Genomic DNA, 105196 nt, shown 5'->3' with positions numbered 1-105196 from the left:
AATGCCTGAAGGTCCTGATCATCTGATTGAAGTTTAATTCCATTATTATCCTGGAAAACTGTAATCTTGGATTAAGATAAGCAGGGTAGATTTGGTTCTGAGAAGCTGATCTTCAAGTTTGATGGCTAAGTTTGAGGTTCTTGGAACCAGAATGCTTAGACTTTCAGAGTCTAAGAAATCTGAAGGCTCTTGGGATTTGAACACCTTTGGCCTAGGACCCAAGCATAGAAGCAGGGAAGTCTTTGCATCTGTTATTTTTTTCCTTCCCAATTCTTAGAGCTTGTTGCTAGAGGGTTTTGGAGTTAAACCAGTTATAAGGGTGCATGCAGCACCCAGATTCTCCTAAGGATCCAAGTTCAAAACCTGAATCAGGATTTGGTTTAGAAAGTCTGATCTGCATAATCAGACTGAGGGTTCTCCCTGAAGGTGATTTTTTTGTTGTTGTTATTTCCTGATCCCTAGGGTCCCTGATATGGAGCAATAGGGTCTCAAGTCTGCCCATCTGAGCTTTTGAAGGTTTCATCTGTAAAGGCTCACTCAGGTCTGTTGGATTCCAGGGCTCTAGATACAGCGTCCAGATCTGAGGATTCCTGGTGGTGATGGTTTAGTTCTGTGCTCCTGGGTCCCAGGCGGGGTGCTCATTGTAATGGGTGTACGATGCAGCTACCAGGAGGTGCCAACACAGCAACACAAAGCCTCTGACAGCAGCCTTAGGAGAGTCACCTACTGTGCAGTACAAAACGGCGCTAGGACCCAGCGTGGTCGGGCGGACGGGTGTTGACAGTCCTCGAGCCGACCGACCGGCGTTAGGACCCCGCGGGCGGCGGCGGCGCGTGGGGCGGCGCGCGTTGACAGCAGCGGCGGCGGCGGGACGCGGCGGGCAGGCGGCGGGGCTCGGCGCCTCCGGTTCCTTCCCCGGCTTCAGAGGCAGCGGCGGCCCGGGATGGCTTTCATGGAGAAGCCGCCGGCCGGCAAGGTGCTGCTGGACGACACGGTGCCGCTGACAGCGGCCGTCGAGGCGAGCCAGAGTCTGCAGTCGCACACGGTGCGCGGCCCGGCCGGGGCGGGAGGCCGGGGCCGAGGGCGGGGGCCGGGCTCAGGCCGGACGGCGCAGCCGGGCGCGGGCACCGGAGCCGGGCAGGTGTGGGATCCCGCTGCCCCGCTCCTGCTCAGCCGCGGCCCGGGCGCCTCGCGTTTGCCTCGGGGACCCCTGGAGTGGCAGGAGGGAGCCAGCCCTAGATACTCGTAGTAAACACAGGCGAGTTCGTTTCGCCTACAGACAGTCTTTTATGGGGCTTTAAGGCACGCTTGCTTTTATTTGCGCGTGCAATTTTTCTTTTGAAAGGCGCTCTATGCATTGCAATTTACAAGCCATAAATCCAGGAACCAGTAAAAACCTTGGAGCTACTAACCTCTGGGACTTGAGTGAGGAAATGATGAATGGGGTGGGGGTGGGAGTGGGATTTCCTTAGATTGTAATGTTTTGTCAGGCCACCAAATCAGATTCCAGCTCACAGTCTTGTTTATCATGTTTGGGGGTTCATCATCTGGAGACTAAAGCCCCACAATAGCCCTCCGTGTGTGTGTGTGTGTGTGTGTGTGTGTGTGTAGTTCTTATGCTGTTCAAAGAGATCTTTCATTCTGTCGTATTAAAGCGGTACTTTTCGGAACCCCAGTTACTTCTCCGACAGCCTTGTTTTTAGGACCTGGATTGTTCAAAGCATTCAGCCTCAGAGAAATGACTTATCTTTTTAAAAAGTGCGTTTGTCTTAAATCCTATTCTAAAACTTGTGAAAAGGCACTAAATACCCATGAGTTTGTTAAACTTGTAATTTGTTGCAAAGTGAGTATTTAAAGGGCAAGTAAGTCTCATAACCTCTTAGAGAGGGTGTTAAGTTGTTTGGGTCTAGTACTGAAGAGATGGATGCTATAGGTGCTTAGAGACTACTTCCTCTAGAAAGCCTTCCTTCCTTCATAGCTATTTCCCCAGATAGACACTACTATAATCGTGTACTTTCCTCTCTGCCACACTGTGACAGGGGAGACAATACTCGTTCACTTTTGGGTCTCAGTCTGATAGTATTTCACATGTGTCTGTTTGATGGGTAAGTAAATGAATTGTAGTCTCCTTGTGCCCCTTTTCCTGCTTGTGTAAAGCAAGATTGTGAAAATGAGAATGAGACTTCTGGGCTGCCTGCAGAAGTCAGTGCTCAAGTGAGGTGGTGAGAGATGTAATGGGATCCCATCGTTATGCGGAGCTTTTCATTAAAACAAGCACAAAGCAAGAATTTTAGGGCAAAAAAAAAATAGCAGTTTTTATAACGATGACTGAACAGGAAAGACAGTGACTCACAGGAGACCAAGACAGGCAGATGTGGAATAAAAAAAAAATGTATCATTGTCTTGCGTAGTTTTTGACTATTCTGTGTTCTTGTCATCTTAGTGTGAGACTGAAAAATGTTGCATCAGCCCTAAACTTTATTGAGAAAAAGCATACACTAATGCAAACTTCCTGGACTGCGAATGCTCTGAGTAAGTCCCTTGAAAACAGAACAGCTGGAAAGAAGTAGTTATTGAAAGTGGTGCATGGGAGAAGAGAAAGGCATTGCTCTCTTTTGGGCAGATTGAAGGTAGCTTTACAGTTTGTTGGTCAAGAAATCATGTCTCAAGTCAAAGATGCATCCTTTAAAATACTGCTTTCTAGGAAGTTGCTCCTTGGCCGTTGACAGAAACACATGGAGGGACATACAGTAACTGCTGTCCTTTGATTTGAAGAGTCAAGCTGGAGGCATACTTGTCAGTCATATAACTTTGGGCAAGTTGCTGACCCCCCCTTGTTTTGTTTTGTTTTGTTTTATTTTGCGATGAGGGTCTCACTATGTATTCCTTACTGGCCAGGAGCTTGATATGTAGACCTGACTGGCCTTGGACTAACAAAGATCCTATCCAGGGTGTATTCCAGCTCACTAAGATTTTTATTTGTGATGCTGCTGAAGCCAGCCTTGAACCCTAACCTTCCTGCTTCCACTTTCTGAGTGCTGGGGTTACAGACATGCACCCACATGAAGCACTGAATGAAGAAGAAAGAAAGCAAGAAAGAGAAAGAAAAAGACATGGCTGCTTGGCTGCTTCCAGGTCTGGTGGAGGAGAGGTTTGTTGTAGATATGTGGAGAGCTGGGCCTTGTGGGGGTGGAGGGAGAGGAAGAAATGGGGATAGCAAGGGTACCAGGTACAGCATCCAGGAGGCCCAAAGGCACAAAGGAACTAAATGGTTGGATTCTATAGGGAAGAGCAGCCCAACACCCTGGGTTGGAGTGTTCAGGGTGGGGGGCAGGGTATGCCAGCCAGGAAGACCCTCAACAGGTAGGGATTCAGGGAAAACCAGGTGGCCAGGTCCGATTTGATGTGTTAAATGGGTACCTCGGCCTTTTTTCCCCCGGGTTCGAAACAACCAGTAGGTCTCTCTTTTATTTCAGTTTTGTGATATGTAAATAGGAATAATCAGTGCCTGTTCTCAACTGCTCTCCTCTTGTTACAAGGATGAAAAATCATCTTTATAAAGTATTTGCAAGGTTGCTTCCTTCTGTCTCTTTATTTCCTAGTAATCTACGTGTAGGGGGTTAGTCACGTGTAAGTATGTTATTCCAAGTAAGCTCATTTCTGTCTATAGTTACTTTAATTTGTCAAATTGCTTTGTCTTGGAAAACAGAATTTACAGCTCAAAATTATAGGGTAAATCTGATTTAGGATTTATGAAGGGAAAAATTGTGTGGGGAAAGCATATACACCAGGAGGAAGAAGGAACACAGTCATTTCCCAGAAAGACACTTGGATAAGCAGCTAGCTGGTGGGATGTGTGTTGGTAGGTGATTCATTGCCTGTCTTGGGCTTGAAAGGTTTTCTCCTTCCTTCCCAACCCCCCCCCCCCATGCTTCTTTCTTCTTTCCTTTTTTTAATGGAGCACAATGACTTTGGCTTCAAGAAATTGCTCAGAAAGGACTGAAGAGGTGTCTTAGCAGTTAAGAGCACTTGTTCATGCAGAGGACCCAGGTTGGGTTCCTAGCACCCCCATGGTGGCTCACAGTTGGTTGTAATTCCAGTTCCAATCCAATCCAGTGCCCTCTTCTGGCCGTCAGGGGCTCCAGGCAGGAAAGTGGATGGAATACTGATGCACATAAAATAAACTAACTCTCTCTCTCTCTCTCTCTCTCTCTCTCTCTCTCTCTTCTCTTTCTTCCCCCCCCCCCCCCCCCACCAAATAAGAAGGGCTGGTATTTAGGGGCAGGAGGCTTTAAGCAGAAAAGGTTTTCTAAACAAAGGATTATGGTAACCGGCCATCAGGTGAGTTGTAAGCAAGCTTAGGAGAAATGAGAGAAGAAAGGGAAAATGCAAATTCTTGGCTGCACGAAGGTGAAAACAAAGGCAATAGACTAAAAAAGTGCAGACTTCACAGAACTAGAACCCAAAGGACTCAGGTGGACTACTATTCTTTCTTGCTGCGCGGTAGGGTGGCCATGTGGCTAACCTTTTCGCTTTAGCTTTCTCCTGTTGATCATTCTGCCAGTTCATCTGGCTTAGGGCCCACTTACTCTGCATCTGGTGCATTCTGTTCTTGAAGTAAAAGATCATTGAGTGATATTTATAACATAAACAGACGGTTCTGGCTTTCATAGAATTTTTGTTGTATTGGATCTGAGGGCTTTCACTTTCTAAGGTTCGCACAAGTTACCTGCCATAACACATATGGGTTTGGAGTTTTGTTTTTTTCGAGACAGGGTTTCTTTGTGTAACAGTTCTAGCTGTCCTGGAACTAGCTCTTGTAGACCAGACTGGCCTCGAACGCACAGAGATCCACCTGCCTCTGCCTCCAAGTGCAGGGATTAAAGGTGTGTGCCAGCACTGCCCAGCTGAAGTTTCTTTTTGGTTTGTTGAGTTTAGTTTGTTTGTTTGTTTCTTTCTTTCTTATGTTTTTTTGTTTTTGTTTTTTTGTTTGTTTGTTTTTTTGAGACAGAATTTCTCTGTTGCTTTGGATCCTGACCTGGAACTAGCTCTTGTAAACCAGGCTGGTCTCGAACTCACAGAGATCCGCCTTCCTCTGCCTCCCGAGTGCTGGGATTAAAGGCCTGTGCCACCACAGCCGGTCGAGCTTAGTTTCTTTTGTTGTATTTCAGTTTTTGTTTGTCGACACAGGGTTTCTTTGTGTAGCCTTGGCTGTCCTGGAAGTTCTGTAGACCAGACTGGCCCCAACTCTCAGAGATCCACCTACCTCTACCACCTGAGTGCTGGAATTAAAGGCCTGTGCCACCTCCTCCCCCTCCCCCACCCCATACACACGGACCACCACACCACACCCTCCTTTCTCCACACAGTTCGTTTAGTTTCTTTTTTGTTTTGTTTTGTTTGGGGGGGGGGATTTGTTTGTTTGTTTTATTTGTTTGTTTATTTGTTCGATTTGCTCAGAGGCAGGTGGATCTCTGAATTGGAGGCCAGCCTGGTCTACATAGCAAGTTCCAGGACAGCTAGGGCTACACAGAGAAACCCTGTCTTGAAAAACATAAAGCAAACCAACCAAGCAACAAAAAAATGCCGTTTGTCTTCAGAGCCTAAGTAAGCCAGTATTCGGTGTCAGAATTATCTTGACTTCGTTTTTCAGATGCTATATGGAGGTTTCTTCAGAAGTCCACATTATACTGAATACTTATAAAACAATTCCTCTGAAAATATTTGCATAAGCAAGTGGTAGAAAATGGCAGTGCTTGAACGCACTGCAGTAAGGTAGTGGTGGCAGCTCTTGGCCTCCCCTCACTCATCTGCCGCCTTGTGTCTTCAGTTGTCCTGCAAAACTTGTTGAGTGCAGCCAGAAAACCCTCCGTTGGGAGTGTTTAGAGACTGGTAATTGGTTCATTAGAGATTCTAAGTCATCTCTTATTGAAAAACATTCTTTATGCACCTGATTTAGGGACCAGTGATACCCAATCCTTGTCTGTCACCTCTTTTGAGCATTGCCCCGTTAGAAATGTCTTGTAATAGGGAAATAAGAACCTGGTGATGTTCCCAGTGGGAAATGTGGGTTCCAGGGCAGGAGTTTGTTTTATGTGTAAAGAAAAGTGTTTCGTTCTTGCTGAAACAGCCATTCCTTCCGTTATGATCTTGGGATTGTTCAAATACAGATAGTCAATGAGAAGTTTGTGTGTTTGTTTGTAACACAGGGGGCAAGCCCTCGGTTCTCCACTGCAGGCCAAGTGTCATTTCCTTCTAAGCTTCCGGAGGCTTTCGAGGGCTACATGGAAAGAAAGCTACATAGGAAATGTTGCAACTTTTGGTGTTCTGAGAAAGGGGAAACTGGACCTGAACTGGAACTCTGTGTGTGCGCGTGTGCACGTGTATCTGCGTGTATCTGTGTCAGTGCCTGTGTATTCATGTGTCTGTGTGTCTGTGTATCTTTGTGTGTGTGTCTGTATATGTGTGTGTATCTGTGTGTCTATATGTTTATGTATGTGTGTATCTGTGATTGTGTGTATCTGTATGTGAGTCTGTGTGTGTCTGTCTGTACCTGTGTATTTGTGTGTGTGTGTTTGTATTTGTGTATCTGTATATGTGTGTGTGTCTGTACCTGCGTATTTATGTGTGTACCTGTGCTTGTGTATGTGTCTGTATGCGTGCATGTGGCGGGGGGGCATATGTGTGTGTTTGTGTGTATGGTAGAGTTTGGTGTCTTCTTGTCTTTTTGTTTTATTAAGTACTTATTTTTTTGAAATGGGCTCTTACTATGGAGCTCTGGCCGGGTCAGACCTCATCACAGAGATCCACCTGAATCTGCCTTCTGGGTGCTGGATTAAAATTGTTTGCCACCTTGCTAGGATCAACCACCTTTTTTATTTTTTAATTAATTAACTAATTTTAGATTTGCTTATTGTATGTACTATATGTATGTGGGTGTATCATGTATGTGCCCAGTGCCCATGGAGGCCAAAAGAGGGTGATGGATGCCCTAGAACTGGAGTTACAGATGCTTGTGAGCTGCCATATGGTACTAGGAGTCAAACCCAAGTATTCTGCAAGAACCATCTCTTCAGCCCTTTTTGGCTTTTTTGTTTTTTGTTTTGTTTTGTTTCTTGAGAAAGTTTCTCGTTGAATTCTCAGATTAAGCTGACTGATGGCCAGTAAGCCTTAATGACCCTCCTGTGCCTCCTGAGTGTCACCATTACAGGTACACGCTGTACCTGACTTTAATGTGAGTCCTAGGAATTGAACTCAAGCCTTTACGTTTGTATTTACAAATGCTTTATGGACTGATTAATGCTCAAGTTCCCTTGGAACTTCTTATTTTTTTAATTAAATTTTTTATTGCATTTATTTGGGTGTGAGGAGAGTGGAGGCTGTGTGGGTCCCACAGCACACATATGGAGGTCAGAAAACAACTTGCAGGAATCGGTTCTCCTGTTCTTCCATGTGAGTTCTAGAGATCACATTTGGGCCATCAGTGTAGACAAGCTGTCCTCCAATGTGTAACCCTCCTCCTCTGCCTTCCAGTGCTGTAATTAACAGTGAGAGCCTCCACACTAGTTCCGCCTTGGAGCTCTTAAGTGCTCAGGTTTGGGAAGGGTGTGGTCAACTCCTTTTGTGGGTTTGCCCTTGAACTGGGTGTCATTTTGGTTAGTTGTGAATCCGTGCACTTAGTGGGGAGATTTCAGTGTGCTCTAAAGAGTTCATTGTCCTTTGTTTTCAGGTTGAGACCTTGACTAAGAACACAATTACTTTATCTTGGGTAAACACTTGGATTTTGGAGTCTCCAGTTGATGATGCTGGTGATCAAACTTGGGGGAAGTTTGGCCATCTTTAGCATTTCCTCACACTTCCTGAAAAAACCACAGTTGAAAACCTAAAGGAACTTTTGCTGTTATTGTTGCTTTGGAATAGTTGAGTGGTCATTTCTTGGTGACTAGGACACATGCTCTTTTGTTAATGTGATTATATTTCTTCCAGCTTGGAAATCCCACTGCATTGTGATCGTTTCTATTCATGTTTAGACAGTCAAGCACACACACTCACACACTCAAAAGAAGCGGTAAGCTGGAAGAGTGAGATGTGTCTATTTAAAAATAATGTACTATACTATCATATATATGTTATTCTATGAAAACTGTACTTAAAACACTAGTTGGATTATATACTGCAAGAAAGAGAACAAACTGCTTTAGTTTGCAGCTTGCATAGTGCATTTTGGTATGTGTGCACAGATGACTTCTTAGTGGCCCAGGGAAAGGGCAAAGGGTTCTGGGTCAGAATGTGGTGTGTGTGAACCTTGCATTGGATCTACTTGTTAGTCCCAGCACCTTTGCTGAGAACATTTAAAGGAGTTTTCCCATATTTCTTTGACTTGGTTTAGAACAACAAGTCGTTTCTCCTCGTTAATTCATTTGAGCAACCCCACACCCCCGCCATGATGAGGAAGGAAGTGGTCTTTTTCATTCAGGCCCTCCATTCTGCCCAGGGACTCATGCACTTCAGCCCTGCACACGTTAACCCCTTCCTCTTATATGAGGCTGGAAGTAGGCATGTGTACACCAGCCTCAAGTGTGTGGTCAGTAGAGAAGAGCCCACTAGCCCAGCTGAGCATAGAGAATGGGCAGTCTCCTGTCATACCCTAGGCATTTCTGCGTGTGGGCCTGCAGATCACCACATTACAGGTTGTCTCACACTCCCAGACAGGGTGAAGTCAAGACAGTTAGGAGAGTGTGTTCTACCAGCTTCTGACTCCCACGCTGCTACTGATGCTGATCCCCTTTTTTGTAATTTCTAGGAAAGCCCAGGGACATTCCAGTTGACCACAGAATATCTGACTAGCTTCCTACAGAAGCCTTTCCTCTCCCCTGAGATGTGATAATCCTTCTACCTTTTTGTTGCCCAAGACATACCTCTATGTTCCTTGCCAATTGTGTTCTGTGCGAACTTACATCTGTCTGCCTCCCATCTTGATTGGTTTCCTGGGTGAGCCCTCATGCTCAACTTGTCTGCTGCTTTCTCGTGTGTGTGTGTGTGTGTGTGTATGTGTGTTTATGTGTATGGTGCATGCAGGTAAATATGTGTGCCCATGTATTGCATGACACTTTTCCAGGGAAGTTGCAATACAAATCACAAATGTCTGTTCACCCCAGGTCAGGAACTGATGATAGAACTAAGTACAATATCACCAAAGTCCAACTTGGTGAGCCACTGAGTTTATTGGGGTCAGTAACAAGAGCAGGGATGATTCAGAGGCAGCTGCATCACCAAAAGCCCACCCAACCCAGCATGGTTAATAATTCGGGAAAGCTGCAGCCCTGGAGCTCCCTTCATGACTTGCAGGAAGCTTGACAGGTCATTGAGTATTTCCTCCTGGTAATTCCTCTGGCTAGTCTCTTAGAGATAGATAGGCTGGTTGGACAATGCTCTGAGTCACTTCCTCAGTTCTTACTGCTCATATAAACTTGGGGAGGAAGGAGTCTTATGTATCTGGTAAATTTCAGGGACTTCTTGAGACTTCTGAGTTGTTTGCTTTCTGCGTCTGGCTCAGTGACATAGTGCTGGAGCCACAGCATGCCCAGCCATGTTTGGCTTTTCACGTGTGTGCTCTGGATTTGAATCAGGTTGGCGATCAGTTGTCAAACATCTGAACAGCATTTTTCTGTAACTTGCTGTAGTGAAGAGGTGAGCAGGCTTGGGCTTTCCGTCCCGCCCAGCTTCCGCAAGGCTAGCTTTACACCTGAAATAACAACACACAAATTGTATTCATTTAAACACTGCTTAGCCCATTAGCTCTAGCCTCTTACTGGCTAACTCTCACATCTTGATTAACCCATATCTGTTAATGTGTGAAGCACCACGAGGTGGTGGCTTACCAGGAAAGATTCTAGCCTACATCTGTCTCGAGTAGAAGAATCATGGCGTCCGCCCAACTATGCTTTCTTTCTCCCAGCATTCTGTTCTGTCTACTCCACCTATCTAAATCCTGCCCTATCAAAAAGCCAAGGCAGTTTCTTTATTAACCAATGAGAGTAACACATAGACAGATGACCCTCCTCCATCAACTTGCTGTAGACATGTTTTCTGTTATGGGCACTTGGGATGTGAAGTGCGAAGTTGATTCCTGCCTTTGTATATTTATTTCCATTTGTTCATTGTGGTGAGAGTAAATACAGAAAAGCGGTGTTCTCAAACCAGTTGTGGGATCTCTTGGATGCCAGGCTCAGGGGACCTGAGCAGCATTGAGGAGTCTTGAGCAGGTGTGTAGCACAAGAGAATGATGTTTTAGGAAGCCTGATTTGCTGCTGGTATATAGGGTATTGTGTAGTGGATAAAGGAAGGACACAGGGAGGCCATGAATCAGCGGACTCGGGATGCATCTCTCTGGTCCATAACAAGATGGGAGAAGGAAGAGAGGGGAAACATGGCGAAGGAAAAGTTGAGCAGGTGAACAAGTGCACCAGAGGTCAGAGGGTAGTCGGTTTTAAGGTCTAGACCTTTTTGGTTTTTCAAGATAGTGTTTCTCTGTAGTCTTAGCTGTCCTGGAACTTACTCTGTAGACCAGGCTGACCTTGAACTCAGAGATCTGCTTGCTGCTGCCTCCCGAATGCTGCTAATAGTAAACTTTTTAAAATAACACAGAAATGAGTGTGGTGGTTGTCATGCAGTTGATGTTGCTCTTTGCTAAGCCATTAAGTACTTCATATCAATCATTAATTTCTTTCCTTTTCCTTCTTCCTTTTCTCCTCACCCCCCGTTAGGTTGGATTTGTTAAAGTATAACTTACATGCAATAAAATTAATCATTTTTAAGTATTCAGTTTGGTAACTTTGAAAAAGACATAGCCACTATGACATTTTCTACAGCAAACATTTCCTAGCATCCTTTGTAGTCAGTATCCTCTTCTGGTCCCTGGCCACTACTACTCTGTTTGTTGTTCCCGGCATTTCATCTTTTGTGGCGTATACTCTATAAGTACAACTGTACATGGTGCAGTATTTAGTTTTTGCCTCCTCCACCCTCTCAAAGATCATTTTGCATCATTCTCTCAAATTTGTGCGAAAAAAGGCATGAATTCAACTCCAAGGATCTTTTTTAATTGCTAAATAGTATTGCATTGTGTGTGTTTGTACCACAGTTTATTATCTCACACCAGCATTTAGTTGTTTACAGTTGTGTATATTATGATAAAGCTGCCATGAGCATTTGGGTAAGTCATTGTGAAGATACATTTTCATTTCTTCTGAATAAATACCTAGGGATGAAATATCTGGATGATATACAAAGTATATATTTTACTTTGTAAGAAGTCAGATTTTTTTCTAGGTTTTTCATTTGATTTCATAACTGAGTAGACCTAGACACCAACAATTTGGAAGTACCCTGAGAACCACAGAACCAGGTAGTGATTTGGGTGACTAGTTTTTCAGTTCTCCACCCTAGCCACATATGGCATTAATTATCACACAAACTAGAGGCTGGGAGGAGCACCATCCAGTAAAGATGTCACATGAGTGGCACATGTAATTTTGCCTTTTCCAGTAACTACATTAATAGCAGTGAGAAGAGGGCTGCTCGGACAACCAGAAAGGCCATCTGTGCAAATACTCCCTGTGCAACCTAATGACCTGAGCTTGATCCCTGCATTCCTTGATGGGAGACAAGAACGGATTTCTAAAGTTGTCCTTCAGTCTTCCCTCCACATGTATATGCATGTGTGTATCATGACATGACATGCATGTGCCTACACACACATACACACACATCATTCTCTCTAATAATTGAAAAAGTAAATATTAAAAAACTAAAAAGGTGAAATAATCTAAATAAAATATTTTGCTTAATATAATATATCCAAAATATAATCTAAACTTGAAATCAGTATAAAATTGTTAGATTTTACATTATTAAATTTTGCAATATAGTGCGCATTTCAGACTAGTAATTTTTTTTTTTTTTTTTTTGGTTTTTCGAGACAGGGTTTCTCTGTGGTTTTGGTTCCTGTCCTGGAACTAGCTCTGTAGACCAGGCTGGTCTCGAACTCACAGAGATCCGCCTGCCTCTGCCTCCCAAGTGCTGGGATTAAAGGCGTGCGCCACCACCGCCCGGCAAGACTAGTAATATTTTTAAGTGATACACAGCCATGTATTGCCTCTAGCTCTTCTACTGAACCACACAGGTATAGATACTGAAAATAGCCAGGCAGTAGTAGTGCATGCCCTTTAATCCCAGAACTTGGAAGGCAGAGGCAAGCGGATCTCTGTAAGTTGGAGGCCAGCCTGGTCTGCGGAGTGAATTCTAAGACAGCTGCTTACTGAGTGCTTGGATTAAAGGCGTGTGCCACTACCGCCCTGCAAGATTTGTGTTCTCTCTCTCTCTCTCTCTCTCTCTCTCTCTCTCTCTCTCTCTCTCTCTCTCTCTCTGTGTGTGTGTGTGTGTGTGTGTGTGTGTGTGTGTGTGTGTGTGTGAATGCAGTACCCATAGAATCCAGAAGAGAGCATTGGGTCCCCTGGGACTGGAGTTTTAAGGCAGTTGTGAGTTGCTGCATACCAGTGTTTGGAACCAAACTCTTGCCCTATGTGAGAGCAGCAAGCATCCTTAGCTGCTGAACTCTTTCCTGCCTGCCCCTCCTGTTTCTCCAGAACCTGCCAAAAGTTGATGATAGGGTTTCCTTAACATGGAGGGAAAACAATGTTCATATTTGTACAGTTTCTCTGGTGCCCAGATTACACTCACTCCTGCAATTTGTACCCATGTGGTATGAGGTTGACTGAAACATTTGGGGGCACTAAAATCAAAAGGCTGTGTTCTGGGCACATCCTCCTGACCTGAAAGACTGGTTCTGCCTACTGAGCTGAGTCACTGAAAGGAAACTACACAGTGTGAAAGCTGCTGCCTAGGTCATAGGTACTGTAACAGTTCTGGAAACAAGCATTCACCTACAGACAGCTTGGAAGCTGTGGTGCCTGGCCACTGTCCTTAGCAGTTCTATCTCATCCAGCATTCACCACAACCTGTTGGAAAGATACGATGATGCAGAGGCTCAGAAGAATTAGGCTGGGAAACTAGAAGGGTGGCAGTCGGACCTTGAGTCAGGATGTCTGTTGTGGTTACCCAGTGTCCTGGCAAGAGGACATCTGTCTTTGGAGCAGTGGACAAAAGGAGGTAGCAAAGAATGTCCCCAGGAGTGGGGACACTGTAGCCCTCCGCTGTACTCAGGTCAGTTTCTGCTGTATCAGCTTCCAGATATCCAGAACCACAGAAAAATCATCACTGCCAGCAGGACTGTATGCTTAAGACTTCTTCTAGCTCCTTATGTGATGGGTAGTGCTTTATGTTCAGTGCATCCATTTCTGCAGGTGGGTTTTGTTTTGTTTTTGGTTTTGTTTTGTTTTGAGACAGGGCTTCTCTGTGTAACAGTCCTGACTGTTTTGGAACTAACAAGAACTGTACTGAGTGTTCTTGTAGTCCAGGCAGGCCTTGTTTTCACAGAGATCCGCCTGCCTCTGCCTCCCCAGTGCTGGGATTAAAGGTGTGCGTCACCACTGCCCGGCCATTTCTGCAGTTTTGAGACATTCCAGGAATTATCGAACAAATAAGTGAAAGCTATATTTTATTTAATAGTTTTGCTGGGGGGTCTTTGTGTGTTTATGCTTTACTTTGATATAAACATTAGTTATGTCAGGCGATGGTGGAGCACACCTTTAATTCCAGCACTCGGGAAGTGGTAAAGGCAGGTGGATCTCTGAATTCGCGGTCAGCCTGGTCTACAGAGCAAGTTCAGGATAGCCACGGCTACACTGAGAAAACCGTATCAGAAAACCGAAAATGAAACAACAACAACAACAACAAAGTCGTATTCAGAGTGCTTCCTTGTGGAATGTCTCTGACTGGAGCGTCATCTGTCTTTGAAGTCTGTGCAGACCAGCTTTTCTGCTGGGAGAGAGACCATTCCACAGAGGACAGCATGAACTTCCAAGGCCCAAGATCATGGATGGCAGTTTTCACTGCAGGGATCCAAGTGGGCTGTGGTGCTTTTCTTTGACTACTCTGTGAACAGAGGGAAAGTACTCGGTTTGGTTTTGCATAAAGCAAACTGGGGGATTTTGTTTTGTGAAGAGTAAAGCTCAAGGTGCTACTGCCTGTAGTTAGGAGTTTTAAATAGTCGGTGGTTGGAAAGGAGATACGCTTGGCTTCACTCACCTGCCAGAATTATACTAAGACAGTTGTGGTTCTTCAGATGCCTTTAAAAACCCTCAAGATTTTTATTTGTTTGAAGATATTTTTTGCACATTATTGGTTTGCACAGCAATTGATGTAGAATAAAGTAGGTTCTAGCACCAGATGAAGCAGAGATAAATGAGTTTCAGAGCAAAGAGTAATCGTTAATTCTGTGAGATATTAAAGATGGTGAGTAGCCAGGCAGGTGGCCAGTGAACTGAACAAATCTTTCTGTTATGGTCCTTCCTCAGAAACTTGGTGTCCCTGAGTATGATGCCGCCTGCTGCCTGGGGGTTACAGCTGCACGCCTTGTAATTTTCTAAGTTTGAACCTTAAGAAGGTATTTTTTTATGCCAGGCGGAGGTGGCACATACCTTTAATCCCAACACGCTGGAGAGAGAGGCAGGCAGATCTCTGTGAGTTTGAGGCCAGCTTGGTCTACAGAGTGAGTTTCAGGACAGCTAGGGCTATTACACGTAGAAACCCTGTCTCAGAAAGGGGGGGGGGGCTGGAGAGATGGCTCAGCGGTTAAGAGCACTTGGCTTTGATTCCAGAGGACCCAGGTTCAGTTCCCAACATCCACATGGCAGCTCACAACTGTCTGTAATTCCAAGTTTTGAAGCCCTAACTCAGACACACATACAGGCAAAGAACAACAATGCACATAAAATAAACATTTTTTTAAAAAGTATTTCTAGCCGGGCGGTGGTGGCGCACGCCTTTAATCCCAGCACTTGGGAGGCAGAGGCAGGCGGATCTCTGTGAGTTCAAGGCCAGCCTGGTCTAAAAGAGCTAGTTCCAGGACAGGAACCAAAAAGCTACAGAGAAACCCTGTCTCAAAAAATCAAAAAAAAAAAAAAAAAAAGTATTTCTTCCCTTTGAGTCAAGGTCTCACTACGTAGCCAGGCTGACTGGAAGCTTATAATCTCCCTGCTGTACACTCAATGCGAAGGGTGCATGACAGCTGTGGAAATATTACTTATCCTGCATTAGCCTCGGAGTCTTGACATTAATTCTTCAGAGAGATAATCAGTCTGAGACTAATGAGATCTTGTGGAGCTTTGATTTTTACCTGTTTGTAGGTATGCAGGCTTCATCATTCCCAAGGGAGCGTTAGGTGACTAATGCCCTGATTATTTGCTTTGTCTCTTCTGCTGACCTCACATTGTGCTGGGTGGGATCTGGAGCATAAGAAATGTGTGATCCTAGCTCTTTAGACTTTGGTCCAGCTGGAAAGAACTGTTTCCCAAAATATTGATATGGAACAAAAATAGCAGTTAACATTTGAAAAGCTCAGCAATCCAGGATTTAAATATTTGGAACAGCAAACTGAGAGGCATAAAACAGGAATCTTTAGGACATAAGCAGTCTGATAAGGAAACTTTAAATAGAAAGAAAAGGTTAGGTCAGTTTGGTCAGGATTTACAGGAATATAGAAGGTTGTCTGGGTATTTAACCTAGTGGGAGCCATGGAAAGTTCCAGAGCAGAGAAGTATTGTTTCTTCTTTATGGTTACTTGTTTGCAGCATGTTTCTGGTTCCTTCTAGTGAAGGAGAAGTGCTAGTAAAGAAGTGAGCTTGGGGGTGAACTCAGAGACTTAGCAAGGTTAGTGGGCCCTGGAGACAGACAGGCTGCCTCCCACCCTAGATAAGCAGCTGGCTCTCACAAAGCTCAATGAAGTTCTCCACGCTTAAAATCCCAAGGTGAAGTATGTACTGTGCCCAAGGAAATAAAAGAACTGAGCCCTTGTGGAGAGAAGAAGGGAAGAGGGCAAAGGCCTTTGAAGTTTGATGGGTGTTTGGTTTAATTGTGCCCTCCCTCCCTGGCAGAAGCTTTTATTTCTGTGATAGAGATCTGCTTCTGATTAGTTTCTTTCCTCCTTCCCTTTTTCTTTAGGCAGGGTCTCATGTAGCCTATGGTCTACCTACTATATAGCCAAGGCTATCCTTGACTCCTGATCCTCTTTCCTTAGCCTCCCAAATAGTGCTAGGATCACAGACATGTACTGACTGGCTCATGAGTCACATCTTTTATTGGCTTTATTTATTTGTTTGTTTGATTGGTTGGTTTTTCAAGACAGGGTTTCTCTGTGTAGTCCTGGCTGTCCTGGAACTCACAGAGATTCACATGTTTCTGCTTCCCAAGTGCTGGGATTAAAGACATAGAATATAACTCTATTTATTTCTAATTATTTATTTGTTTGTTTGTTTTCAAGACAGGAGGTTTTTTTCCTTTTTTTTTTCTTTTTTGTGCAGCACTGGCCATCTCTCTCTGATGACCAGGCTGGCTTTAAACTCACAGAAATCTGCCTGCCTTTGCCTCCTGAGTGCTGGGATTAAAGGAGGATACCACCACCACCTGGAGATTGGTTTTATTTTTTAAGATAGGGCCTCACTATGTAACCCAGCCTGGATTAGGATTTACTATCCTCCCGTGTCTGCCTCCTAGGAGCTGAGATTACAGATCTTGCTTCCAGTTTTCTTTCAGAGGCTGTGGAACAGTAGTCATTCATTACCCTGGCTGTGTATTAGAATCAACTAGGGAGCTTGTGGTAACTGTTAATGCTTGTGCGTAGTTCAGACAGTGAATCATTAACTCTCTGGGAGATAGGACCCAAGCAAACATAGAAATCTTTTCTTTCCTCTCAAGTCTGTAGGTGATTCTGGATGATAAGACCTTTTGCTTTTGTGTCTGTAAAACATCTCCAGAGAGCTCTGTGTAACCCTCTGTCCTTTAAGTGTCACGGTGGTTGAGGGCTGTACAGAAACGAAGAGACGTGTGTGAGGGTGGTTGAAGGTTTCCTTAAGCTTCGGCTATCCTTTGTGTCAAGATGTTTTGTGTTTGTAGCCTCACTAAAGAAACTTGATGCGAGACAGATTCAAAATAAAGTTTTCCTAGAATCTCATCAAACTAAGGCAACTGAGTATCAGCCACTGTGTAGTAAAATGAAAAATATACCTATGGAAGTGCTCGCTTGGAAAATGATCCGTGTTGAAAGCATTACTCAACGGTTTTGGAAGTGGCTGCCCCTCACCCTTGCACCTTCAGGCCAGAGTCAATAAGTGTGCATCATTAGGGCGATCTAGTGAATTCAGTGCATTTGATTAGACCTCCATATTTTTTATTTGCAAGAGAAAGCGTGTGTGTGTGTGTGGGGGGGTTATACATGTCCCATTATGTGTATAGAGGTTAGAGGACACCCACAGGAACTCTTTCTTCCATGTGGGATATAGGTATACAAGTCATCAGCCTTGATGGCGAGTGTCTGTATGTGCTGAGCTGCCTTACCAGCCCAAGTACCAGTTTTTTAGAGATGTGGAAGTAGGCCAGTCTTACAGCTTCTCCAGGTCAGTGGAAACTACCAACCACATTGGAAGGTTGAAGGTCCTGGGAGTGATCAAGATGAAGGTTCTGGTTCCCAGTCAGCTCCACCAAAGCCATGCTGTCTTGGACAGTTCTCTGTATCTTGCTGAGTATGAATTTGTCCCTTAGAGTGGCTGCCCAGAAGTCTGAATGACTAATGTAGAAGTTTAGTGTAAGTTTCCCGTTAATTCTCTTTTCTTTTTTCATGTATGCTCCATATCATGTGGTCTTAGTACATGTCCAGTTTGAAAAACTTCAGCCCCAGACCACAGTAACTTGCCAAAATGCCCACGTGCTCCACCCTCCTTGCATGCCAAGGTTAAGTGTGTGGTGTCAGGAGGAGCAGGAGGGAGGGACCTCTCTGGGGAAGTGGCTACAGATGGCTAGGTTAGTGGCAGCCTAGACTTCTTGGGCCTTGGTAATTCATACTGTCCTGTCTACACATAGGGTCTGTTCCACGTCAGAGAGTGAGAAGGGTAACACGAGTCACTGGAGAATCTGGGGTGCCATTGCAGCCTGCAGCTGTGGGAATCTTAGTGAAGCATTTCATTGTGGCAGTTCCAGCAATCTGAAAAAAATCGAATGTCTTTTTAGTCAAGGAGGAGTACCTTTGATCCACTTTAGTAGAATTAAAATGTTCTGAGAGGCCGGGCGGTGGTGGTGCACGCCTTTAATCCCAGCACTCGGGAGGCAGAGGCAGGCGGATCTCTGTGAGTTTGAGGTCAGCCTGGTCTACAAGAGCTAGTTCCAGGACAGGAACCAAAAAGCTACGGAGAAACCCTGTCTCGAAAAATCAAAAAAAAAAAAAAAAAAAAAAGTTCTGAGAAAAATCACCTTTCTAGTTTTTCATTCTTTTCGGTATCTTTAACTATACAACATATAGTGTCTCCAAAGTACAGAACAGCCTACTTCTCTTTAGATCTTCATAGGTTTAGTTCTTTACCAAATACATCGAATTGATTTTATTGGTCTCTTTAAAACAAGTTTATTTTTAAAATAAAAAAAAAAATTAACCGATTTGTGTGTGTGTTTATGAAAGCAGGCATGCCCCTGCCACAGCTCTCAGGAGACAGTTTTCTCTCACCATCTTGTAGGATTCAGGGATCGAATGAAACTTAAAAGGTTTCATTCATGCTGGGCGGTGCTGGCGCACGCCTTTAATCCCAGCACTTGGGAGGCAGAGGCAGGTGAATCTCTGTGAGTTCGAGACCAGCCTGGTCTACAAGAGCTAGTTCCAGGACAGGCTCCAAAACCACAGAGAAACCCTGTTTCGGAAAAAAAAAAAAAAAGTTTGATTCGTTTATTTTTTTAAGATGGGGTCTCACACATAGTTTTGACTGTTCTGTTGCTTACTATGTTGACAAGGCTGGCCTTGAACTCAGAGGCCTAGATTATTTTATGTGTATTTTTTCAGCGTGTCTATATATGTATACCACGTGCATGCCTGGTGTACTTGGAGGTCAGAAGAGGGGATTATATACCCTGGAACTGGAGTTACAGATGCTTGTGAACTGCCCTGTGGGTTCTGGGAACAGAATCCATGTCTTAACAGATGAGCCATTGCTTCAACCCTTTGAAGTCATACATTTATCTGGTATCCATATATGAGTGTTTTATTGAAACAGAATCTCACCATGTAGTACAAGCTTGTCATTCTCCTGCTTTAATCTCCCTGGTTCTGGGAATACAGAATCTGGCCACCATGACCAGCAGCTCCCTGCTGCCCCTGTGCTAAGTATTGAACCCAGAGCCTTCTTCATGCTATTGAGTCTGTGACCACCCAGTCAAATCCCCTGCCCCAATTTTTTTTTTTTAACAACTAAGGCGCTTTCTTTTATTCCTTTTAGGAATATATCATCAGGGTACAAAGGGGAATTTCCACAGAAAACAGCTGGCAGGTAAGCCTTTTTGTCTATTAGAAAAAATCATTTAAATTTGTAGCCAAAGCTATCTCTGGGTATCAGAAAATCTGGGAAAGTCAGAATATTTATATAGTACAAATCATATTGCTTTTGGGTGTAAGCCTTTAGTTTTCTTTCTGTCTTTTAAAATTATGTGTATATATATGTGTGTGTGTGTGTGTGTGTCTCAGTGTGGGTTTGTGCAAGTGAATTCCATGCCCACCGAGGCCAGAAAAGGAATTTGGATTCCATGGGGCAGGAGTGACAGGCAGTTCCACATGACATGGTTGTTGGAGAGCAAACTGGGCCCCTGTAGGAGCAGTATGAACTCTTACCCCCTGAAGCATTTCTTCAGCATCATAAGTCTTTAACTTTATTACAGATGTACAAAGCCTTTGTTCCTGGTAGTTGGTTACCTAGAACAGTAGAAAGCAGTTCTCCAACTCAGCCCAGAAGCATAACGTGAGTCACCAGGTAACAAGAGTGCACGGCCAGGTCACTGTGCCTATGGGCTAGTTTACTCTTGCACAGCGGAGCTAGCTCTCTGACTGTCCTTAAGGAGGGCTTTTCTTGAGGTCCCTGGCTCGGCTTTTCTCAGTGCTGGCCTTAAAGAGAAAAACACAATGGGGAAAACTAAGGGTCTTTCCTATCCCAGTTGACTTGCAAAGGGAAGCTGAATTGTTCATGGGACTGTGGCCTTCCTACCCCTTCTAATAGTATTGTCTGTGCTCTATGACCAGCTCGAACCTTGGCTCCACCTTGGGCAGTCTCTGACCACAGTGCTCCAAATAGTCTTTTCTTTGCCTAAAGTTTCAGACTGCTTTCATTTGAATATTTATCACATACATCTGTTAAGAGTTTTTGAATTATTCACCACTGATTTAAACACATTAATTTACTCCACTTTTAAACCATTCCTCTGTAGCAACATTATTTCTACTTTCCACTTGGGAGGTAAGTAACTGGTCTGAGGGCACACATTTTAGATGTTGACAGAGCAGCGTTGTAATGCGCATTTCCCTGCAGTTAAGCACTATGCTACCATTGGCTTCCTTTATCAGGGTTGACTTACATGTAACATTATGTGCATTTGACAAGAATCGTCCTACCAGAATAGTCAAGCCCTGGTACAAGTTTTTCTAGCTCTTATTACCTTATATGGGGCACTTAACAAAAAATGGGCTCTTGGGCCCTACGTGAGTCCTACCGAATGAAGCTGTCTTATGGTGAGGTCCTAGGTGGTATCCAGGTAATTTGTCTACATACATTATTTGAGAACCAGTGATAAAGACTGAAGTCAAACTACTCAAAAGCACAATGATTTCCTTACCAAGATGTCTTATTTATGGCTTCTAGCTGTAATAAAACACTTAAGACCTAAGGCAACTTGAGGAGGAAAGGATTTATTTCACCGTACAGCTTATAAGTCCATCACTGAGGGAAACCAGTACAGGAACTCAGGGCAGGAACATGGAGCGAGGACTGAAGCAGAGGCCATGGAGGAATGCTGCTTATTAGCTTGTTCCTTATGCCTTGCTCAGCCTGCTTTCTTATAGTGCTCAGGACCTAGCCCATAGTAGCACACCCAGAGAAGGCTGGGTCCTCCCACATCAATCCTCAGTCAATAAAATGTTCCACAGGCCAACATGTTGGGAACATTTTCTCAGTTGAGATCCCCTTTTTCCATATGACTTTAGCTGCTATCATACTGACATTAAAGTAGCTAGCACACCAGCGCTAATGAGATTTGGCTATGTTCTAAGCAGTAACAGAAGTATAACCAAGGAATGACACAGGACATAAAAACTGAACTTTTGTTGAGAGGTAAAGCAGTTTTACCTACAGGAACAGACTTATCTTCAGGGGAGGTAGCATGTCTACTGGATGATGTTTTATTCCTGTCAAGGACAAATAACATCAAAGCTGTCTGTTTCCCTTTGTTTTCTAAATCATTAATCTACCTACCCCTCTACGTACTTAGTTAATATGAAAGATATTTGAAAGGCAGTTTGACCTGAAAACATGACAAATTTTTTGCTGTTGTTTAAATCTCTTGTTGACGCCTTGTGAATTTGGCCAGCATTAACCAGTTTACTGCAGCCCAGGCCATCCCTGGGAGACTGCTATGTGCATTTTCTGAACTTATCAAAGTGAACACTAAGCAGCACTTCTCCGCTTGGCACAGATGCTCCAGCTCTGGGACACCAGAGAGTCCCAAGTCAGGAGGTGGAGAGGGATGCCTTTGCTGAATCAAAACACCACTGTTTTGTCTCTTACAGATTGTTAGAAGATACAGTGACTTCGATTTACTTAACAACAGCTTGCAGGTAAATGTTTCAAAACACTGGTGACACACATGGTTGCTTATGATGTCTTACTGGTTAGAAGTCATATGGATAAGCTCCTTTTGTGGATGAGGACTGACTACATAGGTTGCTAGAGTTCGTGCAGGAGTATCTGGGGCTCTCTCCTTTACTCTTGCTGGGCTCCTCTGCAGTTAGCAGTGTAGATCAGCATTAAACCATAACAGTAGAGACTCAGTCTTTTTCTACTCAATGATTTCTCTAAAGTACACATTAGATTCTAATATTCTAACCTGATGCCCTTAATCAAAAGAAGGAAGCTATGCAAGGACATCCAATGCCACTAGTAAAAGGCTCCAAGATAGTCTTCAGCACCATCAGAATCATGGCCATGTCAGTACTGAAGACTGTCAGGCTTGTGCCATTCCTCAGATTTGTGTGGCAGTAGAAACCTTTCAGTGTGTGCTGGAGTGCTTAGTTGTTGACCAGATCAGCAGGGAGGCAAAGGACTGCTCCCTTCCTTAGTGAGCTGGCTATCACATATGCTGGATGACCTCTGATGGTATGCACCAAGGTCAGGAGAACTTCTGGGTAGAAAGGAACATATTGCTTCCTTTTCCTTCATACTGCCATGTTTTATGTCAGACTTCAGAAAATGGTATCAGTAGAGCCCAAACATTATTTTTTTCCCCAAACATTATTTACAGTAAAAACATGAGTACTTTTTTTCTGCAGTTGACCCAGTAATCTGCAGGACACTATAGTTGCTTTTTGCTGACCTTTGACCCTCGCTGTGTAGTTCTGGGATGAGTGCAGGGTGTTTCACATGCTGTCACATGATCTGTCTACCACTGATCTGTACCTTCAGATAATAATTGGTTTTAATTTCAGTATGGCCAGTTGACATCTCTAGATAACAAACATGTTGACAGAGATTGAATGATTATTATTTTCTCGAGATAAATCTTGCCATATTCTGGCCTGGAACTTATTTTTGCTCCAGTGTAGTTTTTCTTTTTAAAATTAGTGCTTCTGATTATGCATCTTATTTCAGATATTCACATACTGTGTGGGGTAGGGGTTGTTTTGAGACAGGGTTCCATACTGCTTAGCTGGTTTCCAGCTTACTACATAGCCCAGTATGACCTTGAACTCCTCCTGCCTTCTCAAATGCTGGGATTACAGGAATGGGCCACCACATCTGGCAGTGGAAGGTTTTTCTTCATCCAAGTAAACAAACAGAAGAAAGTATGTGCAGCTTTTTGGCAATGAAATAATTTTAAAACAACCTCTATAACCAAAGGACTCAGAAACCTCAGAATGAAACTCTGACCGTGGTTTTCAGTATCTGATTACTCTCTACAGATAAGTGGATTCCTGTGAAGGAGAGAAATATAATCTCAAGTATGGAGTGGGTCTGAGGACAGTGGGAACATACTTTAGTGTAATGATGTTTCTGAATGTAAACTTACATGCCACATGATACAATTACATGAAATGTTCAGCGAAAAAGATTGGAAGGAAATATGCCAAAATGTTAGCACTCATGATCCCCAGGTGGCAGGATTATGTTTTTTTTCTTTTAGCTCTTTATAGTGTTTGGTACTTTCCATGTTCTGTTAAAATGCATGTAAACTATATAAGTAAAAAAAAGAAAATAGAAAAGTCTGTGTTTTTCAAAAAATTTTATGGTTATCATATTTCATAGGCACAGCACAGAAAAAAAAAGCACCATATTTCAAATAAATACAGTGTCAAATTAGCAGCCAGGAAGGTCATGCATCAATGAAAAGGAAAGGACAAAGGGGTTGAAGTGATGGGAAAACCCAGGCTCTGGCCTGGTGGTAGACCTTGGATCAGCCATCTTTTCTTTTAGGTCTCATTTTTTCCTTCTCAAATGAAGAGTGACTTCTGTGGTCTCTCTTATTCCAAATGTTTTATGATTTCAATTTTACAGCCTGTAGTTGACCTTGGAGAGCTTATTTTATGATGAGATAAATTAAAGGTTGAGAGTTTAGAACACTTATTGGCATATGGCTGAAGGTGATTGTTAAAATCTGATGATGGAAGGGAGTAAGGAGCATGACCAGTTTGGAGGTTTTACCTCCAGATAAAAGCTAAGTTCCTGGAAACATTGGTAGAGTCTGTGTGTAATTTAGAAGCTTCGACTAGGCCAGAGGACCAGTTTCAGGTTCCACCTTGGGGACCTTCCAGCTCTGCACTTCTCTCTGAAGTTGATATAAGTGGAACTCAGGAACTTCTCTGCTGGCTTTGTAGAGTCCCACCCGGCTTTCCCCTTTCAAGGGAACTTTTTGTTGTTGTTGTTGTTGTTATTGTTGTTTGTTTGTTTTGTTTTTATGTTTTAAATTGATATCTATTGAGCTCTACATTTTTCTCTGCTCACCTCCCCACTTCAACCCTCCCCCAAGGTCCCCATGCTCGCTCCCAATGTACTCAGGAGATCTTGTCTTTTTCTAATTTCTACTTCCCATGTAGATCAGATCTATATATGTCTCTCTTAGTGTCCTCATTGTTGTCTAAGTTCTCTGGGATTGTGTTTTGTAGACTGGCTTTCTTTGCTTTATTTTAAAAGCCACCTATGAGTGAGTACATGTGATAAATGTCTTTCTGTGTCTGGGTTACCTCACTCAAAATAATGTTTTCTAGCTCCATTTTCCTGCAAAATTCAAACTGTCATTATTTTTTTCTTCTATGTAGTACTCCATTGTGTAACTGTACCACATTTTTCTTATTCATTCTGTGATCGAAGGGCATTTAGGTTGTTTCCAGGTTCTGGTTATGACAAACAAAGCTGCTATGAACATAGTTGAGCACATGTTCTTGTGGCATGATTGAGCATCCTTTGGATATAGACACAAAAGTGGTATTACTGGGTCTTGAGGAAGGTTGTTTCCTAATTTTCTGAGAAATCACCACACTAACATCCAAAGGGGCTATACCAGCTTGCATTCCCACCAGCAATGCAGAAGTGTTTCCTTTTCCCCACAACCTCTCCAGCATAAGTTGTCATTAGTGTTTTTGATGTTGGCCATTCTTTCAGGTGTAAGATGGAATCTCAGAGTTGTTTTGATTTGCACATAAGGGCGGGTGTGGTCAGGTCAGTAATCCTACTACCCTACAGGGTGATGGGAGGCAGAGATAAAATTCCCAGCTTGAGGACCAGCTAACTTAGCGTGTGAAGCAGGAAAAACTAAAGGCTCTGGCTCAAATGAGGTGGAAAGTGAGAAGTGACACGCAAGGTTGTTCTTCAGCCTCCATGCATACACTTTGACACCAGCACACCTGGGTCCACACATACACACCATATACATGCCAAAGAAAGTAAAAAAAAAAAATAAATTGGTTGGGGCTTAGAGCTCTCACCATTCAAGACAGACATTTTAGGCTGGGGGGTAGCTCAATTGGTAGAGTGCTGGCCTAGCACGCATGGAGCTCTGGGTTCAGTTCCCTGGCTCCACATAAAGTATGGTATTGTGGTACACACCTATGCTCTCAGCTTTTAGGAGGTGGACGCATGAGGATCATGCTCAAAGCCATTCTCAGCTACCTAGAGAGTTTGAGACTACTCCCTCAAAACAAACAGAAAAGATAACTATTTTATCAAATACATCCTTATATCCCCACCATAAATGGAAAATACTGGTGTTTGAATCCAGTGCTTCATATGGGACGATGTAGGACTCATCATCACTCAGTGGGTGCTGTTGTATGGACCATGCAGTCCAGTCTGTTCATAATAAATAATTAAAAAAAAAAAACCTTGCCTAAAAAAATCATTTTCATTAGAAAAAGAATGTTTTTCTCTTTTAGTTAAGAAGGGTACCTGAGTATGATAAATATTTCATCACAGAATAAGAAATCACAACCTGCTCCTAGAGATAGCTATGTTCTCCAGTGGGTGTGAATCTTTTAAGAGAGTTTTCATGGGAGCTGGAATGATGGCTCAGAAGTTAATAGTACTGACTGCTTTTCCAGAGGACCTAGGTTTGATTCCCAGCACCCACTTGGTGGCTCATAACCATCTATATCTTCAGTTCTAGGGGCTCTGAAGCCCTCTTTAGGCATGGATGTGGTGCACAGGCATAAATGCAATATAATACACATAAAAATTTTAAAAATTAAAAGCTTTTGAGGAAAGAAAAAGACAGTGTTCACTCCCATATATGAACACATCCATGGTTTATATAAAAATAAGATTATATTCTACAAATTTCATAAGGTATTTTTAGAATATACCAGTTATGTTTTAGGCTACATTGATATATAACCTTAGTAATGCTTTCTGCCCTTGAGCAACATCAAATAAAATGATTGGCATGCTGAGTGATGTGCTTTCTTTGTACATATGCATTATATTTAACTAAGTAAGAAACTGTAATCACTCCTTGGCCTTTCTGCTAAGATAAAGTGAAGAAACTGCTTAGATAAAGCTTAATTTTATGAATGAGAAAAACCCCTTGAAATTTAAGTACCTTATCTGGTGACAAACTGCTACGATAGAAAATGTATCCTAATTGTGTTTGAAGCGTTTTCATAGTTTTCCGGGAGAAATAGGCATCTTAGAGTTGTCAGCTAGCTGTTTTCCTATGACATTGTACTCATTCCTTTCTGTTGCTGTGATAAAACACCGTGACTCATAGGAGAAAGTTTATTCTGACTGAGGTTAGAGCCCCTGGTGGTGGAGCAGTATGGCAGCCGGAGCAGCCAACTGGGAGTTCACATCTCGGAGTCCAAGCATCAAGGAGAGAGAGCAAACTGCAAGGAGGGCAGGGCTGCAGGCTCTCAAGACCTGCCTCTAGTGAAGGCTCCTCCAGCAAGGCCACACTTCCCAAACCTCCCCAAAGTGAACCACCAACTTGAGACCAAGCGCTCACCACATGTATGATCCTATAGGGTCCATTCTCATTCCAACCACATGTCTTATTCATTGGACTGTGTCATCATCGTTGCTTGAAAAATCTAGAGTGGAACCTGAGTTAGGTTTGCCCCTGTGACTAACTTACCATGAATCCTTTTCTAAATTTGAGATGCCCTTCTCATTTGGCCTTACCCTCAGTCAATCAATATGCATATCGTTTGGATTGCTCTTTTGTTTTTATTTTTATTTTTGGTTCAAGTGTCAAATAGCATTACTATAGTACTACTCTTTGAAAGTGACCTTACTTTGCTTTTCAAGTTTAAAAATAGTCTCAAAAGTTTGAAGTGATCTGGAAAATGGTAGGAGATTGTGCACCCGCTTTTACCTTTTCTTCCTCCCTAGCTGTTTTAAGCAATAATAAATTGACACACACACACACACACCTTCAAGGACGTATAGAAATGCTGAAATGAAAACCACAACAAAGCATTTTATGTTGAAAACCCAAATGACAGCTAGGTGAGGCATAGGCAGGCAGTTCTCTGTAAATTCATGGCCAGCATGGTCTACAGAGTGAGTTCCTGGATAGCCAGGGCTGTTATACACAGAAAACCTGTTTAGGGTTTCTGTTGCTGTGAAGAGACACTTTGACCACAGCAACTCTTATAAGAGAAAAAAAATTAATTGAGGTGGCATCTTACAGTTCAGAGGTTCAGTCCATTATCATCATGCCAGGGAGCATGGTGGCCTGCAGGCAGACATGCTGCTGGCTGCATCTTGATCACAAGACAACAGGAAATTGTTGGGTTACACTGAGCAAAGCTTGAGCAAAGAGATCCCAAAGCCCAGCTCCATAGTGACACACTTCCTCCAACAAGATTATACCCACTCCACAGATTCAATGCAATACCCATTAAAATCCCAGCAAAATTCTTCAAAGTCCTCGAAAGAATGATATTCAACTTCATATGGAAAAGCAAAAAACCCAGGATAGCCAAAACAATCCTGTACAATAAAAGAACTTCTGGAGGCATCACAATCCCTGACTTCAAACTCTACTACAGAGCTACAATACTGAAAACAACCTGGTATTGGCATAAGAACAGACAGGAGGACCAATGGAACCGAATAGAAGACCTGGATATCAATCCACACATCTTCGAACACCTGATCTTTGACAAGGAAGCAAAAAATATCAAATGGAAAAAAGAAAGCATATTTAACAAGTGGTGCTTACGTAACTGCATATCAACATGTAGAAGAATGAAAATAGACCCATATCTATCACCATGCACAAAACTCAAGTCCAAATGAATCAAAGACCTCAAATAAAGCCAGTCACACTGAGCCTTATAGAAGAGAAAATGGGAAGTACAGTTTAACACATTGGCACAGGGAACCACTTCCTAAATAGAACCCCAGCAGCACAGACAACTGAGAGAAACAATTAATGAATGGGACCTCCTGAAACTGAAAAGCTTCTGTAAAGTAAAGGACACGGTCAACAAGACAAAACAACAGCCTACAGAATGGGAAAAGATCTTCTCTAACCCCACATCAGACAGAGGCCTAATCTCCAAAATATACAAAGAACTCAAGAAATTGAACACCAAAGATCACATAATCCAATGAAAAAAAAAGGAGTACAAACCTAAACAGAGAACTCTCAACAGAGGAATCTAAAATGGCTGAAAGACACTTAAGAAAATGTTCAACATCCTTAGTCATCAGAGAAATGCAAATCAAAACAACTCTGAGATTCCATCTTACACCTGAAAGAATGGCCAAGATCAAAAACACTGATGACAACTTATGCTGGAGAGGTTGTAGGGAAACGGGAATACTTCTGCATTGCTGGTGGGAATGCAAGCTGGTACAATCCCTTTGGATGTCAGAAAATTAGGAAACAACCTTCCTCAAGACCCAGTAATACCACTTTTGGGTCTATATTCAATGGATGCTCAATCATGCCACGAGAACATGTGCTCAACTATGTTCATAGCAGCTTTGTTTGTCACAGCCAGAACCTGGAAACAACCTAAATGCCCCTCAATCATAGAATGAATAAGAAAAATGTGGTACATTTACACAATGGAGTACTACATAGAAGAAAAAAATAATGACAGTTTGAATTTTGCAGGAAAATGGAGCTAGAAAACACTATTTTGAGTGAGGTAACCCAGACTCAGAAAGACAATTATTACATGTACTCATTCATAGGTGGTTTTTAAAATAAAGCAAAGAAAGCCAGCCTACAAACCACAATCCCAGAGAACTTAGACAACAATGAGGACACTAAGAGAGACATATATAGATCTGATCTACATGGGAAGTAGAAATTAGAAAAAGACAAGATCTCTTGAGTAAATTGGGAGCATGGGGACCTTGGGGGAGGGTTGAAGTGGGGAGGGAAGCAGAGAAAAATGTAGAGCTCAATAAATATCAATTTTAAAAAAGACTATACCCACTCCAACAAAACCACACCTCCTAATAGTGCTGTTCCCTGAGATTATGGGAGCCATTTACATTCACATTATCACATTCCACTCCCTGGCCCCCATAAACTTGTTAGAGTATCATAATGTGCCAGGCGGTGGTGGTATATGTCTTTAATCCCAACACTTCGGAGGCATAGACAGGCAGATCTCTGTGAGTTCAAGGCCAAGCCTGATCAACAGAGTGAGTTCCAGGCCAGCCAAAGATACACAGAGAAACCCTATCTCTAAAAAACAAAAGAAAACAAAAAAATCCACATAGTCTAGCACAGTCTCAACAATGCTTAAAAGTCCAAAGTTCAAAATCTCTTCTGAGAGACATGCAATCTCTTACTGTTATTACCTGTAAAATCAAAATCAAAGAACATCTTATACTTCCAAAATATAATGGTACAGGACATACATTACCATTCCAAAACATAGGGAAGGGTGCATAGCAAGGAAATACTGAACCAAAGCAAGATCCACAACCAGCTTGGAGTTTGGGAAAATCTGCAAACTCTGCATCTTCGTGTCTTATGTCAAAATTCTCTTCAGATCTCCAACTCCATTCAGCTTTGTTGACTACAACACACTTCTTTTGGGCTGGTTCCACTCCCTGTTAGAAGCTTTCCTCAGCAGGTATCCCACAGCACTGACTTCTTTAATAACATCTTGGGTTCTTTAAGGCAATTCAGCCCTCAGTTGCACAGCTTCACAAAATGGGCTCTCTGGGCCTCCATTCAGGGAAACCACAACACATGCCTGGCCTCTGCGGCTCGGAGGCTAATTCCATTGCCTACATCTTCTGTCCTTAACTCTAAAGCCAGAACCATGTGACCGAAGCTGCAAAACTCTGCTGCTTGCTGGACTGGACCGTGGCCCCCTCATTCAATTACATCTTCATCAACTTTCTGTCCTTCACCGACTAATCTTGACTATCCTGAGACTAGATCTCTAGACCAGGCAGGCCTCAAACTCAGAGATCTGCCAGTCTCTGCCTTCTGAGTACTGGGATTAAGGTGTATCCTACCACAGCCAGCCCTAAGATTTTCTTTATGTCCTTTTCACAAATTGGAAACTTAGCTGTGTAGGATCTTTGCCCCGGGATTACTACTCCCTTAATTCCATGTCTTCATCTGTTTGTCTTCTTGAATACAGGCTTAGGGATATTTCTTTTCTCCTCCTTTTCTTATAAATCTTCATTAGAGTTACCACTTATAACCACACAACAGAGTCTAGACTAGGCTGTTTTGAGATTTCTTCTGCCAAAGGAATTAATCTAAAACTCTTCACTTTAGCCAACAAGGTCAAAAGGCAACCACTTTCTTCACCAAACTATCACAAGAATGTCTCTAGCCAACATACTAAAAGTCTCCTCTGAAACCTCTTGAGTGAGTCCCTACAGTTCAAATAACTCTTAGCACTGCTGTCTTCCATGCTTATACTAGTATGGCCCATTAAACAGTGCTTAAAGCATTCCACTGTTTTTCTAACCCTAACTCCCAAAGTCCAAATTCCTCCAAACCAAAACAAGGTCAGGCCTATCACAGCAATACCCCCGTCCCTGGTACCAAATCTGTCTCAGTTAGGGTTTCTGTTGCTGTGAAGAGACACCATGACCATGACAGCTCTTAAAAGAAAATGTTTAATTGAGGTGTCAGCTTACAGTTTCTGAGGTTCAGTCCATTATCATGACAGGGAATGTGTCAGTATGCAGGCAGACAAGGTGATGGAGAAGTAGCTGAGAGTCCTACATTTTGCAGGCAACAGGAAATCGACTGAGATACTGGGTGGTATTCTGAGCATAGGAAACCTCAAAGCCTACCCCCACAGTGACATATTTCCTCCAACAAGGCCATACCCATTCCGACAAAGCCACGCCTATGAGATTATGGGGGCCAGTTACATTCAAATTAACACAAACCCTGTCTTGAAAAAAAAACAAAACAAAAAAGAAAGCCCAAATGAGACCTAAAAATTAGTCAGATGTAAAAAGGCAAAATTCTGAGATGGAAAGCAGAGAACCTCATAGGATCCTATTTATAACACAGAACCCAAAAAAGGCTCAGCAGTTGTGAATGTAATTGTAAGGAATATCATTTTTCCTAGTGTAAATACAATAATGTAACTGGAGGCAGGAGACAGGATATGTAAGGTGAGGTCAGAACTATGAAAGAGAACTTCTTTTTTTCTTCATTTTTTGAGACAAGGTTTCTCTTGTAGCCTGAAACTTGCTCTATAGACCACGCTGGCCTTGAACTCAGAGATCTGCCTGCCTCTCGAGAGCTGGGATCAAAGGTGTTCGCCACTACTGTTCAGTTGTGAAGGAGAACTTAATCCCATCATCCACCATGAAAATACTACAAATACTGCCCAGGAATGAAGAGTCAAGACATAGCAATTTGAGCATTTTCCAGTGCCAGAAGATCAGAACTGCTGTGGTTGTTCCAGGGTCTGGAGAACCTGGCCCATGGGCTGTGGAGGAAGACTACTAATATTAACTTTGTAAAAGCAATTTCTCTTGGTACTCTGTCCAATAAATATACCAATAAAACTTTGGTAAAAGTGAAACAATCAGTTACTATGATTAGTATATAATTTTATCAATCATGAGATGTATAGTTTTATATATATATATATAAACCATTTTATATATGTGTAAAATTTCTAATCTTTAAAATCTGCATTGTTTTATAATTAATGAATTACAGACGTCTCAGGATTCAGATATCAAACTTACTTGTGGATATATAACACAACTATAACTCCCCCCTCATCTTCCTTTTTTTCCTTTCATTCTTTCAGATTGCAGGCTTGAGTCTGCCTCTTCCTCCTAAGAAACTGATTGGAAACATGGACCGTGAATTCATAGCTGAGAGACAGAGAGGCCTGCAGAACTACCTTAATGTTATCATGGCAAATCATGTCTTGTCCAATTGTGAGCTGCTTAAGAAGTTCCTGGACCCAAACAACTATTCTGCAAACTACACTGGTAAGAAACAGGGTCTGTGAGGTGCAGTCACGTGGAGCCAGAGCTCAGCAAGAGATAATATATGGGAAAGCTCTGCTTCCATATGGGGAAATATGCACATTTGTAACAGGATAGTGTTTCTTTGCAAAGATTTTCTTGATTGTATTTTTCTATATATTTTTAGGAGGGGCATAATTTCCTTCCAAAATATTTTTGATGCCTGTTCAGAAAATACAGAAGAGAAACAGTTGTGTCTGTACCTCTGGTTACCCATTATCTTCTCTTTGGAACAGAGCAGGCAACCCACAGCAGTAGTGCACAGAGCAACCTCAATCTGATTTATGTTTACATTGTGGAATATGTCTGGGTTTTCTTTAAATTGTTTGTAAATGTAATGTTGATTTAGAAGGGCTCTTCCTGTGTCCTCACACCTCCTTCCTGAGACTCTTGTGTGTCAAGCGCAGAGGGTGGCTCCCCAGGATCAGGGTTTTTGCTTCCCTGCTAGTTACACACAAAGTCAGCGTCAATACCCAAGCCTGACATCAGCAGAAGGAAGAACTGTTTATCTACTTCCCTCTGGTGTGACCTTTAGGGGTCTTTAAAACTATTATAGAGTTACCCTGATAAACAGAAAAAAACAGATTATTTAAAGCCAAGCCATGCTTTAAGGGTTTCTAAATGGAACTCTGGTTGTTAATTTCTTGTTAAGGTAATAGATTCTGTTATTGTTTATTTTTTTAAAAAATAGTTTTTATTTGTATTTTATGTACATTGGTGTTTTGCCATACATGTAGTATGCCTGTGTGAGGGTGTCAGAAACCCTGGAACAGGAATTATAAACAGTTGTGAGCTGCCATGTGGGTCCTGGTACTTAAACCCGGGTCCACTGGAAGAGCAACCAGCATGCCCAACCGCTGAGCCATCTCTCCAGACCCCTGTTACTGGGTCTTTAAAAACGTTGTTTTTTTAAGCCAGACTCATTCCTACAACTCTAGTGTTGTAATATGGGCGGCAGGGCTGTGTCCCCGGCACCTGGCCGCCCGCACGGCTAGCTTATGCCCCAAAATAATTACACGGTATTCTTTTTTTTTTTTTTTTGGTTTTTTGAGACAGGGTTTCTCTGTGGTTTTTGGAGCCTGTCCTGGAACTAGCTCTTGTAGACCAGGCTGGTCTCGAACTCACAGAGATCCGCCTGCCTCTGCCTCCCGAGTGCTGGGATTAAAGGCGTGTGCCACCACTGCCCGGCGGAAACTGTATTCTTTTAATCACTGCCTGGCCCATTAGTTCCAGCCTCTTATTGGCTAGCTCTTACATATTGATCTAACCCATTTTTAATAGTCTGTGTAGTACCATGAGCTGGCTTACCAGGAAAGATCTTAACCTGTGTCTGTCTGGAGTGGGAGAATCATGGCGACTCACTGACTCGGCTTCTTTCTCCCAGCATTCTGTTCTGTTTACTCCACCCACCTAAGGGTTGGCCTATCAAATGGGCATAGGCAGTTTCTTTATTAATTAACCAATGAAAGCAACAGATTAATACAAGACCCACCTCCATCACTCTAGCACTTGGGAAGAGGATTGCCATAAGTTTATACAGTAAGTTCCAGGCCAGCTTGGACAACATAGTAAGATCCTATTTCAAAAATGCTAAACAAACACAAATTACTGTATCTGAATTAATAGGAAGACGCTTGTCATTCTTGTTTGAGAAGGGACACCTGGAAGCCTATTTCTCATTGGGCACCAAACCTTCCCAGTTAGTGCTCAGTCTGTGTGCATGCCAGTCTGTGGAGTCTGTGAGGCTCCCGACCTGCTATGCAGCTGAGTGTGAGCTCGCTGCTCACAGCGAGGTTCTCTAGGCTCTCTCACCAGGTGTAGTTGGCATCATGAGAACTTGTCTAAAGAACAGAATTGAGGCCCTTCCCAGACCTGCTGGATCAGGAACTGACTTTAAAGGTTGTTGGGTGATTTGCCTATGCATTGCAGTGTGATGAGCCTTGTTGAGAAGGTTTTCGCAGTTATGAAAGATGAAGGAAAATACTTTTCCAGAATCTATTCAGGGAAAGGAATGGGTATTAAAATTCATTTACTGTAGGTTACAAAGTCAAGCATTGTATGGTTACAAGGATTCCATTATTTCCTTCTTAAGCACTTTGACACTGGACGGGAACTCAGAAGAGCTTCAGTTCTGCCGCTGCCTTTTGACTCTTTCATCTCTTTCTCCAAGTCTCACCTTGACTGTTCCAAAGTTGTCAGCAGGTCATTTTTCTTAAGGTTTATTTATATATTATGTATATAGTGTTCTGTCTGCATGTATACCTGCACCCCAGAAGAGGGCACCAGATCTTATTATAGATGGTTGTGAACCACTATGTGATTGCTGGGAATTAAACTCAGGACCTCTGGAAGAGCAGCCAGTGCTCTTAACCACTGAGCCATCTCTCCAGCCCCCCAGCAGGTCGTCTTTAATGAATCAACTCAGCTCTCTTCACACTTGTCAGCCTTATCCCCTGACAGTGTCTGCTGATGCTCTCATGAGGGCAGGTGTCGAGCTGTAGTGGTCAGGTAACGATCACACCCATTCAGCATCATCAGTGACATGCCACACCATGTGCCAGGACAGGCATGAAGCAGTGCATTCTTGTATTCAAAGAGCTTGGACCAGAGAGTGATGATGCACATGGGATAGACACAGAAGGCATCTTAGAGCTGTTGTCTCAAAACTAACCGTGTGTCTGCATGTATGTATATGTGTATACACGCAGCATGTGTGCTTGCGTGCGTGCGTGTGTACAAATGGATGTGTGCACGTGGAGGCCAGAAGTTGATGTCAGAAATCTTTCACTCTCCACTTTATTATTTTTGTTTACGACAGGGTCTCTCACTGAGCCTGAAACTTGTTATTTCCCAGGGTGGCCGGCCAGAGCACCAATCCTCTCTATCTCTGCCTCGGCAGCAACAGGATTCAGTGCTGACCAATGCCTCCGAGTTTTCACATGGGTGCTTGAACTCAGACTCCAGGTTGTCACGTGTGCATACACAGCAAGGGTTTTACTGGATGATTCATCTCCTATAGATAAGGGACTAAGGTCTTAAAGAGGTAGGCTTACTCAGGCCCTGCACATTTGTCTGGCTCTGTCCTGTCAGAGTTTTCCAAGTTAAAATGCTATTTGACTTCTAGAAGTTTGTCTGTTTTCCTTCTGTTACCATCTAGGGATCTTGATCAGGTTTGTTTTCTCTGCCAGTTAAAGAAGTAAAAGGCTGGAAAAATCTGGAGTGAAACAGGGAGCAATAGCAAAAATCTTAAACACAGCAAAGTGAGTCATCAGGTGAGGAAAGGAAGGCCACAGAGAGAAAACCCTCTGCACAGCTGAGCTGAAGCTGTCTTTCCTTGAGGGTGAGGGCTTTTAAGAGTTTTTAAGGGGTCACCATCCCTAATTCAGAGCTGATCAGTTTGAGCAAAGGTGGGGAGGGTTATAGGTCCACAGCTTTGATAGAAGCAAGTCCAGATCCCACCTAGAACTTGTCTGACCTGTCCACAGGCTGAAGGACCTATTAAGCTGTGGTCTCTTTTAAGGCCTGTGAGGAAGGTAGAACTTTGCCACCTTTATTAACTACTTATGGCCCACTTTCTGACTGTCTGCCGACTGACTCTCATCCTCTGCCTCTCCCATTCTTCCCCTAGGTTGTACTGTCTTTGCTCCTTCCTGTCCCCCGCAGCAGAGCTGAAGGTTAGGGTGACCAGTCTAAGGAGGTCAGGAGGAGCTCCCTTCCGAATCCAAATGCGCCAGAGTTAGAGCCACTGTTAGAGGACTGAATCCTGAAATGGAACAGCAGCTCAAGAAGCTGATTCATTTCTCTTTGACTAAAATATCAGAATTTGCCTTGCTGCTAAGTTGGTTTTCCAGCTGCCGCAGAAGAAGGAAACACAGGTTACTTCCTCTTGCCAGCTTTGGCAACCCATTCCTGAAATTTGTAGAATGGCCTCTGGCTCCTTCTGGTTCTCTGCTCACCCTCACATAACATTTTGTACTTCTTTAAGCAAGATCAAATTTCCCTTGAAATGTGGCTGATGCCTTTGCTTCTTTTCAGCTTCCAAATTATCTGTTTACTGCCCCTCTTTAGCAACATTTGAATTCCGTATTGGAGTGGTGACCCAAATCAGCATAGCCACTTTTCCTTGTCTGGAACACACTGATTGGGACCCTTGTTTGTAAGGGACTGTATTGCCAACCTGAGTTCCAGGGATGGGCAGCCAGATCTCCTAAGACTGTCCTTCCAAAGATAGCAACCTGCCCAGTCGGTAATTAATGGGCCTTTATCTAAATGACCAAGTCTGTAAGGGTAAAAGCGTACATGTACCCTTAGAAGAGGCTGGAGAAGGGAAGAACGGACCGACCAAGTTACTACCTTCTAGTCCTAAAACTGACAAATCTCTTGATTAGTGCTTCGGAATGAGGGTCCCAGTTGAGGTCTGTGTTCCTGACAGAGGCAGGATGCTCTGGAGGGAGTGCAGGCTGTGTGCAACCCAGCAGTAGACTGGGGATTCTCTCTGTAGGCCTGGAGAAGTCAGTGTTTATTCCCTGAAGTCAGGCCATCAGGCTAGGACCTTGAAGTTCAAAGGCTGAAAGCCTGGCAGTGGTGGTGGCAGTGGTGACGCACACCTTTAATCCCAGCATTTAGGAGGCAGAGGCAGGCGGATCTCAGTGAGTTCAAGGCCAGCCTGCCTTACAAGAGCTAGTTCCAGGACGACTAGGGCTGTTACACAGAGAAACCCTGTCTCAAACAAACAAACAAACAAACAAACAAACAAAAAGGCTTTGCCAAGAGGGAGACCTAGTACCTCTGAGTCTATGAAAGCTGAAAGCCAGGAGGCAGTAGGATGGACTGAGGGCTTGGTTTCCCAATTCTCTGTCTTGAGCTTTTGTTTCTTAGCACTTAACTGAGTAGCCATTTTGCCCAATTTTTGTGTGTGTGTGTGTGTGTGTGTGTGTGTGTGTGTGTGTGTGTGTGGAGGGTGATGGTGAGATATTGAGACAAGGATTCACTGTAGCTTAACTGATCTCAAACTCACAGAGATCCATCTGCTCACCTGCTCCTGCCTCCCAAGTGCTGGGATTAAATGTGTTACACCACTATCACCTAGCTAAGAAACAATAAGTTTTCATTGAGGAGGGGTGGGGGGGGGTCTTTTGTCGAGACAGGGTTTCTCTGTCCTGGAACTTGCTCCATAGACCAGGCTAGCCTCAAACTCAGAGATCCGCCTGCCTCTGCCAACCAGCATTTGGGATTAGAGGCGTGTGCTACCACGCCAGGCTAAGAAACAATTTTTTAAAATAGCAAAATTTATAAATAAATATTATGAAAGAGATGTAAGTGGAAGGCATATGTATTTCTTTTCGGGGTCTGCACATTCTAATGGTTCCAGTGGGAGGTTCCACGTCCATTGGCCATGTATTGAATCTTTAGTTCTTTCTTCATCAAATATTAATTGAGCAGTATTGTATATGCCAGGTGCTAAGTGTACAGCAAGGCCCATAGCACTTATGCAAAGAGATTTCTCTGTTACAGAATGAGCAGGGTTAGAAGGTGCACCAGGCCTGGAGATAGAGGAGGGCTCCCAGAAGCGGTGCTGACATTAGCATCTGAGAGGCCAGTGGAGGTTATCAGGGTCAGGGGCCAGTACTCCAGGAAGAATAAAGAACCCAGAGTAGGGGGAATTAGTATTTCCAAAGGACTCTAGGCTTTACTTAAGTTAAAAGATGTCCTGCCAGCTAGAGTTTGCAGCAATGAAGAGAGCATTCCTAATTCAGGACTTGCATGGTCCCTGCGGGACAGATACCCTGGACGAGTATGAGGAGGAGAAGGGTTTGGGAGTAGGGGAGCATTAGATTTGGGCTCAGCCGGAAGGGTTAGCTGGTTCTTGTGGAAATGCTGCTGCTGGGGCCAGGCCAGGGGGTTGTGGAAGGCAGTGTGACTGGCGAACCAAACACTGTGGGCCATGAAGCCTAAGCCAGCTAGACACTTGCTTTAGCAGTTAGATTTTGGTTTGGTAGGAAGTGGGAAACCCAAATGGGCTTGTATGCAGAGAAGTTTAGGATTGATGCTTAGTCCTGGAAGAGAGCATTAGAATTGGTCACCATGGAAATTTTTTTATGATAAATGACAGTTCAGTGAAAAGAAAATTATCTTTCTCAAGCTCTCTGATCTCTAAAGTATAAAACAAAAATCTAATTCCCAGTCCCCAATTTATCAGGAACACATCTATCTCGTCTTATTTGTTCCCTGTTACTTCTCCATTTCTAAAATTGTGTATGACACATAGTTGAAAGGCTAAAACGTGGCCAGTTGGGTACCTTCGGCAGGCCCTGCCAGGATGTGCCACTAAAAGGACATGCCGTGCACAACAGCAGAGTTAGTGCAAGAGATCTACTGGGGCAGTGAGAAGGGGAGAGGGAAAGAGTGAAAGGCCGACTCGGAGTGGGGACACGAGAGAGGCAGTCAGACAGACAGACAGACAGCAGAGTAACAGGCAAGAGAGAACAAGAGAACAGACTGTGATAGAAGGGCACGTTTAAAAGACGTGTGTGCTGCACAGTTGAGAGTGGAAAGCAACCAGCTGGCAGGTGATGACTCAATCGCTGAGGCAGGCCGGCCGGCATTGTTGGAACTAACATTAGTAATATACAGTAACTTGTTGATTGATGGTTTATGAGTCACCTTTGGTTTTGAACTATTGTCCTATGTAGTTTCTTGAAGTGACAGTGTAGTAGATAGAAAATTATTTTCCTGATTTTTCTCAAAGTTGATATGGATACTTTCACTTAAAATGGTTTTCTTTTTAATTTGTTTTCAACTTTCTTTGGAAATGATAAAAATGCTGTATCGATGACATTTATACAGAGGCCCAGCATGTCCAGAGCTAATAAAAACTGATGTTCTTATTAACAGCCCCAAGCCCTTCCCAAAGTCCTGTGGCATTTTAGAGCAGCTAAGAATGTAAATAGAATGTAAATCTGATAGAATCTAACAATGTAAATCGAGCCAGTTTTGCATTTCGTAGTCATGTGTTTCTCTGGGATATTTAGGGGACACTTTGCATAGTGAGTCAGTAAACACACAGCTGACTGTTGTCTCCTACAAACTTCTTCACTCAGAATGTTCTGTAAAACATGCAGTGGTAATGTTTGCCAAGCTCTAGAGGATTCCAGGAGAGAATGTTGTTTTGACATATGGAGAGAATTGTTGGTGAGTCCAAGACTTGCCAGTCTCCTTCGGATGTAATTAGCGCCAGGCTGAGGTGAAATTCCACTGTTTACTCTTTGCTTTCAGGGATCCTGAGTGACTTCACTTACCACATTGGCAGGAAATGCTATCCAGCCATGTTGTGTGTGTGTGTGGGGGGGGGTGCGGGGAGTGGGGATGTAAAAAACAGTTATTCTGATAGTTTCTTAATACAGTGAACTTGGAGGAACTTCCTCTTTTCATTGTCTTTGTTAAAGGGGAACTGTTTGCATGATAAATGAACAACAAAAAGAGCATAAAAAAAATCTGTAAGGAAGCAGGCGCTCTGTGCCACACCACAGTTGAGCCATGTTATTGTGAAAACATTTTTCTGAAACTCTGGCTTTTATTCCAGTGTCTACTTGTGGCTAATCACGTCTTTGTTTGTGAAAGCTGTAATCCCATAAGGAATGAAGATAGGATAAATATCACTTGGAACATGTTGTTCTATGTGATTTATAATACTTTCTGGATCTTGAGCTTTCATTGTGGCCTGATTAAATTCCTGGTTTAGCCAGCTAGTTTACATACTTCAGGTTACCTAGGTTTTTTTTTTGTTGTTGTTGTTTGTTTGTTGTTGTTGTTATGTTTTTAAATAGAACCCTTGGAACTGGAGTTACAAACACAGTTGTAAGTTGCCATGGGGGTGCTGGGAATTGAACCTGAGTCCTCTGGAAGAACAGCCAGTGCTCTTAACCACTGAGCCATCTTTCCAAACCCTAGATTTCCTAGTTTAAAGAAATCTATACACTACAGGGATTTCATTTGTATGGACAATATGTGAAGCCATTGGTCTTTCCTAACACATCTGACTAATAATGGATTTCTATAATATCGTTACAGAGATCGCCTTACAACAGGTTTCCATGTTCTTCCGATCAGAGCCAAAGTGGGAGGTGGTAGAACCACTGAAAGACATAGGTGAGAGGCTGGCATGCTCATTCTGCTGATGGAACTGTGCCCATTCATCCCAGGGAAGCTCTTTACATCTGTTGACTTCATAGTCCTTCTACCTCCCTACTGTTTGAAGTATTATCCCTAACTTTTAATACCTATTAACCTTGGTTAAAGCCCTGTCAGAGGACTAGGGTGCTGGTAACTTTCAGAACCTCTATTCTTTCTTCTTTGGTCATTTTTAGTAGGTCTAGATTAAAGTGCTGTTTTATTAGCTTTTGCATAAGTAATTTCTTTGTTTATTGTTTTTTGTAGTATAGTCTTTCCATATGAACATTGTTAAGTGGTTGGGACCTACGTATCTGTGGCTAAGATTGCTAAATGTAATTTTGATTAACTACTTAGTCTATACATCAACTGTTGCAAAAATGCTGACACTATAAGCACCTTTCTGCTTGCTTCTGTGGCAGGTTGGAGGATAAGGAAGAAATATTTCTTGATGAAAATTAAAAACCAACCAAAGGAACGACTGGTATTGAGCTGGGTAAGCTAATTCTTTTGCTTTAGTTTATGCCAAGAGATTTAAATAATATATGCAAGAGAGGTTTTTTCTTTTGTTTTTGTTTTTTGAGATAGTGTTTCACTGTGTAGCCCTGACTGCCCTGGAATTCACTATGTAGACTAGGCTGGCCTCAAACTCATAGAGATCCGACTGCCTCTGCCTCCCTAGTGCTGGGATCAAAGGTGTGCATGTCCACTATGAAAGAGAGTTTTGATAAAAGACCCTCAGAACTGTACAGTGCTCACACGTGGTGATGTAAGGACTTTCTCAGTCCCACATCATGGAGGGTTGTTCAAATCCCACGGCTATACATTTGGTCAAGTATCAAATGTTCAGAAGGATATAGGAACAACCTGGAATTAGGACTGACAGTTTTGGAATGACCTGCAAAGAAAGCTATTGAGCATTACCTCATTGTTTTCTCTATGGCAGTTCTAGTGACACATTTGGTTATGGGACTGGATGAAGTCTCAGTCATACCCTGGTGTTCATATGTGCACATACTACCTTTCCAGAAAAGGCCTTGAAGCAGCGGACTTGATATGGTTTCCATCTTTGATTTATAGTTAAGAATTTGGGCAAATAAAATTAGGAAGAAGGACATAAGGATTTTTTTTTTCTTTTTGGGGGGAAACAAAAGTGATACTCTGATATTTCTTCTTGTATTTCCAGGCTGATCTTGGCCCAGACAAGTACTTGACAGATAAAGATTTTCAGTGTATAATCAAACTTCTGCCTTCCTGTGTGGTAAGTACAAGTCCTCCTGCTGTCCTCATTGCTAATCAGAGTCAGTGTTGTTTTGAGAGTGAACGTGGGTAGAAGAGCTGGAAAGCCCTGTAGGCTCAAGAGAATGGAAAGGTACAGTGACTTTTAGTTCAGACCAGAAGTGAGCAGGGCAACTCCCTTAGATCAGAGGTCCTTTAAGCCAGTGTTTGAGACATCTTCATAGCCCACTAATCATAGTAATTTAAATGTAGTCTTTGTATTTTAATCAAATACCAGAGTAGGAAAACAACTCTTGTCTGAACCTCTTGGTTTTCGTTTTGTTTTGTTTTTGCTTTTTGTTTGCTTGAGACATGGTTTCTGTGCAACAGAACCCCAGGCCTTCTTGGAATGTGGTTTGTAGACTAGGCTGGCCTCAGACTCACAGACATCCACCTGCCTCTGCCTCCCGATTGCTGACATTAAAGGCCTGTGCCACCACTGCCCATGAACCTCTTCTGTTGAATGTTTGAACAGTGGTACTCCCAAGGTCTCTTTCGAGCACAAGGCTAACTGCTCAGGCTCTAGGTAACCAACCTGGGAGAAGGAATGACCAAATAACCACTTTGCTGTCTCAGGCACCTTTCACAGGCTAGCCAGCTGGCCTTTAAGGAAACATGTATTACTTACACTAACACACAGTCTTAATCTAAGGCCGTTTTTTAGAAGAAAGGACACTGATAGACTCAGAATATGTACAGAACGTCTTTAGCACCCTGCAGGTGGGTTAGTAGTGACACCACCACCTGTTTTCCACACTCTACAATTAGTTGCTGTGGAGTGAGCCAGTCACACTGACTTGTCTGCTTAGATTGGCAAGTTTACCTTTGAAGACCTCTTGTTAAAGCATTGAGGCCACTGGGTATTGTTGGCACATGACTTTAATTCCAGCACTCGGGAGGCAGAGGCAGGCAGATCTCTGTGAGTTTGAGGCCAGCCTGGTCTACAAAGTGAGTTCCAAGACAGGATGGCCAGGACTGTTTCACAGAGAAACCCTGTCTCAAAAAATAAAAAGGCGTGGCGCACGCCTTTAATCCCAGCACTCAGGAGGCAGAGGCAGGCGGATCTCTGAGTTAGAGACCAGCCTGGTCTACAGAGCTAGTTCCAGGACAGGCTCCAAAGCCACAGAGAAACCCTGTCTCGAAAAAACCAAAAAAAAAAAAAAACCAAAAAATAAAAAGGCAGTGAGGCCAAATATTAATGAGATGTGATTTATGTTGAAGAAAAATACTATGGCCTTGAGTTCATCTGATTGTTTGACAGACTTTCAGCACCCAGATTTTTGTTTCGTTACTGTTGTTTGCAGTAACTGAGATTGAACCTAGCACTTTGTATATGATAGGCAGATGCTCCACCACTGAACTATTTCAGCCATAATTTTCCATTTATTTTAAGATGGGGTCTCACTAAATTCCCCCAGATTGGCCTTGAACTCACTCTGTAACCCAGACAGGGCTTGAACTTGTTAGCTTCCTACCCCTACCTGAGTCTGTGATTATAGACCTGCACCACCAGGCTCAGTTACCACTGAGATTTAAATTACTTTCAATGAATGTTAAGGAAACAAAACAAAAACAAGAAGAAAGAAACTGGAGAGATGGCTCAGAGGTTAAGAGCACTTGTTCTTGGAGAAGACCTGGGTTTGATTTTGAGCACCCACAAGGTAGTTCACAACCATCTATAATTCCAGTTTTAGAGATCTGTCACCCTCTTCTGACACCCACTATGGGCACCAGGCACACATGTAATGCATATACAATCATATACATGAGATAAAAATAAATAAATCTAAAATAATTAAAACAATAAAAAAAGAACACTTGGGGTAGTGACCCAAGCTGTCACACCATTATTTGGGAGACAGAGGCAGGGGTAGAAGAGTTTACCAGTTCAAGGCCAACTTGAGCTACATAGCGAGACTTTGTTTTAAATAACAAAACAATCATCTCCCCATCATAGTGCATGTAAGAAATACACGTGAGTTGGGCTTGGTGGCTCAGTCCATAAGCAGCTCCTTCTAGAATACAGACAACGTCGACCCATTTGCAGGCCAGACCTCAGACATATTTTGAATGTATACTTGTGGTAATCCAAGCAAGGTCTTGGATTTGGACTGTCTAATAATAAAGAATGCATTTTTCTGTAAAGGCCAGCTGATTAGCCTGTGATTCACCAGGTTACCTAGAGCCTGAGCAGTTAGTCTTATGGCCCATGTACCCAAAGTTCCAGGTTATAGGAAGACTTTTAAATCTTTAAAGAATTTGTTTTTCCCTCACCTTGCTTGGTTGGCATTAAAGTCCCCATCTGAGGAAGATACTAGGAGCTCAGGGAAGTTCATGCTGCTGGCTTCTGAAGAAAGCCAGGATGCAAAGCACACTGCTCAAGCTTTTCTCTAGCTGTCATGCTCCCTGCCTGGGCACCCGACAGCAGTGCAGAGAAAGTGGTCAAGCTGTGAGCGGAGACACACTTGCCCTGGTCTCCCACTTAGCCCTTCTGTGACTTAGCTGTGTTCTTACCAGGTTACATTTTCCCAAAACTGCACCCTTTTCCTCTCCGCCATCATGATTTTGCCCTAACTCTGTGGATGCACACAGCAAAGTGAGACCTTCCATGAAGAGCCTGTCTTCCTTGAGGAGCAGAGACTTTACATGAGGGGCTTAGCCAAGCAGAGCTCTATGTAAAGCTTGCCACGACACGTCTTCCCGTCTTTCTCTCCTCTGAGAAAGGTGCTAGTTGATCATCTACTATCTTGACAGTAGTGTGTGTTCAGGGAATGTCACTTTGTACAAACCTAAACCACCAACATGGCGTCTGACTCTGCGTAACCAGATCATGAATCATAAATCCTGATGTAAACCTGAATTTCTTTTTTGTTTTGGCAGCACCCTTACATATATCGGGTTACCTTTGCCACGGCTAATGAATCCTCAGCGTTGCTGATTAGAACCTTTAATGAAAAAGGAACGTTGAAGGATCTGATCTACAAGGTATTACTTATAAACCAAGTTCATGTTTATAAAGTTCTTCAGTCCCTTACTGTGATTGGAGGTTTCCCTTCTACCTGCCTGTTCCAAATAACCACTCAGAGGATTAATACTACTTATAAGTGCTTGGCTGATGGCTCAGATGTATTATTAGCTAGCTCTTATATTTAAATTAACCCATACTTTTTAATCTATGATTTGCCACGTGGTTCGTGGCTTGTTACCTTGGTGGCTGGCTAACGTCTCTCAGACTCCACCTCTTCTTCTCCAGTGTCTCTGCTTAGATTTCCCACCTGGCTCTATCCTACCTTGCTATATGCCAAAGCCCCTTTATTTATCAACCAATAAGAGCAACGCATATTCACAGCATACAGAAAGACCATCCCACAGTACCTTAGAACCTGTTACTGATACTTGATACATAAAATTCCAGAAGTTGAGCTGGGTATGGTGGCACATGGTTAATCCAAGGACTTGGGAGGCAGAGGCAGATGGATCTCTGTGAGTCTGAGGACAGCCTGGTCTACAGAGTTCAGGACAGGACAGCCTATGTCAATTTTTTTTTTTTTTTAAAGATGCCATTTTTGGGCTAGACAGATGGCTCATAGGTTAAGAGACTGACTGTTCTTCTGGGGTCCTGAGTTCAATTCCCAGCAATCACATGGTGGCTCACAACCATCTGTAGTGGGATCTGATGCCCTCTTCTGGCATAGGGTGTACATGCAGATAGAATGCTCAGAACACTCATATATATTAAGTAAATAACTAAATAAATCTTTAAAAGAAGAAAAAAAGCAGTCCTAGCCCAGGTGGTCTACTGAGTGAATCCCAGGCAGATCTCAGGGAGTTTGAGGCCAGTCTGGTCTACAGACTGAATCCCCGGACAGCAAGGGCTGTTATACAGAGAAATCCCATGGAGGGGGGAAGGAGAAAAGAAAGCAGTCCTGGAGAATTCTAACAGTAGGCAAGAGTTTGGGAATTGCCCAGGATGAGGCTAAGTATGTCCCTCAGATACAGAAGAAATAGAGCCGTCAGCCTGTTTCTGTATCTCAGCTACAGACTATTGAATTACATAATACAACAAGCCCCACATCGTGTGTGCTGGGGCCCTGCCATCTTCAGTCCCATACGGTCTTACCTTTCAGGAAACCCCAGGGTAAAAAATGGCTCTTCTGTCACTTATGTGTTCTTGGTCCCCTTGTAAAGGCAAAACCAAAGGACCCCTTCCTAAAGAAGTACTGCAACCCGAAAAAAACCCAGGGTCTGGAACTCCAGCAAATAAAAACGTATGGACGGCAGATATTAGAGGTAAGACATATTTGATTTTGTTTAAATTGCACTCATATTTCATCCAAAATTACAATTTTTTAAAGATTTATTTTGTATGTGTATGTCTGCCACGTGTGTGGAGGCCTCCCTCTGTAGAAGCCGGAAGAGGATGTCATCCCCGATGCTGAACTTACAGGTGTTATAAGCCATCCAGCAGCAGTGTGAGGAACCGAACTTTGGTATTTGGGAGAACAAGTGATCTTAACTGCTGAGTCATTCATTTCTGCAACCCCTAGAGTGGCAGTTTCCATATGGGAAAGTTCCCTGGCAATATCCAAAAGCAGAGACATTGTTTTATTTATCTGTAACTTGATAGCATTGCTTTATTTTGCCCCAACAAGCAAATATTTGAGATGACGCTAGCAGTAATATAGATCTATAAAGTTCTAAAAGTTTGGCTGAGTGTGGGTAAGTGAGCCATGCTGTGTGTGAGACAGAAGTCAAAGGACAGCTTGATGCACGGTTCACGGACTGAACTTGGGTCATTTAGCCCAAGATTTTTTTTTTATTTTTTAAAGTGTAACTCTGGCTGGCCTGGAGTACATTGTATAGAACCAGACTGACTTTGAACTCAGGGTTCTACATGCCTCTGCGTGCTAGAATTAAAGACATGCACCACCGTGCCTGACCCCATATGTCTTCTTAGCAGAACTGTAAAGGCTTTTTCCCGTTTGGGCAGGATGGAGATGTAGCTCTACTAGACAGTGTGTTTTAGTGCTTCAAGGCATAAAATAATCCTCAACACCGAGAGAGAAATGGAGGAGAAGGAGAGGGAAAAGAGAGTATCAACTTTGGCCTTGTCATTCTCTATATAATATTCCCTAGGCTTCTTGGATTGTACAAACCCATCTATGGAGATTTAAGCATAGTTCTGTGTTCCATGTTCTATAGGTAGGTAGGTAGGTAGGTAGGTAGGTAGGTAGATAGATAGATAGATAGATAGATAGATAGATAGATAGATAGATAGAGTTCTGTGTCCCATGTTCTGTGTGTGTGTGTAGATATATGTAGATAGGTAGGTACATATGTGATTTTGTGTGGGCACACATGTGGAGGCCAGAGGTCAACAGCAGGTGTCTTCCTGTCGTTGTCCACCTCATTTTTTTTTTGAAACAGGATTTCTCACTGAACCTGGAGTTCACCAGTTACCTAGGCTGGTTGACCAGTAAGCTCCAGGGATCCACTTGTCTTTCCCTTCTGCCCCAGAACTGGAGTTACAGATGCAAGCTTCCATGGTGCTGGAGATCCCAAATTAGGTCTTTTTGCTTGGGTACAGGCACTTTAATCCACTGAGCCATTTTCCCAGCCAATTTTCCATGTTATATATATTTAACTATGAATTTACATATATGTACTGCTAGCAATATATTTTATGCATTACAAGTTTTAAAAAGAATAAGTTTTATTTACTTATTTATTATTCAAGGCAAGGTTTGTGTGTGTGGCCTTGGCTGTCCTAGAACTTGCTCTGTAAACCAGGCTAGCTTCAAACTCAAGAAATTCACCTGCCTCTGCCTCCTGAGTGCTGGGCTTAAAGGCATATTACACCACTGCCCTGCCCGGTGGCAAGAATAATTAATACTTTTTTTTAAGCATGAGATTTTTAAAGCCAGTAGCTGGAAAGAGGTATTTCCGTGTCTCTTTCTGTCTTTTCTGGATTGCTGGGCTCTCCCTCCCCACCACTGCTCAGTTCCTCAGGTCCTTGTGGGGGCATATGCACAGCTGTTGCTGAGGGAGTCATCCTTTTTCTAAGTTGAAGCTGAAAAGTTTGCTCCTTTTGGAGAGGCCAGAAACCTACTTTGTATTTTTATTACCAAATATGTCCCAAGTAGATTTTGAACCTGAGATGTTCTCAGCTTAACCCTTTTCCCTAAGTGATTGGCAGAGACACTAGTGCCATAGCTTTATGAGTCCATGCAGGTGGAATGGGGACTCTCTCAGAAAAAGAGCTGGCCTGCTGGCACCAGGAAGTTCCCAAAGCAGAGCCTTTCACCATCAGAGCTGTTCCCTCCAGGCTGATTCTGGGAAAAGAGGGAATTTGGTGTTGTATCCCACAGTCTCACAGCCGGGAGGCACTCTGTATTACTCCTCTTTCCAAAGAAAGGATGGAGGTGGCATTTTAACTTTTACTGAGGGGTTAACTCTTAGCCCCCTGCCTGGTGAGAAAATGCTACTGAGCTACATGCACAGCTGAAATGGTTTCCTTTTTACATTTGTTTACTTGTTTGTTTATGTGTGGCTGTGTGCATACCACAGCACACATGTGGAGGTCAGAGGACAATGTGGGAGTCAGTTATCTTTCCTCTATGTCTGCCCCAAGGATTGACCTCAGTTTGTCAGATTCAGTGGTTACCTTTTACCCTGAGCCATCTTGCTCCCCCATCTTTTTTTTTTTTTTTTTTTTTTTTCAGGGGGTGAGGAGAGGGGGAGTTGGGTTTTGGTTTTGTGAGACAGAGTTTCTCTAACCACCCTGTCCTGGAAGTCACTTTGTAGAACAGGCTGACCTTGAACTCAGAGGTCTGCCTGCCTCTGCCTCCTGAGTGCTGGGATTAAAGGTGTGCAGCACCACCACCCAGTTGCCCCCCCAAAAAATATTTAAAACATGAATTTAACCTATGTTATATGGGAATGAATTGGGACTAATTCAGTGTGCACATATTTTTTAATAGGTACTAAAGTTTCTCCACGACAAGGGATTCCCTTATGGCCACCTTCATGCAGCGAATGTGATGGTGGACGGCAACACTTGCCGGCTGCTCGATCTTGAAAACTCCCTGTTGGGTCTTCCTTCCTTCTACCGATCCTACTTCACACAGTTCCGGAAAATCAACGTAAGTGTGGCAGTAATGACAGGTGGTTACCCTATACATCATGAAGTGAAAAGTGTAGCTAGAGCGCACCTTGTCCCATTTCTCTCATGGAGCATTGCTGATCTTTAAGAGGCAAAGATGAAATGGTGGGTGGGACAAGGAAGGGAATAGAACTGATTGAAAATGACCAATAACTTAAGTCAGAAAAATGCCTTGTTTGAAAAAGGCTTTGGAGTTGTAGTGGGAATGGGCCTGCTCCTGCACCTTGCTTCGCAGTTGAAGCTTGGGCAGGAGCACTGAGGGCTAATGACTGAAGGGTGAACATGGCCCTGCTCTTTCTTCCCCAGACATTGGAGAGTATAGACGTCCACTGCTTTGGCCATTTACTGTATGAAATGACCTATGGACGACCTCCAGACTCCGTGCCTGTTGACTCCTTTCCTCCTGCACCATCCATGGCTGTGGGTCAGTATAGAGCTTGGGAGTGGGGTCTGCTGGGACCTGGTAGTCTGCAGAGCTACTTAACCTCTTTCCAAAGTCCGAGAAAGATACAGAGGAAGTTGTCATCCTCCACAGACAGAGCACACATCAGTAAATATTCAGACAGCTTGTCTGTCTGTCCATCTGTCTCAAGCCTTTGGCAGACCTCCTCTAAACTGCACTGTAATTCTGGAAGCAACAGGGTGGAAAGAGACTATGACCGGCTGGGGATTTAATCAGAAGCAAAAGTGAGGGTCAAGCAACTTGAAGTCAGATTTGAGGAACTAAGCACTTGTCAGAGTCCCATCCAAACTGGAATGGGACTTGGAAGGAACTTGAGAGCCGTGGCTGGAGACCTGGAAAGTAAGGGCTTAGCTAGCTTATCCGTGCCTCCGGATTCTCAGGTAAGTGGGGTCAAGGAGCTGACACAGCCTTACCCAAGGAGACTGAGGAGGACAAAGGAGAGATAAGGCATAAGGACTGATATAAACTCACCTCAGACCCTCCCGTCTTCTGAGTGGCCAGCTCAGAGCTCAAGGCTGAAAGAAAGAGGGCCCAAGGTAGCTTTTGGAACACTCTGCTTGACATGCAAATCACTTCATCAAGTTTCACTGTGCCAAATGAGGCAGTTCAAGAGAACAGACCCTGGGACTGTCTCCTGAGGAGTTTGAACAATAGCCTGTGAGTCGGAGAATCTGGTCCCTCGCTTGTAGCATCGTGTCGGATGATGAAGTGACAGCACTTTGTCCGTTGGTTTACATTAAAAGCAAGCAAGCGAGCAACAAAATCTCTCAAGTTCAGAATTTTACTTCTGTGTAATGTTTGCTTCTCTCTAAAGAGAACAATTGTATGGATACAATCTTGGTGCTTTTCTCTATTTATCCTTGGCGTATACTTAGCTTTCTGTCAGCATGTGGTTTCTGAGGCATTTCTTTTGAATCATTGAAAATGCCAGCATTTCCCATCCCTCCCACGTATGCCATCTGTTTATGTGAAGAGTTTTTGACACTGTCCTGATGAGCCCGCAGACAGTTGTTGCAAAGAGATGTCAAACTTTTCCTCAGCAAGTGGATCTTTGAGAGTGTTCTGTGGAACTAAAATGTGTATCTGTTCATTTCAAGTGGCCGTGTTGGAGTCTACGCTGTCTTGTGAAGCCTGTAAAAATGGCATGCCTACCGTCTCCCGGCTCTTACAGATGCCGTAAGTCAATCATATGCATTGGTTGTAATCTTGATAACTGTGCTGAACCTTGGACCACTGTGCCCAGAGCCCAGTACCATGGTAAAGACTGAGTGGTGGTCCCTGCAGGATTGAAGTGACCAGCTTATTGTATGTCCCATATAGCATGATACCATGACCTTGCCTTGTGTCTCTCTGCTTAGTCCACTTGCTGTCCTAGAACACCACTGTCCTTTCCGTATGTGTTTTATCACCATTAGCACGCACGCGCGTGCGTGCGTGCGTGTGTGTGTAACTCCTCGGCTTTTGCTTGTTCATTTCATCACTGGGCACTAGTTATTCAACTGCTAGCTAACATGTACCAAACCTTGTGTACCAAACTCAAAAGACCTCCTGTCAACAGAGTTGTGAGGAGTTGAGAGAGCTGATGCCTCCCTGGAGCCCCTCCTTTAGGTACTGTTCCTTCATGGAGAGGCTAAGGGTGGTATCACTGAAGTCAGACAAACTTGTGAATGGATCTCAGCTTCATTCCTTATTCCAGGAAGACTTGGGCAAGCTTCTTCCACATGTTGAGAAATTTCCCTAGCTCTGCCTGCTTTGTCTGCACCAGCATGTTGTATAGCAAAGTTATTCAGGAAGTAGTAACAGCAGCCAACAAAGTGGGGGAAAAGTGATATGACTAACTTCAGGTCCTTCATCCCTTCTTCCGACGTGGTTAGAGAAGCCTGCTGTAGGCCAGGCTGGTGAGCAGAAGAAACAGCCCTTGTCCGTGAATGTAACGCTGCGGCACCTGTTTCCAAGCCAGCAGCCACTGGTGACCATGTTCATGTGAAAGAACAGGTCCACTCTGAAAACTGCAATGTTTCCCACAGGCTCCTAAGTCAAAGGAGGCTAGGGAGCAGCGTGAGGCTGATGTACTTGAGTGTGCACTGGGTTCCCTTCCCCAGGTCTCTGCTTGTCTCCAGTCCCAGCAACAAGCATGTTTTGTCTTCTAAATCTTTGCACCTCATGGGCTTCAGCTTTGAGAACCAAAGCTGAAGAGGTGTGACTATGTTTAGTGGAAATATGAGGTCTGGAAGTCAGTGGATGAACTGCAGGGGAGGGCCAAGACTCAAGTACCCTGGGAAAGGCAACTGCCATTTCTGCATGGGCTGAATTACTGTCTTTAGACAAGAATTCTCAATTAAGATCCCTTAACCACTTGGGCACTACCCAAGCAAGTCTTCTGACCAGAGCTGTTTGCGTTCCTCCCGCTGCTGGTTTTAATAACACACCTTTGAAGAAAGAATACAATCCAGAAACTGCTGCTTTAGAATGAAGTATGAGAAGCAGAAGGAAATTATTTTTCTCTTAGAGTCTAATCATGACAATTCAAAATGTACTAAGTTCTAGAATAAACAACTTTTTCTGAGGCAAGAAAAAAAATAATTCTGTTTAGAAACATCTGCTAAATATATTATTTGCAACATTTTATAAAGTGGGGTTTACGAAGATTTTTTTTACAAATATTATATTGCTCATAGTATTAAGTATAACTGACCTGGTCCCCTTCCTAATACCACCTCTGAGGGCACAGCAAGTGACGTTTAAATGCCTTTGCCTTAACTAACAAACTTGGTGCTGGACTGGGCTGGCTCAGGGACTGAGCTGTCCTGAACTGCTCTTACCTGCCCAGAGAGTGTTTCTGGTTTAAGAAAGATTTTCTTCTTCATGTTACCGGAATTAAACCCAGGGCCTTACACATTTGTTTCTTTTCTTATAGATTATTCAGTGATGTTTTACTAACAACTTCTGAAAAGCCACAGTTTAAGGTAAAGCAAATTATATAAATTTTGGATTTGTTGAATACATAAATTGGCTTTGAAGAATTTTAAAAAGAACAAAATAGTAATAATATAAAAAATTGGGAAACAATCTAAATATCCTGTAGCTAGTTATTGTTTTGATCATTTGTGATGCATGGAGTTGATTTGGTTTTGGGTTTGTTTGGGGTTTTATTTGTTTGTTTGTTTTTGTTTGTTTGTTTTAGCAGACTTAGATGACCTGAAACTCGCAGCAATCCTCTCATGCCTGCCTCCCTAATGTAGGCATGCACCACCATGTCTAGCTATAGTGCATATATCTAAAAATAAAAGTAAAATGTATCAAGGCATTGTAATAATGTTGAAAGTGAATATTATTTAGGCTAATATCAACAAAATAGTGGGATCTGGAAGATAGAATATAAACCCAAACGTCTGAATCTAAAGAAAAACCTGGAAAGAAGTCTCAAGAGAAGTGGTGTCTGTGGTAGGACAATCATGGGCTTGTAACTGAAAAGCCAGAATCAGGCCTCGCACTGCTCTGTGGACGCTAGTAACAATCTGATGTTTAGGGCCATGTCCATCTCTGTGCGGGGGTGTGGGTGGGACTGGCTGGTACACTGCAGCATAGGAAGCAGCAGCACCCCTGGCTCTCCCTGATGGCAGTCAAATTTCTCCCTCCTCATATGGTTCTTCAGTTGTCGTTTTTGTTTTAGAAATCTCCATATTGGTTTCCACAATGATTATATCATCACACTGACAGTACACAAAATTCTAGTTTCTCTACATCCCTTCCAAGACTTGTTACTCTTTTTTATATGTATGAGTGTTTTGCCTGCATATTTGCCTATGTACTACACACACGTTTGGTGCCTGCAGAAGCCAGGAAAGGGCATTAGATTCCCTGGAACTACAGGTATAGTTAAATGGTCACGAGCTGCCATGACGGTCCTGGAAACCAAACACAGGTCCTATGCAAGGTGCTCTTAACCACTAGCCTTTCTTTTAGCCAAACTAGTTATAATCCCTCATTATATCTAGAGGTAACTCTAAACAAACAAGTGAAAGACCTGTATGACCAAGAGCTTTAAGTCTTTGAATAACAATTGAAAAGGGTATCAGAAAATGGAAAGATCTCCCATGCTCATGGATAGGTAGGATTAACATAGTAAAAATGTTGATCTTACCAAAAGCAATCTATAGATTCAATGCAATGCCCATCAAAATCCCAGCACAATTCTTCACAGACCTTGAAAGAACAATACTAAATTTCATATGGAAAAGCAAAAAACACAGGATAGCTAAAACAACCCTGTACAATAAAGGAACTTCTGGAGGCATCACAGTCCCTAACTTCAAACTCTAATATTGAGCTACAGGCATAAAACAGGCATATGGACCAATGGAATCGAACCGAAGACCCTGATATTAACCCACACACCTATGAATACCTGATTTTTGATAAAGAAGCTAAAAATATAAACTGGAAATAAGAAAACATCTTTAACAAATTGTGCTGGTCTAACTGGATGTCGACATGTAGAAGAATGCAAATAGATCCATATCAATTGCCATGCCCCAAACCCAAGTCCAAATAGATCAGAGACCTCCACATAAATCTAACCACACTGAACCTCATAGAAGAGAAAGTGGGAAGTACCCTTGAACACATTGGCACAGGAAATCACTTCTTAAATATAACACCAGTAGCACAGACACTGAGAGCAGCAATTAATAAGTGGAAACTTCTGAAACTGAAAAGCTTCTGTAAAGCAAAGGGCATGGTCAACAAGACAAAGCGGCAGATTACAGAATGGGAAAAGATCTTCACCAACCCTGCACCTGATAGAGGGCTGATCTCCAAAATATACAAAGAACTAAAGAAACTACACATCAGATTACCAAATAATCCAATTAAAAAATGGGATACAGATCTAAACAGAGAATTCTCAACAGAAAAATCCTTAAAAGTGTCAAAAAACACTTAAGGAAATGCTTAACATCCTTAACTGTCAGAGAAATGCAAATCAAAACAACTCTGAGATACCATCTTACGCCAGTAAGAATGGCCAAGATCAAAAACAGTTATAACAACTTATGCTGAAGAGGATGTGGAGTAAGGGGAATACTACTCCTTTACTAGTGGGAGTGCAAACTTGTACAGCCACTGTGGAAATCAGTATGGTGGTTTCTCCGAAAATTAGGAATTAGTCTACCTCAAAACTCAGTAATACCACTTTTGGGCAAATACCCAAAGGATGCACACTCATACCACAAGACATTTGCTCTATTATGTACATAGTAGCATTATTTGTAATAGCCAGAACCTATAAACAACCTAGATGCCCCTCAACCAAAGAATGGTAAAGAAAATGTGTTACATTTACACAATGGAATACTGAGTGGAAAAAACAAACAAAAAAAATGACATCTTGATATTTGCAGCAAATGGACAGAACTGGAAAACATCTTGAGTGAGGTAACCCAGACTCAGAAAGACAAATATAGTATGTACTTATAGTATGTACTTATTCATAAGTGGATATCAAACATAAAGCAAAGGATAACCAGCCTACAGTCCACAACCCCAGAGAAGCCAGAACCCTCATCCAGAAACAGATGGAAGCAGATGCAGAGATCCACAACTAACTGCTGGGCCGAACTCCCGGAGTACAGTCGAAGAGAGAGAGGAGCAATAATAAGAACAAAGGGGTCAAGACCATGATGGGGAAACTCATAGAATCAGCTGATCTGAGCTAGTGGTAGCATACTGACTCAGGCATAGTACTGGACTAGGTCCCCTGAATGCAGGTGACAATGGTGTGGCTTGGGCAGTATGTGGAACCACTGGCAGTGGGACCAGGATCTAACCCTAATGTATGAACTGACTTTGTGGAGCCCACTCTCTATGGAGAGATACCTTGTCAGCCTAGCCACAGGGGTGGGGGGCATGGTCCTGCCTCAACAAGGTGGTGGGACAGACTTAGTTGAATTCCCAGGGGAGGCCTTACCCTCTCTGAGGAGCAGAGCAGATGAGGGGAAGGTGGGGGGCGGGGGGACGACTGGGATTGGTATGTTTAAAAAATACAAAGTATAGTATAATAAAAAAAATCCTTGTTATTCTTATTTGTCTGTTTTTTGCAACAGGGTCTCACTATGTAACTCAAGTTGGCCTGAAACTTGCTATAGCCCAAGCTAGCATGGAACTTAAATTCTCCTACCTTGGCTTCTCAAGTGCTGGGATTAAAGGACTGTGCTACCATGCAGACTGAATTTATGTTTTTTTGATAGTGGCCATCATAATAGTTATGAAGTGACATGCTATGTTAGTGTGAATTTAATTTGTATTTCTTCAGTATTGAACGTCTTTTTTACCTGGTGAAAAGACCATTTGATAATGCATATTTTTTTATCATTTATATTTTTTCTTTGAAGAAATGTCATTAAAATTTTTCCCATTTTAAATTGGGTTTCATTTTTTTGTTGTTCATATTTTCTGATATTAAGTCCTTGTTGGTGGTGTCCTTTGTTGAACAAGTTTTAATTTTGATGAGTCCAAGTTATTCATTGTTTTCTTTTATTGCCTATGTTTTTGGTATTATATCCAAGAAATCCTTTCCAGCTGGGTAGTATGTGCCTGTAATCTCTGAGGCAAGAGAATCATTAGTTAAGGCCAGAGTAGACAAAATACCAGGCTATCCTGGACCGTACAGTAAGATCCTCCCTTAAGAAAATGGGCCAGTCAGGCAGTGGTGGCGCACACCTTTAATCCCAGCACTCAGGAACCTGGTCTACAGAGTTGAGTTTCAGGACAACTAGGACTGTTACATGGAGAAACCCTGTCTCAGAAAACAAGGGTAGGGGGAGAGGGAGAGGGTGTGTGTGTGTCCTGGAGATGGGTGGTGACAAACACAGCAAGTGAGGAAGCTGCAGCAGAAGGATAGCAAATTCAAGTTTGCCTGTGCTTCTGAGTGAGTTCAAGGCCAGTTTGAACAACTCCTGGACATGCTGTCCCCAAAACAAAGACAGACAAATGAATAAGTAAATTAACTTTTTGAGTAAAAAGAAAATAATAGCCTGGTGGTGGTGGCACACGCCTTTAATCCCAGCACTCGGGAGGCAGAGGCAGATGGATCTGTGAGTTTGAGGCCAGTCTGCTCTACTGAGTAAGTTCCAGAACAGCCAGAGCTACACAGAGAAGCCCTGTCTGAAGGAGGAGGAGGAAGAAGAAAGAAAGCATTGACAAACCCAGTGCCACAGTGCCCCTTCCCTGGGCTGTAGCAGCTCTGCAGTTTTAAGTATTACATTTTGGTCTTGCACCTGTGTTGAATTACTTTGAGATTACTTTGGCAATTCTGGAACCCCTTGAATTATTTGAAGCATAGTGTGTTTATGGTTTATTTATTTATTTATTTAATTTTGTGTTTGTTGCCCAAAAGTTCTGTCGAGGTGAATGTAGCTGACGTAGATGGAGTGTGCAGTTTTAACTGGTTCTGTTCTAGAGGACTTCCCATGTGATCATGGCTGCTGCTGAGTCTGTTCGGGACTCCGGAGACTCCAACCACTTCAATCATTAGTTCATGTACTACTTCTTTCAGATTCCCACAAAATTAAAAGAGGCATTGAGAATTGCCAAAGAATGTATAGAAAAGAGACTCATGGAAGAACAGAAGCAGGTAAGCTGGCAATAGTCCTTCACTATTAGTGTCCCTGTTCCCTGCCTTGAGGTTCACAGTGATTGGCTTTGACTCTTTACTTGGTAAACAATGTGTGCATAGTCGCTCTCAACCAGATTTTGGGCTAAGTGCTGTAACGCAGAATACCATATCTTGCAGTCCAGCCCTCAGTCTGTGAGAAACAAGCACACACACATGGTAGGGTTTCCTGGGTGGAGTGGTTGGCAGCACTCCTGGGCCACATTTTTCTGTAGAGTGAGGGTAGAAGGAACAGGAAAGTGAGAAGGATCATCACTTAGCATACCCTTCTCCCATAAATCTTGACATAGCCGTGAGACTGACTGCAGGCTAAGAAAGGCCTGTTTATCCTGACAGTTTAATGTGATCATGCACATAGATGTCTCCTTAGGATCCTGCTGTAGATAGGATTTCCTTACCCTTATGGGGGATTGTCGTCTCTTAAAGATTCACCAACATCGAAGACTAACAAGAGCTCAGTCACACCACGGGTCTGAGGAAGAAAGGAAAAGGAGAAAGATCCTAGCTCGAAAGGTAAGCCTGTTGTCCCTGTGTGTAAGTGGAAACTGCACTTATTCTTTATTTTTGTGTGGCTTTTTTTTTTTTTTTTTTTTTTTTTTTTTTTTTTTGGTTTTTTGAGACAGGGTTTCTCTGTAGCTTTGGAGCCTCTCCTGGAACTAGCTCTTGTAGCCCATGCTGGCCTCAAACTCACAGAGATCCGCCTGCCTCTGCCTCTGAGTGCTGGGATTAAAGGCATACGCCACCACCACCAGGCCTTGTGTGGCTTTTTTTTTTTTTTTTTAATTTTTCATTTTTTGAGACAGGGTTTTTGTTTGTTTGTTTTGTGTGTGTGTCTTTGGCTGTTCTGGAACTTATTTTGTAGACCAGGCTGGCTTTAAACTCACAGAGATTTGCCTGCCTTTGCCTCCCAAATTCTGAGATTAAAGGAGAGTGCCATCATATCCAATTATTTTATTTTTTTAAGGATTTTTAAAAACTTTTTCTTTATGCTTATGTGTATTTTAAGCACATTGTAAACCGTTTAGAGGTTTGTTTTCTGTCCGAATTTGTTTTTATTGTATATCTCTATGTTTTTTGAGCACGAGTCTTTAATCTGCTAAGCAATATTAAAAGAACTGTGAGATTTTTGCCTTTAACACTGAGTCAGAAAGCCTTTCTTAAAAGAGCTGTGCCTCCATTCACTGCTAGCCAACAGCTATTGGAGAGTCTGTGTTTGACTCTGATTTTGTATGTCTAGAATCCTTTTTCTTAAGCTTTTTTAGATTTTATGTGGAAATTTTTGCCCTACATTGGGCACCATTATGTAAATGGAGAATGTACTTTTGTTTCCCAGTCACCCAGACCTGACTAATCACACAGAAACTATATTAATTACAGTACTGTTTGGCCAATGGCTTAGGCGTATTCCTAGCTAGCTCTTACATCTTAAATTAACCCTTAATTCTTGTCTATGTTTATCCATGTGGCTTGGTACCTATTCTCACTGAGGCATTCTCATCTTGCTTCCTCCGTGTCTGGCTGGTGACTGCGTCTCTGCATTTCCTCTTCCCAGAATTCTCCTAGTCTGGTTGCCCCAACCTATATCCTGCCTGGCTACTGGCCATTTAGCGTTTTATTAAACCAATATGAATGACAAATCTTTACAGTATACAAAAGCATTATCCCACAGTACCTGTGTTCTCTTTTTAAGTTCTTGACTGTATGTGAAGAAAATTCTAAAGCTAATGGTGCACACTTAATGACACATTTTGTATTATATCCCCTTGAAAGCTAAAAGCACTTCCAGATGACTGGTTGGAGCATAACACACACACACACACACACACACACAGGGGGGGGAGGTATAATGGGCCATATAGTTTCCTGGTTTGCTAGGCCAATTATGGCAAAAAGTAACTGGAGGAAATGGTCAGCTTGGGGAGTTAAGTCAGCATTCTGGTTTTATTTTCCATTTGACCTGTGGCTTCTTCACTGCATTAAGTTAGAAGCTGAGTATACCATTTTCTGTAGCTGGTTAAACTGTATATCTGGAATTTTTTTAACTCTCGACTAAAGTGTGCCTTTTCTTTGCTTACCACCCACATTTCTTTTATTTTTAAAGAAATCGAAACGATCTGCTGTTGAGAACAGTGAAGAACAGCCAGTGAAGCACAACTCCAATAACTCAGGTAACTGGTCTAGGTGGCTGGAGCCCGGCATGCAGAGGTGCAGGTCAGGACTCTGTAGGTGGTGTGGAGATTTGACTAAGCAGTGCAGTGATGAGTTCACAGATTAGAACTCTGCCCCCAGTGAAGATTGTGACAATGCTCACACTCCCACCGCTCCACTAAACTCAGTCGGTCAGACATAGGAGCATTTGATGTGGAAGAAAAACGGGCCCTTCTTTGTACATGGAAATTCGCCTCAATCTTGCCTTCTGCTCTGGAACCCATGTGGTTGGAGGAAGAGAAGGGAGTTTTCAGTAACTCCTCATTTTCACCCCTGGGGGGTGAGGCATGGGAAGGGGAAATTGAAGTTTAGCTGATTATACTCTAAGAAGATAAAGGACCCATAAGGAAGGGAGGAGCTGAATATGCAAAGAGGAGAGTGAGAAGCTAGAGAGCCAAGGGTGAGCATTGAAAGCTCCACTGTCAGGGTCAGGTGTGGAGGAAGCCCATTCATTCATCTCTTCCTTAACACCAGTGAGGAGGCACAGGTGACTAAGCAGAAGGCTTTGAAAGTGGAAGGGCTAGGCATGCATGTATTCCTAGCTACTCAGGAGATTGAGATTATTTAACGCCATGAATTGGAGACCAGCCTGGCTTCACTGTATTGAGACTGGATGGATGGATGGATGGATGGATGGATGGATGGATGGATGGATGGATGGATGGATGGATGGATCAGTCGATCGATGGATTGATTTATCAATCACAAGTCATGCCTCATTTTCCTTGGTCAATTCCGATAAGAAGATGTTTGCTTACACTAGAGGAGATACTGAGAGGCATGCAAGAGAATCAAGATGTATCTTGAAGGGCTGAGGAGATGGCTTGGTGGTTGAGAACACTGATTTTTTTCCAGAGGACCCAGGTTCAATTCCCAGTATCCACATGGCAGCTCACAGTTGTCTGTAACTCCAGTTTTAGGGTATCTGACACTTTCACACCAATGCACATGAAATAAGTTCAAATAAATTATATATATAAAAAAAGATGTATCTTGAAGGCTAGATTATCCTCAGCTGAAGAATGCCAGAGATGTGTGTAGAGCTGGAAATTGAAAGATTGGAATGCGAATCCTAGGACACTAGAAATATATATATATATTGTTTTTCGAGACAGGGTTTCTCTGTGGCTTTGGAGCTGTCCTGGAACTAGCTCTTGTAGACCAGGCTGGCCTCGAACTCACAGAGATCCGCCTGCCTCTGCCTTCCGAGTGCTGGGATTAAAGGCGTGTGCCACCACCGCTTGGCTTAATTCCTATATTTTCTGTTCCTCATCACATTGCTCCACAGAACATACTGGGCTAATAACAGATTCTCAAACAATGCTGAGTTTCTGCTCGTGCCAAGTTTCAAATGTCTGGTTTTGGTCCCCATGAGGATTTCTCTGTTTTTCTCAGCAGGATCTGGGGCCAGCTCACCTCTCACATCCCCATCATCTCCAACTCCACCCTCCACAGCAGGTCAGTACTGTGTAAGGCGACAGGCCTTCTTCTCCACCCAAGCATTTCAGGACACAGACCCCACCTCTCTTCTCCAGAGGGCCCTATGCAAATGCAAAATGTGTGTTCTGTGGAGGGGCTGAGAGGCTAGGTTCCCAAGGTCAGTGCTCAGGGGACAGGCTGGTTTCAGGACCCCTAGTCCTCTCTGGCTCAAGCTTGTTGTTTGCTGAAAAGCTTCTTGCAAGTCTCCATGGGTTGGAGCTTGTCTTGGGGCAAAGCAAACACATTGCTGTCCTACACTTTGTCCTACCATAGCTTCTCCTGCAGCCCCTTCCTGCTGTGGGCTGGTCACAGCAGAGCTCACAAGCTGCCTAGCACAGAGTGAAGCATCCTTACTAACAATTTCCGGATAACCGTTTGTTCTCTATTCTGCTTTGTAAAGCGTGTAATTATCTGAATAATTATCATTAACCTTTGTTTCACCTTGTGAATTAAATCAGATACTGTGAGGGTTTTTGGTTTTGTTGTTGTTGTGGGAAAAATACTGACAAAGAATTTGTCTTTGGGACCCTGTGGAGTAGTCTCACAATACTCGTTCGCCTTTCCTTTGTGAACTAAGATCTTCTTTCTAACCATTTTGCAGTCCAGTAAAAACAAAGGGACAACACATTTGCTTTTCCTCCTTGAATGATCATTCATTCAAGAACATTTAGTCTAAGAAGCTGGTTTTTCCACTCAGAGTTTATTGCTGTCCTTGGAAGAGTTCTTCCAGCTGTGCTTTTTTTTTTTTTTTTTTTTTGGTTTTTTGAGACAGGGTTTCTCTGTGGTTTTGGAGCCTGTCCTGGAACTAGCTCTTGTAGACCAGGCTGGTCTCGAACTCACGGAGATTCGCCTGCCTCTGCCTCCCAAGTGCTGGGATTAAAGGCGTGCGCCACCACCGCCCGGCCACTTCCAGCTGTTTGAAAGGAAGTCTTTGGCAGGATTGGTATATGAGCTGACGGTACCGTATTCTCTAATGCTTATAGTATTGGCTGCCTTTAAATGACTGTGACTAAAGCTCCTGGGAAAAAACATGAATGCAAGAAGGCTGGTTTGATTGACTCTCTCCTTGCTGGCTGAGAGTGTTTACTGGTCGCTTACTGTAATGTGTTATAGGGCCGGGGCCAGTTTTATAGAGCAGAAATGCCAGATCATTGGGATGATTCTTTTATCTCTGACTTTCTCAGCAGATTTTGCAGAGAACTTCTTAATAGACAGAGTTGTCTTGTGGCAATTAACTGTTTGAGCTGAGCAGAAGTTTCTGGAAATCTACTGTTCAGACTGTTTTAAGACATTTCCAGCTCAATATATGGTGTTAGTTTCCTTTCGTTTTCACACACTAAGGAAACGAAGAGGGTTCTGAGAACTCTTAGCCCTGGATAACGGAGATGCCTGCCTAGTGTGCCGAGCACTCACTGTGTGTGAGCTGTGCTTCTGGGCAGCTCGCTTTTGCCTGTGGCTGCCTGATTTCATTCATAGTCTGACTCTCCTGGTTACCAGTGCTTAAGTGGGAGCGATCTCATATAATAGCAGCTTTACCGAAGATGAGCTGACTTGCAGAAGGAGAGAAGAAAAATGGAATTTTTTTCTAGCAGTCAGTCAATATGAAAAGATTCATCTAAGGACAGTGGGGGTGGCAGGGAGCAGTATTGTGAACTGGAGAGAACACATTTGAAGCCCAAGTACGGCGGCTGTCAGGAGAGCCTTTATTCCCTTTAATGATTTTGTTGAAATTATTGACAGAATTATTTATCCCAAAGAACATGCTCTGACCTCTACTGGCTGTTCCTTGTAATGAATCTTATATCATTTGCCTAGCAACCTAGCATTTTAGGTGCTAAACCAGATATGCATAGTAGGTCTGCTTACCTCAAATGTTTTCAAGGTACACTTTCATGTAGCCTGGGTTACAAAGAGAAGCAGACAGGCTCCAGCCAATGTCCAATGCCTCAGAAACTCCAAACTGTTGGGCACAGTTCAAATAGACAGAAACTTCCTCCTAATGGTCTAAAACCTGGTAATGTTTTCTCCCAGTAGTTCCCTTGAAATAAAATATCTTTCTCAACAGGCAGGGGTAGCACACACCTTTAATCCCAATACTCTGGGAGTTAGGGTCAGGTAGATCGCTGAGTTCAAGGCCAGCTTGGTTTACAGAATGAGTTATAGGACAGCCAGGCTTACACTATTCAGAGAGATCCTGTCACAAATCCTCTCTTCCCCCACAAAGATCTGTGTCAAAGGTTGGCTTATCAGCAAGCAGTATCTTGAGTTGAGCCCTGCGCCAAGCACTGGGAGACTTAACTGCAGGTGAAGTGTTTGGGAGGTGGAGACTGGCTCGGCTCTCAGCTTTTCCTGGGTGAGGAGCATGATGTAGCCGTATGGGGCAGATAGGTCAAGCCCTGCAGAAGAGGAGGGACCGCAGCAGGTCGGCGTTGGCAAGTTGAGTGGGACTCTTTCCCCCACAGCTTCAGTTTTAGGTGATCATGGTGACTAGAACAAGATGGACTTGCTTTAGCTCCTTAGGATCTGGCAGAAGTGACAGGCATTTCCAAGTGAAGAGATATTACCAGATGAGCCCTGTCTAGCAGCTGGGACCCTCTCTGCAGGACTTATTGGTACTTGTTGAGATCCATACTAAATTGTTGGGACTAATACTGTTTCCTCAAGTCTGGTGGCAGTTGTATTTGGTGTCTGGAATTCTCTCATACTCTTTTGTAAGGCCCTCATTTGTTTGTTTGTTTCAGTGAAAAATTTTCTAATTCTTTTCTATTGTTCCATGACTCATTTATTATGTGTACAGCATTCCTTCCATGTGTGCCCGCTAGCCAGAAGGGGGCGCCAGATCTCATTTACAGATGGCTGTGAGCCACCATGTGATTGCTGGGAATTGAACTCAGGACCTCTGGAAGAGCAGTCAGTGCTCTTAACCACTGAGCCATCTCTCCAGCTGTTCCATGACTCATAAAGGCCTCTTTGGGAATGATTAAAATTCTGTACATTTGTAGAGATGAGTGTTTTAAAATGCCCCAGTTTGCACATATATAGATATTTGCTCTCACTGTATTTGGGGAACAGACTGCAGGCCTATTGTCTTGGTTTCCTCTTTCATTTATGTGTTTGTCTCTGTGTGAGGAATCATGCACATGTGTTGTGCAAATTCTGGGGGTGGTCAGCAGAAGTTGTTGGGTCCCTGGAATTACAGCAGTTGGGAGCCTTCTCATAGGAGTGCCAGAGATGGGACTCAAGTACTCTGGAAGAGCAGCAAGCATTCTTAACCTCTGAACTAACTCTTTAGGCCTTTTTTGTAAGGTAGTGGTTAAGGTGGGATCTCATGTAGCCAAGGATAGACTCAAACTCTTCATGTATTGGCTCTTTTTATAAAGTACATTTACAAAAGTATGTTAAGGATTCTAAATAAAGGGGAAACATAAAACTGTTGTTTTCAGTAATCACATCTAAGTGATTTGTATTCATAGTCCCCTTTAATCCTCAACTTTCTTCCTGTCCAGTAAGAGTAGATTCCAGTTTATCTCTATTTCACAGAAAAACTGAGCTTCTAGTAGAGTTGAGAACTTGACCAAGGTCACAGATAATGGAAGCTTCAAGACCCAGGATTTGAACTTTATTCTGCCTCCATTCATTTACTCCACTCATTGAGTGCCTGCTTTTTTCTGGGAGTGTCATGACCATGGAAGTTAAGCGCTGCTCTGCTGGAGTGCACAGAGCCGGCTCTACCAGTTGCCCTCTGTAACCGTGAACAAATGAGTTCCATTCTAAACTGTCTTGTTTTAGTTTACTTTAATTAATATCTTTTATAAAACAAAATTACTTTTAATTAATTCTAATTAATTTGAACTTCTAAGTTAAAAATGGTGAAGGCATGATAAAGGAATTAAGCTTTTGGCATGGTAATCAACATATAAAACACCCTACAAGTAATTTTCAGAGAGAAAAACCATCTTGACAAATGAAAAAGCCCTGAAAACCTTGAGTCAAACCACAGCTCAGACCCTGTTTTATGCAGGTTTCCTTTTTCCTCTTTCAAATAAAATCTCTCTGTAAACCATCATCACTTTTAACCTTCCACAACTTCATCTTCTGACCCTTCATCTCCAGATTTCCGTAGTGGAGGCTCACAGATATCTTCTCTCTAGATGACTTTCTGGAGAGCCAACTTTTAGAAGGATCTGTGGGCTAAGGAGATGGCTCAGTGTTGGTAAAGGTGCTTACTGCCAAGTCTAATAACCAGAGCTCTGTCCGTGGAACCCACATGGTAGGAAAGAACTGACTTCTGCAAGGTTTTCTACGCAGTAAACAATCATAAGGTTAGGGTGGGAACTGTGGCGAGCTTAAGGAGATGAACTGGAACGTGGGCCTAGAGAATGAGCGTAAGGAAGAGAGAGCCAAGGAGAGTTAGGAATTAATAGGGGTAAGGATTTACACCATCTAGAGAATTTTGAACTTACTGAGAAAAATGAACTTACTTAAAATGTAGAATTTTCCTGGTCTAATCAAGTCTGAGGCCAGTGTATACCAAATGTTTGTATTCAACTTTAACAATTATCTCTTTTCAAAAGCTATACACAAGCCTGGCAGTGTATGCTTGTAATATTGGGAAGCTGAGGCAGGAAGGTTCAGAATTTGAGGCTAGCTTGAGCTATATGTAGTGAGACAGTCTCAAAAAAACCCTAGGGTTGGGGATGTAGTTCCACCCTGGGTTTGGTCTCTCAATCCAGTAAGCAAAGCTGCACACACATAGAGCAATGTGTTTTTCCCTGAGCAGGTTGCCTGTCGTGCAGGGCTGACCATGGGAGTGCCTTGGTTCTGCCTGCTCTCTGCTGCAGCTTTCTGCCCACTCTCTCATGCTCCCCCCCAGCCACAGTTCTAAGGGTGTGAGTTTCTCCTTGGATTTCTCCCCTGGTAAAGGAAAAAGGAGTGATTGTGTGTTCCCAGCCTCCTTTGTTTCTTCCAGAGTTGGTCTTGTGGCCACAGGGATTGAGGGGCCCATCTCAGACTGATGTTCTTTCTTGCTGTTTGTCCTGAGGAAATCTGGGGCTCACTGTGTGGGGAAGAAGCATTATCGTTTTCTTTTAACCTGAAACCTAGTGAGTTTGAAAGAACAAACAAAGCCATTTCCTTGCTTTTGCCATTGGAAGTTTCACTAGACTAAAGTGGGCTGGGAGCCAGGCGTTGGTGGCACACGCCTTTAATCCCAGCACTCGGGAGGCAGAGGCAGGCGGATCTCTGTGAGTTCGAGACCAGCCTGGTCTACAAAGGGAGTTCCAGGACAGGCTCCAAAGCTACAGAGAAACCCTGTCTCGAAAAAACCAAAATAAATAGATAAATAAATAAATAAATAAATATAAATAAATAAAGTGGGCTGGGGATGGTGTCCCGCGGTTCTTCCTGAGAAGTCGCCCACCCACAAACCCCCTTATACCTGTTCTGTTACTTTGTTCTTCTCAGCTTAAAAAGAGAGTCTATTTTAGACAGTGGAAGACTTTTTTGTAAAACAGTGAGCTTTCCTTTGTTGAACGTCTTGATAAACATCCCTGGTTGGTAATAGGTGCAGAACAGACCACTAGCCTTGCCTGCTCTTTTGAAGTGCCTATTATGCTTGTAAATAAATAAAAATAGCATCTCACTGGCTTAGAAAAGTGTGGAAAAGTGGCTTGTTTATTGCCGTATCCTGAAAGGTTCATGTTTAAGCTTGTACAGCACACATTTTGTGGTTTAGTGTACCCTAGTTTTGCAGTGAGAATACTTAACATGCAATTCAGACTAATATTTTACTGTTACTGTTTGCTTAAATGACATTAAACTCTAAATAATGATGTCTCTCTATTTCTCTCTCCTCCCTTCCCTCCCCCTCTGCTGTCTTCAGTAGAGCATGCACCACTTTGAACGTGAGTTTTCGGTAAAGTAAGCTCTGCTGAGTCTCCAGCTTTAGAGATGCTGTGTTTCTGTGTTTTTGTGTCACTGGTGGACACGGGAAGCTGAACAGAGAGCACTCCCTTTTTGGACTATCTCGGTGAAAACACAGCATCTTTAAAAGCTGCCCCACCCCAGTCACTTCATCCCTATCCATTTCATTTCCATCGTGACCTTCTAAAATCTTCATTTTCATTCCAATTTTAGTTTGGAAATGTGAGCTCTAATTGCATCTCAGTGGCATCTGAGTCCATTTTAATGTTGTAAACTGTTGCTCTGAAGATTGTGCTGTAGAATGTTGGTTCCTAGTTACTGAGGAAAACGTGGTATTAGGCAGTTGAGTTGTCGCAACCTCTTGGCTTTTATAATTGTTGACAGAAAAAAAAAGTTCTGACATACACTTGGGAATTCTTGAGATATGAGTCTCCTCATCTGCCTAAGGCCAAGGCAAAGATGGCCCAAAAAGCTGAGAACCACTGTGTCCTGTGTCACTGCTGTCTTCCGGGCCTGGTGTGGTCTAGTGGCCAGTTGGCTGACCCATCCAGAGCTATAGAAACCTAGAGAGACTGCTGGACTTGACCTAAAAATAGGTAACTCCAAATGTCCTTCCCAAAAGAGTGTTACAAATGTTCCTGGCACAGCAACCTTCCCAGGATCTAAAATATATAATTTTTCTTTGTGTACCAGAATGGCACTCAGCTGATTGCCACATTCCTACTGGGCCAGGTGGAGAGGCTTCTGGGAAAGTTAGGTCAGCTAGTATTGAGATTTTTGTCTAAGAGAGCGTGAGCTAGGAGAACTCAGGACTGGCCTGGTTGTCATTGTAGATGCACTTTTAGGAGCATGTCCCACCCTAGTTGTGACTTCATATAACCACCAGTCCAGCGTGGAGTTTGCTCTTTCCTCTTGTCCGCTTATGTTTGTTCTCTGTCCCATCTTTCCTTTCTTGACATTGTTGCTAATGGTCCTATCTTATACTCACTGACCTTTAAAAGAAGCTAACAGCCGGGCGGTGGTGGCGCACGCCTTTAATCCCAGCACTTGGGAGGCAGAGGCAGGCGGATCTTTGTGAGTTCGAGACCAGCCTGGTCTACAGAGCTAGTTCCAGGACAGGCTCCAAAGCCACAGAGAAACCCTGTCTCGAAAAACCAAAAAAAAAAAAAAAAAAAAAAGCTAACAGACTCACCAGTGTAGGGGTAGCCCCAACCAATCACCTTGTTTGTAGGGCAGGGTCGCCTGAGGATATTTTTTACTAATAAATATTGTTGGTGTGCTCTCCCCCGGCCCTTTTGCTTTTTTGTTCTCCGCTGGAACCACGCATTCTGTGAGTTTTTCCCTAATTAAAGCTAAAAATATTCTTATAATTTCTGTCTGCCTTCATTTACACCGATACACTTGGCGCACCAACGTCGGGCTTTTTTGCTCCCGCCCCTGACCGGAAAAATATTCTTATAATTTTTGTCTGCCTTCATTTACACCAATACACACCAGGAGGTGGTGGTGCACGCCTTTTAATCCCAACACTGGGGAGGCAGAAGCAGGCAGATCTCTGAGTTTTGAGGCCACCCTGGTCTACAAGAGCTAGTTCCAGTACAGACTTCAAAGCTATAGAGAAACCCTGTCTCTGGAAGAAAAAAAAGAGAGAAACTAACAGACTCTTAAAATGGCCAAAGACAATGAATGAATGGAGCTTATCCTCAGAGACTGAGTTCCCAAGTGTGGTGCTGTCTCTTCCTGAGGGTCTCCTCTCAATTTACAGTATACCCTAGAGGTTGAGTTCTAGCCTTCCTTGCCTTAGGGTATACCCAAGGCCTGCTATAATTCATTTTGGACTGGTTGGTTGGTCCAGTTCCCTGTGAGCAGGCATCAGGGTGTTTACTTTTCCCCACTGGGATGAGCAGCTCCACTTCTTACTCGTGTTTGCTGCACAGGCATAGGCTAGCCCCGCTCCCTGTGAGCAGACATCATGATGCTCACTCTTGTGTTCACTGTACATGCAGAATACTTTAGATGATATGTTGATACCGCCAACCTCTTGAGGACTTTGTTAAGTCGTAGTTTCAGCCTAGACTTAGAAAATGAAGATATTGCTGGGCGGGTGGCGCACGCCTTTAATCCCAGCACCCTTGAGGCAGAGGCAGGCGGATCTCTGTGAGTTTGAGGCCACCCTGGTCTACAAGAGCTAGTTCCAGGACAGGCTCCAAAGCCACAGAATAACCCTGTCTCAAAAAAACAAAAACAAACAAACAAAAGCAAAAAAAAAAAGAAAGAAAAACTCCAAAACTCTGGTTCTGAGGCCATCATCAAGGGCTGGTTCTCTGAAGCCAAGCTGTTGTATGCCAAGGCCACCACCCATACTCGTGAATTCAAGCCCCTAATAGCCTTCCTAAACCCTAGACTGGAGGGCAGCCAGTCTCAGGCAAGCAGTGGGGTCCCCAGTGCTGCTGCAGTCCAAGCCTGTCTTCTGAGTCTTAACCCTGTAGTGATTCTTCAACCAGGGACCTGGACACAAAGCTCAGTGGGGGAAACTTACAGCTCCTGGTCTGGTCTAATACTTCTACTGCCCTTCTCTGGCCATTAGGATAGTGCCTAATGCGTGGGTTTTGATAGCCATTCATCCCCACATGGGCAGAGCTTCTTCCTCTGGCAACCTTGGTACTGCATGCTGTCAGTCAAGAGAGTCCACACTCATTCCACCTGGGCTTCTTACCTCAGTCATCACTTCATTATAATCCTATGAGGTAAAGCCAGCAATGTCTTCCATAATCCATCCTACATAAAACCTAGTTGAATTTCAATCATTGTTGAGCAAAACCAATGTAAATTACATTTTATTCATTTGTCTGTATTTAATCTTTATTTGTATTGCTATGGGATCCTTGTTTGAGAATTCCATGATTGCAGAACATGAGACTGTGCATTTATGTGAGTCTTTCATTTTGGTTGCCTTAGGTTGGGCTAAAGGTATAAAGGAGGTAAGTGGGTTTGTAAACTGCAAGACTTTGACCATTGCTTGCCACACTTAGTACTTTCTTGAGTATTTTATTGGTGACCTTGAGCCATTCATTCCTGATCCATATTTAGTGCACAAGGTACCTTGTTTGTTCCTCCTGCCCACAGCAGTGTGATAACAACAGATAAGTAGGGTCTTAGAGAACCACAGTGTTCATAACTGCCATCCATTAAAGTCACCTGCAGCATTAACGTCTCACTACTTTGGAAGGAACAGTTTACCTAGTGACTTAAAAAAAGAACAAGAAAATGAAATCTAGTAACTGACTAGATGGCTCATGGGCCCTAAGCCTTACCAACCTGAATTACAATCTCTAGACTCACATGGTGCAGAGAGAACTGGCTGTGCCACCACTTGTCCTTTGAGCTCCACGCGTGCACTGTGGCCTGCTTGTGTGGTACACATACACAGGAAATGAATGTTTAAAAGTTCACCTGAAGGATGTGTTAGATACCCAGGTTCCCTTTCTTTGTCCAGAATCCATGACATGCATGGCCATGAGGACTCATTCTGTCTGGGGTTGGGCTTCCCTCTGAGAATGCCATTGCCAGGAAGAGACCCCTTTCTCCAAATTCCTGTTGACAAGTACTAGTATTTTAAGTTTAATTCAGCCCAACAGGAAACCATTCAAAACAGATTTAACAGCTGGCATTGGCTCCTTGAGTCCTGAGTGGCTTGCTCTTTAACAGGCCAGCAGATGTCACTCCCACTTTTTTTTTTTAAATATTATTTATTATGTATACAATATTCTGTCTGTATGACTGAAGGCCAGAAGAGGGCGCCAGACCTCTTTACAGATGGTTGTGAGTCACCATGTGGTTGCTGGGAATTGAACTCAGGACCTTTGGAAGAGCAGTCAATGCTCTTAACCACTGAGCCATCTCTCCAGCCCTCACTCCCACTTTTGTCCTCAAGTCCTGTTTCTACTTGGAGCCAAATAACAGCCTGGTTTTCGTGCACATAACCGTAAGGCTTCTTCGCACTTAGGCTCTGATCTTTACAACAGTACATACTTCTCAAGTGAAGCTGAAGCTGTGTGGTGCTGCAAGATCGCCATGACTCTTGGAGGCCTGAGAAATAGCAAGGAGCAGCAACACACATTTATAAAACTGCAAGCCTGGGGAGGCCGTGACAGAGGATCCCTGGGGCTTGCTGGCCTAGTCTAGCCAGTCACAGCCTTCAAATATTGTGTGAGGAAGCAGCTAGGGATTGTTCATCCCTTTGGCCCAACTCTGCATGCAGATATGTCTCACCCTGTGTGCTCAGTAGGTATAGCTGACCTGCTGGGAACAGACTCTGAGCCGCTCTAGGGATTGGTGTCACTGTGTGGTTTCACGAAATTCACAAGATCCCTGATACTCAATTCAGTTCTCTTCTCACATTTGAAAGAAATAACCTTTAAATCCCCCACCCCCCTTTTTGCGTTCTTTCCCTTTTTTTAGTGTTTGAAAACACCCTGAACACTGGGTTCTTGACCCCTCTGAGAATATTTAGTCTCCCCAGATTCCACTCTGCCCTGGCCCAAGTAGAAGCAGCATGCAGGGCAGGTGGAAAGGTGGAACACTGACCTTCTTTTTCCTCTGCAGGGCTGTCTTCTGCATTACCTCCACCTCCTCCGCCTCCTCCACCTCCACCAGCAGGTCCCTCGACAACCTCAGGCACAGAGATGCCTGTCCCGCTCCTGCCCCAGGATGTGAATGGTGTGAATCGTGGAGCCTTGCTCAGCTCTATCCAGAATTTCCAAAAGGGAACTTTGAGGAAAGCCAAAACCTGTGATCACAGTGCTCCTAAAATTGGCTGATGTTTCCTGTTTACACTGGGAGGCCAAGCTCTTCTGCCCCACTCCCACCCAAGTCCCTCTTCCTAGTTGAGTCCTTGCGCAGCCTCCCGCAAGTCCCTTTCTGGGGCGAGTCCTGCAGAGCCAGTACAGCCAGTCTTGCCGACATACTCCAAGAGGGAAACACTCTCCAGGTAGAACAAAGTGGGGCTAGCATTGCTGCCTTAACATTTTGCTCCTGTGACTCTAATGGGCTTCCTTTAGGGGCAGCAGCATATGGGAATTATTTTCACCAGCTAAAGGAAAATGACAGAAAACAAAAGCAATGATGATATTCTGTCACAGCAGTGACTGGCCTGTTACTATCTCTGCCACTCTATTGAAAGCGTTCTCACAGTTCAGTCTTCGCAAACATTTTCTGGTCATTTCTTACGTAGTTCACCTCAGACGCTAACACTGTAACCAAGGCAGTTAGTTATACTGCTGAGGCAGAGAAGCAAGAGCTCTCTTGATTCTTCCTTCCGCAGGAGAGGGGAGTCTCACTGTGGCTGAGAGCAGCCACTCTGGATTTACAGTTCTTTTCAGTGAGAATGTACCAAGACAGACGGAAAAACATTAACCACAGAAAAAGCTCTTGCCAGTTAAAGGATTGTCTTAATTCTCAGCATTTAAGTCAGGTTGGAGTAGAGGGAGAGTCATTACAAGTGAATCTGGCATCTATGGCAATCACTTCTGATTCGATGTATCCAATTTCAGCATCTTTTTTGATGTTACTCAGTTATTAGAAATCTTTCGTTCTGTGATTTGCTTAAATCTTTAAATAAATTGCACTTTAAAGGATTATTAAAAATCCACTTTAAAATTCAAATACACACATCAGTGTTGGTTACTATGCAGAAAGAATGTCATTGTGTATAGTTTCATGTAATCTGTGATACATACTCAGCTGTATTTTTTATTAAAATAAATCATGTTAAGAAAATACGTTGTGGCTTTGCTAGGTATTTCAGATGAGAACTTCATACAGCACATTTTGTGAAGTGTGTTACTCCTCTCCTCCTGTCCTGTCTCCTCATCTCCTTCATACCTGCTGATAACCCTTACTATTTAGAGACTATCTATACACTTCCATAACTTGTTTAAATCCTTCAATCAAGTTTTAACGAGGCTCATATATGACAATATCTGGTTTGGATACTGTGGAGGAGCACCTCACATGAATCTTTCATTTTAAAAGAGATCCTGTTAGGTATGAAGAGTCGAGACACTGCACTGGGGATATAACTCAGTTGACAAAGTGCTTGTACGGCACTGAGGAAGCCCTGGATCATTACCAGCACTGTATCAACTAAGCATGGTGGTGTGTGGTCTGTGGCACTTAGGAGGTGGAGGTAGGTGGGTCAGAATCTCAAGGTCATCATCATCTACTAAATGAACCTGAGCCAATGAGACCCTGCCTCAAAAGAAAAGGGTTATGCGGCGGCAGACTATTTTGATGACAGAAACCTGGATAGAGTGCTTCTGCTTTCAGTTTCTGCAATTTTGGATGAAGTTTTAGATACATGAATAAAAGCAAATAGCATCTGGGGCTGTAGTAGAGCACTCGGCTAACATGCATATGGCCCTGGGGCAGTAGAGGAATGACAAATTAGGGTCAGGTACGTTAGTGCCAGCTCTCGGGAGGCAGAGGCTGGTGGATGTCTATGAGATCCTGGTCTACAGATAGTTCTGGACCAGCCAGGGATACAGTGAAATCTTCTTAAAAACTAAGGAAGCTACATTTATACAGCATATCAGGTTATTTTCCATCTGCCACTAATTTCTTAATAGTACTCCAAGACTTCCACATACATTATTTCACTAATATACAATTACTTGCCACACCTTTAATCCCAGAACTTGGGGCAGAGGCAGGCAGATCTCTAAGTTCGAGGCCAGCCTGGGCTACAAAGCGAGTACCTAGACATCCAGAACTGTTAAATAGAGAAACATGTCTTGGAGAAAAATAAATACAACTACTTATAGGTAGGAATCCCCTTTATTCCTTATCAAAACAATTTAACAGCAAATGTAGATAATATACTTTTAAAACATATAAGTTATCTTCTGGGGGTATATCTTTCATCAGGACTCTGCAACATTCTTGCCCTTTGTAGTGAAAGAGGGTAAATATTTATATTAATCTTATTCAAAGACTAGACTAACAGTAACAGACAAAGAAAGTATAGCATCTAGGGCAGGGAGTGTTTTCCACCCATAAGCACATTTACATTTCTTACCAGAACAGAGACACCCGCTGCTGCTTTAGCATTAACTTTATGATAGTAAAGTTTCTCAGTACACATCAGATGAAGTCCTAACAAGTATTTTAAATAAATGTCAATGACTTGATATTCAAAGTCCAAGTTAGACATTCAGCGTCTTCTTTACTGCAAATATGATGTCTTTGACCTGAGGTATGGAGTTGTCTTCTAGGATCTTCGCATAAGGCATAGGGACATCAGCACCAGTGACACGAACAGCAGGAGCATCGAGGAAATTGAATGCAGGGCCTGGAGAAAAGGAGGCTCATCTGAGAGGCTGGTTTGGGACTCAGAGAAAAACAAGGTAATGAACCCTAGTTACAGGGCACTGCTTCTAACTGGACATTTTAAAACATTTACCTGATGGACAAAAACCCTTGACTGACAAGCAGAAAAGTCATTCAGTCACACCTAGCTTTTGATCTCTGTATACTGTTCACTACAGCTTGATTGTATCCTAGAACCAGTTTTTCTGAAATACCTTCCATGATTCTGGCACAAATCTCAGCTCCCACTCCAAATTGTGGCCAGCCTCCTTCCACAGTTACGAGGTGATTTGTCTTCATGACACTGGCTTCTATGGCTTCAATGTCCATTGGTCTGATAGTACGCAAATTTATCACCTACAAACAATGCAGTAAATAGGCTTTATAGACTTCAAGAGATAAATACAGCCTTGACTCCAAAACAACACTTCTTTTTGTTTTTGTTAATCTCTGGGTTAAGGAAAACTGAATACACCTATTAATAGGTACACAAACGTAGAGACTAAAAGGAAAACCAGTATGTTGGTGTAAACCTGTAATCCCAACACTTAGGAGGCTGAGGCAGGATGACTACACGTTTGAGGATAGTGTGGACTACACAGCAAGACCTTGTCTCAAACAAAAAGTCAAAGAACTTATAATTAAAGTGGAAACCTGTATCCCCATTACAGGAAACTTTGCTCACCTATAGGGTCCACTCACCCTCCCTGGTTTCATCATCCCTCTTATCAAAAGAAATAGTTGAGTGTTTAACGTGCAGCAGCCCTACATCATGACACCCAATGGGGAATTTCTATCATCCCCATTTCCCAGCTTATAAAACACAGCAAGTAATACTTTCCAAGGAGAACTACACAGGAGATGAGATTCCGTTACTTCTGAAGTCCAGCTCCAAGGCTGGATCGTGTGTGTGTGTGTGTGTGTGTGTGTGTGTGTGATATGTGTACTGTGAGGAGTCAGAGGATGATGTCAGGTTTCTTGCTCAATTGCTCTTCACCTCATTTGTTTTTTAGAAATGGCCTCTCACTGAATCTGGAGCTAACTGATTGGTTAGACTGGCTGGCCAACCTAGCAAGCACTGTCTCCCGAGGGGTGGGATAACAAACTCATGCTGCCACACCCGGCTTGTTTTGTCTCTATATGGTGCTGGGGATCCAAACTCAGGTCCTCATGCTGGCACAGAAAGCCCTTTACTGAATGAGCTGTCACCCCAGGCCAGCACGACTGGATTGTAACCTGAGAAAGGGACTTAAAAGATCCAGAATCTCGTGTGTGTGTCCAACTCTCACCAGCCTTGAGTCCTAAAGGGAGTTTCTGATTTAAAGAAGGAGGGGAGTGAATGTCCACTTACCTCACATTCAATTCCCTCCTTAGACAATACAGCGGCAGCTTCTAGGCAGTGCCCCACTGGTCTTGAATGGGCAACTACAGTGATGTTGGTCCCTGAAATAAAGTGGTCACAGATTAGAAGTCAATGGAACTAATGTAGCACCGGTGATTCTGCTGCCGGCTGTGGCTCTTATCAAGCCTTCACCTTATTTCAGTGATCTGAGCAATGAGATCGTATTTCTGGACATGAAACACAAACGTACCAGAGATTCAGAAAAAGCCTAACCTGAGCTCATTCAACCTTTACTTTTTAAGTCAAACTACTTGGCAGTAACTTCTGGCCTATGCAGACACAAGGGCTAAGTAAAAATAGTCATTAATGTATACTAAGGCGTTCTTACCTTGCCTTTCGATTTTGGCTTTTCCAATAGGAATAAGAAAATCTTTTGACTGAGCTTCTGCAGGAAGTTCAAATGCAACTCCATACATCAGTTCATTCTCTAGCATCACCACTGCAAGGCATTAAAGTTTTCAAACAACAACTACAGACAAAATGTCTAAGAATGTACAGACAGTGAAATCTAGAAGCTTCAGGATGGGTTAGGTGCAGGTCAATATAATTCTTTTTTGTTTGTTTGTTTTGGTTTTGGAGATAGGGTTTCTCTGTGTAACAGCCCTAGCTATCCAGGAACTAGCCCTGTGGACCAGGCTGCCCTTGAACTCACATCCACCGCCCCCTCCCCGGATTAAAGGCGTGTACACCCCCGCCCAGCTTTGGTCAATATAATTCTACTTGCTGAGGTTAAGCCAATTGTGCAGATATGCAGTAAGTAATCAGCACCTTACAGCAGATGAAAAAAAGTACCATTTAACTACCTTTACTCTCTACAAACCATTAGCACTCTACATATGCTGTGTCTACATCTCACTAGGTGCCCTTGATAGTTCCTCACATGCAAGAGTTCATGTCAGTTTCTAATGTTACTATGCTGACCTGGATTATCATCACGAATGGCCGATTTAATAAGTCCTTTTGCATCCTCGGAATTCCAGGGGCTGACCACTTTTAAACCTGGGCAGTGCCCATACCATGCAGCAAAGCACTGTGAATGCTGGGCAGCTACACCTGCTGAGGCACCATTGGGCCCCCTGAATACTATGGGCACAGGCTGAAGGCCAGCAGACATATAGTAAGTCTTAGCGGCTGAGTTTATAACCTGGTCAATGGCTTGCATAGAGAAGTTGAAGGTCATAAATTCACAGATGGGCCGCAACCCAGCCTGTCAAGTAGGAAAAAACATCAACGTTAATTAGATTAAATACAACAAGGAATACTAAATAACCACGCCACTCTTCCAACATTGCGAACAATATTTTCTTTCTTCTTCCTTTTTTTTTTTTTTTTTTTTTTTGTTGTTGTTGGTTTTTCCAAACAAGATTTCTGTGTTTAGCGTGGCTTTCCTGGAACTCACCCTGTAGACCAGGCTGGCCTTGAACTCAGAAATCTGCTTGCCTATTTCCCAAGTGCTGGGTTAGATTAAAGGTGAGTGCCACCATGCCCAGCTCAATCATTTCAGAAGATAATATTAAAGGATATCTCTTAGATTTCATAACTAATAGCACTTACCATAGCTGCGCCAACAGCGATTCCAGCAAAGCCCATCTGTAAAGAAACAGCAGTCTAAGAAAACGTCCACAGAAATAAAACTGAATCCTCAACTCTAAGCTGGTCTGCAAGGCTCACCTCTGATATGGGGGTATCTATGATCCTCTTGTCACCGTATTTCTTCCACAGGCCTCTGCTAACCTACAATTAAGATTTAACCCCATGACTTTCAAGGTTCTGTCAGGGCAAATGCATATTTTAAATTTTATATCAAGTTTACTTATTTCAGTTACCTTGTATGCACCATCATACTGGGCAACTTCTTCCCCAAGCAGAAATACCTTTTCATCTCTTTCCAGTTCTTCATCCATACCTTGATTAATAGCTTCACGAACTGTCAACTGTCACAGGAGTATATAAACAGGAAATACGGTAAAGGATATAGATACTATGGAGAGTCCCTTCCTTATTCTTACCCAGGCTGCCTACAATACAGAACATAAATTTAATACTCAAGCAGTTCCCTTTTAAAGTTCCAAGTATCTGAGGAGGCAAGATGGCCAAGTGTGATGAGTTTGATCGCCAGGTCCCACATAGTGGAAGGAGGAAACTGATCCCCTGAAGTTGACCTCTTTAAGTGCACACATGCACACCCACACACATACACAAAGCAGATAAATACATAGCATACAAATTAAAGTTCAATAACACTGTCACTAATCCTTCACTAGATCTTAATGACAAGGTTTCAGAATGCTTTTGTTGTGCTGCTTGATGTATATACCCAGGTGAGAAAATTGATGGACCTCTAAACTAGCTCGCAGGCAGTTTCCTAAGTAGAGAGCATGCTAGGCTGTTTTATCACTATTCTTGGAGGCAGAGAACTAGCATGGACGTCTAACTAAGGCTAAGTATTAAGCACTCACTAGTGCCCAACACTTGACATCCACAACCTAGGAACTGCTACTTTAATAAGTAGAATGGTAAAAATCTTCCACTTCTAGATATAAAGATGCCAGAGAATCAGGGACTCAAGCCGAATATCTATCCTTGAATAAATGTATAAAGTGTACGAAGGATACAGTTCAACCTTTCAAAGGAAGAAATTCTGATGTATGTATGCTACAACATGTATGAACCTTGAAGCTACTGTGAGACGTTAAATAAGCCAGAGACAGAAGGACAAGTGATTCAACTTATGTGACATTCTAGAACAAGCACACTGAACAAAAACCAGAAAAATACAATATGGTATATAAGAGCGGTTGGAGAAAGTGTGAGTTATAATCGTGTAATGGATAGCGCTCTTGTTTCGGAGGATCAAAAAAAGTTCTAGAAATAAATAGCTTATATGGTGAATGCATCCGATGCCACGGAACTTTACATTTTAACAAAAGGTTTGAAGCTAATATTTTACCACAATTTCGGGGGTGGGGGGAGGTTACTGATCGTTTATTAGCCTGCCACCGGCCTCGCGGGGAGGGTTGTCGGTGTGAGGGGCGCCGGGCGGGGACAGAGGCAGCGAGAATCATCCCCGGGACTCGGCCGCCGCCAGGGTCCGCGATGCCCCCCCCCCGGCCCATTCAGGCCTGCCTGGGGACTGGGGACTCCCTCCCGGTCTCGCCCAGCGGCGTCGGCGCCGGTTACCTGCAGTGCCGCGGGCGCCGAGCGGTGAAAACGCCTCTTCAGCAGCCCGGAAACCTGGCAGGGAGAGAGAAGGAGGTTCAGGGAGGGCACGGGGCCGGCCGCGGGGGTGCCGGGGGCTGCGACCTACCTGCCGCAAGGGCCCCCGCACCAAGCCAACCACCACCGCCATTTTGCCCGTGTCCTCTACTGGCGGCCTAATGACAACACAGAAGCGCCGCAGACCAGGCCTGGCGCAACCAATGGTGGGGCGGGACGACCTTAGGGCCCGCCTCCGTCCGGAGAAGCCTATAGAGAGCGACGGCTAAGGGACCCGCCTTCCTCAGAGAGCCAATAGCAAGGCGCAATGCAAGAGGGTCCCGCCCCTCAGGCTAAAGGCACTGCCCTATAGGCCTCTGCGGCTGTAGCCAATGTCAGGTAGTGACGCTTGCGAGCCCCGCCGACCTTGCCAGTCAGCAGCCCGCCGGGGTGGCGGCGGCGGCAGCGGCAGCAGCTGATCCTTTCTGGCCAGGCCCACTAGAGAGGGCTTTGCCGGCGGCTTGCGGCCGCTCTCCTGCAATTAGCACGCCGTGCACACACCCCGACTGCTGCCTACCACGTGCTGAGACACAGTGCGGCCTGGCTGACCGAGGATGGAGGGACCTTAAAGCCACCCCTTTGCGGGCACTGCAGGCCTCGAGTACCACGTGACTTTTACACAGAGTCCAGTGCAGGGGGACAAAATCAACGAAACAGAAAGAAAAGGAAACGACTGCTTCTCCGAATGGTGGAGGAGGAAGATTTTTTATAGATGTATGGGAGAACATGGCCAGAGGCAGAGACATCTGAGAGAGCCCTCAGATGTATGAATGAGTGCTGTCCACTGACTATAAGCAATAGCTTTCAAGCATGCATTGTGTTCACTTTGGGTAAAGTATTTGTGATGTAGCCGGGCGGTGGTGGCGCACGCCTTTAATCCCAGCACTTGGGAGGCAGAGGCAGGTGAATTTCTGACCAGCCTGGTCTACAAGAGCTAGTTCCAGGCCAGGCTCCAAAGCCACAGAGAAACCCTGTCTCGAAAAACCAAAAAAAAAAAAAAAAAAAAAAAAAAAATTGTGATGTGTGCTACATAAGTGATTGTAGGTGGTTTCTGTTAGTTTTGTCTTCTGAAGAGGTGAGGAAGTTGTTCTGATCATGCTGAATTTAGGTGGTATATCTTATAAGTTTCAAACCTGAGGTGCCTGTTTAATACATCAAAGCGGACATGTGGTTCTCCCAGTATCCTTCAGCCCTTCAGCCCTTACTGTTACTTGGTTTGTCTGGCATATCCCACCCCTCTATCCTGAAGTCTCCAGCCAAGGGTTGAGTTCTCCCCTTCCCCCAGAAGCTCTTCCCTATATAAGCCAGACGTTTTGGTTACCGGCCCTTTTGCCGTTTTGGCTGTTGTACCTGGTTTCCTGTTCCCCCCCCACACGCTCCCCTCGTGGCCCAGCTCAGTCTGGTCATGTCCACTCTGGACTCTCCCAGATGCCCCTGCTTCTGACGATGCGCTCCCATTTTTCTATAATAAACTTTCTCTTCCGCCATACCGAGGAGCAGCCATGTCCTTTCTTTCTCTTTTTATCTCCTTTTTTTCACTAGTGCCCAGACTGGAGAAGAAGTCTGAAGCCTAAAGACTTGATAGGACTAGAGACAAACATTTGGGAATAGCTGCTTAGTTGTGGCTTTTATTTTCTTTATTCTATCTCATCTGTAAGTGGAAAGATGGACACTGAGGTATGGGATCAACCCCTTCCAAATCTCCCTCACTACTGCCATCAAATGGTCACTTTGTAAGAAATATCAAATATGCGCCAAATGGTAGTGGCGCTGGCTTTTAATCCCAGCAGTCAGGAGGCAGAGGCAGGTGGATCTATGAATTCCATGCCAGCCTGGTCTACAGAGCGAATGCCAAGGCAGCTAGGGCAACAGAGAAAGTGTCTAAAACAAACGAAAGAAGGAAGGAATAGCAAATATAGATCTGTTCTATCAAATACTTTAAAAATTTGTGTTTAGGATAAGGACTTTTTAAATCTCCCCTACTTTGAAAGACTTTCATGGAATGTCTTTTTGTTTTCCCATGAGACAGAGTTTCTCTGTGTTATCCCTGGACTATTCTGGGGTTCCCAGGAAATGGTGACAAGTCACATTTTGCAGAGGCTTAAAAAGGCAAAGCCACAAGGCCACTGTATTTTCTATTGGGTCCAATCATAAGCAAGCACCTTCTGCCTACATCCAGTCCAGGGGCAAGCATATATCCTGATGTGTTTCCTGTGTATGTACCTACTGCCCACATGTGATTAAGCACATCTGGTGCAAATGAGACAAACTTATTTAGGGGAGCAAAACATAAACAATAAATAGCCTCCAGCATTTAACTTTGATTCTCACAGGACAATTTTCTTTTTTCGAGACAGGGTTTCTCTGTGTACAGTCCTAGCTGTCCTTGTAGGTCAGACCGGCCTCAGACTCACAGAGATCTGCCTGCCTCTGCCTCCCAAGTGCTGGGATTAAAGTTGTGTGCCACCACAGCCTGGCATCACAGGACAATTTTATGTTCTATCATGTGTACCCTATATTGTAAAAGAGAATCTGCATATCCGTATTATTAATAACTTAGTACATATACTTTGTATTAGGTCCCAAACCCAGCACAAGTCTTACTCAGTATCTGTGGCACCTTCCAGCACTTCTCACCCCACCCCCTCCCAGGGGCTGGGCTTCCCTTCCCTCCTCCCCAGTCTGGTCCCTATATATCCCATTTTGGCTACAGGACTTGGTCTCTTTGCCTGGACCACCTCTTTGATCAGTAGCTCCTTTCTTGTCCTCGTCCCTCATGGTCCAGTTAAGTCTGCCAGCCATGTTCAGGCTAGACTATTCCTTCTCCCTGCTTTCTCCCCCATTTCTACAATAAAAATCCCCTCCATACTTTAGAGTAGCCACCTCCTCCTCCTTGTATTTCATTTTTCATTCACATTGTTAGCGATTTGCTTGGTCTGAATGAATCTTTCTCCCAAACCAGTTGCCCCTAGAGTACTACAAAGTTGAAACCAGAGGGGATACTATCTTGAGAGTCATTGTTTCATGTGTGTCAGTGCAAACATTGTCAGAGTGAAGAATGCCAGGGCTGATAAAGAAAACATGGACATCACAAGACTCAGAAACATGGCTGACCACCCGAGCAGAGTAGGGCAAGCCTGAGCTCCTGAGGGATTGACAGCCCTTTTCCATCCTACACCCTGTCTCTCTATATGCTGGGTGGCAGTGAGATATAATACAGATGTCTAGGATGTTGATGCCATGTTTCTCAGAGTCTCAGCTCTGATAAGGCATGAAATTAAGATCAGCTTCTGTGACTGCTTATTCTGCACTGTTGCAGTGGTTAGTTTTTTGTCATTTTGACACAAACTAAACTCACCTAGGATAAGGGAATATTAGGGGGATATTTAATCACACTGTGAACCACAAGTTTGCATTTTTGTTAATTAACCTTGGGTCAGGAGGCTGCATTAGCAGCAAGTTGACAGGAAGTAATCATAGAGCACAAGAGGGTATCTGGGAGAGACAGAGAGACACAGGAAGTAGTAAGGAGGGATTTGGAGTGGCACAGCCTTTTCCGGTTGTTGAAATGGAAGCCTGGGTCTTCCATGGTTGGGGATAGCTAACTGCAACTCAGCCTCTCTGAGCTAACAGGATTGTACCCCAGCCTTTGAATCTCGAGTCTTAGTCATAATTAGAACGACAGAGATTTAGTTAAAGCTACATTTAGTGGCAGCCACAGGACTGATGCCTGCGGGAATAGGATTCTTGCCAGGCTTCTGCTAGGTAAGCAGGCTGGTGACTGCTGAGCTGCAATTGAAGGCTGAGATTAAGGCACAGCCACTGTGCCAGAGTTAAAACAACATTTGGCACCCCAACTAGTGGTGCAATCACATGGACGGAGACGTCACGCCAGACTGCTCTACTGTAGTTGCCTTGGGTCTTTTCGCACAAGCACTCACAGCAGTGGCTGCTGCTTGCCAAGAACCAAATGGCAGGCTTGCCCTTGGAAACCGTATGAGGGGCTTCAGTTCGCCACAGATGACAAACTACTGAGATGTCAGCAGATTTGGTAAGATTCCTGGGAAATCCTTTAGTAGAGAGTTAAATAATATTAAAAGAAAAATCTTTCCCATGTTAAAACTGGGGGACACCAGAATGCAGGGTGCTAGGGGCAGTTTGTAATCTTCAACAAGGCAAAACTCTCATTACTTCATCAAATATTTTTTTCTAAGGTATCTATTTCTGAATCAGTCAATTAGATACCATTCATGTAATGGTAAATTATAGATTCAGAAAACTGTTTATGAATTAGTTCTATTGGCTGTTGTACAAAATATTGACATAAGGTAGGGATGTTTAACATTCCTTGTGGAAGAATTTTTGTCTTAAAAATACTTTTTATTGTGCAAAAGTATCTGTCACAGACATTCTGACATAAATATGCTACTGTTTATACAATGTATATGTCTAAAACTTCTGTTTTTACAAACTCAAAGAATTCTTGTGAGTTCCAGGGAGCTGAATTGAAGGATCCACTGTAAAGAGGTCAGATACATCCCCCTCAATTCCCTGGTCCTAAAATTTTTCCCTTAATTTAACTTTGTCCTCTGTTCTGCCAATACCTTAAAAAGGTGTAAGAGACACAAGACATTTCCATACCACAAACACAGGACAGAAGCAAAGAGACCAGCTATGCCAGGATATGACCAGCACCCAGCCTTCTCAGGTCCCCTCCAAAGATGATGCCCCTAAATATAAAGGAAGCAGTTTTGAGAATCTGCGGCTCCAATTCCTTTACCCTGTGGTGCCTAACCTCCCGCCCTTTTATTATAAAAAAGAGATGGGAATGTAATGATCTGCTCTGTCCCTTTAAGAGACAAGTCATGCCCACTCCTTCCTCCATCTGCTGAGGCAGGCTGATCTTCAGTTTCCAGCCTGAGTCCCTTACTTTCTGTCTGTCTCTCTCTTGAAGAGGCAGCTTCTGCTTCTCCCTTCTCTCTACTTCTCCCCCTCACTGTTTCTATCTCTCTCTCTCTCTTTCTGTGTCGCTCTCTCTTTCTCTCTCTCTGCCACTCTCTCTGTTCTTCCCCCTTCTCGCCTTCCCTTCCATAACCCACTAAATAAATATTCAGCTTCACTTTGCATGGCATGCCTATCTGTCTCTGTCTCTCACCTGCTACATGGCTTCCTGCCTGGGACCCAGCTGCCTTTGTGGTTGACCATGGTCTCGGGACCCACTGCCCACTGCCATTTGGGGACTGTCAGCATGGTCTCTCCAGTATGTGTTCTTTGATGTACTTGGAGATTACAATTCTGTGAAAAGGCTTTATCACATTGATTACATTTGTAGGGTTTTTCTCCAGTATGTGTCTTTTGATGTACTCGGAGATTACTGTTCTGGGAAAACGTTTTATCACATTGATTACACGTGTAGGATTTATCACCAGTATGTGTTCTTATATGTACTTGAAGATGATGGTGAAATGCAAAAAATATGGAATGCTTCACAAATTTCTGTGTCATCCTTGCTCAGGGGCCATGCTAATCTTTTCTGTATCATTCCAATTTTAGTATATGTGCTGCTGAAGTGAGCACTATAGCACATTTCTAACAGGATAAAACTTCATAATCTTCCCAAGTATTAGTTTCTGCTGTTCTCTACAGACATATAATGCAAATGGTCTTTTTCAAGCTCTATTCCAATTAAATCTTAAAACTGGCTTTGGAGTTGGAGTATTTCTCTTTCCTTCTCTAAACCCAAGCATGCTTGTTAAAGGAAAATCTAAAAATCTCTGTCTCATGTCAGCAGAGCCACCTGAAATAGGACAGAAGACAACAAAAATTAAGAGACTATCCTATCGTCATTAAGATATAAATAGTATCACTAAATTATAATGTCTATATATATTTAAATTTATAATATGTATATATATATTTACATGATATTAATGGTCATATAAAGTACTAACTAATTCTAGAAATAGGCTTCATCTAGCTTCCTATACATGATTTTGGACTTAGTCTGAAGCAGGTAACTAGGAATTAAGTTTGTGTACCCCAGATATACTTAATAGATTGTGGTTCCTTAACCTCTCAGAGATCTGCTGCATAAGACATTTAAGTTGTTTTTCTGTAGTGAACTGTGACCATTTCTAACAGCAAACTTTTAAATCTCCAAAAAGATGATGGGGCCCCACAGCAATTCCACCTGGATTGTTGTAATGCCAGCAAGCTGACAAACACCACCTAAATATCAGCTTTGAACTATAATCCACTCAGGACAATTTCAAGGCTGTTAGCTGAAATGGTTCATTCTCACAGACTATCTATCCAAGACTTCAGATAAGCTCTGCACTTTCCCATCACACAGAAACTGAACAAAAATAATACAGCTAGCTCTCCTAGGGCTTAATCATTAACCCACTTTCTCAGGGTTCCCTAAAGATGTTATTACCACATTACCAGGAAGTAATTTTAAGAATATGACATCCACATTTCCAAGAGGTGAGGTGGATAGTTTCTGGTCATTTGATGGGATATGAATGTTTGTCATCATTTGGGGGCATTGCAAATTGTTGCCAGTCATGGTAAAGAAGGAAACTAAGCAAAGGTGGTTGGATTTAAAGATCTAGTTCTCGGGGGAAAAAGGGTAGGGATATGGAAAGGATAGAATAAAAAGGAAGATTATTGAATCTATTTAAACTAAAAAGCAACTATTAATCTCAAATATTTTACATTGGTGTAGATTTTATATATTGATATAAATTTAAGGTTTTTTTTATTAGAACGTACTCTTTATATATAGATATATGTTCCTACTCTTATTTAAGGTATTTTTGTATATTGATGCAAGTATTTTTGTGTATATATGTATATGTATATATATTTCTATTCATGTTTAAGGTATTGTTCTTATACAGCTCATTTAAAAATGTAATGTATAATTAAGAAATACAGGTTAGTAGTTAGTCATCTATAATAATCAAACTTGTAGTTATGTTAGGTATTGTTCAGTGTTAAACAGAGATTTATTTTAGATAGACAGGTGGTTTTCAAACACCTCAGCTGTAGCTGCTCTCCTGGAGAGGAGATTGGTATATTCTGCAGAGATCTACAGAATATGGCATTTAAGATGTTTCTGTAACCTAAGGCTTTTCATGACAATGAGACACATCTCCTCCTGGCAGCACCAATTTATTTCAAAAAAGGAGTATGGGTACCAAAGAACCACCATTTGGAGTTTGCTTTTGTTGTGGCAAAGTTAGCTGCTGAGCAAGAAACTGCCCTTGCCTTGACTGCTAACAGTTGTTGTAGCTGAAGAAGCAGGGCACAAAAGAAGGAGGCTGCCAAGCTTTTCCAAGACAAGGTAAGACAGTCCTTCAAAATTCCTGCTTCATAGATAAGTCTGTCAGATATTCTAGGCCTGTAGGACAAAGATAGATGCCCCAGCATTACAGGGGAAACTTGGGTGACTGTCCAGCCAGCCAGCTGCTTCTGTCATTTCTATTGTTTTAGAAGATGCTTGTTCTGTACTTCCTGTTTACTCAGGTAATATTATCTCTTCCTTGGATCTCTAATGGAATTGAAGATGATATGGTTAATGCAGGTAAAAGGGACAACTGAAGCAGGAAAATCAACCAATCCAGGAAACCAAGCAATTCCTGAGTACCCTGGCTCTGAACTTGGAGCCAGTGAAAGAAGCACACCCTAGATCTGAGACCTGAGCCAGGGAAAGAAATATGTTTAATTCTGAACCTGGAACCAAAGAAACATGCCCTGACTCTAAAACCACTGTCAAAGAAACACACTTTGTTCTCAGAATCAGAGCCAGTGAAAGAAATATGCCCTGGCCCTAAATTTAGAGCTAAATGTTTAAAAAGGACCAGTGAAAGAAATACAGTTTCACCGGGCAGTGGTGATGCACACCTTTAATCCCAGCACTCGGGAGGCAGAGACAGGCAGATATCTGTGAGTTCAAGGCCAGCCTGATCTACAAGAGCTAGTTCAAGGGCAAGCTCCAAAACTTCAAAGGAACCCTGTCTCGGAAAAAAACAAAACAAAACAAAAACCCCACAGTTTGGCCCTGAAATCAGAGCCATCTCTGCCCCTGACCACCTAATGTAACCAGTCCCTGAGCAGGGAAAACTAACCAATTCCTCTTCTTCTCTGCCCCTACAAAGCCCTATGTAAGCTTCTCTGCCTGTTCAGTTGGAGGCTGTCTTTCGCCAACCTCCTAGACTCCTTTTTCCCAAATAAATCTCTTTCTCAAACGAGTCTTGGGTGATGATCTTCATTAGTTGGTGCAGAATAGAAAAACCTGGCTGGTATGTCCCTTAGGGGACTGAGTTGAAAAACCTCGCTGAGAGTCTCCCTTAGGGTTCTGAACAAGGTTGAGCAGAACAGAAGAACAGAACCTTGCTGGGATGCTCCTTAAGTGGGGTTGAACAAGGCTGAGCAGAAAAAGTGACTTTTCATTGGAGCCAGAGGAGATTGCTACATTTCTGTAGGGTCTTTTCCTTTAGCAGAGTGTTAGCAAAAGAAGTAACATCTTGGATGGAAGAAAAAGCCTATAGCTCTGCTAGGACACTCCTTAAGGGGAATAGAGCACAGCTCAGCTGTAGCTGCTCTCCAGGAGAGGAGATTGCTATATTCTGCAGGGAGACCATCCCCCGCTGCACCCCAACTTCCTGTAGTCTGGTTTCCCGACAAGTCAGAACACCTTTCCCAGTAGGGCTGAGCTGTCCTTTTGTGGGTCTATCCTCCAGGGCTGAGCTGTCCTGTTGTGGCTCCAGCCTCCAGAGCTGTCCTATTGTGGCTCAAGTATAGCCAGCCTGGCTTCCTGACAAGTCAGATACATTTCCCCTCAAGGCTGAGCTGTCCTGTAGTAACACCAGACTCCAGACTCCAGGACTGTCCTATTGTAGCTCTACCCTTCCAGGACTGTCCTACTGCGTCTCTAAGTATAGCCTGGCTTCCCAACAGGTCAGGATATCTTTGCAGCTCCAAAGCTGTAATACTCACACTGCCTACTGTTGTAGTTACAGTTTTCCTTGTTACTAAATTCAAGAAAAGAAACTCCCAAAAGAGGTATAAGAGGTGTAAGGTTGAGAGACATAAGAGCCTAAATTGTTTATCTAAGAAAATGTTTTGAGGTCTAAGAAGATAGTTTGGGGTTGGTAGTACAAGTTAGAATAGAAAATGTATTAGTTACAAAACTTTGAACTCACCAAGAGAGGATAGATAATAAAGTAGTTACTTTGAATTTGCAAATACAAAAAAACTGGACCGTGTGAATCTAATCCCTACTTGATAATTATTATTATTTTTTGTTTGTTTTTTGAGACAGGGTTTTGCCATAGTTTTAGAGCCTGTCCTGAAACTAGCTCCTATAGACCAGGCTGGCCTTGACTTCACCGAGATCTGCCTGCCTCTGCCTCCCAAATGCTGGGATTAAAGGTGTGCGCCACCATGCCGAGCTTGATAACTATTCTTATTGTTTATAGTTTTATTGTTTTAAAGTTAAAACCTTTCCTTTTTATTTAGACAATACCTAATAATTGTTCCTATTGTATATAGTTTTACTATATTAAAGTTAAAACCTTTCCTTTTTATTTAGATAAAAAGAGGGAAATGTTGGGGGATATTCAATCCACTGTGAACCCCAAATTTGCATTTGTATTAATTAAACAAAATTAACCTTGGGTCAGGAGACTGCATTAGCAACTAATTGACAGAAAGTAACCATAGAGAACCAGAGACCATCTGGAAGAGATAGAGACACAGAAAGTAGTAGGGTGGGGTTTGGAGTGAAGCAGCTTTTTGTGGTTCAGTGAAGTGGAAGTGCAGACCTCCCATGGACTCCAGCAAGGAAAGAGGGTTAGCTAGTTGCAACCCAGGCTCTCTGAGCTAGCAGGTTTTCACCCCAACCTTTGAATGGAGTCTTATTTATAAATAGAACAACAGAGATTTAGTTAAAGCTAAATAGCCTCAGCAGCAGTAACAGGAATTGGTATCTGCAGGAACAGAATTCCCGCCAGGCTGCTGCTGGAGAAACAGGTCCATAAGTGCAGAGTACTCTCAATTGCAGACTGAAATAGCAGTAGATTAAGATGCAGCTACTGTGCTAAAATTAAAACAAGGGAATTGCAACTGAGCACTTACCTCCATCCGATTGGCCTCTGAGCTTGTCTGTGTAGAGATTTTCTTGATCAATGTAGGCAGGGCCATCTCTGGACAGGTGATCCTGGGCTGTGAGAGAAAGCAGGCTGAGCAAGCCATGGAAGCAAGTCAGTAAGCTGTGCCCCAGCACGGCTCCTGCCTCTGCTCCTGCTTGAGTTCCAGCCCTGACTTCTCTCAGTAATGCACAATGACCTGGACGTGTAAGTCAAACAAACCCTTTCCCCTCCTCCTACTTGATTTTGGTCAGCGTTTATCACAGCAACAGAAACCAAACTAGGACAGTGCCGTTCAGAGTGAAGGTGCGCGACGGTTGTCTTTCTGGTCCCTACCACTGAGCATCTGGCATCTGAGTAACAAGGCCAAAGGAGACATCAAGTCGAGTGGAAGGCAGAGCCTGCGTGTGGTTAAGAAGGACGGTGTTCTTAGGCCTTATATTCACAAAAGTTTGCCAGTGACGCTGAGTCGGTGCAGCAAGATGGGGAAGGGATTGGGTTTCACAGGCCTCGGAGGAGGATTTTCTTTTAAATAATGACCGTGGTCATTTTAGATACATAATAATCGGTATAGTCACTTTCCTTTCAAACTGGTCAGTTTAGAAAGGCTGAGCAAAATTTTCTGTTTTCAAAACATAGATGATGAAAATACCGGATTTTTAAAGTCATAAATTCTTAAAATAAACCTGTATTCATATGTTCCCTAGATTTCCTAGAAAGATTTTGGGAAGCATAAATTGGCCAAACAGTCCTCTCTCAAAATCAGATCTTTGCAGAGTGAAAAGAAATGTCTGTCCTCGGGTGCCTTCAGGGTCTTTTCTCATCTTTTGGAAATCCCTTTATCCAAGGTTTTGTCGGGACTCCCTGTATAGACCAGAATGGCCTCAAACTTAAATCCTAAAGTTTCCTAAATCCTCTTGTCTCAATTTTCTGAGCTCTGGATTACTGGGATTATAGATTTGGAGTGCCATACCTAGTACTGCTTCTTTCTTTCTTTCTTTCTTTCTTTCTTTCTTTCTTTCTTTCTTTCTTCCTTCCTTCCTTCCTTCCTTCCTTCCTTCCTTCCTTCCTTCCTTCCTTCCCTTCTTTCTTCCTTTCTTTCTTTTCTTTTTTGGACACAGGGTCTCAATATGTAGTCCTATCTGTAGACCAGGCTGGCCTCCAGAGCACAGAAATCCTCCTGCCTTTCAAATTCTGGAATTAAAGGTGTGTGCCACTATGCCTAGCTATGTGAATTATTTTATATGTTTATGTATTTTAAACATATGAATGTGCTTATATGTGAATGTATTATGCCACATACAGTTTCATGTAACCACCAACCCAATAAAAATACAGAATTTTTTTTATCAACACAAAGAAACTTCTGTTGTTACCTCATAATCTTCAAGTCCCAACAATTGCAGATATGTTTCAAATGACTATAGTTCATTTTCTCTCTCTTTTATTTTATTTATTTTTCAAGACAGAGTTTCTCTGTATAGCTTTGGAGTTTGTCCTGGAACTTGCTCTGTAGACCAGGCTAGCCTGCAACTCTCAGAAATCTGCCTGCCTCTGCCTCCCGAGTGCTAGGATTAAAGTTGTGTGCCACCACTGCCTGGTTGTAGTTCATTCTCTTATATTCTGGGCATAAAGTTCAGAGTCCTAGCAAGACACACACACTCATGGAGAGAGAGAGAAGGAGAGAGAGAGAGAATGTTATATGAATGAAATCATGCAATACGTAACCCTTTGAGACTGACTCTCATCTTTAGAACTACGCAAATCAGTGTGTTCCACACATCTGTCCATTATGTAATAGTCATATGACTAAATCAGCTGGTCCATTTGCTCTTTAAAGAACATCTGGATTGGATTAGCCAGGAGGTGGTGGCACACACCTTTAATCCCAGCCCTGGGGAGTCAGAGGCAGGCGGATCTTTGTGAGTTCAAGGCCACCCTGTTCTACTGAAAGAGTTTCGGGGAAGCCCGGGTTACACAGAGAAACCCTGTCTCAAAACGCCTCCAAATAAAAACCTTGTTGACCATGCCCTTTCACTTAACCTCTGTGAGATGTTGGCCAAGTGGCTCTAGATCTTTGGTAATATGTAGTGCTATCAGTCTTTTGGGTTTTGAAACAGGGTTTTGCTATGTTCATAACACATACTGACCCCAAACTTCAATCCTGTTTCCTGGACTCCTGTGTGCTAGGATTACATGTATGTTTGACACACTTAGCTGGGATCCCCCCACAATAGATAGGCAGCATAATCCTCCCATTTTAATTGGATTTTGGACTCCTGTGTGCTAGGATTACATGTATGTTTGACACATTTAGCTGGGATCCCCCCACAATAGATAGGCAGCATAATCCTCCCATTTTAATTGGATTTTGGACTCCTGTGTGCTAGGATTACATGTATGTTTGACACACTTAGCTGGGATCCCCCCACAATAGATAGGTAGCGTAATCCTCCCATTTTAATTGGATTTCCCTAATGGTTCTTGATATTAATGGTTTTTCCATTTGCCTACTTGCAATACATCTTTGGTGAAGTGTCATCCTCTTTGGTGACATAGTTTTTATCTTTGGTAAAATCTTTTGACCATATAATAGTTAGGTTGTGTTTTTCAAATTTGTGTGCAAATTATTCAAACTTAATATTTACCATTTTTGAGGTTTGAAGTGTACAGTTTAGTAGTATGGAAAATATTCACATTCTTATTATTATTTATTCACTCATGTTTAATGAATGTCAGTGTACCCGGGTATATGCATGTGTACCACATGTGAGCAAGAGCCCTTGGAAGTCAGAAGAAGACACTGGATCTTTTGGAACTGGAGTTGCAGACAGTTGTGAACTGCCATGTGGGTGCTAGGAACGCAGCTGGATCCTCTGCAAGACCAGTAAGTGCTCTTAACCACTGAGCCATTTCTCCAGACCACATTCACACTCTTTAACCATCCCTACCACCCATCTCTAGAACTGTCTCATTTTCCCAGATAAATCTCCTCAACCATAAACAGTACCTCCCACTCTCTCCTCCATTCCCTGGCAACCACAGTTCTACTTTCTTTCTCTGAGTTTGGATCTTTTAGGTACTGGATAAAAGTGTCACATCCAGAGCTTGTCATTTTGTAACTATCTTAATTCCCTTATTATGATATCACATGGGTGTCACGTTTCTCTCCTTTCTGTGGCTGAATGATATTCCTTTGTGTGTTTATACCACATTTCATTTACCTCACTCATTTGTTTTGAGTATTTGGCTTTTATGAATGCTGATGTTATGAATATGGGTGTACAGATGACTATTCGAATCATGAGTTTCAGTGTGTGTGTGTTGCTGGGGATCAAACTCAGGGCTTTTGTGCATGCTGGGCAAGCACTCTGTCGCTGAGCTACGCCCTAGCCCTCTCTTTTTAATTCTTCAGTTTCATAGATTCAGAGGTGAAATGACTATATTATGTGGTGATTAGATGCTCAGTTTTTTTTTTAGTATTTCCCCATACAAAATTCCACAGAAGTTATATATCCACCAGAAATGGACATTTTTTCTATATATACCCTCACCCCTTCTATTGTATGAATTTAACACTATTTTAATGTGTATGAAGTGATGTCTTATGATTTTGATTTGCTTTTTATCTAATAATTCTGTTGAGTATATCATCTATATGTTTATAAATAATAATATCTATCTATCTCATTAATATCTGTCCACCTGTCCACCTGTTTCATAGAGAATATCCAGGAAGAATTAGGAAAAAAGCATAGCACAAAGTTTAAAAATAAGGATGACATACTAAATCCCACCTAGGGACAAAATACATTTTATAATCTTGGTGTATTCCTTTCCGATATACTTATATACACTTATGCTTATTTTGTTTTATTTTTTTGTTTCCCAAGACAGGGCTAGTCTATGTATAGCTCTGGCTGTTCTGGAACTCACTTTGTAGACCAGGCTGGCCTCAGACTCACAGAGATCTGCTCATCTCTGCCTCCCAAGTGCTGGCTTAAACTTATATCTTGTTATCCTTTAGTTTTAGCTTTTACATTTTAGTTTTTAAATTTTGAAGGCTGGGTGTGGTGAGACATATCTGTAATCCCAGCTGTCGAGACAGTGAGAACCTGGAGTCTTGGGCTACATAGCAGGGCTTCATCTCAAAACACACATACACACACACACACACACACACACACACTCCCCCACCATGCACACATTATAATAAGTTGATGAAGTAAGATGTTTTTGAGTGAGAAACCTATCTTATTGCAGGAAAACAGTTCCGGTGGTGCAGAAAACCCAGGTAAGCACCTACCTTCCTGAGAAGTCTCCAGAGAACAGGACAATGACACGTATAGGGACAGATGCAGATGTGTGAAGGAGATAATGAAGCTAGAGGCACATGGGAGAACCAGGGCAGGGCACCGCAGACCTTGCTCGGTCTGCAGGCCTGAGAACTTGGGTGGTGCATGTAAAATCCTCGAGCCTGTATTTCTGATGGTGACTGAGGTTGGAAGTGTGACATCTCTTTCTCGGGAGATGGGGAAAGAACATTCTTGCCTCTCCCTTTTCATTCCATCTGGGCCCTCAGCTGTGGATGTGGATGCAAAACAACTCTCCATGCAAAGGGAATAAGAGTTTATTCTGGCCCAGATATGAGTGAACATGGCCTTGGAACACAGATTCAGGTAGCCCCAAGTAACATGTTTCTTGTGGAAGCATTACATGGATTTTTTTTGTTTGTTTGTTTTGTTTTGTTTTTCGAGACAGGGTTTCTCTGTAGCTTTGCTGCCTGTCCTGGAACTAGCTCTTGTAGACCAGGCTGGCCTCGAACTCCCAGAGATCCGCCTGCCTCTGCCTCCCAAGAGTGCTGGGATTAAAGGCGTGTGCCACCACCGCCCGGCATTACATGGATTTTTATAGTCACGGAATGAAATAAGTAAAAAGCAAAAACATTTTTCAAAACACCAGGTTTGGGATCTCTGTGAGTTCGAGACCAGCCTGGTCTACGGAGCTAGTTCCAGGACAGGCTCCAAAGCCACAGAGAAACCCTGTCTCAAAAAACCAAAAAAAAAAAAAAAAAAACAAAAAAACACCAGGTTTGTTACAGCAAAGCAGGAAATAGTCAGCTCTTTCTATTTTTACTAATAATGAATAGAGCAATTTTTAAAAATGTATGTGAGTATGCATGTTTGTACATGTTGTGGAGGTATATTTCCATATGCATGTTTGGAGGTCAGGAATCAACATTGAATATCATCCTCTGTCTATCTTCACCTTACATTTTGAGACAAGTCTCTCCCTGAACCTGGGGCTCATGGATAGATTGAAGCAGCGGGTCAGAGAGCCCCTGGGATCTTCTGCCTCTTCTCCTCCAGAGCTGAGTTATAAGCTGTACCCAACATTACATGGATGCTAGAGATCCAAACTAAGGTAAGCACGTTACCCACTAAGCCCCAGTTTTAAAAATTGTATGTAGATGTCCTAGTTGTGGCTACTATGCTATGATGAAACACCATGTTGTGGACAGGGTTTATTGGGCTTCCACATTATAGTCTATCGCTGAAGGAAGTCAGCATAGTAGTTTAAACATGGCAGGAACCTAGAGATGGGAGCTGATGCACAGGCCATGAAGGGTGCCGTTTACTGCCTTGCTCTCCATGGCTTGCTCAGCCTGGTTTCTCATTGATCCCAGGACCATCATCTATCATCCTAGGGGATAACCCCACCCACAATAGCCTGGGCTCTCCTCTATCAATCACTAATTAAGAAAATGCCCTACAAACTTGCTTGCTTACAGTCTAATCTCTATCTATCTATCTATCTATCTATCTATCTATCTATCTATCTATCTATCTATCTATCATCTACCTATCTATCATCTATCTATTGGTAAAGGATAAAATGAGTACTGTTGTAGCCACCCTAAACAAAATAATTCTTTGGGGGGAAAATCCCTGCCACCTAGGAACCAGGAATTCCATTGTTCCCTCCTAATTACACCAAGAACAGGAATGTTAGAGATTTCCTAGAGTCAGGTGATCCCAAGGATGAAATGCCTGAGGCTGTGAAAGGCAAGAGTTCAGTTAATAAATAGAAAGAAATCAGAATGGTCCTGTAAAACGGGAAAAGAGTAAGGCGTCAGGACCTTTTGGATAAAGTTCTCCATTCTCTTGGAGGCTTGAGGAAAGTTCCTGCTTGATAAACCAGTGCCTAAAGTCGCAGTCAAGACTAGATTCCTCAAGGCCTGACCTCAAACCACACCCCAGCTCAAGTCCCCTTGTCTCCAATTTAATCCTAAAGGGTACAATCTTTTTTCAATTAAATGCTGCTGGCAGCCATCCTGGTTCACCTTCAGTGTGTGCCTCCCTCCCCCGTCCCCCCCCCCCCCGTCCCCGCGCCCCGCTGAATCTACACACCCTCTTTGGGTCCCCCACCCCCGGAAACAGGTCTCCACATCACAGGCCATGTGGAGCTGTGGTAATACTATCTTCCCCTGTCTTCCCGTCCTCTCCTGTCCCAGCCTGCATGCAGTTAGGTGGTTCCTCCGTGTCGGTGGCAGCAGCGGGAAAGTGGGCATTTGGAATTGAGGAGGGCTCCTAGTCTGTGGCCAGAGCAGCTGTGTTTCCAAGATCCTGCAGAGAATCCTCACTGCCTTTCCTCTCTGGTCTCTTGGTCTCTGATGTAGAATCAGGGCTGGGAAATTGCACGCCAAATCAGAGAAAGCTCGCCACCTATTCATGGAGTGATAGGCAGGGGGCGTGTGTGTGCTTTCTCTGGAGTCAGTCCTGAATTCAGATACTATCTTTTATGATGGCAATGAAGACATCTCGGACAACTCTTCAGTGCCATAAATCTCCCTCTTCCTCTCTTGGAGTCACACTTGAGCAGGGTCCAATCCAATTGGCCTCTGCTGGTGGAGAAGGCAGTTTGTGGGGGTAGGTTTTGAGTGAGCACAACCCTACTTCACACTGAGCTCTGAGTTCTGTTTCTTTTCCCTTTTTTTTTTTTTTTACGATTTATTTATTTATTATGTATACAGTGTTCTGGCTGCATGTGGCAGAAGAGAGCATCAGACCTCATTACAGATGGCTGTGAGCCACCATGTGGTTGCTGGGAATTGAACTCAGGACCTCTGGAAGGAAAGTCAGTGCTCTTAACCTCTGGGCCATCTCTCCAGCCCATGTTTCCTATCCTTGACAGATATGAGCAAGCATGTGCTATAAGTCCCTGACGCCAGGAAGCTTGCAGGCTCAGAGTCGTGTCTTCCCCTGCTAGAATGGGCTGCACCAGCTCGAATCATAAGTTAAAATGTACCCTTTTCCCTTGCTATCCTTTCACAGGGAGGAGGAAAAAACCGAGTTACAGCATCTTAATATCAAATTTTGGTTTTGGAAGCTTTAGTCATTCGGCTGTTTTGAAAACTCACCAAGGTAAATTCCCACATGCTGTTTCTCAAAGATGACTATAGGCTTTTGCTCTGGGCTTGATGTGTGTGGAGGTGTAAATGAGGATGGCTTCCATAGGCTCTTCTATTTAAAAGCTTGGTTCCTAGTAGGTGGAACTGTTTGGGAAGGGTTGGGGGATGTGGGTGGTCCTGCTGGAGGTTTGTCACTAAGGGTGAGCTTTGAGGTTTCAAAAGCCCACACCAGGCCCAGTTAGCTCTCTTTGCCTCATGATTGTGTCTCAGGATGTGAGCCTTCAACTCCAGCTCCAGTGCCAAGCCTTTCTGCCTGACGCCATGCTTTCCGCTCTGATGATGGAAACCATAAGCCTCAAATAAGCACAAATAAATTGGTCATGCTCTTTTCACAGTGTTGGAAACGTAACTAAGAGAATGTATTTCAGATTTTGAATGTTTTCCAGAGTTTAAAATATTTACATACACATAATAAAAAATCTTGAAGATCGGACTGAAGTGTAATGGTCTGTCCTGTCCCTTTAAGAGGCAAGCCACGTCCACTCCCCTCCTGCCCCCTCCCCCACCGAGGCAAGGTGATCTTCAGCTTCCAGCCTGAGTCCCTTCCTTTTCTATCTCCCTCTTGAAGAGGCAACTTCTGCCTCTCCCCACTTTTCCCACTTCTCCCCATCCCCCCTCCCTCTCTCCCCCTGCTCTTCTTCTTTCTCCCTTCTCCTCTTCGCTTCCATAACCCACTAAATAAATATCCAACCTCACCCTACATGGTGTGCCTATCCATGCTTTTGTCTCTTGCCCGCCATATGTCTCCCTGCCCAGGACCAACCACCTTTGGAGACTGCGACGTGGTCTCACGGCATGGTCTCATGGTGTGCCCATCTGTCTGTCTCTCCTCATGGCCTGCTGCAGCCACTTGGGGAACTGTGTCATCCCTGCCTGGGACTGGCTGCTCTCGGGACCTGCTGCCTGCTGCCTGCCCCTGCTCAGGGACCTGCAGCATGGTCACATGGCCTGCTGCCCACTGCAGCCACTCGGAAACCTGTAGCATTTTTACTTAATCCATTACACTAAGTCCAAATCAGAAATTAATTCATGTTTCATAAACACTATGTTATTTTCTATAATATTTTTAAGACATTTGTGTTTTGACTGTGATAAAGTATGTCACATGACTGTGACCACATGATTGCATGGGTCAAACAATGAATTCTCTACTCCTGTCTAGAAATGAACACTGCATTCAACTTAGCTGTGGTCAAAATTTGGGGGTTGGAGTATTTGGAATTGGGGGAGCACAACGTCTATGTTACTGCTGAGATGCACCTATAGAGGGCGCTCTCTTGGCCTGACTCTGGCAGATGCCACAGAAAGTGGGAAGATCTGTTAACAGCCACTGCTGTGTGACTAACAAGATCTGTGGACTTCCAAAAATATTATCACTCAAGTTCTCTGGCCTTAACCACAGTGTCTGTGGGTTGCAAAGCTCAGATGCAGAGCCCACATTTTGACTTTGCAGCAGCCAAGGCTCAAAGGTGCCCAGAAAGCTTCACTCATGTACTGTATAAAGAACTTTGAGAAGATGGGATAAAATGTTTCCAGGCACAAAAGAGACACTTCTTTAGAGTCCTAAACATGTCCCTGTCTATTACTTAACTAAATAAAATACATGGGAACTAAAGAAAATACATTGGAACTATCTAGTACTGAAGGGGAAAAAAACATTTGCCTGATACATTAGAGCTGGGTTTTGTGTTTCTCAGGTTGAAAGAAATCTCTGAGTTAACTATCACTCAGACTTTCCTACATGTAGCTGATAGACTAAAGGAGACAGTGTTTCACCCCATTATTTCTGGAGCTTAGTAATAGTAAACGGCATGAAAATAATGAGAATGTTCCTTTAAAACATTTTTGTAGGACCCATAATACAAAAGAAAAAACCAATAAAATATATTTGTATCAACACTGATAGGTAAAAGAGTAATTTATATTAACTAACTAGAAATACTGTTTTATTAATGTTAACTGACTACAGTAACTTGAAGTAGACTAACATTTTTTGCCAAAGAAAATATGTATGCAAATATATATTTTCAGAATCTTGATCTTAAAAAAATTATACATTGGTTTAAAATACAGCATAAATTAGTAATACACCAGAGCTGTAAGGAAAACCAATGTTGCCACCATAAATGATTTTGCTCTGAAAACAAAAGTATAAAAACAATGGGAGGAATGAATTATGTATGAGCTGATTCATGACTATTTCTAATAACATTTATAGTAGCAAAGATGAAAATAATGTAAACATTCTTAGGTAATCTTTGCATTAAAAATATCCATGCTGTGCTTCTAAAATGGAATATCGTGACCATGAAGAATGGTCAGGAACTTTCTGGGCATGGGGCATTTGCCATCTTAGCTCTTTACTAGAATCTCTGCAGAATGATTACAAATCTGAGAAATCAGATTATCCTTTCAACTACAATTTTGTTTTTTTTTTAAAAGTTCTATATTGAAATAATTTTTCACTGAGGTCACCAACATAGTAGAGAATCCCCCTGGTACCATATACCTACTTTCTTCAATGGTGACGGTTCATATAAACACAGCACAGACTCCAAACTCAGGCACTGGTGCTGTGGTGGTATGAAGAGGAATGGCCACCATGGGCTCATGTCTGAATGCTCTGTCGTCAGCAAGCAGCACTACTTGAGAAGGATTGGAGGTGTGGCCTTGTTGGAGTAGATGTGGCCTTCTTGGAGAAAGTATGTCATTGGGGTGGGGTGGGCTTTGAGGTTTCAAGGGCCCAAGCCAGGCCCAGTGTCTCTCTCTTCCTGCTGCCTATGGATCTGGATGTAGAACTCTCAGTTACTTCTCCAGCACCAAGTTTGCCTTCATCACCACGCTTCCCACTATGATGACTAAATTTCTAAACTGTAAGCAAGTCCCCAATTAAATACTTTCTTTTCTAAGACTTGCCATAGTCAGTGTGTCTCTTCACAGTGATACAGAATAGTGACTAAGAATGAAGTTGGTACCAGGAGTGGGGTATTGCTGTGATAGACCTGACCATGCTGCTTGTTGGTGGAATGTGGACTTTGGGACTTTGGATTAGGAAACCAGTTGAAGAAGCATCGAAGACGATGGTGCTGAGAACTATGTAGATTTTGATGACTTGACTAAAAAAGTTCAGAGAAGAATATTAGTAAGTGAACCACAGACCATTCATGTCATATTTTGTTGAAGAATGGGGCTAATTTCTGATCCTGTCCAAAAATTTTATCTGAAGCTAAGTTGAAGAGCTATGGATTAATGGCAGAGGGGATTTCTATGGATTAATGGCAGACAGCCTCGGATTGACTATGTCACATGGTTATGAGTGATCACTCTTAATGCAGATAGATCTATAATTAAAAGGAACAAGCTGAGTAAGGAAAAAGACAAAATGTACAGTTTGAGGAGAAAAGGGGCACTAGGAAGTATAATAGAGCTAAATCCAGTACCCAAGGATATATAAAGTTTAAATGAAAGCCTGATGCTAACTGGAATAAAGGGAGTGGTGCCTTCAGGGCAGGACCCTATCCAGTTAAACTTCCAGCTTGTAAAACGGAGATAACACATTATGCTCCATGAGGAAGGAGAGAGACAACACTTGTGGTTCCAAAGATTTTAATAATTCACCACATAAGTGGGTCACTGATCGATATGAGCTGCAGGACAAGGACTTGGGAGCCTTGTTTCTCCTGACAGTCCCTAGTAGGGGCAGAAGTGGGGTTTGTAAGCATAAAATTCTCAAACATTTTTTGCCAAGTTACAATTACATTTTTCACTAATCAGGATTTAGAGATTAGGGGCTTCCTTGAATGTTCCATCATCGTCAATCAACTTACAGTGCGAACCTTTCATTCCAACCAATCAGATTCATTTGTTCTTTCTGTTTGTTAGAAACAGTCATGTTTATAAAGAACTAAAGATGTATAACGGCTATTTCTATGGTTTTTGTGAGGACATGGATTAGCCATGGGAAGGTTATCAGCTCTCCTAGGGCTTGGGAACCTGAACTTTATTCACCCTGCAGGGAAAATGGAATCTGAAGTCAAAATGAACACTCAGGCCAAGGTGCTTTTGTCTGTTCCCTTCAGTAGCTAGGCAGTGGTGGGCCATGCCTTTAATCCCAGAACTCTGGAGGCATAGGCAGGCAGATCTCTGTGAGTTCTAAGTCAGCATGGTCTACAGAGTGAATTCCAGGATAGCCAGGGAAACCCTATTTAGAAAAACAAAATAACACCAACAGAAAAACAGAAACAAATAAAAACAAAAACAAACTCCAAAAACATTGGTGCAAATATAATTGAACAAGGAGACAAAGTTTCAGGCCCAGCAAGTAGTAGAACTCAGAAGTTTTGGCCACATGGTTCTTCTGGCTTTGGAGTCAAGAATATTTGAAAGTGGTTGTGGAATCTCCCTCTGCAACTGAGGAAAGCGGCAGAGGCCAGACACGTGTCAGGGATGTCCCTGTGTGAAGGCCCAGGGAGGTCATTGTGTGGAGTTGTGAAGGTGAAGCCTGAATTGCCTTTGAAACCCTAAGATGTTAGAGTCATGGGACACCTGCTGAGAAAAGATGCTAACAGGAGTACAAGTAGCCCAAGAGAGAGAAGTGTGTTGCAGTCAACAAAACCAAAAGCAATAGGTTTTCTGCTCCCTCTGCCCCAGATAATAAGTTTCTCCACCATGCAGTAAACCAGATCAAGTCGAACTGAAAACATATAACAATAGGTTTATTGAGAGCAACTCCAGGGCAGATTGTCTGATCCCTGAGATTGAGGCCAGAGAAGTCGGATATCTGAACTAAAGCAGGGAGATTTTATAGGTTGTAGGCAAGGGGTGATGATGTGTCTTTCCACAAGTTGGGTTTGTGCGCAAGTATGGTCAAATGCTGAGCACTTGGGTGGGGACTTGGATGGCTGACAACTTTAAGGGGGGGAAGCTGCAATAGCCATCAAGGATGCGGAACTGGGCTTTGCGGTGCCTTTTCTTTGTTTGGAGAGGGAGAGAGACAGAGACAAAGAGAGACAGGCAGAGGCAGAGAGAATGGGACTTTCCAGCTTGTTCAGGAGGGAGCACGAGGCTCCAACCAAACAGAAAAGAGGTGGAGATCTGTAGAGTATGTTGACTTTAGATATGAAATGCAGAGTTTTGAGTTTGCCCAGCTGGTTTTCAGTCTTGCTTTGGTTCAGTATTTTCTCATTATTCTCCCTTTTGGAATGGCAATATATATTCTATTTCATTATATGTTGGAAGTATGTGACCTGCTTTTTGATTTTGATTTTATGGGGAGGTTACAGTTAAGAGACTGTCTTCAGTCTCGGAAGGGACTTTGAACTTTGGGCTTTTAAACAGTGCTGATACCATGATAGACTATCAGGACTTTTGAAGTTGGATCCATTATGATATGGCTACAAGCCTATGGGGGGGGCAGGGAGTGTAATGTGTCAGTCTGAATAAGAATGGCCTTCATAGGCTCATGTATTTGAATGCTTCTGCATCTGCAAGTGGTACTGCTGGAAAAGGATTAGGAGGTGTGGCCTTGTTGGAGTAGTTGTATCTTTGTTAGAGGTATTTTGTCTCTGAGGGTGGGCTTTGGGGTTTTAAAAGCCCAAACCAGGCCCAGTGTCTCTCTCTTCCTGCTGCCTGTGAATCCAGATATAGAACTCTCCACTTCTCCAGCGTCATGTCTGATTGCATGTCACCATTCTCCATGCTCTGATGATAGTGGACTAAACCCTTGAAATTGTAAGCAAGCCCTCAATTAAATGTTTTCTATGAGTTTTCTAGGTCTTTGTGCCTAGTCACAGCAACAGAAGACTGACCAAGAACACACCTTTTGTGCTACTGTGTTGCATTTGTGGAACTGGAATTAGGTAACCACCATGACAGGGAAGACGCTGAACAAGTAAGGCCTGTGAGATGGCTCAGTGAGTAAAGGTCACAAGCTGAGGACCCGAGTTCAGTCCCTGGATCCCATATGTGGACAGAAAGAATTGACTCTCACAAATTGTCCTCTAATTTACTTGTATGGACACACACACACACACATGCACACGCACACACACACATGTACACACACCCCACAAAATAAATTGTAAAGAAGAAGGAGAAGACATAAAAGTACTCAGTCACCGCAGGCATCTCCCTCATGCTGCCCTAACATAGTATACTGGTCCTTTCTTCTGCTATCCTTGATCCTGGAAACTGTCAATCAGCTCTCCAGCAACATCATTTTGTTATTTTGAGAATATTATATAAGCACGGCATAGCATAAGTTTGGTTTTTCCCATGGAGGATAATGGCATTGACTTCTACAGCATCAGCTTTTTTCCTTTTTATTGCTGGATGCTGTGTATTTCCTGGCATGGTTAGACTATCATTTAATTATTTACCTGCTGCAGAATTCTTGGATTGTTTGCAACTTAGAGCTGATACCAAAAAAGCCGTTACAAACAGTCCTGTCCAGGTTTCTGTGTGAACATAAGTCTGTTTCTCTGGGATAAATGCCCAAGTAGACTTGCTAGGCTGTAGGATGATTGTATGCTTGGTTGTTTGAGAAACTGCCAAATTTTCTTCCCGAGTCTGTACCATTTCCACTCTCAACCACAGTTTTCTTTTTATGCAGAATGTTACTGACTACTGTGAGGCACGGCTCTAGGCCAGAGGCACATGAGGAACTGAGACACTGTTATGTTGTTAAGAAAATCAGTTTGATATACCTTAGATGAAGAAGCAAAGAGAAAGAGTCAAGATGAACCCCTTTGCTTGCCTGTAAGGTCTCATGCTCGACTCTAAGCTTATCAAAATGATCCCCTTGACATCACACTAAACTTCTGCTGGCTAGCCTAGATAAGGAACACACTGCCAGGTCACCTGGCTGTACTCATGACCTCTGACCCAGGTTCACAGTCTGTCTGAAGGTGCCTTTCGAAATTCTGGCTTATTCTGGAAGGTTATGCCCCAAATTCCCGGAATTAAAACCATATAAGGATCTTAATCACTCTAGAGCCAACCCATGGAGAGACCTTTGTTCCTGTACATTCTAACTCCACAATACTGGGCTGTTATGCCAAGATTATGGGGACCCCCAAAAGACCACCACAGATGGTATGTATGTATGTAAATCCTGTATGTAAAAGCAAAGAACCTTTATTCAAGTTTGAATTTGGACTCTCCATGTGTCCAGTGCATTGGTATGGTCAGAGAGCCTCGGGCTCAGTTGGGGTGGGGTTTTTATCATAGCAGAGGTTGGGGTGAGGGTTTTCTATGGTTCAGGACCCCTGATTGGCTGACATTTGTCTAGGGGTGTCTTGATGAAAGGGGATGGGTGTGTGCTGAGCTAAAAGACATCAGGTGATCCTATCTACAGTGGTTGGAACATTAGGAATTTTCTTTGGAAATCTAGGTACTTTCCCTTTGGATGGTCCGTTCCTGGGTGGTCCCTGGGTGGTCCTTATTTGTGGTCTTTCCTGGAACAGGTAATCTGACTCAGGTCTCTATTGAGCTTGTCATGGGTGGGCCCTCCATAGACCTCACATTCAAATGGTCTTTGAATTCTTCTTGTCTGTCATCCTCCTCTGTACCTCAGACTTTCTGTTGAGAGCATAGGCTTGTGATCATGCTTACTGCATTAGGAGTCTGGACTCTAGGCCATGTTGCCCTTTCTGGTGTTCACGGTCAGGGGACTCCTACGTCTCTTTCTCACCTGAACATTCAAGTGATGGATAACAGCAACACTCCCTAACTGGACCATTCAGTCATTCTGGGCCCCTGAGGATAGGGTGTCCATGTTTGGGGCGATATATCCTAATCTCCCACAAATATTACTTACCATAGGGCTTGATGGGCGTGTCCCACTGACTCAGAGTGCAACACATCCCTGCTTCCAGACAGTGTGTGGTAAGAAGTAACTTGGAGCAGGTTTGCCACATCATGACCCACAGGACCACAGAGGTTAATAGTAAGAGATGGTTTTTAGTGAATGCACGACCTGAGGTGGGGCTGCTGCCACAACTCACTGGCCAGCACTCTGCAATGCAACTTCTTTGGTTGGAGTCCCCTAACTCCCCTCAGCCTGAGTTCACTGATGTATAAAATGCCACAGTGGCCCCTGACCTTTGACCTTTCAGATAGATTTGCAACCAGGCTGAAGATAAAGGTACCTACCATTTTCTTTCCGGTACTTGAAGATATCCCGGGCTTTGCTCTACAAAAATGTCTGTCATCTCAAAGACCCATTTCCCTGGGCTCTCAGAGTGTAAATGTCATGGTGATGAACACACTGGCGTCTGGGTTCTAGCTGCTCAACCTCAGAATGCACCTCCAGAGCCCAGGGCCTCTGGGGCTTGAACCTTCATAAACTGGGGCTTAAAGGCTGTTGGTACTGCTTTAAAGAGATTTGCTTTATTCCCTGTGCTTCTGGGGAGGAACTGACATTCACAGCAGGGTTGGGGTTTAATGGTGAAACTTGAGCGGGCCACCCTGCGTGCTCAGATGGAGTCAGATGTTTGTACAGAGGGCTGTGGTGTCAAACCCACAGCTTCACAGGCCATATGCCTTCCTCGCTTTAAGCAGAGAAGAGGTAGCTGCCTCACAGTTTTAATTGCTAAGCCTGAGCTGCTAACCCGAATTTCTGCATTTAATGAGGTTGAGTGTGAACAGAGGCAAACAGCAGTAGGCTTCTTTGTTCTCTCATGCCCACAACTTGTTTCCTTTGTTTGCACTCAAACCCACAACCAGAGAGAGGTCTTTCAGACGGAGAGACCAAGCAGTAACTTCACCTTCTCTGATACCTCTTGCTGGGATCTGTTACCCATCCTGTTTCCTAGAGGGAGTAACTCAGAATTCTTCATACTGGCTGAAAATGGTCTGAAGCCCAATCCCCAACTCCAGTGGGTAAGAAACAAAGCTTGCTTTTCTAATGCTAAACTCTGAGCAGGTCTCCATCATGCTTGCCAAGGTAAGAACTCTCACTGAGGGCTTTCCTGTGAACATGCACACAGGTAGGTTTCCCATAGTCCTGGGACTGAGGCAA

General features: G+C 43.2%; 2 protein-coding genes and 1 non-coding gene across 17 annotated transcripts; 1 reads left to right on the top strand and 2 right to left on the bottom strand.

Annotated features, from left to right (window-relative positions):
- Positions 1 to 869: 869 nt before the first annotated feature.
- Positions 870 to 72302, top strand: Pxk (PX domain containing serine/threonine kinase like). Of its 15 annotated transcripts, none has more exons than XM_057769333.1 (19): positions 870 to 1045; positions 19437 to 19487; positions 21770 to 21817; positions 31955 to 32141; positions 40248 to 40325; positions 40769 to 40842; positions 41533 to 41607; positions 44505 to 44609; positions 45813 to 45914; positions 48605 to 48766; positions 49093 to 49210; positions 50347 to 50425; positions 52167 to 52215; positions 56805 to 56882; positions 57348 to 57434; positions 59023 to 59089; positions 60528 to 60587; positions 70851 to 70867; positions 71092 to 71325. In XM_057769333.1, the coding sequence occupies exons 1-19, from the start codon at positions 944 to 946 to the stop codon at positions 71323 to 71325; spliced, it is 1773 nt and encodes a 590-aa protein (XP_057625316.1). In that variant the 5' UTR covers positions 870 to 943. The 15 variants fall into 15 exon arrangements, with proteins under 15 accessions (XP_057625316.1, XP_057625315.1, XP_057625312.1 ...); XM_057769332.1 differs by having other exon boundaries at positions 60525 to 60587; XM_057769329.1 differs by lacking the exon at positions 70851 to 70867 and adding an exon at positions 66493 to 66511 and having other exon boundaries at positions 71136 to 71276.
- A 1045-nt stretch (positions 72303 to 73347) lies between these two features.
- Pdhb (pyruvate dehydrogenase E1 subunit beta) lies at positions 73348 to 78708 on the bottom strand. The gene is made up of 10 exons (XM_057770897.1): positions 78605 to 78708; positions 78478 to 78531; positions 77124 to 77231; positions 76969 to 77031; positions 76852 to 76887; positions 76219 to 76504; positions 75626 to 75736; positions 75247 to 75338; positions 74111 to 74252; positions 73348 to 73878 (listed from the first exon to the last, which is right to left on the bottom strand). Exons 1-10 carry the CDS (start codon positions 78644 to 78646, stop codon positions 73733 to 73735), a joined length of 1080 nt encoding a protein of 359 aa, XP_057626880.1. The 5' UTR covers positions 78647 to 78708; the 3' UTR covers positions 73348 to 73732.
- Positions 78709 to 84022: 5314 nt separating this feature from the next.
- On the bottom strand, positions 84023 to 84129 carry LOC130875268 (U6 spliceosomal RNA). Its single transcript, XR_009057199.1, has one exon. It is a non-coding gene; the product is annotated as a U6 spliceosomal RNA (small nuclear RNA).
- Between the last annotated feature and the right edge of the window lie 21067 nt (positions 84130 to 105196).

The sequence above is a fragment of the Chionomys nivalis genome, chromosome 5, assembly GCF_950005125.1.
Source record: "Chionomys nivalis chromosome 5, mChiNiv1.1, whole genome shotgun sequence".
Classification (NCBI taxonomy): domain Eukaryota; kingdom Metazoa; phylum Chordata; class Mammalia; order Rodentia; family Cricetidae; genus Chionomys; species Chionomys nivalis.
Note: the sequence above shows the minus strand (reverse complement) of the source record. Positions and strands in the feature narration are given on the sequence as shown.

What these genes read in the sequence shown, in the direction of transcription:
- Pxk (XM_057769332.1), top strand. Translation starts at nt 944, where the DNA reads ATGGCTTTCATGGAGAAGCCGCCGGCCGGCAAGGTGCTGCTGGACGAC. An exon ending in ATGGACGGCAGATATTAGAG is followed by an intron (nt 45,915 to 48,604) that starts GTAAGACATATT and finishes ATTTTTTAATAG; the next exon opens with GTACTAAAGTTTCTCCACGA. An exon ending in GAAAGATCCTAGCTCGAAAG is followed by an intron (nt 57,435 to 59,022) that starts GTAAGCCTGTTG and finishes TTATTTTTAAAG; the next exon opens with AAATCGAAACGATCTGCTGT.
- Pdhb (XM_057770897.1), bottom strand. Translation starts at nt 78,646, where the DNA reads ATGGCGGTGGTGGTTGGCTTGGTGCGGGGGCCCTTGCGGCAG. An exon ending in CGGCGCCCGCGGCACTGCAG is followed by an intron (nt 77,232 to 78,477) that starts GTAACCGGCGCC and finishes CTCCTGTGACAG; the next exon opens with TTGACAGTTCGTGAAGCTAT. An exon ending in AGGAGGGAATTGAATGTGAG is followed by an intron (nt 74,253 to 75,246) that starts GTAAGTGGACAT and finishes CATTGTTTGTAG; the next exon opens with GTGATAAATTTGCGTACTAT.